The 137568-nt window shown below is 48.5% G+C and overlaps 9 protein-coding genes and 2 pseudogenes across 15 annotated transcripts; 4 read left to right on the top strand and 7 right to left on the bottom strand.

Annotated features, from left to right (window-relative positions):
* Positions 1 to 14646: 14646 nt before the first annotated feature.
* On the bottom strand, positions 14647 to 24237 carry ZNF668 (zinc finger protein 668). The gene is made up of 3 exons (XM_036279635.1): positions 24151 to 24237; positions 16642 to 17307; positions 14647 to 16073 (listed from the first exon to the last, which is right to left on the bottom strand). Exons 2-3 carry the CDS (start codon positions 17286 to 17288, stop codon positions 14861 to 14863), a joined length of 1860 nt encoding a protein of 619 aa, XP_036135528.1. The 5' UTR covers positions 17289 to 17307; positions 24151 to 24237; the 3' UTR covers positions 14647 to 14860.
* Positions 24238 to 24317: 80 nt separating this feature from the next.
* ZNF646 (zinc finger protein 646) lies at positions 24318 to 33582 on the top strand. Of its 3 annotated transcripts, none has more exons than XM_036279048.1 (2): positions 24318 to 24338; positions 26373 to 33582. In XM_036279048.1, the coding sequence occupies exon 2, from the start codon at positions 26455 to 26457 to the stop codon at positions 31738 to 31740; it is 5286 nt and encodes a 1761-aa protein (XP_036134941.1). In that variant the 5' UTR covers positions 24318 to 24338; positions 26373 to 26454; the 3' UTR covers positions 31741 to 33582. The 3 variants fall into 3 exon arrangements, with proteins under 3 accessions (XP_036134941.1, XP_036134942.1, XP_036134940.1); XM_036279049.1 differs by lacking the exon at positions 24318 to 24338 and having other exon boundaries at positions 24872 to 31726; positions 32979 to 33582; XM_036279047.1 differs by lacking the exon at positions 24318 to 24338 and adding an exon at positions 24872 to 25184.
* On the bottom strand, positions 33582 to 38472 carry PRSS53 (serine protease 53). The gene is made up of 9 exons (XM_036279050.1): positions 37308 to 38472; positions 36725 to 36990; positions 36430 to 36584; positions 36069 to 36288; positions 35172 to 35322; positions 34843 to 35087; positions 34611 to 34756; positions 34175 to 34403; positions 33582 to 33873 (listed from the first exon to the last, which is right to left on the bottom strand). Exons 1-9 carry the CDS (start codon positions 37559 to 37561, stop codon positions 33854 to 33856), a joined length of 1686 nt encoding a protein of 561 aa, XP_036134943.1. The 5' UTR covers positions 37562 to 38472; the 3' UTR covers positions 33582 to 33853.
* A 1504-nt stretch (positions 38473 to 39976) lies between these two features.
* On the bottom strand, positions 39977 to 42141 carry VKORC1 (vitamin K epoxide reductase complex subunit 1). 2 transcript variants are annotated; one of them, XM_036279051.1, is made up of 3 exons: positions 41835 to 42141; positions 40919 to 41028; positions 39977 to 40443 (listed from the first exon to the last, which is right to left on the bottom strand). In XM_036279051.1, the coding sequence occupies exons 1-3, from the start codon at positions 42005 to 42007 to the stop codon at positions 40235 to 40237; spliced, it is 492 nt and encodes a 163-aa protein (XP_036134944.1). In that variant the 5' UTR covers positions 42008 to 42141; the 3' UTR covers positions 39977 to 40234. The 2 variants fall into 2 exon arrangements, with proteins under 2 accessions (XP_036134944.1, XP_036134945.1); XM_036279052.1 differs by lacking the exon at positions 40919 to 41028 and having other exon boundaries at positions 40338 to 40443.
* Positions 42142 to 49772: 7631 nt separating this feature from the next.
* On the top strand, positions 49773 to 54102 carry BCKDK (branched chain keto acid dehydrogenase kinase). The gene is made up of 12 exons (XM_036280723.1): positions 49773 to 49865; positions 50473 to 50840; positions 50962 to 51030; positions 51125 to 51235; positions 51558 to 51605; positions 51686 to 51805; positions 51884 to 51982; positions 52179 to 52252; positions 52586 to 52714; positions 52811 to 52900; positions 53375 to 53533; positions 53628 to 54102. The coding sequence occupies exons 2-12, from the start codon at positions 50646 to 50648 to the stop codon at positions 53770 to 53772; spliced, it is 1239 nt and encodes a 412-aa protein (XP_036136616.1). The 5' UTR covers positions 49773 to 49865; positions 50473 to 50645; the 3' UTR covers positions 53773 to 54102.
* Positions 54103 to 57292: 3190 nt separating this feature from the next.
* On the top strand, positions 57293 to 67479 carry KAT8 (lysine acetyltransferase 8). 2 transcript variants are annotated; one of them, XM_036280509.1, is made up of 11 exons: positions 57293 to 57515; positions 58756 to 58830; positions 58909 to 59084; positions 63550 to 63603; positions 63684 to 63848; positions 64587 to 64676; positions 66126 to 66266; positions 66364 to 66457; positions 66555 to 66705; positions 66903 to 67057; positions 67319 to 67479. In XM_036280509.1, the coding sequence occupies exons 1-11, from the start codon at positions 57305 to 57307 to the stop codon at positions 67381 to 67383; spliced, it is 1377 nt and encodes a 458-aa protein (XP_036136402.1). In that variant the 5' UTR covers positions 57293 to 57304; the 3' UTR covers positions 67384 to 67479. The 2 variants fall into 2 exon arrangements, with proteins under 2 accessions (XP_036136402.1, XP_036136401.1); XM_036280508.1 differs by having other exon boundaries at positions 57305 to 57515; positions 66855 to 67057; positions 67319 to 67450.
* A 694-nt stretch (positions 67480 to 68173) lies between these two features.
* Positions 68174 to 71546, bottom strand: PRSS8 (serine protease 8). Its single transcript, XM_036280510.1, has 6 exons — positions 71462 to 71546; positions 71196 to 71219; positions 69464 to 69626; positions 68902 to 69173; positions 68650 to 68816; positions 68174 to 68527 (listed from the first exon to the last, which is right to left on the bottom strand). The coding sequence occupies exons 1-6, from the start codon at positions 71544 to 71546 to the stop codon at positions 68204 to 68206; spliced, it is 1035 nt and encodes a 344-aa protein (XP_036136403.1). The 3' UTR covers positions 68174 to 68203.
* A 3076-nt stretch (positions 71547 to 74622) lies between these two features.
* On the bottom strand, positions 74623 to 85143 carry PRSS36 (serine protease 36). 2 transcript variants are annotated; one of them, XM_036279813.1, is made up of 15 exons: positions 85042 to 85143; positions 84710 to 84745; positions 84478 to 84513; positions 84084 to 84246; positions 83463 to 83743; positions 80592 to 80758; positions 78109 to 78358; positions 77871 to 78000; positions 77258 to 77514; positions 77018 to 77181; positions 76370 to 76607; positions 76118 to 76259; positions 75594 to 75859; positions 75395 to 75516; positions 74623 to 75134 (listed from the first exon to the last, which is right to left on the bottom strand). In XM_036279813.1, exons 1-15 carry the CDS (start codon positions 85076 to 85078, stop codon positions 74856 to 74858), a joined length of 2568 nt encoding a protein of 855 aa, XP_036135706.1. In that variant the 5' UTR covers positions 85079 to 85143; the 3' UTR covers positions 74623 to 74855. The 2 variants fall into 2 exon arrangements, with proteins under 2 accessions (XP_036135706.1, XP_036135707.1); XM_036279814.1 differs by lacking the exon at positions 75395 to 75516 and having other exon boundaries at positions 75781 to 75859; positions 85042 to 85114.
* A 12479-nt stretch (positions 85144 to 97622) lies between these two features.
* LOC118642645 lies at positions 97623 to 98590 on the bottom strand (annotated as a pseudogene).
* Positions 98591 to 119739: 21149 nt separating this feature from the next.
* LOC118642170 lies at positions 119740 to 124314 on the bottom strand (annotated as a pseudogene).
* FUS (FUS RNA binding protein) lies at positions 124241 to 134331 on the top strand. Of its 2 annotated transcripts, none has more exons than XM_036279459.1 (15): positions 124241 to 124325; positions 125774 to 125798; positions 125906 to 126057; positions 127055 to 127196; positions 127384 to 127571; positions 127785 to 127992; positions 129585 to 129619; positions 131105 to 131137; positions 131869 to 131972; positions 132372 to 132501; positions 132754 to 132855; positions 132990 to 133113; positions 133470 to 133570; positions 133712 to 133859; positions 134130 to 134331. In XM_036279459.1, the coding sequence occupies exons 1-15, from the start codon at positions 124313 to 124315 to the stop codon at positions 134167 to 134169; spliced, it is 1545 nt and encodes a 514-aa protein (XP_036135352.1). In that variant the 5' UTR covers positions 124241 to 124312; the 3' UTR covers positions 134170 to 134331. The 2 variants fall into 2 exon arrangements, with proteins under 2 accessions (XP_036135352.1, XP_036135353.1); XM_036279460.1 differs by having other exon boundaries at positions 124242 to 124325; positions 127058 to 127196.
* Positions 134332 to 137568: the final 3237 nt, after the last annotated feature.

The following is a 137568-nucleotide window of genomic DNA, read 5'->3' on the forward strand; positions in this document are numbered from 1 at the left end:
TCTGAACAAAAAATGGAAAAATGTCCTCGGGTGAGGATAAAATAAAGGGAGGGGGCATTGTGGGGTCTGCCAACTTTCCTCTCTTCTATGTCTTGAAATCAAATGTTCCAGATTCAGGCTGTTCCTTTAGACTGGATTCTGGAATGAAGATGATGTGGCACAGAGCCAAAGCTGTCCCATGAATGACATAGATTATGATTGAGAAAAACACATGTTATTGTGAGCCACTGAGATTTTGGGGTTGTAGTTACTGCAGCATAACTCGATCAAAGCTGACTAATAAAAGCTCTCCGTATTACAGAAGCTCTCTATTCAGTTCTCCTTTCCTATCACCATGACAGTTGGTATACCAAAATGAGCTGTTGTGAGGTCTGAGCCTTTGCTCCCTGTTCAGAAATATTTACCTTCAGGTAAAGTGATCCCTCTTGATCTTGCTGTTTCTTGGCAACTAATGGTAGCTGCTAATGGGAACTAAAATAACATCTGGGAGGGGGAGGGGCCCCATACATCCTAGCATCAAGTCAGTGCCTAGTAAATGTGAATTTCACATGCATCCTAAGACCACAATGGCACAACTACAAAGGAATTGCCCAAAAAGAAAAAAGATGTCAAAAGTAAGCCCAGTCCAGCTGGTGTGGCTCAGTGGTTGAGTGTCAACCCATGCACCAAGAGGTCGCTGGTTCGATTCCCGGTCAGGACACATGCCCGGGTTGTGGGCCTGATCCCCAGTGGGGGGCATGCAGGAAGTGGCCGGTCGATATTCTCTCACATCTATGTTTCTATCTCTCTCTCCCTCTCACATCCTAGCTCTCTAAAATCAATAAAGGAAAAAAAATTAAAAAAAAAAAAAAAGTAAGCCCAGCCCTGGCTGGTTTTGCTCAGTGGTTAGAGTGTTGGCCCATGGACCAAACAGTCGCAGGTTTGATTCCAGCCAAGGGCACGTGCCTTGGTTGCAGTTTGTCCCCAGCCCTGGTTGGGTCGTGCAAAAGGAAACCAGTCAATGTGTCTCTCTCACATCGATGTTTTGCTCTCTCTCTCTCCCTCTCCCTCCCACTCTGTCTGAAGATAAACGGAAAAATACCCTTGGGTGAGAATTAAAAAAAAAAAAAGTAAGCCCAGCTCAGCTGGTGTGGCTAAATGGTTGAGCATTGACTTATGCACCAGGAGGTTGCCAGTTCAATTTCCTGTCAGAGTAAATGACCAGGTTGCAGGCTCGTGCCCCACTAGGGAGCCTGCAGGAGGCAGCCAATTATTATCGATGTTTCTATCTCTCCCTCTCCTTTCATCTCTCTCTCTAAAATCAATAAAAACACTAAAAACAAGTAAGCCCAAATCTGCCCTAATTGCATGCATGTCTACCCTTCTAAGAAGCTCCAACATAATGAATAGACAGTAAGTGGAAATTCTGTATTAGTTAATGTGAGGGTACAGCTGCATGAAACAGACCCAAACTAATCATGGTTTAAACAAGATAGAAGTTTATTTTTATGTTATGTAAAAATCCAAGTTAATAGAGTGGGTCTTTGCACAATGTCATCAGGACCCATGAATAATAAAATTATTATTATTTTATCTTGTTGCTCTTCCCTTCCTGGCATATCGCCCTCATCCACATGGTCCAAGATGGTCTACCACCACTTCCACAATCTAGCCCTTGTGAAGCAGAAAAGTGTAGAAGTTGTGCAGATAATCTGTGCTCTAATCCTAATGGCCAGAATGTAGTCACATGGCCATGTCCAGGTGAAAAGGATGCTGAGAAATATAATCTTTACCCTGGGAAGCTTTTTGCCCAGATAAACATTCTAGGGGAACTAGAGAACTATTCCCAGGAAACAATCCCACTCTGGGAGAATGAACATTGGGGGACTGCCAGCAACTGCAGCCTCACACTATGAGGGTTAACCCAACGAAACTAGATTGCTTTCCTATCACTGCTGTCACAATTGCCACAGACTTAGTGGCTTAAAACAACACACATTTATTCTTTTATAGTTTTGGAGGTCAGAGATCCAAAACTAGTTCCACTGGGCTAAAGTCAGGGAGCTGGCAAGACTGGATCCTTCTGAAAGGAGTCATTTGCTTGCAATTTTCGCTTCTAATGGATGCCTGCATTCCTTGTCCAGTGGCCCTAGACTCCATTCCAAGGCACACCATTCCAGTCTCTGCTTCCATCACCAAATTACCCTCTCTGACTCTGACCTTCCTGTCTCCTTTTGAATTTTTTTTTTTTTCTTTTATCTTCAGACAGAGCGGGAGGAAGAGAGAGAAGGAGAGAGAGAGAGAAAGAGAGAGAGAGAGAGAGAGAGAGAGACATCGACATGAGAGAGACACATCGAATGGTTGCCACCCACACGATCCCAATCCGGCTGAGGACCAACTGCAACCAAGGTACCTGTCCTTAGTGGGAACTGAATCCGGGCCTCTCTGGTCCGTGGGCTGACGCTCTGACCGCTGAGCCAAACCAACCAGAGCCCTGTCTCCTTCTTATAAGGACTCTTGTGACTACCTTGAATCCACCCTGACACTCCAAGATAATCTTTCATCTCACTGTCCTTACCTTAACTATATTTGCAAAATCCCTTTTGTCATATAAGGTAACATTCTCAGGTTCCAGGATTAGGATTAGGATGTGGACATATTTAGGAGGCCATTTTTCAGCCTACCACACCACCCCACTCCACAATTAATTTATTCATAAAATATTTCTTGAGCAAAACATGTCCAGGCATTATGGCAGGTGCTGGAGAAATAAAGGTTTCATGGGTGTATATTTTAGTGGAGAGGATAAGTAAAGAAATAGCTAAGATACTCCAAAACCATGACATATATTACATTTTTTTTTATCCTCACCTGAGGACTTTATTATTATTATTATTATTTTTTTATGGAGCAGGGGTGTCTGAGAAGAGGGGGAAGCTGTGTATGTGAGGGAAGATGCTGTTTAAGAAGCTGGACTTCTGGAGGACACCATGAGAAGGTTCTGGAAGGAGGGGAAAGGAGAAGCTGGACCAGGGGAGAGACTATGCAGAGAGTAAGTGAACGAATCCAGACATTTTTTTTGGCATTTATTTTCAGATAGAGCGGGAGGGAGAGAGGAAGGAAGAGAGAGAGAAATATCGATGTGAGAGAGACACATCGAGTGGCTGCCGCCCGCACGACCCAACCAGGGCCGGGGACAAACTGCACCCGAGGTACATGCCCTTAGCAGGAACCAAACCTAGGTCTCTCTGGACCACAGGCCGATGCTCTAACCGCTGAGCAAAACCGGCCAGGACTATTATTATTTTTAAAATGTGTTTTTGCTTATTTTTTAGAGAGAGAGGTAGAAACATCAATGTGAGACAGAAACATCAATAGGCTGCCTCCTGCACACCCACTACTGGGGGCTGAGCCGGCAACCCAGGTGTGTGCCCTGACCAGGAATCTAACTGGGACTTCTCAGTCCATGGGACGACGCTCAATGCACTGAGTCACACCAGTCAGGCATGACATATATTATTTAAAAATTAAGCAGTGTGATGTGACCAAAAAAAAAAAAAAAAAGACAAGGGGTTGGAGATGGTTCTTTTTTTTGGTTGTTGTTTTTTTCTATCATCCTCATCTGAGGACATTTTTCCATTTTTTGTTCAGGTAGAGTGGGAGGAAGAGAGAGGAACAGAGAGAGAGAGAAACATTGATGTGAAAGGGACACATCGAGTGGTTGCCACCCGCACAACCTACCAGGGCCGGGGACACACTGCAACCGAGGTACTTGCCCTTAGCAGGAACCAAACCCGGGTCTCTCCGGACCGCAGGCCGACGTTCTAACCACTGAGCCAAACCGGCCAGGGCTGGTTGTTTTAATAGGTAGTCAGGAAAGGCTTCTTAGGGAAGGTGACTAATCCAAAGGGTGGAACCGAGAGTTTAGAGGGCAGAGCAGAGCCCTGGAGGACTGTGTCTAGTCCTGGAAACCTAAAGGATTTTGCCCTGCTAGATTTTGAAATTGCTTTGGAACAGTGATTCCTTTTCACCTTCCATTTCTCTCCTTTTTGAACCAGAATGTCTGTAACTATTATTCAATGCCTGTCCCACTATTGCACGTTGGGAGAACACGACTCTCCTTTAGTGTCACAGGTCCACAGAGGAGAACTGTGCTCCAGGATGGATATACTCAGAGCCACATCTGCATCTGATTTAGTAATAAGATTTGGGCCCTGGCCGGTTTGGCTCAGCGGTTAGAGCGTCGGCCTGCGGTCCGGAGAGACCCGGGTTCGGTTCCCGCTAAGGGCACGTACTTCGGTTGCAGTTTGTCCCCGGCCCTGGTTGGTCGTGCGGGTGGCAGCCACTCGATGTGTCCCTTCACGTCGATGTTTCTCTCTCTCTCTCCCTCCCACTCTATCTGTACAAAAAATGGAAAAATATCCTCAGGTGAGGATAAAAAAAAAAAAAAAAAAAAAAGTAATAAGATTTGGGACTTTGATTTGATGAGATTTATGAGATCTTTGGACTCTGACTTGATGCTGTAATGGGATGAGACTTTTAAGGACCTTGGGAGGAAGTGAACATACTTTGCGTATGGGATAGATGTGACTGTTTGAGGGCTAAGGAGAATAATGATCCCCAAAGATTCCATGCCCTAATCTCTATGAATGTTACCTGACATGGCAAAAGGGACTTTGCAGATGTAATTAAGTTTAGCAACCAGTTGAATTTAAGATAGGGAGATTATTCTGAATTATTCAGGTAGGCCCAATGTAATTACACGAGCTCTTAAAGGCAGAGAAGCTTCTTCAGCTAGTGACAGAAGAGGAAGAAAGAACAAATCTGAGAAATTTGAAGCAGGAGGACTTGATGTGCTATTGCCGACTTTGAAGATGGAGTGGCCCCCAGCCAAGGAACGTATGTGGCCTCTAGAAGCTGAGAACAACTTTTGGCTGACAGCTAGCAAAGAAATAAGGATCTCAGTCCTACAGCCACATTGGACTGAATTCAGTAATAATGAGGGTAAGTCTGGAAGTGAATTATACACCAGACGCTCCAGATGAGAAGCCAGGCTGGCCACAACTTTGACTTCCGTCTTGTGAGACCCTCAGTAGGGAGCCCAGCTGAATTAGCCTGGACTCCTGACCTACAGAACTATGAGATAATAAATGGGTGGTGGTGGTGTTGTTTTAAAAAATATTTTTATTGATTTTTTTTTTTTTTTAGATAGAGAGGAAGAGAGGAGGGGAGATAAATAGAAACACTGATGAGAGACAAACATCAATCAGCTGTCCCCTACACACCCCATACTGGGGATGGGGCCTGTAACCTGGGCACATGTCCTGAATGGGTACATGCAACCTGTCGGTACATAGGATGACACTCAATCCACTGAGCCACACCAGCCAGGCTAAATGGGTGTTGTTTTTAAGATACTAAGTTTGGCCCTGGCTGGGTAGCTCAGTTGGTTAGAGAGGCATGTCAATACACCAAGGTTGCAGGTTCAATCTTAGGTCAGAGCACATATAAGAAGCAACCAGTGAATGCATAGATAAGTGGAACAACAAATTGATGTTTCCCTCTCTCTCTTTCTAAAAATCAATTAAAATATTTTTTAAAGATGCTAGGTTTGTAGTCATTTATTTTGCAGCAATAGACCGAATACAGTAAGATTAGAGCTGAAACTTGACTGAAGAGAAAGAACATCATGGGCAAATCTTGTGCAGTGAGCTCCAGTTCCAGGGAAGAGCAAGTACAAAGGCCACAGACTGGGAACAAACAGAAGACCAGCATGGCTGGAGCCTGCTGAGTGGAAGGATCAAATAAGAGATTAGGTCAGCCCAGCCGGTGTGGCTCAGTGGTTGAGTATCAACCCCTGCACCAAGAGGTTGCCAGTTCAATTCCGGTCAGGACACATGCCCAGGTTGTGGGCCCAATCCCCAGTGGGGAGCATGCAGGAGGCAGCCAATCGATGTTCTCTCTCATCGATTTTTCTGTCTTTCTCTCCCTCTCCCTTCCTTTCTCTCTACAATCAATAAAATATATATATATATGAAAAAAAAAAAGAGAGATTAGGTCAGAGCTGGGGTAGGGACTGAAAGAAAGGTAGGTTCTAAGGGCAGGGATTCCTGTTGGGAGTGGCTGTATGTATGTAACTGAGAACAAGTCTCCAAAATTCCTCGGTTGAATCCAGAATAATTGCTCGACCTACAAGGCCTGCTGCCTTGCCCTACCTCTGCCTCAGCCCTGATTCTGGGGCATTCTCCTTTGAGGACTCCAGTTTATCCAGCCATTTAGCTGGGGAGGGGATGATGACTTCAGTCTACAGTACAGACTGAGGGGTGATGCCCCAGCAGCAAAGCCTATGATTTTGCATTCCCAAAATGCATTCACCACCTGGGACAGTCCTAGTAGAAAGCCAGGAAGTTGGGGCAGAAGAAAAGTGAGGGTCAGAAGTAAGACTAAACATTATCCAGATAATAAAACTGGACAAAGACATCACAAGAAAAACTATAGGCCTGGCTAGGTAGCTCAGTTTGTTAGAGCACTGTTACTGATACACCAAGGTTGTGGGTTTGATCCCCTGTTAGGGCACATACAAGAAGCAACTAATGAATGCATAAATAAGTAGAACAACAGCCCTGGCTGGTTTGGCTCAGCGGTTGGAGCGTTGGCCTGCGGTACAGAGAGACCCAGGTTCGGTTCCCGCTAAGGGCACGTACTTCGGTTGCAGATTGTCCTCGGCCCTGGTTGGTCGTGCGGGTGGCAGCCACTCGATGTGTCCCTTCACATCGATGTTTCTCTCTCTCTTTCTTCCTCTCCCTCCCACTCTATCTGAACAAAATATCAAAAAATGTCCTCGGGGAAGGATTAAAAAAAAAAAAAAAAATGTCCTCAAGTGAGGATAAAAAAAAAATTTTTTTTAAAGAAAAATTACAGATCAATATTTCTTATGAATACAGATGTAAAAATATTCAACAAAATTGTTTTCCCTAGCAAACCAAATCCAGCAATATATAAAAATGATTGTACAGCATGACCAACCGGGATTTATCACAGGAATGCAAGGTTGGTTTAACACCTAAAATCAATCAATGTAGTACAGAAAATTAATAGAATAACAAAAATTATGATTATCTCAATAGACACAGAAAATACATCTGATAAAACCCAACACTTTTTCATAATAATAATTTCTAAAAGCTTACGAAACTAGGAATAAAAGGGAACATCCTTAACTTGCTAACTATCAAAGAGCATCTAAAAAAAATTCACAACTATCATACTTAAATGTTGAAAGACTGGATGTTTGCCCCTGAGATCAGGATGTCTACTCCCACAACTTCTATTTAACATTGTACTGAAAGTTCTAGCCTGGGCAATAAGCAAGAAAAAGAAATAAAAGGCATCCAGACTGGAAAATAAGCAAGTTATCTCTATTTCTATTTATATAGAAAATCCTGCTCTGGCCAGTTTGGTTCAGCGGTTAGAGCATCAGCCTGCAGTTCAGAGAGACCCGGGTTCGGTTCCCGTTAAGGGCATGTACCTCGGTTGCAGTTTGTCCCCAGCCCTGGATGGGTCCTGCGAGTGGCAACCACTCGATGTGTCCCTTTCACATTGATGTCTCTCTCTCTCTCTTCCTCTCTCTCCCTCCCACTCTATCTGAACAAAAAATGGAAAAAATGTCCTCGGGTGAGGATAAAAAAAAAGAAAATCCTTAGCAGTACACACACAAACTATTAGAGGTAATAAACGAGTTCAACAAGGTTGCAGAATACAAGAATAATGTACAAAAAATGTATTGTATTTCTCATTACCGGCAATGAACAATCCACAAATGATACAGAGAAAACAATTCCATTTATAATAGCAACAAAAAGAATAAAATACTTAGATATAAATTTACCAAAAGAAGTGCAACATTTCTATACTGAAAACTATAGACACTGTTGAAAGAAATAAAAAATATAAATAAAATTTAAAATATCCCATGCTAATGGGTCAGAAGATTCAATATTATTAAGATGGCAATACGCCTCAAACTGATTTATAGATTCAATGCAATCCCTGTAAAAATCCCAGCTATCTTCTTTTACTTTCCGTTTATGTTTCTTTTTTTGACAGACACTGACAAGCTGATCCTAAAATTCAAACGGAAATGCCAGGGATCCAGAAAAACAAAATAATTTTCAAATAAAAGAACAAGATGGAAGACTCACAGGTCCTGATTTTAAAACTTACTACAGCCCTGGCTAGTTTTGCTCAGTGGTTAGAGCATCAGCCTGCAAACCAAAGAGTCCTGGGTTCAATTCTGGTCAAGGGCACGTACCTCAGTTGCAGTTTAGTCCCTGGTCAGGGTCGTGCAGAAGGCAACCGGTTGATGTGCTTCTCTCACATCGATGTTTCTCTCTCTATCCCTCCCACTCTGTCTGAAAATAAATGGAGAAATATCCTCGGGTTAGGATTATAAAAAAAAACACCAAACTTATTACATAGCTACAGTAAGTAAAATAGTGTGGTACAGTACTGGCATAAATACAGATATATAGGTATATACAGGGAATAAAATTGAGAGTTCAGAAATAAACCCTCATATTTACAGTTGGTTATTTTCAACAAGGGTGTCAAGACAATTCAATGAAGAAAGAACAGCATTTTCAACAGTTGGTTCTGGGACAGTTGAATATCCACATGTAAAAGAATGAAGTCGGACCTCCTACCTCAAACCATATACAAAACTTTACTCAAAATGGATCAAACACCTAAATCTAAGCACTTTTAGCTATAAAGTGGTTATAGTTTATAATTTTTAAACTTGAAAGTTTATAAGTAGGTTATAAATGTTTATAAAACTCTTATATGAAAACATAGGCATAAATCCTCATGACCTTGGACTAAGAAATTATTTCTTAGATATGGTTGTTAAAGTATAAGCAACAAAAGAAAAAATAAATAAATTAGACATTATCAAAATTAAAAACTTTTGTGCTTCAAAGGACGTCATCAAGAAAGTAAAAAGAGCCCTGGCTGGTTTGGCTCAGCGGTTAGAGCATCCACCTGCGGTCCGGAGAGACCCGGGTTTGGTTCCCGCTAAGGGCATGTACTTCGGTTGCAGTTTGTCCCCGGCCCTGGTTGGTCGTGCGGGTGGCAGCCACTCGATGTGTCCCTTTCACATCGATGTTTCCCTCTCTCTCTCTCTCTCTCTCTTCCTCTTTCTCCCTCCCACTCTATTTGTGCAAAAAATGGAAAAATGTCCTCGGGTGAGGATTGAAGAAAGAAAGAAAGAAAGAAAGAAAGAAAGAAAGAAAGAAAAAAGAAAGAAAGAAAGAAAGAAAAAAGAGCCCGGCCAGTATGGCTCACTGGTTGAGCATCGACCTATGCACCAACAGGTCGCCGGTTCGATTCCTGGTCAGGGCACATGACCAAGTTGTGAGCCCAATTTCCAGTGAGGGGCATGCAGGAGGCAGCCAATCAATGTTCTCTCTCATTGATGTTTCTCTCTCTCTCTCTCTCTCTTTCTCTCTCCCTTCCTCTCTAAAATCAATAAAGAAAAAAAGAAAGTAAAAAGACAACCCACACAATGGGAGAGAACGTTTGCTATTCATAAAGAATGTGTGTCTAGAACTCTTAATACTCAACAGCAGTAAGTCAAACAACCCAATTAAAAAATGGGCAAAGGACTTGAATAGACACTTATCCAAAGATGGTAATATCTAATAGCCAATTAGCACATAAAAAGATGTTCAACATCATTTGCCATTAGGAATTGCAAATCAAAATCACAAAATCACACCCACTAGGATGGCTATAGTAAAAAAGTCAGATAATAACACTGTTGATGAAGATGTGGAGAAATTTGAACATTCATACCCTGTTGGTGGGAATGTAAAATGGTGCAGCCACTTTAGAAAACAGTCTGACAGCCCAGCTGGTGTGGCTTAGTGGATTGAGCATTGCCCCATGGACTGAGAGGTCCCGGTTTGATTCCTGGTCAGGACAAGGGCTCGATCCTCGGTTGGGGACATGCAGGAGGTAGCCAATTGATGTATCTCTCTCACATTGATGTTTCTATCTCTCTCTCCCTTCTTCTCTCTCTAAAAAAAAATCAATACAAACATTGTTTTTAATAAAAAAGAAAAGTCTGACAGTACCGCAAATGGTTAAACAACAGTTACCATATGACCCAGCAATTCCATTCCTAGATATATACAGAGAATTGAAAAATATATCCACACAAAAACTTGTACATGAATGTTCACAGCAGTATTATTCACAGTAGACAAAAATGAAAAACCAAATGTCCATCTCTGATGAATGGATAAACAAAAGTGCTATTTCCATAAAATGGAATATTATTTGACAATAAAAAGGAATGACATACAAAATGAATGAACTTTAAGAACATTATGCAAAGAATATAAAGAAGCCAGTAACAAAAGACCACATATCGCATGACCCCTACATGAAATGTCCATAATAGATGAATGCATAGAAACAGATACAAGATTAGTGCTTGAGCCCAGCCAGTGTGGCTCAGTGGTTGAGCATCGACCCATGAACCAAGAGGTCGCCCGGTCAGGACACAGGTTGTGGGCCCAATCTCTAGTGGGGAGCATGCAGGAGGCAGCCAATCAATGTATTCTCTCATCAATGTTTTCATCTCTCTCTACTTCTCCCTTCCTCTATCTCTAAAATCAGTAAAAGAAAAAAAATGTTTTAAAAAGATTAGTGGTTGACTAGGGCTGAGGAAAAGGAGTTGGGTGGAAGGAAGATCAATAGTCAGTGACAGCTCTGGCCAGTGTTCTCAGTGGTTAGAGCTTTGGCCCTCGCACTGATGGGTCGCAGGTAACTGGTCAAGGGCATGTACCTGGTTTGCAGGTTCGTGCCCCTGCCCAGGTTAGAGCATGTGCAAGAGGCAACCAATTGATGTGTTCCTCTCACATTGATGTTTCTATCTCTCTCGTTCTCTAAGAATCAATGGAAAAAATATCCTTGGGTAAGGATTAACAACCACAACAAAAAGGCAGAGACAGCTAATGGGTATGGAGTTTCTTTTAGGGAGATGAAAATACTCTAAAATTAGATTGTGATGGTTGCATAACCCTGTGGATGTACTAAAAACCATCAAATTGTGCACTTCCGATGGGTTAATTGTATGGCATATTAATTACAACTGAATATAGCTGTTAATTGCTTTTAAAAAGTCTATTTGAGTCCTCAGGGAGCAGGAACTGATTATGGGATCCCTGGTGTCAGAGAAGAGAGACTGAGGGATGAGTGGGTTGTCTGGGCCTAGAAAGGGAGCAATTGTGGATCCTTCTGAACATCCACAGGACCCACTTTTTCCTTCATTGTAGATAAATACCCAAGTGTATCTGTTGATGAGTATACATGGCATCTTTGTACCAATTTCTAAAAGGTGCTTCCCCAACTCCCAAAATAAATCATCTTGTTCAAGTCACAAATCAAGTTAGTAGTAACCGAAGTCCCCCTGTTCCAACCCCCCGTTTGTCTTTCTTTCAGACTTTGGTTCCAGCCTGAACAGCTTGTCCTGCTCTGGGTATGGGGATGGGCAGTGAATGTCCTTGGCCAAACTAGTACTTTCTTCCTGCAGCCGTAACACCCCGGCCCTTGCTGTTGCCACATGCCCTTGCTATGCCGTGGAGAATGGGAATGAGGGGCTCTTCCAAAGCCAGGCCCCTGACATCAGGAGAATACCTACTACTTCTGCTCCTGGTATACCAGTCCTAGGCTAGGGATGGCTCCTGCAAAGTCCCTCATGACGGGCACGTGGGCCTGGAGACAGGCTGCACACTTATTTCCTGAAGCTGCCAACTTGGTGGCCCCCAAGTACAAAACTGATAAAAACATGGAAAAGAGGGCATGTACCTGATCCATTCTGACCTTTGGCTTTGTTTTGGCTTATAAATGGGGAAAGCCTTAGTGGCTGAAATTTCTAGTCCAGAATCAGTTCTTAAGTATTCTAGAAACATCCTATAGAAATTTGAGCACTAATGTGTAATTATGTATAATTTGGCCCAACTGGGAACATACTAACCACACTGTTTTGCACTTTTTTTTCACTTGACATACTTTTTTGGACATATTCAACAATATAGATTGATAAGCCACCTTTTTTAAACAGCTGCATAATGTAGTTTACATTGGCTAGCCTTAGTCTTTGCTAATGGACATTTAAAGTGTTCCCAGTATCACAAATTTTGCTGTATTAAACATTACCTTCAATTTTGCTACTTAAATGGAAAAGAAATTTGAAGTATAAATTCTTTGAGGGTACATCCATTTAACTGTTTGATAAATATAATCAAATCATCTTCCCAACAGGCTGTACCAATTTACTCTAATTACTCTGGAGCCTCATTTTTATTTTTCCATTTTGGTCCTTGAAAAATTACTTTCTAAATGTGTAACCTTTCAGAATACAGATATAACTGTAAAACGACTTAATAGAACATCCTTGCCCTGGCCGGTTTGGCTCAGCGGTTAGAGAGTTGGCCTACAAGCCAGGGAGACCTGGGTTCGGTCCCACTAAGGGCACGTGCCTCAGTTGTGGTTTGTCCCCGGCCCTGGTTGGGTCGTGCAGGGGGCAGCCACTCGATGTGTCCCTTTCATATTGATGTTTCTCTCTCTCTCTGTGTCTTCCTCTCTCTCCCTCCCGCTCTATCTGAACAAAAAATGGAAAAATGTCCTCGGGTGAAAAAAAAAAATAGACCATCCTTTCCCCACTGATTTAAATAATCATGTTTATCACAAACTAAATTCCCAGAAATAGTTGGGGCTGTTTCTGAACCCTCTCCCCAACTCTACTGATTTATTCTTGTGCCAATAGTATCCTGTTTTTACTCCAGTGCTTTTGTGTTTGGTTATCTAGTATGTAAATACATCACCTCCATTTTTTTTTGTATGTGTACCTAACAGGAACCAAACCCGGGACTCTCTGGTCCGCAGGCTGATGCTCCAACTGCTGAGCCAAACCAGCCAGGGCTCACCTCGTTTTTTAACGAAGTGTACAGCATTTCATAGAAACTTTGGATTTTCAAGTTCTGTTAAAAAATCCTTTTTGGATGGCAATGAAGTTAAGCATTAAGCTGGGGAAAATCAACATTTTTTTTTTTTTATCCTCACCTGAGGACATTTTTCCATTTTTTGTTCAGATAGAGTGGGAGGGAGAGAGAAGAGAGGGGGAGAGAGAAACATCAATGTGAAAGGGACACATCGAGTGGCTGCCATCCGCACAACCCAACCAGGGCTGGGGACAAACTGCAACCGAGGTACATGCCTTTAGCGGGAACCGAACCCGAGTCTCTCTGGACTGCAGGCGGACACTAACTGCTGAGCCAAACCAGCCAGGGCTAAAATCAACTTTTTTTTTTTTTTTTTTTGGTACATGCCCCTAGCAGGAACTGAACCCGGGACTCTCTAGTCCACAGGCCAATGCTCCAACCACTGAGCCAAACTGGCTAGGGCAACATCTTTTAATAATGTCTTTTCATTTAGATACATGGTATGTCTCCATTTAGTTGGGTCTTATATCCTTTCGGATAGAGGAATTTTCTTTAATCCTCACCTGAGGACATTTTTTTTTTGGTATGTGCCCCTAGCAGGAACCAAACCTGGGACTCTCTAGTCCACAGGCCTACGCTCAACTGCTGAGTCAAACTGGCCAGGGCGAGATCATTTTCTTTCTTTTTTTTTTTTTTTTTTTTTTTTTTTTATCCTCACCCGAGGATATTTTCCATTTTTTTGTACAGATAGAGTGGAAGGGAGAGAGAGAGGAAGGGAGAGAGAGAGAAACATCGACGTGAAGGGACACATCGAGTGGCTGCCACCCGCACAACCGACCAGGGCCAGGGACAAACTGCAACCGAGGTACGTGCCCTTAGCGGGAACCGAACCCGGGTCTCTCCGGACCGCAGGCCGACGCTCTACCGCTGAGCCAAACCGGCCAGGGCCGAGATCATTTTCTTCATAGAGGTTTCGCATGTTTCTTGTGAGGTTTATCACTTTGTTGTTTATAGGTATCGTTATTGTGAATGGGACCTCTTTTTTCAAGTATATTTTCTAACTTGTTACTGCAAGTTATTATATAGAAAATATAATTATTTCGGGCCTCAGTTTATTCTCTGTATAAAGGATAGAAGTAGAACTACTCTGTAAAAGGTTTCCATGGTTAAATAAGTATGAGATAAGCAAAGCTAAATAGATCTGTTTGTTGTGGGACTTATGAATAACTTCAACACACTTTTGATCAAGAATCCTCAAGAAATGCCCAGTGTTGCTCAATGGACTGAGCAACCTCTCATGGACTGAGAGGTCTCAGTTCGATTCCCGGTCAGGGCAGATGCCCAGGTTGCGGGCTCAATCCCCAGTAGGGGACGTGCAGGAGGTAGCCGATCGATGTTTCTCTCTCACATCCATGTTTCTCTCTCTTAAAAAATCAATTAAAAAAGAAAAAAAGAGAATACTCAAGAAAAACACAGGGAATTTCCTATACTTACTTGATCATGAAACCCTTTGTCATAAGACATTGAAACATTTGGAAAAAATGCACCCAAAGAGCCTTTTAGTTTCTAATCTGTCAATCTAGGGGTCAGCAATGAACCTTATCTGATGCCCAAACTCCCTCCCATACCCCCAACCAGAACAAAGAAGACAATCCAGTGTCAAAGTGAATGCTTTAATGAGTTACTCACAGAGCCATGTCTCTCAACAGTGGGTACCAGCCTCCACTGTCCCCAGGCTTCTTTGTTGGGAAGGTAAGCTGGCTACCTGGGGGGCAGGGATCCGGAGTCTAAAGAGTAAGCTGGGGCAAAGGGAGGTCCAGGAAGCGCCTGATGGGGGCTGAGCTCCTGGGATTTCAGAGGAAGGGGCATGGGCCTCAGGCTGGCCCTTCTTCAGGCATTCCTAGCAAAGCCACAAGGGGCTCAAGGGGTGTGGGGGTCCCGATGGGCACAGGGTGAGTGCGTTCGTGCTTGCGTAGGTCGCTGGCACTCAAGAAGGCCTTGGGGCAGTGGGAGCAGGTATAGGGGCGCACAGAGCTGTGTGTGCGGCTGTGTTTGCGTAGCCCAGCCCGGTCTGAAAAGCTCTTGCCACACTGGGTACAGGGAAAGGGCCGGAGCTCTGGGTGTGAGCGCTCATGCCGTCGCAGCAACGTCAGCGTGGAAAATGTCTCCTTGCATTCCCGGCACACAAACTGCGGTGGCTTCTCTTCCACCTCTTCACTCCCCACCTCGCCTGTCCCCCCCAAGGGACCAGGAGCCTCCCCAACCCCAGCATCTTGGCACTCCACATGCTCTACCGTCATGCCCACCACTTGCCACTGTGTGGCCATCACACCACCTGATTCCGGGGGCAGCCCTAGCAGCCCTGCTGGAGGGTCCCCTAGCCCTGTACCTGCTGCTGGGGCCATTGAGCCCTCGCCTGCCACACTGACTGGCAGTGCTAGGCCCACTACCAGCTCCTGTTGTGGGGCTGCCCCTGTGGCCTCACTACTTCGATGGGTCCGCTCGTGTTTCCTCAGGCTTGACGATACCACAAAGGACTTTCCACAAGCATTACAGTGGAAGGGGCGCTCCCCCGAGTGCACCCGGCTGTGCTTAGTGAGACTGGCTCTCTCGGCGAAGGCTCGGCCGCACTCTTCACAGCGGAAGGGCCGCTGGCCTGAGTGCACCAGCGCGTGCCGCTTGAGGTCCCAGGAAGCCACGAACGTCTTGTCACACTGCAGGCACTTGAACGGCCGGTCACCCGTGTGCACCCGCCGGTGCATGGCCAGGTCCGCCGGCTGCCGGAAGTCTTTGCCACACTTCTCGCAGCGGTAAGGCTTCACGCCCTCGTGGGCCCGTTGATGGCGCCGGAAGCTTGAGGGGTCAGAGAACATGCGGCCACAGCGGGGGCACAGAAAGGGCTTCTCGCCAGAGTGAGTGCGCTCATGACTCTGGTAGGAGCTGAGCTGTGTGAAGCCCTTGCCACAGGCCGGGCAGCGATAGGGCTTCTGTGCTGCATGGATGCGCTGGTGGCACGTGAGCGAAGATGAACGGGAGAAGCTTTTCCCGCATTCTGAGCAGAGGAAGGGGCGCTCACCGGTGTGGGACCTGTGGGAGTGTGGGGAACCCGGCATGAAGGTGGCAGGCCCATCACCTGACCCCTGCTTCCTGTCTGCACCATAAGTTAGGAGAACCTAACATCCTGGGGCTTTGGCCCAATCCCCTAAGAGCCAGAGCTGCACCCCAGAGTAAGAAGCCTTCAGGCTAGGTGTCTAGATTCCAGAAAAGACCCCTCTCTGCACCCCAAAGACCTAGGCATATCAAGTCCCACTCACACCTCCTGTGCTCCACCAGAGACCCTCTGACTGGCCCAACTTCAAGACCTGTCCCTTTCCTGTTGCCTAGGAACCCAGGCCAATCAGACCCCACTTACATCCTCCAGGGCTCCATCCCAAATAAGTCTGCCTCATGCTATCACGCCTATCCAAAGTCCAACCCCCAGTACCAGCTTCCCCCATGTACGCCACACTACCCACAGCTCCATCCACTCACCTTCCCGTTGGCTCATTCTGCTTCTTAAGACCCAAGCCCAAGCCACATTGGTCACAGAGCAGCCACTGCTGTCCCACCTCTACCCCACTGACCTGCTCTTCCCAATCCCTTCAAGCGCTCTCACCGTTCGTGGTTGCGCAGGTCCTTGAGCTCGGCATAGGCCTTGCCGCAGCGCTCACAGCCATATGGCCGCAGGCCAGCATGTGTGCGCCGGTGCTTGCGGAACACAGAAGGATCCGCAAAGCTCTTGCCACAGTCGGCGCAGGTGTAGGGCCGCTCGCCCGTGTGACCGCGTTGGTGGATCTTGAGCTTGGAGAGCGCGCCATAGGCTTTGGGGCAGTGCGTGCAGCGGAAGGGCAGCTCGCCAGCATGCGAGGCCAGGTGCACGCGCAGGCACACAGGCTGCATGAAGCGGCGGCCGCACTCCGGACAGGGGAAGGGCTTTTCCCCCGTGTGGCTGCGCCCGTGACTGCGCAGCTCGGGTGCTGTTTTGTAGGCCTTGGGGCACAATGGGCATGCATAAGGCCGAGGCTTAGTCACTGCACCTGATACTTTGTCCCCGCTGGCATCCTCTGCTTTAGATTCTGTCTCTGGCTTCAGTTTCACCTCTGCCACTTCCTCTGCGCAGTCTCCAGGCCCATGTGTGGCAGCGTGGCGCGCTGCCCTGGGTGCATTTGGAAATGTCTTGGTACAGGACAGGCACTTGTAGCGGCGGCCAGAGCGCTTGTAGCCGGGGCCTGGGGACCGGGCCTCCACAGATTCCACCTCCATGGCCTCGATGGGCAAAGCTCTGCGACAGAAGCAAAGTTAGACAGAAAACACACCCCTTTGCCATTTTCCAAGGCCTCTCCCCTCACCAAAGCCCTCATGAGGCCTCAGTGGGAACCCTAACTTATCTGCATTTCCCACCCCGGACTGCCGCATCCTTCCTTTCAAACGTTCCTGGCTCTGACAGTCTGCTCAAGTTTCTTCTTTGGTTTGTTCACTGATGAAAGGAGTTGGTCTGGGTGACTTCAGAGAGGCTAAGGGAGGAGGCTGGGGTCATCAAAGTGTCTCTCTGCACTTCACTCCCCAGCCTGAGCTTTTCCAGATCCTGTGGCAATTCCAGAAGGCCCTGGTTACATCTATCTCACCATCTTCCTTCTTCAGCTCAGTGTCCGACACCTATGCCAGGATGCAGGCTCCTATGCAAGGAGGCAGACATAGATGCTAGCAAGATGTGGATCTGGCCTGAAGGTCTCCAAGTGCCCAGGGAAGACAGAGGCAGGCCCAGAAGAAGGCAGAAACAGTGGGCTAAATGTGGTGATTGGCACCGTCTGTCTGGAAGTGATAGGTCCCCAGCATATGCATTTTGTTATTCCCCTTTGGTTGGTTAGCTTTCAGAGGCAGCAACTGTTCACACAGAATTCTGGCCTTGCACAGCTGTAAGGGACTCCACCCCAGACAGGAATCCTGGTCCACCCTCTGCTCTGGAATCACTGTGGGTTCCTGTTCCCATAGCTCTGGTAATGGGAAGCTCAATCACTCTCAAGGCAGCTTGAGTTATTGCTAGTAGTTGGAAGCCTCTGAGTCCTTCCTAATCAATGTATCTGATCTAGACTGGCCTCCTGAGACACCCACTGTAGCTGAGGCCCCTTTCTTCTCAGTTCAGAGCCAGACACCCTCCACACAGCTGTTCCTGTGGATCATGGCTGGAAGGAAATAGGATTAACAGCTGCATTAGCCCTAACACCAGCTCATCCTCCTGGGAGGATGAAGGGAAGAGGATTATGGGCAGATCCACTTAAGGAGTGCTCAGCAGCAGCTGCTGGGGGTGGCCTAGGTGGGGGTGAGGATCTGTGATAGGGAAGGGAGGAGAGCCTGGTGTGCCCAGAAGCTAGGTTGGGAGGTAGGAGGCCTGAGTTCTCATGCTCCATTTTAAGCCTGTTTCTCCATCTGTATACCTCAGGGGTTGGTGGCTTCTAAGTTATGACCCAGGGAGGACATTGGAGTCCCTGGAGTGAGTGGCAAGGGCTGCATCTTTAGAGTCAGTACCCTTCATCCTGGTCAACCTGCCTCAGGCCCCCCCACCCCCAAAAACACATACACGCAATCTAGTGCACAAGCAGCCAGGTGTCTTCTCCCTGAAGTACTATGTGACACTCAAGATCTTTCCATGGCTTCCATCACACCATGCAAATTCCCAGGTCCTTTCTGGCTGTTACAAAGCCCACCAATCCTTCCTTTGAGCCCTACTTCCCCCAGGAAGCTCTTCCTGCATCTCCCCTTTGGTGTGTGTGTGTGCATGTGTGTGTGTGTGTGTGTGTTACACGCCCCTAGCAAAAACCGAACCCAGGACTCTATGGTCCGCAGGCCGACGCTCAGCTGCTGAGCCAAACTGGCCAGGGCTGGGTTTGTTTTTTTTATCCTCACTCGAGGACATCTTTGCATTTATCTTCAGATAGAGTGGGAGGGAGAGAGGGGGGAAGCAAGAGAGAAACATCGCTGTGAGAGACACATCAACTGGTTGCCACACGACCCCCACCGGGGCCAAAGACAAACTGCAACCGAGGTACGTGCCCTTAGTGGGAACCAAACCCGGGGCTCTCTGGTCCGCAGGCGGATGCTCTAACCGCTGAGCCAAACCGGCCAGGGCTCCCCTTTGGTTTTTGGCCCCAATCCTACACAACTCTGTTCCACCCTCGGCTTGTTTTTTTTTTCTTTTCACTTTTTCCACTAAATCCTGGGGCTAGAAAATGAATTAAAAAGGTTGAGGACCAACCTTCACCATGGCTTGAATTCCCCCTAGTTTCCATGGGATCCCTCCCTATCTCCGGATGAGGCACTCACTACTTCCTTCCAGACCATCTCTGGATAGTCTGACTGATAAAGTTTCTCTTTAATAAAAAATGATAGTTCACATTTACAGAGCACTTGCTAAATAACAGGCAGTATCCTAAGCTCTTTACATGTACAGTCAGCCCTGTTTATCGCGGTTAATCAGTTCCAGACTCTACTGCGATAAATGAATTTCCGTGAAGTAGGGTTCTTTACTATATAGTCCTCCCTTGCCACTTCGCGCTTCAACTTTTGGGGCTTCTTCACTTTATCACGGTTTTTTCTAGACTATATTTGAAAAACCCGTGATAGAGTGAAGCCGCGAAAGGCAAAGTGCGAAGTGGCGAGGGACGACTGTATTAAGTCACTTAAACTTCCTGTTGACACCACAAGAAAAGTATTACTGTTATTCCCTTTTCACAGATAATGGAAGTGAGGCCCAGAGAAATAATATAGCACTGTGTTTAATAACTAGCCCATGATCATACAGCTAATAATTTGCAGTTGAATCCAGGTATTTAACTCGCCTTGAGTTGTTGGGCCCTTGCTCAGTTATCTGGGTCCTCCCAGACTTTTCTGCCACAATGGCCAGCCCCACAGTGACCAAAGTCTGAGCTCAGGCTGCACCTTAACCTTCTCTCATCCGTGCAGAACTGCCTTGAGACCAGAGCCAGTACACTTTACATCTGTTTCCCTCTCAGAGGGCTGGACCCATGGGTTTTGAGCTCGGGGCCCCAGTCTTCCTATCTGTGAACCAGAAACCAGATAGCTGGGTGGGTAAACCTCTCCTAAGGCACTTCCCAGGAGAAAAGTTGGGGAGCATCAGGTTGGTCCCAGCAGGCACCCAGCTCCACTAAGAGTAGAGGGTCAGGTAGGCTAGGCTCTTATCTAAATCCCACCATTATCTCCTTGCTTTACAGTTCAGAGAGGACTCTTCACCCACCTCTCCCTACAGTGGTGTTTCTCAGGTTTGTGAACTCCCTATATGAGAATAATCACCCAGGGAGTATGGGGCAGGACCCAGAAATCTTTACTGTGAACATACTCTCTGGCTCATTCCAACCAACACTCAATACTTAAGAACCAAAGACACAGCCTTAGGTCTTCACAAGCTTCTAGGAGAGGCATTTTTACTACACCTTGTTTTCAGATGTGCAGATTAAGCCCCTTAAGGGAAAAAACTTGCACAAGAACACACAGCTAGTCAAGGAGCCATGACTCAAAACCAAGTATTCAGGTCTCTGGGCTGGGTGGGCTCTTTTGCTAGCAGTCTTCATCTACTTAAGGCTTATTAGCCAAATCATGAGACTTTTCACTGCTCCTAGGACTAAGACCAATATCTTTTTCATGGACAGCAAGGCCCTGAACCATCTAACTCCTGACTACCTCAACCCCCCTCCTCTTTCCTAGTTCACTAGGCTCCATGCACACAGGCTTCCTTTCTTTTTAAAAGATTTTTTTTTTCTTTACTGATTTTAGAAAGAGAGGGAGAGATAGAAACACTGATGAGCGAGAACATCGATTGGCTGCCTCCTGCATGCCCCCTACTGGGGATTTGGACCATAACCTGGGCATGTGCCCTGATCAGGAATGGAACCGGTGACCACTTGGTGCATGGGTTGATGCTCAACCACTGAGCCACACCGGCTGGGCCAGGCTCCCTTTCTTTTCCTCAAAGAGCTAAATTCCATCCTGGCCTGTTTTGCTCAGTGGTTAGAGCATCATCTGGCAGACCAAAGGGTAACGGGTTCAATTCCTGGACACGGGCATGTACCTGGGTTGCAGAAGCCATGCGGGAGGCAACCAAATGATGTGTCTCTCTCACATCGGTGTTTCTCTCTCTCCTTTCTCTCTCTCTTTCACTCTCTTTTTCTTTTTTAATATGTTGTTAGTGATATTTTAGAAAGAGAGGAAGGAAAAGAGGTAGAGACATGGATATGAGAGAGAAACATCAATCAGCTGCCTCCTGCACACCCCCTACTGGGGATCAAGCCCACAACCTGGGCATGTGCCCTAACAGGGAATTGAACTGGGACCTCTCAGTCCATGGGATGATGCTCAATCTACCGAGCCACACCTGCCCAGCTCTTCCACTCTATCTAAAAATCAATGGAAAAATATTCTTGGGTGAGGATTAACAACAACAAAATAGCTAAATTCCTTCTCACTTCAGGGCCTTTGCACACAGTTCTCTCTGCCAGAACCACTATTCCCCAAGGATCTTTGTGCAGCTATCTCTTTGATTTTATTTGGGTCTTGAGCCCCTGTCACTTTCTCAAAGAAGGCTTTTCAGACCACCTTTCTTAATACTATTGGCACTCTCGCTAATCATTCTCTATCCTCCCCACTCTTTAATTTCCTTTATGGTGTTCATATGGATAACATTCCTTCTTGCAAGCTTAGCATAAACCAGGTGTCATTTTAAGAATTTTATGTGTGCCCTGGCCAGTTTGGCTCAGCGGTTAGAGCGTCGGCCTGCGATCCTGAGAGACCCGGGGTTCGGTTCCCGCTAAGGGCGCATACATCAGTTGCAGTTTGTCCCCGGCCCTGGTCAGTTGTGCGGGTGGCAGCCACTCGATGTGTTCCTTTCACATCGATGTTTCTCTCTCTCTCTCTCTGTTCCTCTCTCTCCCTCCCACTTTACCTGAACAAAAAATGGAAAAATGTCCTCGGGTGAGGATAAAAAAAAAAAAATTTTTCAAAAAAAAAAAAAAAGAATTTTATGTGTACTATTCAAGCTAAGCCTCACAACTGCCTAGAAGTTTGTTACAGACTGAGCGTGTGCATGCACAGAGTAAAGGCCATGTGAGGATATAGCAAGAAGGCGGCTGTCTACAAGCCAGGAAAAGAGTCCTCACCAGGAACTGGCTAGCATCTTGATCTTGAACTTCCCAGCCTCCAGGAGTGTGAGAAATAAATTTCTGTTGTTTAAGCCCCACCAGTCTATGTTTTGTTGTTGTTGTTGTTATGGCAGCCTAAACAGACTAAGTTAAACAGTATTATTTCCCCCATTTTACAGACAAGGATACTGAAGCACACAGAAATGAAGTAGTCACAGTCATAGACAGTATTCAAAGCCAGGTGGTCTGCCTCCCAAATGTCTGCTCACTGTCTCCTAAGTATTACTTTGAGATTTAATTCCCAAAGAGTTTAAGCTATGACCCTGCGAGCTGGTATGAGGTGAAAGAGGAGCCACTTTTTATCATCTCTGCACCTCACTTTCCCATGTCTTAACAAGTAGCCACCCACAGGCCTTACACATTTTATGGCTTGGTTGTTAATTCTCTGTCTCCAGCACAAGAGTCTAAGCTAGCGAAGAGCCAGGAACCTTTATTATTCTGTATCCATTACACCTAGAACTGACTGGTGCCCCACAACAAACTGAAAGAATCAACCTCTGAGATGCAACTGAAACCCAGGCCTATAGTCTCTGCCTTCCTCACAGTAGGCATTTGTAAGAATATCCATCAACAATTATTTATTAACTGAATTTCTCTGCCTGTCCAAGTTCCCATGGTCCAAATATCACTCCTATTTCCCTCACCCGCTTCATTGCTCTAGTGAGGGAGGCTTGTCTTTGCTTCACTACTGGCTTAGGAGAGAGATGAAGTCCTGCTGCCCAAACAGGCTCTAAATGGCAGGGATGCAGAGATTTAATTTCCAGCGAGTTTAGACTAGGACCCTGGGGGCTGGGATGAGGTGAAAAAGGAGCCACTTTGTTATCGTCTCTGCACCTCAGTCTCCCACGTCTAAACAAGTAGTCACCCACAGGCCTCATAGACTTGGTGAGCTTGGTGAGATGGCGGAGGGGGAAGTGTGAAACCTGCGTGTAGAGGTGAGAGCTAATTATCTCCTAGGTCTGCAATCTAGTCAGTTCACAACCTAATTCCAACCTACTTTTCCAGCCTCAGCTCCAGCGACAGTTTCCCCCTTCCGCGACACAATTCTCAAACTTCCCCACCTAAATGCAGCTCCACATACACTGCCCTCTGCCTCGGTTGTTTGCCTTCCCCCATGGGGAAACTCTTCTGCATCCTTCAAATATCGGTTTTCCCAGAGCCCTCAGCAATAGGCAGTAGAAGTAAGGGTGCCACGGCGCTCTAGGCCCCAGTTTTCTCATCAGTAAAATGGGGTCTCTGAGGTATGTCGGAGTTTAAAGAGCGTTTAGGGCCTACCAGACGCGCTGAGGAGGGGCCGAGAGCTGCAGAAACGCTGCGCTTCTCGCTCCCTGCAACCGTCTGTGTCTGCACCCCCGCCAGACAGCCCCGCAGGCCAGCGCCCTGAGCTGACTCGTCTCGGAATAAGCCCTGGAAAACGTGGCCTCGGTGAATGTGGCAAGGGGTGAACGAAGAATGAGAGCATGAACAAATGAATGGACCGAGGGCCGGGGCTGGACAAAGACCTGCAAAATGGCGTTCTCTAGGACCGCGGGAGGGGTGGCAGGACCTCCGCCCGGGAGGGGGCCGCAGGCGCCGGGGCCCTTGCTAGGCGTGCAGCGCGCCAGGGACAAAAGCCCGCAACATAGCGGGCTCTAGGACCCCCGGGCCCGCACCGCTCAAGGCGGGCAGCCGCGCCAGCGGAGCTCAGGCGACCGCAGCAGCCGGCCCACGGGGACAGCCGGCGGGTTCTAGGACCCGCTGGGCCGGAGCGCGCCCGCGCCCTCCGGAGGCCGCACTCCTCCTGCCCCGCCCGCGCTGCTCGCGCCAGGCCAACCCCATCCTCCCTCGGTACCCACAGGGAAACTGAGGTCCGCTTGGATTTTGTCCGCGCTTGGGGCGCCCGAGGGTCCCCACGGTTTCCTGCCGGCGTTTCCTACCTGAACGGACTTGGACTGGCTCCGTGGCGTCAGCTACAGCTCCTCACACCAACGGAGTCCCGGACACTGCCAGGGAGAGGCAGGCACTAGGACCCAGCGGGGGGGAAGGGGAGGGCGGAGAGGCGGGACTGGCGGGCGGAACTGGAAAGGAGCTTCACGGACACAGAGGAAAGCGAAGTTTACCGAAGGTGGCGGAGAAGTAAATTGCAGGGTTTCTGTGGGTGCCAAAGACAGGAAACGCCGGACAGGCTTACTATGTACACCGGGCTCTTGTTAGCTTGGGGCCAAATCACCAAGATTATAGAGGTGGGAGGACAGAAAGGCCATGTTCTAGCTGTGTAGTGCCTAAATCCCCTTATGTTCCGTAACATTTCCCTTTACAGCGAGAAGTGCATAAAGCTCCCTCCATCTGTCTTGAGAAGTTTTCAGGAAGCCCCATGCAAAGTGTCACCAAAGTACTGAGGCTATGGCTGCAGAATCCTGTTTCCCTTTTCTACACTCAGCCAATATGCACCAGATCAGGTCTAGCTTCTCTTGCCGGAAGTGTGGCTAGCGTTAGAGGGAAACGACGCAGCGCTTTGACCTGCGTGGGCGGGGTCAGAGCCGCATTTTAGCTACTTCTTACTTAGCACCGGAAGTGTGTCTGTGTAGAACTGGTGCTTGAAGGCGGGTCCGGAAGTGTTCTCCAGGTGGAGGTTTCGCGGGGAAGCTTTTGCTGCTAGAACACTTCCTGTTTCCTAGTAACAATAGGAAGTGTCCGCGAAGCTGGGGGGTAGACTCCTGTCTCGTGCCAGCTGCGCCCTCTACTCTACCTCCTTCCTTCTCACCCTTCTTCTTTCCCTCTTCCTTCCCCTTCCACCTCCTGGGAGCCCTGGCGGAGTGTGCGAGTGTGGGAGCGCGAGAGCCCCCGCACAGCTAGCCCTTGGGGCGCGCGGCTGCAGTTAGGGTGAGGGTCCCAGTGCGCAGGCGCGCTCCCGTTCGCGGTCCCCAACGGACGCACCCGCGGCGGGAACGAGAAGGGCCACCCGTGCGAGGTAGGGGTCCTAAGAGGAAATTGGCCGAAAAGATCAGTGAGGAGAGAGGACTCGTTTGATCGGGAGATCAAACCATCAGGAGAGGGAATTCAGTCTTGAGCCAAGAGGCTTTGAGAAGTGAGTTCGGGGAGCAGGTTCAGTGAAGGGGTTTAGTTGGGGATAGTTGTATTGGGGTCCAGTGGAAGTGAAGAATCAGACAGAAGGCCAAGGTGATGTAGAAGGCACCGGGTCAGGGCAAAGGCTTTGGAGAGAAGATTGCCTGAATCAGTGGGTTTGCTGGTGTATATACTGGGACAACAGGCATTGTCCTGTGTTGTGAGGATTAAGTGACAACAATGAATAGTCTTTATTTAGCACAGTGTGCCCACACATCGTAATGCTCAATTAGCATGTATTGCTGTCATCATCAGTATTATGAGAGGAGGTAGAAGAAAAACTGAGATGGGGCAGCAGTGAGGCTAAAGTGAGGAGGCATCTGAAAGAAAAAGGTAGAGGGAGTGAAGAACCACCAGAAATGGGATGGAATTTCCATGATGGAAGATAGCTTGGCTTCAGGGGAAGTAGTGAAAGAAGTGGCCAAGAGAGTCTTTTAGAAAGGAGGCTTTGTGACTATGAAAGGAATAAGGGATGTGGGGGAACAAGCCAGCCCCGTCTCTGAAGGGGGTCCCTAACTTAATCTCTCAGGCCCTCATTTGTCAGCTGGAAAAAGGTTGCTTTTTCAGTGCCTCTGGGCTATTCTGTTTAGCTGAGGGGTGAAGGAGGGAGGATTGAACATCTTACTCGGAGTCCTAGGAAAGGTTCAGGTTTCCTTTTAAGATGTCAGAGGAAATAGGTTGTTTCAGGATTATACAGAGAAGAGAATTAGTGGCAGTAAGACTTTTTGGATTTTGTATGAAGACCAGGTTAGTAGATCTGCGATCAGAAGTCGGTTTCATCGCTCTAGACTTTCCCTTCCTTATCTATACCCCTAAGGATAAGTTAGGCCTGGAGAAGCTCCCATGTTTGGGGAGCTTGTGTACAGGGTGTCCTTAAAGGATGGTGCTTCCAGATTAGATCCAGTAGAAAGCAGGTTCTTGGGCATTGCTGCTTGGGGAACCTCTCTGTTACCTCTTGTGAAGTTGTTGCTTATAGAGCCAAGAGGTAAACTTGATTCAGGCTTTACTTCTGACTACTGCCCCCTCTTCCTAGGCCTTGGCTCCGCCACCAGAGGAAGATGCTTCTACCACCTGCCTGCTCTTCCTGAACCTCCAGGTTTCTGCCACACTGCCCCATGGAGGATGCTCCCGCCTCATTCAGCTGTTGTGACTGTCAGCACCACTCTTCTAGCATCTTGGAACTGTCAAGGCACCGTGAACTGCTCCATCCATCCTCCAACAAGGACAGTCAGGAGGCTGACAGCATTCCTCAGCCCTACCACTGTGAGCAGTGTGGGCAGGGCTGCTGTCACCCAGGGAGCTTGGTCAACCACCGCTGTACCCAAGAGACTGGCCTTTTCCCCTGTACCACCTGTGGCAAGGACTTCACCAATCCCATGGCCCTCAAGAGCCACATGAGGACTCATGCTTCTGAGAGCCACCCAAAGGAAGCCACTCCACACCTCCAGGGGGAGACAGTGTCCACTGATTCCTGGAACCAGAGGTTTGGCCATGGGGAAAGCTGGGGAAACCAGAAAAAACATGCTGAAGAGACATCTGGCTGTGTATCTGGGCCTGATTCCAGGACAGCTCTGGACACATGGGAAGATCCACCCACAAGACAAAGAGAAGACTGGGAAAGCCAGTCAAATCCTGAGGAGAGTGCAGAGGGCTGGGAGCCCATCACCAACTCTGCCAGAGCCCCATTGCTCCCCACTCCAGCCAGCAGCCTTCTTAGCAATTTGGAACAATATTTGGCTGAATCAGTAGTGAATTTTACCGGGGGCCAGGAGCCCACCCAGTCATCGTCTTCTGAGGAGGAACGGCGGTACAAGTGTAGTCAATGTGGCAAGACTTATAAGCATGCTGGGAGCCTCACCAACCACCGCCAGAGCCACACCCTGGGCATCTACCCTTGTGCCATCTGCTTCAAGGAGTTTTCTAACCTCATGGCTCTGAAGAACCACTCCCGTCTCCATGCCCAATATCGGCCTTACCAATGTCCCCAGTGCCCCCGTGCCTTTCGGCTCCCCCAAGAGCTGCTCGAACACCAGCAATCTCATGAGGGGAAAAGGCAGGAGCAGCTGTGGGAAGAGAAAGGGATGCCCACCACCAATGGACACACAGATGAGAGCAGCTGGGATCAGCGCCCTAGTACACCAGTGCTGAATGGCTCTGGGGAGCTGAGCACCTCTGGGGAGCTGGAGGACAGTAGCCTGGAGGAATACAGACCTTTCCGCTGTGGGGACTGTGGCCGTACTTACCGCCATGCTGGGAGCCTTATCAACCATCGCAAGAGCCACCAGACAGGTGTCTATCCCTGTTCCATCTGTTCCAAGCAGTTGTACAATGCAGCTGCTCTCAAAAACCATGTGCGGGCTCATCACAGACCCAGGCAAGGAGCTGCAGAGGACGGGCAGCCATCTGAGCCGTCAGCTCCCTTGCCTCTGGTTGAGACCACCCACAAAGAGAGAGAGGTTCCCACCACCACCCTGGACCACCGCCCCTATAAATGCAATGAATGTGGTCGGGCTTACCGCCACCGAGGGAGCCTGGTGAACCACCGCCACAGCCATCAGACAGGAGAGTACCAGTGCTCCCTTTGTCCCCGTAAGTACCCCAATCTTATGGCCCTGCGCAACCATGTGCGGATCCATTGCAAGTCTGCTCGACGCAGCACAGGCCCAGGGGCCCAAGGTCCCCCCAGCCACCTCAAGGTGGAGCCCGACCCAGTGAAAGCAAAGGCAACCTTATGTACAGATCAGGGGAATGAATGCAAACATGAAGAGGAGGCCTCTGATGTCCCCCCAGCGGCAGATATGACAGCACCACAGATATGTAGCATGTGCGGGATGCACTTTGAAGACCTCAAAAGCCTTGAACATCACAGCCAGACCCATGAGGAAGGGGAAAACAGAAAGACAGAGACCAGGGTATCACCTCCTCGGGCATTTGCCTGCCGAGACTGTGGAAAGAGCTATCGCCACTCAGGCAGCCTTATCAACCACAGACAGACCCACCAGACAGGGGACTTCAGCTGTGGGGCCTGCGCCAAGCACTTCCACACCATGGCTGCCATGAAGAACCATTTGCGCCGCCACAGTCGGCGGCGGAGCAGGCGTCATTGGAGGCGGGCTGGCAGTGCTGGGGGTGGAGGAGAAGCCAAACTCCCATCAGGCGGGAACTGGGCCCAGGAATTAGTAGAAAACAATGAGGGCCTGGACTGTCCCCAGGACCCTTCAGGGGAAAGTCCTAGTGGAGCCAAAGGCAACTTGGAAAGTGATGGGGGCTGTTTGCAGGCTCAAGCTGAAAGAGACAAATGTGGGCCTGAGAGGGATGAGGCCTGTTTCCAGGGTGATAAAGAGAGCAGAGGTCCTGAGGAAGGACTAGAAAGGAAGGAGACCAGTTTCCTTGACAACTTGGAAATCCCAGGTGATGAGGAAAGCAATGGGACACACTTCCATGATGGCCTCCCTGGGGTTGATGAAGACCAGAAACCGGCCACTAGCCAGCCCAGTGCTTCTTCCCACTCTGTTGAACCTGTCACCAGCTGGCAGGCTGAAGTCTCCCACACATGTTCTGACTGTGGGCATTCTTTCCCCCATGCCACTGGCCTGCTGAGCCACAGGCCTTGCCACCCACCAGACATCTATCAGTGCTCCCTCTGCCCGAAGGAGTTTGATTCTCTGCCTGCCCTGCGCAGCCACTTCCAGAACCACAGGCCCGGGGAGGCAGCTCCAGCACAGCCTTTCCTCTGCTGCCTCTGTGGCATGATCTTCCCTGGGCGGGCTGGCTACAGGCTTCACTGGCGCCAGGCCCATGACTCCTCTGGCATGACTGAGGGCTCAGAGGAGGAGGGGGAGGAGGAAGGAGCAGCAGTGGCATCCTCCACCCATAGTACCCCACTGCAGCTCTCAGAAACAGAGCTGTTGAATCAGCTGCAGCGAGAGGTAGAGGCACTGGATGGAGCTGGTTATGGGCACATCTGTGGCTGCTGTGGTCAGACCTATGATGACCTGGGGAGCCTGGAGCGTCACCACCAGAGTCAGAGTTCTGGGAACACCACAGACAAAGCTTCCAGCCACTTGGGAGAATCAGGTGATGCCACAGAAATGGGTGCAGGTGGCATCTTTGAGGGCACAGTGATCTCTGCAGAGGATGGAGAGACAAAGTCTGGAGAGGGAGTAGGTACTACAATTGCAGACAGCCTCTGCATACAAGGTGGGGAAAGTTCTCTGGAGGCTCAACCTCGCCCCTTCCGCTGTAACCAGTGCGGCAAAACCTATCGCCACGGGGGCAGCCTAGTGAACCATCGCAAGATCCACCAGACCGGAGACTACATCTGCCCTGTCTGCTCCCGCTGCTACCCCAATCTGGCTGCCTACCGCAATCATCTGCGAAACCACCCACGCTGCAAAGGCTCTGAGCCCCAAGTGGGGCCTATCCCAGAGACAGGAGGCAGCAGTGAGCCCCAGAATGTGACAGACGAGGGGCTGGGGCAGGCAGAAGTGGAGAAGTTCCAAGAGGAACTTAAAGTAGAGCCCCCAGAAGAGGTGGCAAGGGTGAAAGAAGAGGCATGGGAGGAGACCACTGTGAAGGGGGAGGAAATGGAGCTGAGGTTGGAGACTGCAGAGAAGGGCTGCCAGACTGAGGCTAGTTCTGAGCGGCCCTTCAGCTGTGAGGTGTGTGGACGATCATACAAGCATGCTGGCAGCCTCATTAATCACCGGCAGAGCCACCAGACTGGCCACTTTGGCTGCCAGGCCTGCTCCAAAGGCTTTTCAAATCTCATGTCCCTCAAGAACCACCGGCGCATCCATGCAGATCCCCGGCGTTTTCGCTGCAGTGAGTGTGGGAAGGCGTTCCGCCTACGGAAACAGCTGGCTAACCATCAGCGGATCCACCTTGAGCGGGGTGGAGGTGGGGGCACCCGAAAAATGACTCAGGAAGATTGGCCCTTTCGGTGTGGGCAGTGTGGGCGGAACTACCGCCATGCTGGCAGCCTCCTGAACCACCGGTGCAGCCGTGAGACAGGCCAGTACAGCTGTCCCAACTGTCCTAAGACCTACTCCAACCTCATGGCCTTGAAGGATCACCAGAGACTGCATTCAGAGAGCCGGCGGCGGCGAGCAGGGCGATCCCGGTGTGCAGCTGTCCGCTGTGCCCTCTGTGGCCGGGGCTTCCCTGGCCGGGGTTCTCTGGAGCGGCACTTGCGAGAGCATGAGGAAGAGACCAAAAGTGGTCAGGGAGGCCCCGATGGCACAGAGGGCAGCAAGGGGAACCTTGCTGATGATGAGGGATTAAAGGACAGAGTTGGTGGTGCTGAGTCAGTACCCCAGTTGGAGTATGGACCCATGAGGCCAGGGGAGCAGAGTCATAGCCCCGTCAGGTCAGCAGGTTCAGAAGATACAGAGCCAGTATCCTGGGGCATGGAGCAAGCAGATGGATGGCGAGACAGGAGACCAGTGAATCATGATGGAGATTGGGTTCCTCAGAGTCATGTAATGACCAAACCAGAAGAAGAGTCAGGGGACAGTATCCCCATAAATCCTTGCCACCTTGGCAACAACCAGCCCAATGGACCTAGTCTGAATCATGTGGATAGTTGGGACAATGGAGACGGCAGCCCTCAGCTCCAGCCAGAGAGCCATCCCTTTTCCTGCTGCCATTGTGGTAAGACCTACTGCCAATCAGAAGGCCTTTTGAACCACCACACCAATAAGGCAGACTTCCACTATTGCCTGCTCTGCTCCAAGGAGTTCTTGAATCCTGTGGCCAATAAGAGTCACAGCCACAACCACATAGCTGCCCAAACCTTTGCCTGCCATGACTGTGGCAAGGCCTTTCAGTCCCAACATGAACTAGCCAGCCACCTGCAAACTCATGCCAGGGGCCTCAGTCAGGTACCACCCCAGACGGAGGATGAGGTAGATCTCAATGGTCAAGGGAGAGCCCAGCAGGCCCCAACAGATCCCCTCGGGGCTCCAGGAGGGAATACTGAGAGAACTAATGGAAGGCAGGGAGTAAAGTCTACAGTGGCTGAAGACGAGGAGCGGCCCTTCCGCTGTGCCCAGTGCGGTCGTTCCTACCGCCATGCTGGTAGCCTGCTGAACCACCAGAAGGCCCACACCACTGGACTCTATCCTTGCTCCCTCTGCCCCAAACTTCTACCCAACCTGCTTTCCCTTAAGAACCATGGCAGGACCCACACGGACCCCAAGCGCCATCGCTGCAGCATCTGTGGCAAGGCCTTCCGGACAGCTGCCCGTCTGGAGGGCCATGGGCGGGTTCATGCACCCCAGGAGGGGCCCTTCACCTGCCCCCATTGTCCTCGCCACTTCCGCCGCCGCATCAGCTTTCTGCAGCACCAGCAACAGCACCAGGAGGAATGGACAGTGGCTAACTCTGGTATGGGGGTATGAATGGGAGTTGAAGGATCCCAGAGGAGGTGGGCATACAGTGGAGGGCAAAATCTGGCCCTATGGTTGTGGGAGAGCAAGGAGTAAGAGGAGAGGGTCACATGGATTCCAAGAGGTGACCAGGAGCTTGGGTATGGAATGAGAAAAGTAGTTTGAGGATGCTGCATTTTGAGTGGCCTAGACCTGAACCACCCCCCCTCCTTCCCCCCGCAGGTCAGATATATAGCATGGTGGGGGTGGGTAAGGAGTGGGCAGGAGCAGAAGCAGCTATTTGGGCTCCTCTGCTGTGCCAGAGCCAAAGAGAAGTAGTCTTTGTTTTGGGAGGGGAGGCAGCTGGGTACCATCCAGCTACATGTGGAAACCCTTCTGATCCAGCCAGTAATGATTTCCAGAGAAAAAGATGACCTAGGTTCTATTCTTTCCTAGAGTAGGCAGGGAGCCAGGGAATGAGGAATGGGTTGTGGGAGGCACCGCCAGACTGGACTTTGTGGCTTCAGTGCTGAAGCTAGAGAAACTAGGTCACTGATTGGCTCCCAGCTCCCTGTTCCTCTTTCCCTGCATCTGGTCTCTTCTCCCCCTTATCTTTTCTTGGAAACTAGACCTTTGGTTGTTTCCTACCAGTATTCCCTCATGTCTCTTCTGTCCTTTTATTCAACCCTTTTCTTCTTTCTCTGCTGTGTGTCCTCTAGGATGCAACCAAACCACTCTTTCCACCTGCACACCCTTACTTCCAGCACACCTTTAACTGGAGGACTGAGTCACAGATAATGGTTTCTTTGAAGCCAGGCCCAGCTGTAGCAACAACAGTCATTAGCCCCTATCTCCCTCCTCCATCGGGGAATCTCCACAGAGTCTCCTCCACCCAGCCAAGCTGGAAGATGAGGCTGTGGAAGAGTGGGGCAGCCTGTTCCCTCAGCAAACCCTGGGCCTCTAGAGACCTCCCAGAACCCATTCCATTTAGTGGCCTCCGAGGGTGGGTGTCCTAAGATTGTCAGGGAAGGAGGGGATAGCGGGTGAGATTCCCCTGAGAGAACTGATGAGATGGCTTTCAGGATAAAAAATTTCTTGTGACCTCAAGGAAATGAATGAGAAGCCAGTTGGCCAAGTCTGGGAAAATCATTGGAAGTCCTAGGATTCTGGGGTTCTCATACAGATTCCTGGGGCCATGGGCAGGGCCAGAGAGGGGAGTCCAAGCTGTGTGGAGTGTGCCCCCTCAGTCAGTAACCTCTCTCTCTCCCCAGGAGCCTCAAAGGCACCAGCAGCGGGCTTGTCATTGCCCCCTCCACCTACCCCCATGACCCCACTCCTGGACCCGTCACCCCAGTGGCCTGCAGACCTCAGCTTCTCCCTCTGAACTTCAAGTCTCCAAAGATCAGAATACAGGGCAAGAATGTGGGTTGCAGGGAAAGTCTTGATCTCCATGTTCTACTCAGGAGTAGTTTGGGCATCGCCATCTCTTCTCCTCTCCCTTTGCAAAGAGGACCCAGATCTGGCTTCTTTCCCAAGCAGGAGGTGAGGTGTTCTTCATGTCTCTGTCCTTGAAGGACCTCCTTCCTCAGCCTTTCATGCTATTCATTATGACTATCCTGCAAGAAACCTGGTGCCAGGGACTGCCGTGATGCTGGGCAACCCCCACCAACCAGATTCCAACACCAGGGAGAGGCAGATTCAGAAAGAGCCAGTGGTAGGAATGTTGCCTGTGGAAGGGGGGGCCTTTTGCTACAATTTGTAACTTATTTTCTAAAGTCTATTTTGTAACAATTTATTTAAGTTTTAAAAAAAAGGAAAATTGCACCACCACCACCTTTCCCCCCACCCCCCGCAAAAAAAGAAATTTTCCAAGTATGTGGCTGGCGTGATTATATCTGAGGGGATGAAGAACAGGGAAAGCTGGGATGCCTGCGTCGGGGAGCAGAGCCGAGAGTGGGGAGCATCTACAGCTGACACGTCCCTGTCCTGCAGGGTGGGGAGACGGGGCAGCTGCTCATCTGGGCAGGCTCCTTCCCAGAGCCCACTGGGCTTTGGGGCCTGCCCCAGTGCCTGGAGTCGTGTGTGGGTGGGGAGAATGGAGAGGAGCAGAGGCAGTGATGTGTTTGCAGCTTCCCAGAGCCACCTGTCAACAGCCGGCTGGTTGGCCTGTCAGGGAGAGGAACGGGGGTGTGGTAGCCTCATCTTCACAACTCTCCTCCCTTCCTGGAAGGAAGAGGAAGGAGGTGCTACTTAGCCCCCGTGATGTATAAGAAAACAGGTTCAAGAGGTTGAGAGGCTTGCTCCAAGTCGCACAGTGACGGAGAGCCAGAATTTGAGTTCAGGTGGGTGTGTCTGCTGCTCCACCCCACCCAGGGCATCTAGAGGTGACTCAGAACAGATCTTTCCCTAGACAGAGAGAAGGAGTCTGGAGAGGGAAGTGTCGCAGGAAGGCCTCAGGGCCACATACTCATATTGGCCAGGCAGTTTCCAGTCTCAGCCTCAGGCTCAGGCTCAGGCTCAGGCTCCTCCGAGAAGTAGACTTGCCAGTCCAAACTGCTGACCCAGTTCTCATAGGTGGGGAGCGCCGTGAAGACTGCAGGCTTTGCGGGGCCTTGGCAGGCATCTCCGAAGCTGTGTAGCCCAGCCAGGAACCATGTTCCCCTCACCTCATGCACCAATGGTGCCCCAGACAGGCCCTGTCAGAGGTCAGGTGACACTGGGTGACTTCCTCTTACCGTTGGGCAGATGTGAGGGGCAGAGGGTGCTGGGGTGCCAGTTGGCAGAAAGGCTGAATTTCAGGGGAGAGGCAGATCTGAAGGCCAAGCCTGGCAGGTGTTGTATGTGAGCTGCAGGGTGAGGATGTCAGGGGTCTGTGGGGTAAGGTTTGGGGGACTGGGGCTTACCTCACAGTGGGCTGGCTCACCCACAACACTGGTACACACCATCCCTGGCAGAATGGGGATGCCATTGCTCCTAAGGGCAGTATGCAGCCGGCTACAGGCCCTGGGCCCCAGGAGGGTGACGGGCACTGTCTGAGAGGAGCTGGTGCCTGTGGTGACGGGGGGTTAGAAGAGCAGGCTGCCCTAGTGGCCTCTAGGCTAGATGGACAGCTGCTGGGGGCCCTGTCCTACATACCTGCTCCTTGGTAGGCCAGTCCCAAGACCCAGCCATGTTCCCCATCAGGTAGATGGTGGTCAGTGTAGGGCAGGCAGAGGGGCCGCAGGCTAGGGCCTAATGTCACAGGCTGGGCCAGCAGCAGGAGGGCCACATCGTAGCCCCCCTCTGGGTGGGTGTAAGCTCCATGCAAGATGAGTTGCTTTAGGCTGTGCTCCTCTGGTCCTGCCCCCAGCTTTACGCTCCATTCCTCTGGGCTCTGACGCCTGTGCAGAGACAGCACTGACAGCATTGGGTGGCAGGGCTGTCAGCAGGGATGGGGGCACAAAGGCAAAGGAGACAGGGCTCACCCAATGAAGCAGTGGGCAGCAGTCAGCACTACCTCCTCTGACACCAGGGCTCCGCCACAGGCCAGCTTGCCCCGGTGCTTCAGCCTGGCATCCCAGGGCCATGGGGAGGGGCCTTCTGCCTGGGGACCATCTCTCCTCAAGGATCCACAGGCTGAAACAGATGGATTATACCATCTGCCTTGCCAAATGCTAATTGCATGCCGGACCCTGTGCTAAGCACTTCCCATGTACTATCACATCCTCGTAACCGCCTTTAAGTTGAATTTTGTTACCCTTGTAACTAAAGTCCCAGAGAGGGTAAGTGACTTTCTAGCTCAGTAACTACAGGTAAGTAGCAGATTTGATATTCAAAAGCTAGGGCCTAAGCTTTTAACTGCTGATTCAGCCTCGAGGGAGTGGCCTGCTCACCATTCCTCCACCCCACCTGTCTGTACCCCTCCAGGCTTGGATTAGCTCCAGAATTCGTGGCTCACTAGTGCTTGTCTTACCATCAAGACATAGCTTCTGTCCCAGGAATTATTTTACATGTAATTTGCATGTTAATCACTTTACACTGGAATTCTGCCCTGTCCAGTCTCACTAGGTCCCTGCTTGGAAACTTGCAGCTAACCCCAAAACCTTCAGCTAGATCACAGAGATCCCTCTTCTTACCTAAACTCCAAACCCATAAAGTTCTGAAACATCTATTCCTCTCAGCCCTAAATAGAGCTGTTCTCATCCTAGGGGTTCAAAAGGGCCTTAAAAGCTCCCCAGTTAGCATATGGCAGTTTGTGGAGTCCTGTACCAATTCTCTCTTCCAAGCTGACATTTATTTCACTGTAGCTTCCACCTGATGCCCAGAAGTCATGCAGGCCTGGGTGTCCCCTCATACACACTCATAACAGCCTCTGCTCATACCTACACAGCTGTCCTCATCACTGATCTGCAGGGTCTCTGGGTTCTGGGCCAGAAAGGTTGCCCCCCAAGCTCGAGCCTGCAGCCAGGAGCTGTGAGCAGCCATGTCGGTCAGCAGCACAGGAGTGTCTTCCTGGGCACAACTTGATGTGAAGCTGATGATGCCAGCCTGAACCCAGTGTCCATCGGGCTCGTGACACAGCACAGGACCCCCGGAATCTCCCTGGAGTGGGCATTGGAGTGAAGGACAAGCACCTGAGCCCAGCCCTGGGCAGCCCTTCCACCCATCCCTGTGGATCAAGTACCCAGCCCAAAGCCAGGCCCCCTCCCCTTCTTCTCCCTCCCCATCTCCTCCCCTTCAGACCTGACAGGGCCCCTGCACTCCAGGCTGGGCACCCCCACACAGCATCCCAGGCCTGGCCGGGCTGGCCAGCAGCCGCTGGTGCAGCCTGTTGTAGAGACAGTTACACGTGGGGCGGCTGATGAGACGCAGGCGCAGATTCCGTAGGGTCCTGGGAGCTGGCAAAAGATGGGGTTGGGGCCAGAGTCTGGTCTCTGGGGAGCAAGGGAGACTAGAAGCTGAGACAGTTGGCAGCTGAGGCTGTGTGACCTTGGCAAGTGGAATGCCTCTTTGGGCTTCAGCCTGGGACAGCACTTACCATCATTGGTGTCCTGATCCCAGCCAGTAGCCCAGCAAGAGGTCCCAAAAGAGAAGCGATGGGCAGGTTGGGGCAAGCAGAGGGGTGTGTGGGCCATGGGGTGGGCGAGCCGTAGCAGGGCCAGGTCTGAGCCCTGGCTGTAGTGGTTGTAGGCCCTGGGAAGCTGCAGAGCAGTCACCCCCACCTCCTCAGCCCCTGGGCTCAGCCCCTCACGCTGTAGAGAGCCCAGAACAACTGACCAGGAGTGTAGTTCAGTCACTGCCGCTCTGGAAGGAGAGGGACAAAACCCAGGTGTGGAGTGCAAAGGGGAACAGTGACACCATGGAAGACAGAACAGGTAGGTGAAAAATGGACAAAATATCAGCCTATGGCTTTAAGCAAGGTCCTTCCTTCTCCAGCCTGTTTCTTGTGTGTAAGACTCCTACCATGAAGGTTAAGAGTAACTTAATAAGTACCTGGCACATAGCATAGCCTCAGTAAACAGCCCTGTGTTATTCTAGGGGCAGGGATCAGTCTTGTGGAGTTTGGGGACAAATCACCCACCCTAAAGTCAGAAACCCTGTCAGACCCCAGCACAACTCACTTTTCAAAGCAGTGGGCAGCGGTGAGGACCCAGGTGTCCGCCACCAGGGAGCCACTGCAGATGTGGACCCCCTGCCTTCTCACACTGGCCTGCCACGGCCACTCGCCGGGCCCTGTGTTGCCCTCTTGAGGTTCAGGGGGGCCAGGGCCACGCTGCCCACAGGCTGTAGAGAAGGGTAGGTCAGGCTGACAGCAGGCCCCTATCCTGTCCTCACCCAGGGTCCAACCCAGACCCAAGTAAGGCCCAGGCCCCATGTCCCCAGAGCTTACCTCGCTGAGCTGCTTGAAGACCTGAAGAGAGAAACACAGATGAGACTTAGGGGAGCCTTACCTGCCTGGCCCAGCTTTGGTGGAGGGGATGGGTTGGGGGATAAGCCTTGGGCCCTTGACTATGACTCTCTGACTACCTCACCAGTCCCTCCCAGAATGAAAATATTTATATGAGGTCCAGAAACAGCTTTTATTGGAACCTATTCAGAGCGTATTCTCAGTAATTAATTCTCCTCCCTCAGCTGTGCGCAGCACTCTAGGGCCTGAGGAGCAGGGCCTGGGGTTCAGTTTGGGAGCAGGCCAACCCTCCACGCTTCAGAACCCCCACCTCCTGCCCCCGCCACTGAGTCAGGAGGCAGCCTCTGTATGTGGAGAGCATTAGCTTAATTGTGCCCTCAGCCATGGAGGCCTAGGAGCAAGGATTGGAGGCTGGCGTCATGTCCAAGTGAGGGAGGGCTCTAAGAGGTTGAGATTCACCCCGCCCATTTTGAGGACACAAGACTCCCCAACTTTTCCAGAAACTGCCAGACTTAACCAAAGAGTCCCCTGCCCTGCCTCTTCCCCATAGTAGGTGCACACAAACACACCCATTGAACATCTGAGCCAGGAGAGGTGGGACAAGAGTGAAGACTGGGAGACTGAGGCTAAGGGGTCCCAGAACTTGCCTAAGGTCTTCTTGGAAGTAGAGAGGCAGACAGGCACAGGGTACACACACAGGCACTATGACAGTTCCCGCAGGCATAGACTGTAATCCAGCCCAAGAAAACCGGACCCATTTTGACACAGGCAGCCACATACCTCCCCCCACACAGCCAGACACGGTTATATCACTACAGGCAGACTGTCACCCCACAGGCAGTCTTCCTTACACACAAACTGCAGGCGATACTGAGGCAGAGAGTGGCCCCTGAACCCCCACCATCCCACTCCCTTCCCACTCAAATACAGGTGGCTCACCTTCTGTGAGGACCACAGCTCCCAGGATAAGCAGCCCTGGTCCCCAGCTCTGCTTCATGCTGCTCCAGGCTACTCTGCCGCCTGTGCTGTGATTCTCAGAGAGGCCACCTGGGTCTCCCTAGCTCCACCTCTGCTCCACCCCCAGTTAGCTAGGAGTCAGGTACCATTGCTTCTCCTGGGCTGGAAGGAAGCCAGTGGCTCCTAGTTTTGGGGCTGTGGCTGTGTGACCTTGGGCTATTCACCACCCCATTCTGGGCCTCAGCCATGGCCAGACTGCCTGGGTTCAAATGTCAGTTCCAACTACTACTTGAAGACCCTTGAGCAGTTAGCCTGCTTGTACCTTGCCTGAAAAACTCAGAATTTTTTAACATAAGGACACTTAAGGCTAGAGCCTGGCAGAGGAAACCTGCTCCCAGCACGGAAGCCATCCTCTTGTAACTGCGAGGGGCACAGGGCAGGCCCTCCCAGTTCTCATTTCCCTCTCAGCTCCCACACCGTTCGCCCAGGCCCAGGTCCAGGTGGATGTCACATACCTTCTCCCCTCTTGCTTCATGCATAGTGTGTTCAGGGCTGGCAGTCAAGGGGCCAGGGCTCTGTTACTTGCTAGCCACAAGACTGGGAAATCTCAACACCTCTCTGGGTCTGCCACCTTTCTGACAGACAGGGTTACAGTGGTGCCCACCTTTCTCGCGGGTGTTGGAAGTCTCAATCAGGAGGGAAGAACATTCAGGGTGCATTCTTTTTCTCTTCCTGACTTCTAATTCAGGCCAGCCCAGACTGTTCAGGAACCCTGACCCCAACACAAAGGCAGCTGTGGCTAGGGTTAAGAACACAAATACTGGAATCAGATGGCCTTGGTGGATTAAAATCTGGAGGGCTCCCTGACCCCCTTCCAGGCACTAGCTGTGTGATCTTAGACAAATTACTGTACCTCAGTTTCCTCATCAAGATAGGGATAATAATAGTACCTCATACAATTGCTATAAGGATTAAATGAGTTAACACATGTCATGTTCTTAAACAGTGCTTGGCATGCAGGTAAGTACTCAGTAAGTATTAGGATAAACAAATCAAAAACCCAACCTGTCCCTGGCCCTTCAGGGCGGCTGAGACTGTCTTGGGATGTAGGTGAGGCAGCCAGAAGGGTTAAGGTCACACTATAAGAACTTTCAAGCAAGCACATGTAGAACCAGAAGGGCATCTTGCCCTTGCAAATGTGTACTTGGCCCTCAGGAGGCCTGGCTACTGTGGGCAGCATGGACAGACTGCCAGCCTATTTTCTGGGGCTGGAGGCTGGTGGTGCCCAGGTCTTGCTGACTCCACGTGCTACAGAAGGAACTAAACATCCTTCCCAGACAGATCGTCCACTCTCCCTCCAACTCATATCCTTCCAGTCCCAGAGGAGGCAAGACTTAGGGTCCCTGGCAGACAGGTGGCTCAGACTTAACCAATTTAAGAAATTTTATTGCTCAGAACCTTCCCTCTTTGGGCAATGGCAGGATCTTTGGAAACCAATCCTTGGGGACAGAGCCAGAGATACTAGGTGGAAGAAAGAGGGTGGCACATTTGGTCCATTGTCCTGTGTTGAGAGTATGGTGGAGGTGGGTGTAGACTCTTCTAAAGACCCAGACATGTCCCCCTTAGGCAAGACTGACATGCCAAAGCAGAGCATAAGAGGTCACCCGGGCTTGAGGTGAGGGCTCAGTGCCCTTTGACCTTGCCCTGGGGTCCCTGGACCTCTCGGAAGCTGAGCACCATCAGGCCCACATTGATGGCGTAGGTAGTGATGCAAACGATACAGAAATCATAGAGCACGAAGAACAGGATCCAGGCCAGGTAGACAGAACCAGCGAGAGACACCAGGGAACTCAGCTGCAGCAGAATAGATACCCAGCGGCCCCGGAGGCAACCTACAAGGAAGAAAAGGGTCAAACATGGGCTTCAGGGACAGGCCAAACTCTAGAACATTACCATGATTTCATGGTGCCATCCAGACAGCAGGGGCTGCTGGGGAAGAGTCTGTAAAATAAGAGGATCTGACAGGCCCCACCATAACCTTGGTTTTCTTATCTCTTCAATGACCCCTAGGACATACATAGTGAATTTTCCTGCTGAAATTTCAAATAATCCTTAGATTCACCCCAGAAAAGAACTTCTGAGTCTTTCCCACAACACTGGTGCCCTAGGAAGTGGTTAAGGGTCCTGGCTCTGACACTTCCCAGACCAACTGAAAGGCTCCTGTTAGTTCAGACCCTAGGATGCTCAGTGATGGGCAGCTGCCTGTCAGCTGTATGAGTCCCCAAGACTGCAAGGGACAGGCTGGCAAGGAAGGGCTGTCATGAAGGGGGTGGGGCCTGCAAAGAAGGGGCAGAGCCAGTTGGTTACCTAACAACAGCTGTAGCGTGTAGAAGATGCAGCCAAATATGCTGTTGGATTGATTGAAGACGCTGTCCTGGCCCAGCACTTGTTCCACCAGCCCGAAGCCCCGGCCCCACCTGGTGGAAGAGAAGGCCCAGATAAGGAGTGTCAACCCAGTGCCTCGTGCCCTGTCCTGGAGGGGTGATTTCCAAGCAGCCACCTGGGCTGTCCTCCTTCCCTTTGTCCCCATTCTCCCAACCCAGCTTGAGGCCAAGGGTTGATGACCTCCGGGGGAAGCTTCCCTTTGGCCACGTCAGTGTTTGCTCCTATTTTCCCCCGTTTCCAGGCCAGGCCTGGCCATGGTTTCCTCGTAGGCCACTCTTTTAATTCTAGACCCTCAATAATTCTTAAGATGGCATAGTGGGAAATAACAGTTGACCTTGCTTTACAGAGTTACCAGAGACTGGGAATCCAGGGCAGAATCTCTGGCCTGGACCCCTAATTCTCAAGCTCCCTGGCCGTCTATATCCCTCCTCTGTATTCGGTCACCCTACTAACCTCAGGCTCTCAAGCATAGCCAGACCTGCCCACCTTATCCCCAGGCACATCCATCCTCAAGACCATCATCGGTCCCTATACCTTACACCACCTCCCCCTACTGCCTGGTCACCGTTATTCCTTGGAATCCAGACCCACGTACTACTCCCCCGAATAACCACAGTTTCCAGAACTATCTGCACCCCCATCCCGCCCGTGTTCCTATCTCGGACACCCGATTCACTGGGCAGTGCCCCCCAGAAGCAGCCCGGCCCCATGCACGCTTCCTGGCACTCTGATCCCAGACTCCAGAACCATCTAGCAATCTGGCTGCCATGCACATCTGGCCCCTATGCACCGCTCCCACGAGCTGCCCGGTGCCCAAGCCTTTCACTCCCACGCGCACCTGGAGGAGAAGACGCGCGAACAGCTGATGGCGGTACCCACATCGCAGAGCGCGCGGTAATTCTGGTCCCGGGCGCGCTCCACCTTCACGTGCAGCGCGTAGAGAGAGAGCACTAAGCCGGCAAGGCAGAGCGCCAGCCGCACCCATCCAGGGCTCCCCCAGGTAGGGCCCATATCTCGGTGTTCCGCGGAGGCGCCAGCGGAAACAAACAGCCACGGAGCAGGGGCGGGGCAAGATGTGGCCCCGCCCCCTCCCGTTCCTCTGGGCGAGGGTTTCCTAGGTCCACTGGATAGGCTTTCTGGCGAGGTAGGAAAACAGCAAGGGATGCTGGGACTGGAAAACCAGATTAAAGGTCGTGGGTGATTGCTGGACTGACAGACATTATGGGTGTTGTAGTCCAAGTGGCCGCAATGCCTGAAGGGAAATGTAGTCTCCAGAGTTTACAAAATTACATACGTATATTAATCATAGCTAACAATATATAGCGTTTAGTGTATGCCAAGCTCTGCTGTAAACATTGGAACATCCAGGACCTAGAGACTAGCGGATCAGGAAATCCAGCGAGTACTGCTATCAGATCAAGAACCAAGAGTTTAGCCTGGCCGGTGTGGCTCACTGGTTGAGCGTGGATCCATGCACCAAGAGGTAGCCGGTTTCCCAGTCAGGGCCCATGCCCAGGTTGTGGGCCAAATCCCCAGTGCGGGGCAAGCAGGAGGCGGCAAATCGATGTTCTCTCTCATCAATGTTTCTATCGCCCTCCCTCTCCCTTCCGCTCTCTCTAAAATCAATAAAGAAAAAAAAATTAGAAGAAAAAAAAAAGAACCAAGCATTTTCCCTGAAATTATTTCAAATACCATTAAGACAATATCCTTAGTTGGCTCAGCAATCCCCTCCTGCTTCACTAGCTCCTCCTGCTGGTCTCTCTCTCCCCCCCCCCCCCCCCCCCTTAATTTCCCTGCTCTAGCACCTCAGCCACATCCTCCACGGTATCCTAACCTCTGTTCTATTGTGGCACCTGCCTGGCAAAACCTGAGCCTTGCTCAGTCCAACAGTCCCTCCTTTCTAAGCTTTGGGTGGGCTAGCTGAACTCTCCCCTTCACAGACATCGCATTTATTGATGACCCATCTCTCCTATACCTCTCCTTCCTTCTCATCTGCATTGAAATTTGCTTCTCTCTTTTATTTTAGAAACAGCAACAAATTCCCTTTACAATCAAATTTTTGGGAAGGTCTTACACTCTCAGTCTCTATGTATTCACCTTCCTTGCTGCCCAGGACACCATAAACTAGCTCCTGCCCCCAAAACTACCCCAAATAATGGCTGGTGTCATCAGGACACTAAGTTCAACGGATATTTTTCAGTTCTTATCAGGCTTGACTTCCCAACAGTATTAGTCACTGTAGTGTTCTCCTTCCTGGGAACTCTCTTTTCCTTTGGCTTCTATGATACATCACTCTCTTGCTGGCCCACCTCCAGCTGCTCCTTCTCAGGTCCACTCCTCTTCCAGACAGCATAGTTGGCAGAGTAACGACCACCACAAACGTCCATGTCCTAATACCTGGGACCTGTGAATATGTTAGGTTACATGGCAAATGGGAATTAAGGTTACAGGTGGAATTAAGGTCACTAATGTGCTGATTTTAAAACAGAGATTATCCTATGGGTCCAATGTAATCACAAGGGTTCTTTAAAGTGGACAAGGGATGCAGAACAAGAGTCAGAGGGAGGTGTAACTACAGAAGTAAGGCACAGAGAGATGCAATGTTGCTGGCTTTGAAGATGAAGGAAAGGGGGTCATGAGCTCGGGAATGTGGACGGCATCTAGAAGCAGGAAAGGGCACAGAAATAAATTGTCCCCTAGATTCTCCAGAAAGGAACTATTGACATCTTGGGTTTAGCCCAGTGAGACCCCTGTCAGATTTCTGAACTGTAGAACTGTAAGATAATGAGTTCATGCAGTTTTAAGCCACTAGGTTTGTGGTAATTTATTATAACAACAAAAGGAAACTAGCATAGAGGACTAGGACTTAGGCCTGACCTCTTTCCATAGTTTTCCTGGAGTACTGTTATTTCTGGCTGGCTTCCCCTGGAATAAGAGCTCTAGCAGGGAGTAAGATGGAAACCACAATATCTTATTACTTAGCCTCAAAAGTCACACACTGTCATTTCTACCTTATCTTATTGGGACAGGTCAGCTCTACTCAGTATGAGAAGAGACTACAGAGTGGTATGAATACTAGGAGGTGGGAGTCATATAGGACTTATTGCTGTTCAACAAGTCACCACAAAAATAATGGTGTAAAGAAATAATAATAATTTTACTGCCCTGGCCGGTTTGGCTTAGCAGTTAGAGCGTCAGCCCGCACACCAAAAAGTCGCGGGTTCGATTCCAGTCAAGGGATCAAGGGCACATACCATGGTTGCATTTCAGTCGCCAGGCCTGGTCGGGGTCATGCGGGAAACAACCAATCGATAAGTCTTTTTCACATCGATGTTTCTCTCTCTCTCTCTCTCTCCCCCCCTCCCACTCTGTCTGAAAATAAATGGAAAAATATCCTTGGGTGAGGATTTAAAATAATAATAATTATTATTATTTTATTTTCTCTTACAGTTTTTAGGGGCTAGGAATTTGGGGAGAGAATTTTGGCTGGCACTTCTGGCTCACATAATTGCAGTCAGATGATGGCTAATGCTGGAACAGTGAGAGGCTAAAGCAGCTGAGGGATAACCTAGCAGCTCTCTCTCTCTCTTCTTATAGTCTCATGATCTGTCCATGTAGCCATGTAGTCTCTCTGAAGGGGCTAGTTTGGGCTTCCTTGTATCACGGCAGCCTCCAGGCTATAATAGCCAGCTTCCAAAATTGTCTTCAATGATTTCCACCTCCTGGTATTCATAACATTGTGTAGCCTCTCTCCACACTACAGAAGGCCGACCTGATCCAAGAGGGTAATACAGAAATGATGGTGTGTGACTTCTGAGGCTAAGTCATAGAGATATTTTGGCCCAATATTTTGGTCATTTTAAAACAAATATTATTTGCCCTGGCCGGTTTGGCTCAGCGGTTAGAGCGTCCACCTGCGGTCCGGAGAGGCCCGGGTTCGGTTCCCGCTAAGGGCATGTACCTCGGTTGCAGTTTGTCCCCGGCCCTGGTTGGTCATGCGGGTGGCAGCCACTCGATGTGTCCCTTTCACATTGATGTTTCCCTCTCTCTCTCTCTTCCTCTCTCTCCCTCCCACTCTGTCTGTACAAAAAATGGAAAAATGTCCTCGGATGAGGATTAAAAAAATAAATAAATAAATAAAAATAAAACAAATATTATTTTTAAAACATCTTTATTGTTGAATGTATTATAAATGTCCCCCCTTTCCTCCCCCATTGACCCCCTCCTCCCCAATCCCGCACTCCTCTTGCCTTCCCCACACTATTGTTTCTGTCCATTGGTTATGCATATATGCATAGAAGTTCTTTGGTTTATCTCTCCCTGCCCTCCCTTCCCCCTTCCCTTTGAGGTTCATCAGTCTAACAACTAATTTGTTCTTCTTAATTCCTTCATCTTTTTCACCCCCCCCCCAGCCCCCTCCTATTTGGCAAGCAACAAAAAGTTCTCTTTATCTATGAGTCTGTTTCTGTTCTGCTTGCTCATTTTGTTTGTAGATTCAACTGTGGTAAATATGTATTTATTGCCATTTTATTGTTCATATGTTTGTTCATCTCCTTCAAGAAGACCCTTCAACATTTCATATAATACTGATTTGGTGGTGGTGAAGTCCTTCAGCTTTTCTTGTCTGGGAAACTCTTTATATGGCCATCAATTCTAAATGATAGTTTAGCAGGATAGAATAATCTTGGTTGTAGGTTGTTGCTTTTTATTACTTTGAATAGCTCTTGCCTCTCCTTTCTGGCCTGCAAAGTTTCTTTAGAGAAATCAGCTGACAGTCTTATGGGAGCTCCTTTTTATGTAATGAACTGCTCTTCTCTTGCTGCTTTTTTGGGGGGTGGGGGTGGAGGTGGGTACGTGCCCCTAGCGGGAACTGAACCCGGGGCTCTCTGGTCCGCAGGCCAATGCTCCAACCGCTGAGCCAAACCAGCCAGGGCTCTCTTGCTGCTTTTAAGATTTTCTCTTTGGCCCTGGCTGGTTTGGCTCAGCGGTTAAAGCGTTGGCTGTGGTCCAGAGACCCGGGTTCGGTTCCCGCTAAGGGCGCATACCTCAGTTTCTCTCTTTCTCTCTCTCTCTCTTCCTCTCCCTCCCTCCCACTCTATCTGAACAAAAAATGGAAAAAATGTCCTCCGGTGAGGATAAAAAAGTTTTCTCTTTGTTCTTAACCGTTGGCATTTTGATGATGAACCCTATGTTTGTTTCTTTTCTTTTTATCCTTACCAGAAGACTTTTTTCCATTCTTTATTCAGACAGAGCGAGAGGGAGAGAGAGGAAGAGAGAGAGAGAGAGAGAAACATCAACGTGAAAGGGACACATCGAGTGGCTGCCACCCGCACGACCAACCAGGGCCGGGGACAAACTGCAACTGCCCTTAGCAGTAACCGAACCCTGGTCTCTCTGGATCGCAGGTCGGCGCTCTAACTGCTGAGCCAAACCAACCAGGGCTATGTTTGTTTCTATGTATTAGGTAGAGTTGCTATGTTGCCTAGACTTTGTAGGGTGGCCTATTGTTGTTGGTGTCCTGTAGGACTCAGTGGCACAGCCTCCCTGATCACCCCAGCTGGGCCCTCGAGGTTCATCCCTGCCGAGATACCCTCCTGACTTTATCCGCCACATGTGGGTGTGGGGCCAGCCAGTCTGCACTTCTGCCCCTCTACCAGTCTCGATGTGGCTTCTTCTTTAATTTCATAGTTGTAGGACTTCCATTCAGCTCGATGTCAGGCGGTTCTGAATGATGGTTGTTCTGCAGTTTAGTTGTAATTTCAATGTAGTTGTGGGAGGAGGTGATACCGCGTTTACCTACCTGCCATCTTGACCGTAAACAAATATTTATTGAGCCCCTGTTATGGGTTAGGGGCCTGGGATAAATCAATAAAGCAAATAAATATTCATGCAGAGCTCTGGCCTTCATTTTATTTTATTATTATTTTTTAAATCCTCGCCTGAGGATATTTTTACATTTATCTTCAGACAGAGTGGAAGGGAGAGAGAAACGTCGATGTGAGAGAGACACATCAATTGGGAACAAACCAAAACCAAGGTATGTGCCCTTGGCTGGAATCGAAACTGGTACTCTTTGGTCTGCAGGCCAACACTCTAACCACTGAGTCAAACTGGTCAGGGCTGGCCTTAACATTTGAGAAGAGAAGAAAATGAGCACCTATATTAAATACATAAAGTATAAAGTATGTTGATGGTGCTAAATGCTACAGATAAAATTAAAAGTAGGGGGGTGGGAATGGAGGTGATTGCAATTTTAAATAGGACAGTCGTCAGGGTGTGCTTCATCCCATTGACATTTGAGCAGAAGCTTAAAGGATATGAGGGAGTAAGCTATGTAGATATCTAGATATCTAGGGGATGTTCCAGGTAGAGGGAACAGCTAGTGAGAGGCCCAGAGGGGAAATGTGCCTGGTATGTTTAGGGAACAACACAGAGACCAGTGTGGCTGGAGTCAGTGAGTGTAGGGTGAACATCCAGAGCAGAAAAAAGTGGGAAGGGGGTAAGGGGGAAGGTCGGGGAGCTTTCTGGGCTTCAGTTTTCTCATATGTAAAATGAGCAGAATATGCCCAGCCGGTGTGGCTCAGTGGTTGCACATGGACCCATGCACCGAGAGGTCGCTGGTTGGATTCCAGGTCAGGGCACATGCTCAGGTTGTGGGTCGATCCCCAGTGGGGGGCATGCAGGAGGCAGCCAATGGATGTTCTCTCTCATTGATGTTTCTATCTCTCTTTCTCCCTCTCCCTTCCTCTCTCTCTCTCAAATCAATAAAGAAAAATATAAATGAATAAAATGAGTAGAATAATAGTACCTACCTCAGAGAGTTGTTATGAAAATGAAATTAATACACATAAGGCTATTAGTGGAATGCCTGACCAACCAACTGTAAACTCTGAATGAGTATTTTGGAAGAGGAATTTTGGGGTGCATGTCAAATCTTTGCCGCTGGGAGGCAGCAGAGTGTTTGGGCCAAGTGCTAGTCCAGCGAGGTGAGTCAAACCGGTGAGGTCTGTCCCGGACAACTCCCGTCTCTGTGGCAGCCTTAGCTGCCGGCTTGTGTGAGGGCCACACTGCGGCCACGTGACCGCCGAGTTCTGGCACACTACAAGCCCTCTGCGCCCTTGCTTCTCTGCGCATGCTCCCATCGGAGCACCCTTCTCTCCCTTCTTCCATGGGCTCAAGCAGTTCCTGCCGCCGGAGCTGAGTGGTCTCCTGGCCTTACTCCAGGATATTGCCAGGATGCTGAAAAAGAAAGAGTGGGAGTGTGTGTATGGGGGTGGGGTGGGGGGAGCAAAGGTGAGAATGTGCGTTTGTGTAGGGTGGTGGGGAGCGAAGAGGAATTCCAGAGACTCTGGGTGCCCCTTCCTTGTGGTCTTTGTAGGTCTTCCCCCAATTCTTCAGGTAGGCCAGCCATAGGGAAGGGTCCTAACTTTGCTGAAGGTTCAAGACAGCCTTTGGGCTCCAAAGATGCCACCTGCTTCACTTAACTTTTTTTTTTAACTTTTAAATACGTATAAAATACATAACCATGGTAAAGAAAAATCCAATCACTTCCCCCTCTGATTTTCCCCCTCCCCTCTTTTCTCCCTTTGGGGTTTGGTTTCCCCCTTTTCTCCCCTTCTCCCCCCTCCTTCCCAAGTCCCTTTCCCCTCCCCCATCCCAGTCCCCAAAAATAAGAAAAAAGAAAAATCCAATCTGTACAAATACACACGCACACATAGGCATGCACGCACACACACTCTGAAAAGTCTCCCATCATATCTTGCTTGGAAAAAGTGTTTTTTGACAGGGCTCTCTGCCTTTGGTCTCACCCTCTCAATCACTATAGCCAGAGTGTTCTAAGGGGCAAACCTGGCAAGTTAAAATGTTTCGGTGGCTTTTTTTACCACCTCAGAATAAATGCAGACTGTTTTCCGTTCATGATCTGACTTTGGACACCCCATTCAGCACCTCTCCTTCCCAGTCTCCACATGGCTGCAGCCATATAGTCAGATTATCCAGGCTATTCTCCATCTTGCCGTGGTGCCATTCCCACTCCAGTTCCCGTTCCTGGCCAAGTCCTACACACGATTCACCTGTACCAATGTCCAGGTCCCTATTTGGTACTCCACAGCCTCTTGTGCAGCCCTCCTCACAGCTGATGACACTGAAACTGTTTTTAGGGCAGGGAAGAGTTTTTAACTTGGTTCAACATCCAATCCCCTCTCCTGGCACAGAAAAGTCACCCAATCAGTGTTATTGGGGCATGAACGAACGAACGAATGAATGATCACACTGAACACTTACATAGTGCTAAATTCATGCCTGGCATGGTTCCAGGCACACTCCATATATAAATTCACGGAACCACACAACCCCAAGGTTGCTACATCCTCATTTTACCTATACAGAAATTAAAGCATTGACCAGTTTAATTAACTTGCCCCAGATAGTAAGTGGCTGAGCTGGGGTTTGAAGCAGGCAGTCTAATTTCCGATAAATGAATCAAGAGCTGAAAGGAGAAAGCCTAGACCTCAGGGAAGGAATCCAGGTAGGGTTTGGTTTGTGCGCTTTACATCTAAGGATATCCCCCTCTCCCCCCAATTCTCTCTTCCAGGGAGGCCATTTGATAGACTAGGAGACCACAGGTCACTCCGGGGTCCCTGTGTAGGGAGTCGTGGTTGTTTATTTGGGGTTCGGGAGCAGGGACTAGCCAGAATGAGCAGGCACCCGGTTGTGAGTGCTCCGTTTCAAACTACGATTCCCAGGAGTCACCGGGTGCCCACATCCCCTGCGACGTCACAGGGGCAGAGGACTAGGGCAGCTCCGCTAGCCCGGCCGGACGATAGTTAGGCCGTTTCGCTCGGACCCCGGCCCTGGCTCTGGCCTCGCGGTAAGTGGAGCAACCGGCGTAGACCATACCCGCAGAGGCTTCGCAACGCGCCCACAAGCTCCGCCCTTGTGCTCGACCGCGGGAGTGCGCGGGGTGCGGAGTTGGCATCTACCATATGGGGGGGGATTCGGGTTGAACCAAGTGACTTGCAGAGGGGGAACCCAGACGGGGGCTCCGGGGTCGCAGTTTCGTTGCAGCCGGCCTGGCCCTCCGGTCCTCCGGCGCACAGTGCACTGGGCCGCACGTACGCTGGCCAAGCTGGGAGGATTAGGGCAGGGGGTGGGGGGACTGGTTCTGGAGGCGCTGGCTAGGGGTCGCTTCGTCCCCTGAACGAGGGTGCCCATGAGCTGGGGCGAGGCTTTTGAGCTGGAGGGGTCTGAGGATCCGCTCTGCTCTAGACTACCAGATAGAGTCTCAGGTTGAAGAATAGGAGCTCCGGAAAACAAGGTTGTTCAGGTTTGGCCTGTGTGTCTTTGGGGAGGTGGTTGAAGGGGTTAGGCTTAGGGAGATTGCCCGGGTCTGAGGATACCAGTGCCTTCGTGAAGAGAGATGGTGCAGGTCCTCTGGATTCGGATCCTTACAACTCCCCTTTCCCTCGCCCCGGTAGATGGGAGCTGCTCCCCTGGGCTGAGCTTTTCAGCATCCTCCACCAGTCCTCTCCCCTGAAGTCAAGAGAAGAGCCCCTGCCTACGCATACCACCCTTGCCCTGTTCTGGGGGCGCCTCCGTGTATCTGGTCCTTAGCCCTAGTGGCCGCCTGGTCCAACAAAGGAACAGGACGATGATTCTGGCGTCGGTGCTGGGAAGTGGCCCCCGAATGGGGCCTCCACTCCGGCCCTTCCTGGGGCCTGCACTCTTGCTCCGGGCCCTCTCCACATCAGCCACCGATAGTCACCACGTGGAGATGGCGAGGGAGCGCTCCAAGACTGTCACCTCCTTTTACAACCAGTCCGCCATTGACGTGGCAGCAGAGAAGGTGCGCAGCTGGGGTAGTGAGGTCCGGGTGCCCAGCTGGAGTGGGGTAGGGAAGGGGTGGAGCTAATGTGGCTGGGTAACGTGTTGGAGATCCAGTGCTCAAGCACCGTCTGCCCCTCCAGGCCTCAGTCCGCCTCACTCCGACCATGATGCTCTATTCAGGCCGCTCTCAGGATGGCAGCCACCTTCTGGTAAGATTCCTGCCTCCTGTTTTTCTCTTGGCCCCTGGAGCTCTGGCCCAGACACTCAGGCCTCAACCATTCCTTCCCTCCTTTTTTCTTCTAGAAAAGTGCTCGGTACTTGCAGCAAGAGTTGCCAGTGAGGATTGCTCACCGCATCAAGGGCTTCCGAAGCCTTCCTTTCATCATTGGCTGCAACCCCACCATACTGCACGTGGTAAAGTGGCCTCGAGGGGGCTTGGGTTTCCCTAGTAGAGGGGGCCTTAGATCAGTGTGCCTACCACCCAAGGGGCAAATGGGGAGATGGGACCAGAGTGGCAGAGATTTGCCAGCCAAAAAGGTTTGAGGATCACAGAGGACTCAGACCCAAGACTTCAGAAGCCAAGACTGCATATTCATGGAGGCTTGAAAGGCCATGATGGGGGTTTGAACCTAGTGAATTGGGGTGATGGCCATCCCCTTGGGTAGGCATAGGTAGTTGTTCTCTACCCAGTGCCCACAGCATCCTTGTGAATTCTGACACCACCTCTTCCTTGCAGCATGAGCTGTACATCCGTGCCTTCCAGAAGCTGACAGACTTTCCTCCGGTGAGGGCTGGGCCAGGGCAGGGTGAGGGGTTGAGAGGTCAGGGCTGGACCATCCATACTCATGACTCTGTGGCCCGCAGATCAAGGACCAGACAGATGAAGCCCAATATTGCCAGCTGGTGCGTCAGCTTCTGGACGACCACAAAGATGTGGTGACCCTCTTAGCTGAGGGCCTACGTGAGAGCCGGAAGCACATAGAGGTCAGGGGGAGTGCAGTGGGGTGACCTGTTGGGGGGCCTGGGAAGGGCACAGCATTACTGAGGCCCCACTGTTTACAGGATGAGAAGCTTGTTCGATACTTCTTGGACAAGACACTGACTTCAAGGCTTGGGATCCGCATGTTGGCCACGCATCATCTGGCACTGCATGAAGACAAGGTGGGGTGCTGGGACCTGAGACCCACCTGGGAATGTCAAGTGAGGCAGAGGGGACTGAGCCAGGGGCCCCCTTAGACTGGGGACCTGGGCCAAGGGCCTGGGGCGGGGCTTGGGGTCACTTCCAGAGGTTGCAAACATTTGGTGGCCGAAGTTTGGGTGGAGGACTGCCTAGTCCTGACCTTCTTTCTCCTGCCAGCCTGACTTTGTCGGCATCATCTGCACTCGCCTTTCGCCAAAGAAGATTATTGAAAAGTGGGTGGACTTTGCCAGGTGAGACTACAACAGCTAAGGGGGTTGGATGTCTTTGGGCAGGGAAGGCTTGGGTCTGAGCCCTTGCTGGGGCACAGTCTAGGATAGGGTTTCTTAACTGTGGCACTATTAACATTTTCAGTCAGATAATTCTGTTTTGTGAGGGGCTGTCTTGTGCTTGTTAGGATGTTTAGAAGGGCCCCTGGCCTCTACTCACTTGATGTCAGTAGCACTCCCCAGTGTGACAAGCAAAAACATCTTTAGAAATTGCAAAATTTCTCTGGGAGGTCATGGAAGAAGTGCCTCCAGTTGAGAGCCACTGGTCTAGGTCTGAACCCTTGCTCCTACCCACAGACGCCTGTGTGAGCACAAATATGGCAATGCTCCCCGCGTCCGTATCAATGGGCATGTGGCTGCTCGATTCCCCTTCATCCCTATGCCGCTGGACTACATCCTGCCTGAGCTGCTCAAGAACGCCATGAGGTGGGCAGGCTGGATATGTTGTTTGAAGAGGACAGATAGGGACTGGGGTGAGACTCGGATACCACCACCTACTACTGGTCTTTCCCTCCCGTATAGAGCCACAATGGAGAGTCACCTAGACACTCCCTACAATGTCCCAGACGTGGTTATCACCATTGCCAACAACGATATTGATCTCGTCATCAGGTTTGCCCTGAGTGGGAGTTGGGTTGGGGTGTACAGGGGTTCCAGGCACTGTTTTTGACTTGCTGTATGATCTCAAGCCAGTACCTGCTCCACTCTGAGACTTGGTCCCTGGTCAGACAAGATACTCTCTAGTCCTGGGATTGCCATGAGCTGTTTAAGAATAAATCTGGAGCCAGATGCAGGCCCCAGGGACCTGTCCTCATTAGCAACTGAGGGGCCTAGAATGGGGAGTCAGGAGTAACCAGTCTATGATGCTGGGCTGAAAATGTCAAATCCTGTGAGAAGGTATAAGCAGTCAGTGGCCCAGGCAGAGGTGAGGATAGAGAAATGTAGCTTATAAAAACCAAGGTCCAAGGGTCTAGGTGGATCACATTCCACCTTTGAGTAGAAGGGACAGGATGGCACTGTCTGCCTGGGAGGTAGTGAGCCCCACCACCAAGCTGAGCCAAGCTTATATTATTGACATCCTGCCAGGATTTCAGACCGGGGCGGGGGAATCGCTCACAAAGACCTGGATCGGGTTATGGACTACCACTTCACTACAGCTGAGTCCAGCACCCAGGACCCCCGGATCAACCCACTCTTTGGCCACCTGGACATGCACAGTGGCGGCCAGTCAGGACCTATGCATGGGTGAGGCCTCACCTGGCCATTAAGGAGGGGTGTGGGGCCCCAGGAGACTCAAGCCTCTGAAGCTCCTGTCCTATCCCCTACCCCCCACCCCCAGCTTTGGCTTCGGGCTGCCCACATCACGGGCCTACGCGGAGTACCTTGGTGGTTCCCTTGGACTGCAGTCCCTGCAGGGCATTGGCACGGATGTCTATCTGCGGCTCCGTCACATCGATGGCAGGGAGGAAAGCTTCCGCATCTGACCACACACACCTGCTCGCCTGCCCAGCCTGGGCCACACACCCTGCCAGGACCTTCTGGGCCAGAGTGTGCCACTCTGCTCCACACGCTGCTGCATCTTGGGTCTTAGGACACCAAACAGATGGACTTTTATGGAGCTGGGCACCACCCCTCCTCAACAAGGTCCACTGCTTCCCTGCCTCCAGACCTTGGAGGGGAGAGGAAGCGGGGACCCTTGAGGCCTCCAGCACCAGCTTCATCATTCTTGTTCCTGGGGAACCCATTTTGACCTGCTGTTATTAAAGTTCACATTTTGAATGCCCTCTTGGGCCCCGTGTTGGTAGGGCAGGTGAGCTTTTGTTTCTGACCCCATTCAGGTTCCCTTGGCCTTTGGATTCAACTAATTTATGCCCAGTCTCTTAACTGTTCTGACAGCCTGGCAGACCAGGAGTAGAATTTGCCCCAGTCTCTTGCACATGATTTTGTGGGAGTGGGGGTGACTTGGGCAGTTATTGCAAAAACCTTTCATTCATTTCATTTAACAACTGTTTCTGCTTCCCAGACAATATTGAAGGCCCCGGTTGGCCTAGCTTCAGGCCTCAGTTCTGACTTTTCCCTTCCTGGCAGCCACAGGTTCTCACCAAACTGGGCAACTTCCTAAGCCACCTGATTCTTGAGTCCAAGTAAGGTTAAAAATATTGCCCACCACCTGTCTGTTGCTGCCAAGGAAAGGAACACACAAAATTGTGCCCTGGCAGGCCCCAGAGGATGATAGGGCCCCGGTAGGGAGGGTGGAAGAACAGGTGGGTGCCCCTGCCCATCTTGCCAGGGAAGAAGGGCCCCAGAGCCTGCTTGGTGGGACTGCTGATGGAGATGGGGGTGGAGGGGGGACAGGGAACCAGTGACTTGCCAGGCCGGAGATCCTGCTGGTTGCAGTGCAGGGGATGAGGCTGGAGAGGTAGGTGGCAGCAGTCAGGGTACAGGGTCTTGACTGTACAGCTAAGAAGCAGAGCCTTTATCCTGGAGGCAGCAGGATCCACAGATGTGTTTTAAGGTAGGAAAGTATGTATCACATCAGATTGAATTCCCTAGAAGCTGACCCTGAGAGGGAGATTTGTGTTCAAGTGATTTGTTGAGAAAATGCTCCCAGAAGGGAGTAGAGGAAGCAGGAAAAGGTAGGGCAGGAGGCCAGGCAAGGATGTGATCTCAGGCAAAAGTCCAGAGCTAGTAAGTTCTGCCACAGAGTTGGAGGCAAGAGAGCTAAGCTCCAGAGACGCTGGTTAGTACCTGTGCTGGGAGGTACTTGAAGTAGTTTACAGCTATTTGAGGCAAAACACCTCCCTTAGCCAGAGGGGCAGTTCACCAAAGAACCTCTGGTGCTATATTTTGGAAACACATATAATGTAATCTGGCACACAGAAGCAAAAGGTGATTCTAGGGGACCTGGGCGAAACATTTTTATAGTTCTTGGAGAAAAGTCAGATTGCACATTAGAACTACTGGTGACTGGTGGATAGGAGGGAGAACAGTGAGGAGGTTGGTGGAGACCCTGGTCAGGGATTTACAAAGCCTTGGGTAATTCTTAATTAGAAGGGACAGCACCCCTAATTGAAGATGTCAGGTGAAGTCAAGTGAGGCACCAGAACCTTGGTAGACAGAATAACAATCTTGAATAGGGGGAGAATGGGGGCAGGCATTATGATTTTAATTTTTTCTTTCCTTTTTATTTCTTCTGGTTTTTTGTTTTTTATGCTGCCAGACACCTGGTATTCACTGTCCCTCTCCCAAACTCCATTTCCCAAAGGCCAAGTTACCAGCATTTACACTGTCAAGCCCCACAAAGACCTAACTCAGATATTTCTTGATTTGTAACCTGTGTCCCATTCTCAGGTCCTGAGCATTTCACTACTCTTAGAATCGTTTCTAAGTCCAATAACCAAATTAGAAATCGAATATTCAGAGTGGCCAAAAGGAATGTTTACTGAGCACCTATCCTGTCTGGCACTGGAGTGCACTTGCCTTAAACACATAAGCGGTAGATGAATACACAGTTTAATTATTATTTTTTTGTATTTATCTTCAGAGAGGGAGGAAGAGAAACATCAATGTGACACATTGAGTGGTTACCACCGACATGACCCAACCAGGGTGGGGACAAACTGCAACCGAACTACGTGCCCTTAGTGGGAATCGAACCTGGAACTCTGGTCTGCAGGCCAACACTCTAATTGCTCAGCCAAACCAGCCAGGGCCAGTTTAATATTTTTTAAGTGATTTTTTAGAAAGGAAATTATTTTTTTTGGGAAAATATGTTTTATTGATATTTTTTAGAGAGGAAGGGAGAGATAGAAACGTCAATATGAAAAACAATGATCAGCTGCCTCCTGCACACCCCCTTGGGCTCAAGCCCACAACCTGCGCATGTGCCCTGACCAGGAATCAAATCAGGACCTCTCAGTCCATGGGACAGGGTTCAATCCACTGAGCCACACCAGCTGGGCACAGGGTGTTATTATGGCTTGTACAGTTATATATAGTTTAACCTTTACCAAGGCTCTGAGAATGGACACACTTGTACAACTTACCTAGCGTAGGGTCAGAACCCAGGATTCCTCACTTGCTAAACCCAAGATCCTCTGGCTAGTTTCTGGTCAGGGGACGTCTGTTTTTTTTTATTTAAAAAAAATTTTTTAGGGCACGTCTGTTTTTGTTTTGTTTTTTAATTTTTTTTTAGCGCACGTCTGGTTTGGGGGGCCTAGTCCATTCTTTTGAAAGGCTTGGTTCTGTAAGTAACTTATTGACTGTCCCTGGACACACCCTTCCAGCTTTTCCCACCCCTTGTACCCTTTAACCATCCTGAACAAGGAAGGCCCCCCCTCTCTTTTTCTTTATTGACTTGAGAAGGAGGGAAGGAGAGAGATAAAGACAGACATCGAGAGAGAACGAACATAGACTGGCCGCCTCCTGCCTGCGGCCCCCCCCCCCCCGCCCCCGGACCTGTCCCGCAACCTGGGCATGTGCCCTGACCGGGAATCCAACCGGCGACCTCTCGCTGCATGGGTCGAAGCTCAACCATTGAGCCACACCGGCCGGGCGGCCATTTCTTCAATCTTCAAAAAAGGGGTGACCGGTACGAGGCTGGCGGAAGTGGCGGTGCAGAGATGGGTGTCAATTCCAGGCCCACAGCTCTACAATCAGGCAGCCGGGGAGAATGCTCTGGCTCCGCCCAGTTAAAGTGGGAACAGCACCCCCTGAGACTGGGCACGTCTCGGCTTCCTCAGGCACTGGGGCCTTTAAAACATCGAGCTGAACCATCACATCAGGAAAGTCCTCTCTTCAGTGGGGCGCAGCCATACTTCCACCCGAAACTCCAGGGCACTGGGCGCAGTAACGTCAGCTTGTCCTGGCGCCGCGGAGACAGGCACATTGGCCAATGCGCTCCTGCTACGTCACAGACCCCGCCCTCAAGCCAACCGCGGCCTCCGCCACGCGGCGCTGACCCGGAGCCAAAAGGGCTGCGCGGCGCCGGGATCTGGCGTCATTTCCACTACAGCGATGGCGGCCCAGGGAGCAGCTACAGCGGTTGCGGCGGCGACTTCAGGGGTCGCGGGGGAGGGCGAGCCCGGGACCGGGGAGAATGCGGCGGTTGAAGGGGCCGCCCCATCCCCGGGTCGCATCTCCCCGCCGAACCCGGCGCGCGGCGAGCCGGAAGTCACCGTGGAGATCGGAGAGACTTACCTGTGCCGGCGTCCGGATAGCACCTGGCGTGAGGGCGGAGTCCAGGGCCAGGGGGCGGTGTTTACAGGGAGTGGGTGGTTCTATGAGGGGCCGGGAGTAGTGGGAGGCGGGGCTTGCGGAAAGAGCGCGGAGTTTCGGGCCATCCTACAAACCCCACCAGTCAAGCAATCACCAAATCCTTGTGTATATAGAACTCCCAGACCACTTCCTTACCCTACGTTAGGCTTCATTCCCTTTTCTTGTTAATCTTGCTTCCTCACTGGTCTCTCCTGTCTCTGTCTCTGCGACTTCCCCTTCCACCTGTCCCCTACCACCACCAGCGGAGAGGACCTCCCAGAACTAAAAAAAGACCTTTCCCTCCCCTCTCTCTCCTTCCCGCCCTTCATGATTCCGTAGAATGGCATTCTCTTTGTTTTCTCACCATCCCTAGCAAACGCCACGCTGTACCTTTGGCCACCTGTGCCCTCTGCCCTTTCCTTTCTCCTTGCACACCTGCCTAGCTCCTACTCATCCTTTTAACATCATATCCTCTTGTGATGCTATTCCTGATTCCCTTCAGGCAAAGTGAGTCATTCCCTTCTGTGTGTTCCTGCAATGTTCATACCCCAGCCATGGTGTAACATTGTTGTCATTTTCTGTCTGTGCCCTCACCATCAAAGTGAGAACTTCTGGAGGGCAGGATTGCTTGTAATCCATTGTCCTATCCTCTGTATCCAGTAACAACAAAGCAGAGGGCCAGACACCTAGTTGTTGGTTTCCTCATTTACTGAATGGTCTGCTTGTTGTCAGTCACTATATTGCTTTAGAGGCACTAACTCACCCTCTGAGGTGGGCACTATTCTCTCTGTTTTACAGATGAAGAAACAGGCTCAGAAAGTCAAAATAACTTGCTTAGTTAAAATAGCTAAGAGATGGGGAACTGGAATTATATATAAACCCAGATTGTCTTGTCTGATTCCAGAGTCAGCCCTCATGACCTTTGAACAAATAAACAACAATATAGTAAACCAAGCATTGAATTTGGACTCAGGCTTAAACTCAGTTAAGTATTAGCTCTAACCACTTTTCAAATCTGTGAGCCTGGGTAAGCCTCAGTTTTCTCAAATGCAAAATTAGAATAACATTCCTGACCTGGTGTACCTCACAGGCAGTGGTTGAATTGAATGGCAGATGTGGACAGGTGAGGTTAGCTTCCACGTGAGATCTGGAAACGGCTTCTCGGTGTTCCAGCTCTGCCTTCCTGATGACCCTAGCTTTTTTCTTCACAGATTCTGCTGAAGTGATCCAGTCTCGAGTGAATGATCAGGAGGGCCGAGAGGAATTCTATGTACACTATGTGGGCTGTGAGTGACTAGGGGTATCTGGGCCTGGGTGGGGGGAGAGGGGTGGAAGGGCAGCACCCTCATGACACATCCTCACAGTTAATCGGCGACTAGACGAGTGGGTAGACAAGAACCGGCTGGCGCTGACCAAGACAGTGAAGGATGCCGTGCAGAAGAACTCAGAGAAGTACTTGAGCGAGCTGGCTGAGCAACCTGAGCGCAAGATCACTCGAAACCAAAAGCGCAAGCATGATGAGATCAACCATGTGCAGAAGGTCCGGGCTCTCTCCCCTTCCCCAGGGCCCCAGGAGGCTCAACTGCCTCTGCTAACTCCTTTGGGTCCCAGTGCCAGAACCACAACAGCTCTCATTTTTTAAGCTCCTATAGTGTGTCAGAGACTTTACCTACCTCTTTTTGTTGTTTGTTTTTTAATCCTCACCCGTGGACATTTTTGTATTTATCTTCAGATAGAGCGGGAGGGAGAGAGGGAAGAAGAGAGAGAGAGAAACATCAATGTGAGAGAGACACATCGAGTGGCTGCCACCCACAAGACCCCAACCCGGGCCGGGAAAAACTGCAACCGAGGTATGTGCCCTTAGCGGGAACTGAATCTGGGACTCTCTGGTCTGCAGGCTGATGCTCTAACCACTGAGCCAAACCTGCCAGGGCCTTTACCTACCTCTTCCAACGTACCCTTCCCAGATGAGAAAACTGAGGTTCAGAGAGGGGAAGGGCTTGGCTACAGTTGCACAGTAAGCAAGTGGCACAGCTGGGACTGGAACTCGCCTCCTGAGCCGATAGTCTCTTTTTTTTTTTTTTTAATGGTACGTGCCCCTAGCGGGAACCGAACCCGGGACTCTGATCTGCAGGCCGACGCTCCAACCACTAAGCCAAACCGGCCAGGGCTCCGATAGTCTCTTTTGTCTCCTATTAGTTGTGCCATGTTAGACAAACCAGCTTGAAGTCTAAAGGGAAGAAGAGAATGAATAATACTATACACTTGCTAGCTCTCAGAACCATGCTGTGTACACAGTGTATAAACTCATCAAGTCCTCCTTGACAGCTCAGCACTACAGGGATGTATACACACATACACACACACAAACACTCGCACGGCGGGGCAAAGGTAGGTTTACAGTTGTTTGTATGGAAAGTAATACAATAATCAATAAATAATACAAAAATAAACTGTTTCACATACAACTGTAAAGCTACTTTTGTCACACCCTGTATATATTTTTTGTAGATGAAGAAACAGGCTCAGATGTTAGGTAACATACCTAAGGTCACACAGCTAGTAAAAGAGTGGGCTGGAATTAGAATAATAATGGCAAACAAGCCCTGGCCGGTTTGGCTCAGCAGTTAGAGCATCGGCCTGCGGTCCGGAGAGACCTGGGTTCGGTTGCCGCTAAGGGCACGTACCTTAGTTGCAGTTTGTCCCCGGCCCTGGTTGGGTCATGTGGGTGGCAGCCACTTGATGTGTCCCTTTCACATTGATGTTTCTCTGTCTCTCTTCCTCGCTCTCCCTCCCACTCTATCTGAACAAAAAATGGAAAAAATATCCTCGGGTGAGGATAAAAAAATAATAATAATAATAATGGCAAACAATAATTGGCTTGTTACCCAAAGTTTTAGGCTGTGTTTAAATGCATGATCTCTGAAGTTTCACAACAGCCCTGTGAGGTAAGCATTATTATCCCCAGTTTAGAGAGGTACAGGTAGGTTTAGGAACCCATTCAGGAATGAGATTTGCCATTGTCCAACTTCAGGGCACAAATCAGTAACCACGTCCTAGAACTCAGACCACTTGTTTCCAAAACCCAGGTTCTTTTCATCAAACCAGCCTGCCCCTGGAATGTTATTTTTCCTCCCACTCTGAGCCTCAGTTTTTATTTATTTATTTTTTTTAATTTAAAGCCGCCAGTGCAAGAGAACTGGATTTATTGAGCTCTCAAGGCACACAGACATTCAGTAGTTTCAACTAATGCAATTTCTTCTACGTGCTCCTGTGTTTTACAGCAATGTTTTGCTAAATGTGGGGCACAACTCTTAGTAGATTACCAAATTAGTTCAGTGGGTTGTGGCCAGCATTTACATTTTTTAAATGGAAGAAAGAAATAGGATAAAATAGAAAATACCAAAGCGCATTACACTTTATTAAAGGTAAGTATTATTTTGAGAAGCTTTTATTTCACATACAAATTCATGTATGTATATGTATAAACATCAACTTCTTTGCAGTGCTAACTGCACTTCCGACTGTGGTTTGTAATAAAAAACAATGGAAATACCCTGAAGTAAAATGACCCCTCAATGTCTAAGGCAGCACTGTCCAATTGAAATTCCTGTGATAAATGTTTTTTCTCTGTACTGTCCAATAGAGTAGCCACTAACCACATGTGGCTATTGAAAACTTGAACTGTGTTTAGTGGACTAACAAATTTTATTTAATGAAATTAAATTTAAATAGCCACATGTGGCCAGTGGCTACTCTATCGGACAGCACAGATCTGGGGTTCTCTCAGTTCTCCAATTTGCACTGGCCAATTAAGTCTCAGAGATGTACCTCTATGCTGGCAATCAGCTGGGTGGATGACGAGCCAGTGGTGATAAAATCAAAGAACGGATAATCATCAAGTTAACAGGCAGCAAGATTCTTCAGAACCTAATTATTTAATTCTAAATAAATTGCAGCATTTAAGAAAAGTAGTGTTTTTGTAGTTCTTTAATGCATTTGCAGAAGAGGACTGTGCTTTGCGAGAGTTGGGAACTGTGTTTTAAGGAGGCGTGAGGAGGAATATCCTCCTTCCTTCATCTTTGCAGGGATTAAACTCACTCAGGATTTGGACAGACCGGGGCCTGTGCCCAACTGTGCTGAGTACCTTTACTGTGATGGGCAAGTGACCTCACCTCTTTGTGCCTCAGTTTCCTCGTTTGTGTAGTATGGACAATAAGCAATCTTGTTTCAGGCTTATTGTGAGGACTAAATGAAATAATGCCTGTGGAGTGCTTGGCACTTGGAATAATGGCAGCTAGCTCATCCCCAAGGGCAAGTGACCTCACCTCTCCCTGTTTACTTCTGTGTAAAATAGAAGTGAGTGCTGTATACATGAGGCCACACAGGCAAAGTGCTTTGTGGAAGGGGCTTCTAAGTAAAACATTGGCTCCTTTCTTCCTTCTCACCTACAGGGCAAAGCTGCTGTCTACTCTGGTATAGGTCATAGGCCTTCTTGGGTCCCCACTTCATTGTCAGGCTGTACTTGGTTCCTCCTACAGAGTCTGGCCTAGGAACAGGATGTGCTGTGAGTGTGACATGACCCTTAGTACCTGCTTTCTACGAATTTGGAAAATAGGGGAATCCAAGTGGGGCAGTTAGAGGTTATTGTTGATCACTGTGTTCCTGACTTGGGAAGGACAGGGTATATTCTGCATCGGAAGAATCCAGTCCGGCCATTTGGAGGGGATGGGAAGGATGCTGAGCCTGGAGGGACAGGAAAGAGGACGGTAAAAACAATCACACACGATAGCTCACAGAGTTCTGCCTTATCATGCGCTCACCTGGCTCACCCCCTGTACTAGGTTGAGTAAGCATTTGCTGGTAACAATAGGATAAGGAAGGACATTGCAGGTAGAAGGAACTTTATGTGCAGAGGTAGAAAGATTGGAAAAGGAATGGTTGATAGCAGTGTAGATTTCAAGGGGCTGAGGCTGGAGTCTGGGAATCTAAGGAGACCTAGTCAATTGTCCAGACCTGAGATGGTACTCCAGAGAGGGACTGATTCCAGAGATTACAAGGAGGTCGAGTTGACAAGACTTGGCCATTAATTGAATGTCAGGCTCTGGCTGGTTTGGCTCAGCGGTTAGAGCTTCGGCCTGCGGTCCCGAGAGACCCGGGTTCAGTTCCCGCTAAAGGCACGTACCTTGGTTGCAGTTTGTCTCCGGCCCTGGTTGGTCGTGCGGATGGCAGCCACTCGATGTGTCCCTTTCACGTCGATGTTTCTCTCTCTGTTCCTCTCTCTCCCACTCTACCTGAACAAAAAATGGAAAAATGTCCTCTGGTGAGGATTAAAAAAAAAAAATTTGAATGTCAGACCAAGACAGGGAGGAGTCTTTAGGCAGGCCCTAAAGACTCAGGCATGAGTCTCAGGCATTGGGACTGAGGGTGATGCTCCCAGTGAGATGGGGAATCCAGGAGGAGGAACAGGTTTACGTGGAGGAAGGAATGAGTTCCCTGCTGGACACTAGGAGTCTGATACGCCTGTTGGAGGGACCTCTGGGAGCAGTCCCATAGGCTGGCAGCTCTTCGAGTGTTCAGGAAAGAGGTCCAGGCACACTGGGGAGTTGGCAGCAGTTCCCGTTGTGAGCATGAAAGACAAGATCCGTTATGTCATGTCTTACAACTCTGGCTAATCTGGATCGATCCCATTGTAAAGCGGAAGCTCTTACCAGCCCAAGAACTGTAACCAGGCCTCCTAGTTCTAGCCCTGTTCACCTGGCAAAAGATCCAAACTTGGGCCTCGGGAATGTCTGAGAGATATAGGTGGGCGGGCAGACAGGAGAGGAGCTTGGACAAACCAGCTTCAGAACAAGGTAAAACAAGTTAGTTATTCATATGGTTATTGTCAGTCAGGATGTGAGGCCTTGATGACAGGAGGGAAGCACTGTGGGTTCTGGGACAGGGGAGGGACAGCCTGACCACCACTTCTGTTCATCTCTGTTCACTGCTCTTTCCTTGCCCAGACCTACGCAGAGATGGACCCCACAACAGCAGCCTTGGAGAAGGAACATGAGGCGGTAAGCGGGATGGGTCCCGACTGCGTGCTCCCCCTCCCCCGCTGTCCTTGCCCTGACTGAGCCACCCACTGCCCTCACAGATCACCAAGGTGAAGTATGTGGACAAGATCCACATCGGGAACTACGAGATCGATGCCTGGTACTTTTCACCGTTCCCTGAAGACTATGGGAAACAGCCCAAGCTCTGGCTCTGCGAGTACTGTCTCAAGTACATGAAATATGAGAAGAGCTACCGCTTCCACCTGGTGAGGCACCAGGCAGGCCAGCCTGCTGACGTGCTGACACCGCAGCACTGGGAGACAGGTTCACAGGAGTGGGGGACAAGGACAGCTGTCCGTGGGTCGAGAGACCTGATTCCTGTGTCTTTGTGGAGTAACAGGCCAACTTGCCCCTCCTCAGACCTCACTTTCCTCTTCTGGGGAATGGGGACAGTAATCCCTGCCCTTACCCTTCCTCAGATCCCTTGCCCTTCGCCATGTGTGCATCAAAGCCAGCCCAGTGCAGGTTCCTCAGTGCAAAAGCAGAAGCAAGCATAGCCCCTAAGCGACGGGACTGGAAGGTGTGGACAGGTGGGAGGCACGTGTACATGGGAGCTGCCAGGGCGGGGCATCTCATCATTCATGTAGCTGCATTGCTTCTCAAAGGGTGGAATCTGAGGCAAATGTATGAAGTTTAGGAAACACCATTGTCATGGATCAGAGTCCTCTAGCGTCAGGCCGGCCTGGACTTGAGCCACCCAGCTGTGTGATGCTTGAGCTAGTTGCTTAGTCCCTCTGTGCCTCAGTTTCTTCATTTGTAAAATAGGCTCTGTTTCCTCAGGTGGTTGGGAGGATTACTTGATGTGGGTGAAGTGTTGAGCCCAAGATCTACGTATAGGGAAACAGAGAAGCAGAGATACGCTGCAAGCCACATGGGGCCGGATGAAGGGCACCTGGCAGAGAACCTTAGGGTCTCAAGCCTCTGTCTCCCCATCCCCACCCCAGGGCCAGTGTCAGTGGCGGCAGCCCCCGGGAAAGGAGATCTACCGCAAGAGCAACATCTCTGTGTACGAGGTGGATGGCAAAGACCACAAGGTGAGCTGGAGGGCCCAGGAGCCGAGGGGCGGGGGGGGCACTGGCCCTGCTGGACACTCTTCACTGTCATCGGGACAGAGGCCAGCCTGAGGGCGAGCAGCCATGCTAGGGAGAGACCCCCGGATCATGCTGGGCCTGGCACTTGGCCTGTGGTGCCAGCCTTGGGGGCTGATTTTCATTATTTCCCTGAGGACTTTTCTCCTGATGGGGTACTTTAGGTCTGGGCACTTCTGGAACCCAGAGTAGAGATTGTCATGCCTGAAGCTGTTTCTAGAAGGGCTTTCTCTTTCCGCCTCAAGAAAAGATACTTGTTTTTCCTTGGGAGGGCACTGCTGTGTGTGAGATTTCCTGCCTGGGAGCTCTGGGGCTCTGATGGCCACGTCCCCAGTTCTTGGCAAAAGGACATTAATGGGGCAGGGTGGGGCATTGGGGAATCTACTTTCTCATTGTTGAAAACCTGGCCTTTGCCTGGTCAGACTGGGACTGTCTCACCAAATGTCCCCTTCCCGTGGAAGGGCAGTTGGAGTGTAAGATGAAGAAGACATGCTTCTGAGTGGCTCATGGCTTCAAATCACCTCGTCACTTCCCAGCTGACCTTGAAGTTACTTAACGTTGTTTGTTCCTGTTTCCTCATCTATAAGACAGGAGTCATGATAATATTTACCTAGTAGGGTTGTTAGTGGAATAACTGAGATAGCAATGTCACATACTTAGCATGGTACCTGGCGTCAAGTAGGTGCTTAGTAATGGGCCTTTGTTATTACTGGTGACCTGTCGTGGCTCAGTCAGCCTTGTGATAATTAGCTTGGCGAAGGGATATTCACTCTGAGCCCGGCCCTTGCCCGCTGCTCTGCCTTCTTGAGCACCAACACAGGGAATGGCAGAAAGGGCTCTAACAGGAGACATGGGCATTCTTGCTGGCTCTACCCTCTGCCAGCTTTGAGGTCTCAGGCAAGCACTTCCCCTCCCAGAGCCTCAGTTTTCGTTTAAGTAAATGAGACTAGACATGCTGGGCTGACACGTTGTTGGATCAAATGAGAGTGGATATAAAAGGTATACACCAGAGGGATCCTTGATCTGTGTCATGAAGCCAAACCTTAAGGTCCCATTGTTCCTCCTGGTGGATGTCTGGGCCTGCAGCAGGTGAGGCTCAGCAGACGAGCATGACCAAGCTGCAGACTGCTCAGGCTGCGGCGTCAAACGTGGGGCTCATCCATTCAGCAAATATTTATTAAGCACCCAGCTTTGTGCTTAGCCCTGTGCCAAGTGCTGGGGACATAGCCTTGAACAACACAGGTTTGAGCTGCGCAGGTCCACTTACACACAGAAACCAGCTGTTGCTGTTCTGTGGAGCCCGGTGTTTGCAGAGCGGGTGGCAGCTCCTGCCCAAGCCTCAATGGGCTCATTGTACTTGCTTCCTGTGCCTGCTTCCACCTCCCCACCCCTCAGATTTACTGTCAGAACCTGTGTCTGCTGGCCAAGCTTTTCCTGGACCACAAGACATTGTACTTCGACGTGGAGCCCTTCGTTTTTTACATCTTGACCGAGGTGGACAGGCAGGGGGCCCACATCGTCGGCTACTTCTCTAAGGTACTGGGTCGGGAAGCCGAAGTTGAGGGAAGGCAGTGAGTATGAACTGGAGTAGGGGCTGAGCGTCCCCAGAGGTCCTGACCTCTTACCCCTGCAGGAGAAGGAGTCGCCCGATGGAAACAATGTGGCCTGCATCCTGACCCTGCCGCCCTACCAGCGCCGTGGCTACGGGAAGTTCCTCATTGCTTTCAGTGAGCAGCTCCTCTGTCCAGAAAGGGGCGCCTGGGGTAGGGGTGGCGTGCCCGAGTGGGGCTGGCTTTTCAGGACCCTCATTTCTCCCACTGCCAGGTTATGAGCTATCCAAGCTAGAGAGCACAGTAGGCTCCCCTGAGAAGCCACTGTCTGACCTGGGCAAGCTCAGCTACCGCAGCTACTGGTCTTGGGTCCTGCTGGAGATTCTTCGAGACTTCCGTGGCACGCTGTCCATCAAGGACCTTAGGTGAGAGCCCTGGACCCCAACCCTGTCCTGGGCATGCTGTCCATCTGGGACCTCGTGAGGGAGGCTTCCTGGAATTCTCTAAGAGGGAAGGGTTCTCTTAAGATTGGCCATGATCCTGTCTCCTTGTCCCCTTTTGCTGTCCCAGCCAGACCCCACAAGGGAACTCTCCCAGCATCTGCTCCAATCCCTTTCTGCAGCCAGATGACCAGCATCACCCAGAATGACATCATCAGCACCCTACAGTCCCTCAACATGGTCAAGTACTGGAAAGGCCAGCATGTCATCTGTGTCACACCCAAGCTGGTAGAGGAACATCTCAAAAGTGCTCAGTATAAGAAACCACCCATAACAGGTAGATGGGGGGCTACCTAGGGTGTGTGTGGTAGGGGGTAGGTGTAAGGACTACAGGGAGCCACAGCCTCCTTTTTGCTGTCACATGATCCTAAACCAGTCTGACCAGCTCCCAGGACCAAAGCCTGGGGCAGGCTACTCATACCTGGGCTTCCCTGCCCCCTCCCCAGGACTGTCTGCCCTTGTTCTCTCCTAGAGGTGAAACCTGGCCTGGGCCCAGAGGCCCGGCCCTGCCTCTCTCTCATATCTCTTCTCCCCACAGTGGACTCTGTCTGCCTTAAGTGGGCACCCCCAAAGCACAAGCAAGTCAAACTCTCCAAGAAGTGAGTGACCTGCGCCCCTGCTGCCGGACCCATGCCTCCTTGCCCCCCAACCTGTAAATATGTACAGCCTCTTTCATCATTTTTAATAAAGTAAGTTCTGCCGCTGGCTCTGGACTTTGGAAGTGGGAGGAAGAGGCCAAGAGCTGATGTTCTTCGTGGCATGTCCCACACAGCCAGTTGTGCTCAAAACATTTTATTTCTTCCTGTTCCTTCTACCTCCCCCATCCCAGATCCAAGCCCAAGCCCAGTTCCGGTGGGGGCTCAGTCCTCCGGAGTCCAGAAATCAGGGCTCAGTGGGGGCATGGCAGCCAATAGGGCAAGATTGAGGCTCTTTCTGTCCTTCGAAACGTGCTGCTCAGGGGCAGCCCCAGCCCAGAAGACAGAAGGGCGACGTGATGGGGCTGACCAGGCAGAGCAAAGCAGGGACCAGGTCGGGGAGCCAGCCCTTCAGCAGCAGTCAGCTGGGCAGCTGCCCAGTCTTCTAGAAACATAAGAGCCAGGGCCCATTTCTTAGCGAAGGCTCCTTGGGGGTTCCACAGCAGCCCAACCAATAAGCTGTGGGCAGTACGTGGCCAGAGGTTTTAGCCAGCACCACAGGCAGTAAAACTCCTGGCTATGGGTTATAGTCCCAAAGAACAAACCCAGGAGAATGGGCTCAAAGGTGAGGACGGTGCTCTGAATTCCAGCAGGGTCCTGGGAGGAAGGAGTGACAAGCCTCGGGCCCCAAGTGTCAGGGAGAGGCCAGGTCCATTCCTGGGAACAGGCGTCTGTCCTTGGGTACAGTATGGCAGTCCTGGGAACAGTCAGCTCCCAGGGCGAGCAGCTCAGTGCTCCCACCATGGGTGGAGGAGGCCCAGGGTCAGGGCTAGTGGCAGCAAAAGGATGAGCCCCAGCACACCCTGGCGTGGGGTGGAGTTGAAGGCCAGATGCTTGCTGCAGAGGTTGATATCGGGCTGCGACTCCTGGATATGGGGCACCACCCGAGGCTGGAGCTCTGCTACGTGGTGGTGAATCCAGGAGGCATAGCTGGAGGTCAGAGTGTACACACCAGGCCTGTTGGGGGCCCCACAGGCATCACCCCAGCTCACAATGCCTGCCAGGTACCAGAGGCCCCCAACAGGGCAGGAGAGTGGGCCCCCAGAGTCACCCTGAGGAGAAAAGCCATACAACAGCTGTCAGGACCAGGCCCTAGGCCTCCAGTCACCCGTGACAGCCCTCATTTCCCACAATGCACTTATCTCATTTGTTCCATTGGACCCCCTGCATTTACCTGGCAGGCATCCTTGCCCCCCTCTACATAACCAGCGCACACCATGTCCTGCTGGATAGAGTGGGGCTCATTAGGCTTGGCATTGATGTTGTATAAGCAGTTACATGTCTCACGACTGATCAGTGGTACCTCAAGTTGCTGTAGTGGCCTGGGGGACTGGAGGCTCACTGTGGGGACAAAAGATGCTTAGCCCGGGCCGCCTGCCCTGAGTCAGGCTCCCTCCATGCCTCTAGACATCAGTGCCCACCTCACCTGAGGGGGCCACATGGCCCCATCCAGTGACAGTACATTGGAGGCCATTGGGGAAGGAGGCGTTGGCTGCAGGGAGGCAGATGGGCCGGATGTAGCGGGAGAAGGTGATGGGGCTGCTGAGACGGAGGAGTGCGATGTCCCCCTGGGAGCCCTCGTGGTGGTAGCTGGTGTGGGAAATGACCTGCGCCACAGTGCGGACCTCAGCCGAAGGAGTGTAGGAGCCCAGCTGGTGGGCCCCTAGCTTCACCTCATAGTCTTCCTTGCGGTGCTCCCTGCAAGCAGAGGGGACCAAGTCTGGGACCCAGGAGACCTGTCCTGGTTCCTTGATCCCTGTTGCCTTCTGGTATCCAACCCCAGATTCTGATCCCAGGCAAAGGGCTTTGTAAGTCGCAAACTGTGCCCTCGTTTTATCCTGTGACCTTCACTCCTGACTGGTCTTTCAGACTTTATTGATACCCCTAGACCCAATCCAAGAACCCCAACCTCTGATCTAAATTGATTCCGGAATTTTGACTCCGTCCTACTTTTGACTTCCCCACCTTGCCCCCAACCCAGTTTGTACCTTGGAAAGCAGTGAGCAGCCGACAGCACCCACTGCTCAGACACGAGAGAACCACCACACACGTGAATGCCATCGTAGACGATGCTGACCTGCCAGGGCCACTGGCCAGGGATTGCACTGTTACCACCTGTGATGCGTGCTTGGGAGACCACACCGCAGGAGGCTGCCCAGGGAAGAAGGGGAGGGTGTCAGGCCCTTCTGGGGCCTCCATACCATGTCCTTAGCCCTGCCACTGCCAGGAAAGCCCAGGAGATCTGGTTTGGAGCTTGGGAAGGGAGTTCATAGAAGCTGGCCACCCTTTTGTCCCCATCCTACTGCTTACCAGGCGTGGTCAGTTTTGCCACCTTGCCATCTTTGACCCATTACCTCACCCAGGTCTCATACAACTTCTTTCCTTTCAGGTCTTCCTGCCTTCCATCCAGTCCACCCCTTATAAATATGCAGACCTTTATAAATGAGAAGTCTGGCCAGGTGACACCCCCTTAAATCCTTCCCGGGATTCACACTGCCTTTAAGATACATTCCAGGCCTTCCATAACAGTGCCGCCTCCTCCAGCCCTCCTCTGGACACTTCCTGCCATAGACATGGGGCCGTGTACTTCACCTCTAAACCTTGGCTCATTCAGAGCGCTGCCTGGAATACCTTTCCTTCTCCCTACTTTGCTTGGCAAACTTCAATTTGCCTGTGGCAGCCCCTCCTCAGGCTGCCCAGCCCTGCTGACTGAGTCAGGCAGTGCAGAATTCCCAGGGCCCATACTTCCCTGACTCGTCCCAATCACACGCTGGTCCCGTCTGCTTCAACCACACCAACCTGGACACTCCCTAAGGACAGGGACCAGAGCAGACCCCCATGTCCCCAGTGCCGCCAAAGACGGAGTCACGGATGCAGGTATTGAATAAAGGAACAACAGCTGGGCTCCCACGGTGTGAAGGCCACCCTGCCCCCACTGAGGCTAGCTGTTTGGAACAAGACCCAACTGCCCTTCACAAAGTCACCTTCCCAGGAGCAGAGAAAACTGTCCAGCCAGGCTCCTCCTCCTCTTATAATAAAGACAATAGCTACCATTTAGTGACTTCCAACCGTGCTAGGCCCTTAAGGGGCTTTCACTTCCTTTATCTGCACTCCCCATACAGCCCCAGGAGGTAAACTAATCAACTTCATTTTAGAGGTGAGGGTGCTGACCAACCACACAGCCAGTAAGTAGTGAAGCCAGCACTGAGAACCTCGACTCAGAGTCTGGTGATAATCTTCGAAGAAAGGAGACCCTTGGTTTGTTTCCCTCAAAACAACCCATGTCAAAAAAGAAAAAGAAAAAAAATCCCTGGCCGGTTTGGCTCAGCGGTTGGAGCATTGACTTGCGGACCAGAGTCCTGGTTTTGGTTCCTGCTAGGGGCACGTACCAAAAAAAGAAAAAGAAAAAAAGAAAAGAAAAAACAACCCATGTGAGGAGTTTAAATCCCAGCTCTGCCGTTTACTGGCTGTGTGCCTTTGGGCAAATCACTTCTCTGCACCTCGGTTTCCTTATCTGTAGAATGAGGGCTATAATCCCAGTCTCAGAGCTATGGGGGCGGGTGGGGGACAATAATTTCATGGGGACAACGATTTAATAAAATGATTACCGGTGGGTGAGACAAGACTGGCAGAGAGAAGGTCAGGCACTTGTTAAACACTCCATGGGAATCTCAATCTGTGTCCCTTCCCCTCCCCCATTTCCTTTTCCCCAAGCCTCACCTTCAGCCCCAGCCCCGGCAGCTCCTGGAAGGCAAGAGAGGGAGGGGTAAGCAGGGAAGACCAAAGTCCCCAGACTTTTTAGCACGTGCCACTTGCCTGGAGAGCTGTCCCTTCCCCCAGGAAGTCAAAGCTAAAGGGAAAGAGAGAGGCCAAGAGCTAGGAAGCCGGGGGTTCTTGAGCCCAGAATAAGGGACGTGCCCCAGAAATGGGTTATACCCTGGCCTCTGTGTATCACCCCTCCCCTTACCCTAACCATACATACTCACCCAGCCCGGACCGGAATAATCCAAGCAAAAGCAGAATGGCCACAGCCTTCAGCCGCCTAGGCCCCAGGCCTGCCCTCTGGGCCATAGCCCAGGATGCGGGCCCCTGGGGAGACACCAGGCAGGCACCCAAGGGAAGGGACCTGGGACTGGTTTCAAAGGCAAGATTCAGATATTGGGCCCAGAAGGAAGGGATGCTGGAATCCGAGCAGGTATCCAAGGCTGATTTCCAAAGCAGGGAGTAGGCAAAAAGGAGACGAAGGACGCTCGGCAGCCTCAGTGAGGACACGTCTCTAGCTCTGGCTGGCTACACAGAAAACTTCCAGAGTGGCAGCTCCTTAGAGAAAAGCACCTACCTGCCCGCCCCTCCCTTGGCCCCGCCCTCCTGCTCAGCAATGCCAGCTTCTCTCACCACTGAAGTCCTGAGTCCTCCCAGACCCCCAGGGGTGTGTGAGTGTCTGTGAAAAAGCCTGTGTGCACGGGGGCGGGTGTGGGATGATGCGGCTGATCGACCAGAGAGCAGCCCCAGGCAGGGATGGAAATTGGAATGTCCAACGGCCCAGCCCCCTGGAGGGCTCCCCAGCTGCTGTTGGCTCCAGTCTTTCAGGTCTCCCAAGCCAGTTATGCCTCCCAGGGCAACTTGGATCAGCCTTTGTTATCCTGGGGCCGCACGCTCCTATCTACTCCCCCTTTTAGGCCCCGTATCTGAGACTAGGAGCCTGGCTTTGCCCTAGGCTAGGGCCCTTCTGTAGAGCCTGCAGCCTCATCGGTGTGTGGTGAGGTGTGGTGAGCGTGTCTGGCAGTGCCAATCATCTCAAAAATATTTACTGAGTGCCTACTCTGTTTCAGGCACAGGAGACAAACAGACACCATCCCTGCCTTCCCTGAGCTCACCCTGAAGTAGGGATGACAGACTTGACTCAAATAATCACACAAGCAATTATAGAAGAATTTCAAAGTAGGAACTGTGATAACGAAGGAAAATGGGGGTTTGGGGAGCCGTTTACCGAAGCGTGACGTAGGCTGGCATCCAGAAGGGCTCCTCAAGGAAGTGCCTTCAGAACTGAGAACTAGGGAGGCTGTGGAAAGGTGTTCCCGAGACGAAGATGGAGAAGAGTGGTTTGGGCAAAGCATTTTAGGTGGACGGCGCAGGTGGCACAGGTTCAGGGAAAGAAGACCGAAGTGATTAGGTTAGGAAATGGGCACTTCCCTTTTTTTTTTTTCCTTTATAATCTTCACCCAAGGACATTTTCCATTTTTTAATTTATTTTTTATTTTTATTTTATTATTATTATTTTTTAATTATTATTATTTTTTTTATCCTCACCCGAGGATATTTTTCCATTTTTTGTACAGATAGAGTGGGAGGGAGAGAGAGAGAGAAACATCGACGTGAAGGGACACATCGAGTGGCTGCCACCCGCACGACCAACCAGGGCCGGGGACAAACTGCAACCGAAGTACGTGCCCTTAGCGGGAACCGAAGCTGGGTCTCTCCGGACCGCAGGCGGACGCTCTAACCGCTGAGCCAAACCGGCCAGGGCTATTTTTATTTTTTTTTAATCCTCACCCGAGGACATTTTTCCATTTTTTGTACAGATAGACTGGGAGGGAGAGAGAGGAAGAGAGAGAGAGAGAGAGAGAGAAACATCGACGTGAAAGGGACACATCGAGTGGCTGCCACCCGCACGACCAACCAGGGCCGGGGACAAACTGCAACCGAGGTATGTGCCCTTAGCGGGAACCGAATCCCCGTCTCTCTGGTCCTCAGGCCAACACTCTAACCGCTGAGCCAAACCGGCCGGGGCCGGGCGCTTCCTTATGAACCTATGAGACTGTGGGCAATTGCAATGTGTGTTGACTTCAAGGTTCAGAAAGACAGAGCCCTACTTCCCCACCTACCTCCCATAGAGTAGGTGTCTGGACCTCTAAGCCAAGACTTGAGGGCCCAGGCTGGAGGGCACGGAATTCCTGGAGTGGGTGAGAGGATGCAGGCTGACTGTGAAGGGGTCTAAGCTGAGGAGGAGGGGGCAAGACACTGGGCATTGTGGGTGTGTTTGGGTAGAAGATGGGGTATAGCAAATGTTTGTGGGCGATGCCATATGGGTGACTAACTGGGTATGGTGAGCAAGTGGGGATGTATGTCCCTGTGGAGATTCAGGGGAATATTCTATTTGGGACCTGGCAGCTAAAGATAAGCCTGGCCCTTTAAGGACCTCTGCCCATCTCCTCAGTCTCCCAAGGAGAACTTCCAGTTGCCTTTTAGGTGTCCCTGCACCCATCCTCTGCCTACTCAATCCAGAGGTTTGACTTCACCCCTCTGCCCCCTTCATCAGCTGGCTTCCACTGTAAGCACCTCCTTCCCCAAGTCCGCATTGGCTCTTTTTCTGTGCTCAAACATCACCTGTATGACTTTCCTGACCCCCAGCCAGGGGGTCATGTGTGTTCCCCACTACACAGGAAGCACTTAGCGGGCTTCTCTCAGACCCTAGCGGTGCCATGACTTAGTAGTTAGCAGGGAACGTGCTTGCACCAGTGCGGGCAGATGAACCAAGAAGTGGTGGGTGAGGTGGGGGGATGTACAGACAAGGATGGTGATGGGACTCAAGCCCTGTGAGCACTGGGCAGGATGTGAGAGTTGTGGACCCTTGAAGGGTACATGTCACATGTGTATTGGGGACAATGAAGGTGTATACTTTGGGATATCATTCATCAGGGTGTGGAGATGGGGATGGCTCCATATATCTATATATCATCTATATCTATATTTCTATATTGATATCGATATATCTATATCTATATTGATATCGATATTGATATTGTAAACAGACCCTGGACTCTCAGATTCCTGGACCCTTCCTTCTGTGACCCTCAACCTCAGTCCTTCTTACTCTGGGGGAGGGGCAGCAGGGTCAGAGCTAGGGTTGAGGTGTCCAGCAGGTGTTGGGGATGCTGATTCCACTGGGGAGGTGACACACACCCAGCTGGTGGCCCAACCTCCCCCACCCTGAGGCAGGAATGAGGGATAGCTGCCACGTTATCAGGGACACATTTCCTGGGAGCCCAAGACCTGACTCACAGAGGCCCAGGAGGGAGGGGCCCTACTCCTTGGGTTTCCCTCTAGCCCCCCAGCCTGCCCTCAGCAATGCCACAAGGCCATGTGTCTTTGTTTACACCTTTATTGTCCACTCCCGCTGTCCCCAAGGATTCCAGGGCACAAAATATCTGGGCACTGAAGCTCAATTATCTGAAGCCATTGCAGTCTAGGTGGGTGGGGAGCTCGGGAAGTTCTGGCAAAGGGATCGAAACTGGTTAAGTCACATTCCAACCCCACTGGGAGGGAAGTGGAGGGCTGGAGGGGGTGGGGAAGGGGAGGTGGTCCATGGACCCAGACCCCTCAGCCCTGAATTAGGGGTGTCAGTAGCAGCAGGAACAAAGCAGCAGGAGGAGAGCCTGAGGCTCCAGCCATGTCCAGAGGACAGAGGTTGCTACCTTCAGGGGGCCAGTAGGGGGAGCCACTGGGGGGCAAAAAATGGGCCTCTCCCACTGTCTGGGAGATCCAGGCCTCTTCAGGGCCAATGGTGGCAAACAGCTCCCGGCTCCCTCTAACAGCCATGCCCACGAGGACCCAGGAGCCACCCTCACTCTGGCACAGGAGTGCAGGTGCTGAGGTCACCTGCAGAGTAAAAGCCAAAGCCAAAGGGGTCACTTACCCTTCTCCCGGTCCCTGGTCCCCTGCACCTTCTCCTAGGGTCCAGCCACAAAGTTCTGCTTGTCTCCATCCTTAGCCATCCAGCCCCTGGTCGCTCTCTAAGGTCCAACCAGGAAGCACTGCTTCTATCCATTTTGGACCCAACACCCAAGAATTTTAACCTTCTTCTCTCTGCCCAGCACTGCCTCTCCCCTCCCTGGACCAGGATGCCCAGGCCCTTGTACCTCACACCTGTCTTCCTGCCCCTCCGAATACAGGACACAGAGAGTCCCAGGGGGGAGAATACCCTGATAGAAGCAGTGACAGAGTCGCGGTGTTAAGATGGAGACAGCAGCAGCCACAGGGACTAGAGAGAAGAAAGAGGGTTGTCCCAGGGACTCTAGCCTCCAGTCACTTCTCACCCCCAGGACCCAGGGCTCTCACCTCGGTCTTGGGGGTCCTTCCAGCCCAATACCCAGCAGCTGCCCCCCAGGGGGATACCCCCTGGGTGAAGGCAGATGGACAAGGCTGAAGGGGAGGGCTCAATCCGGGAGCTCAGCTCTAGGAGGGCCAGAGGGGGGCGAAGTCCCAGGTGCCGGGGCAGGCGGATGCTAATGACCAACCGGGATACCTGGTGGCCCTGTGGGAGGGGGTGGGTCCCTGTCTGGCCCAGGTATACTTCAATATAAGGCACTGTTGTAGAGCCTGGCCTGTTAAAACAAGATCCAGTGTTACCTCCTGCCCACCCTCCACCCTCATTTCCTTACTGCTAGTCTTTTCCAGGCTGGGGGAAAGGGTGATTCCACTAACTCCTTCATTATTTGCTTCTTCTAAATGTCTCTTTTGTCTCAAAACACTTCACAGAAGTTTCCCTGTGTTCTAAGAGCCTCAAAAGAGCCCACTATTTCAAGAATCCTTTGGCTCATCTCCCAATTTTCCCTCTTGCCCAGGAGATGGGCGAAACCCACCTGAGGACACAATGAGTGGCTGCCAGGACCCAGCCTGGGGCCACAAGGATCCCAGTGCAGACTCGATCACCAGCCACGTGCACCTCTGCCAGCCAGGGCCACAGGAGCCCCGTTGGAGCAGGCTCTGGCCGCAGGCCACAGGCTAGGGAGAAGAGGTGACCATCTAAGTGGGGATCTCACAACTCACCTTTGAAGTCCGTACCATAGATCTAAGCACCCCCAAGAACTAAACCCCAAAGGCCTCCTCCTCACCACCATGTTCTGTGTGGGGAGGACAACTTTGTGTCTCAGTCTCCTCCCCCTCAGGGCCCCAGTCCCAGGTCAGCTGGTCCTCTAGGTAGGCTCCCCGAGTCACATGGCTGATCCATGGGCCATGGGTCTGAAGAGGGTAGAAGGCTCTGGGACGTAGGCAGCCACTGGAAAAGTCTCTGATTCCAGCCAGGAACCAGGTCCCTTCCTCCCGGCACAAAAGGCTCCAACTGGAGTTGTTCTGCAGCAGGAGAATGTATGTTACCAACCTCCGCATTTATGTGTGTGTTTGTGAGTTGATGAGAGGATACCAAAGGACTTTCCTGGACTCCAATTCCCCCTTTCTCGGACGTAAGCCCCACTTCCTCCAAGCCAGGCTCCATTAACAATCTGTATAAGAAGTCACTCTTCACTTCAGGATTCCCCTTTAACCGAGGGGTAGCGAGAAAGCCCGGCAGAGCCCAGAGATCATATCAGGCCGCTCCCAAAAGGCCCCCAGGGCCAGGCTCCCCAAGCGCGTTCTGGCCCCGCCTTAACTCGTCTGCGCCCCCAGCGCTCAGCCCCTTTACGTCTTTCTCAGGCCCCGCCCCTCAGGCCCAGGGCCTCCCTCCGAGTCCTAATCAGACCCGCAGGCCCCGCCCCGCCACCAACCCAGCAGCGGCCCGTCTCCTCCTCCTCCTGGTAGGCGGGACAGAGCGCGTGCGGCGGGTCTCCGGGCGGAGGCACGGTCGCCCCCTGATGGCCGTACAAGCAGTGACACCACCAACTGCCCAACAGCTCCGCTTCAAGTAGAGCGTTAGGGCCCGGCGCGGGTTCTGGGAGAGAAAAGGGAGGCAGTCCGCGCGCGGCGCAGTAGAGCCTCGCGCCACCCCGCCCTGGGCCCTTGCTCACCGCCGCGGCCCCAGCGAGCCAGGCGGCAGCGGCTCCCGGGCAGGAAATAGTGTTCTGGGTGGGGTAGGCACACTGGTCGCGGGGCCGCGCTCAGGTTCACGGGCGCGCGCAGCTGCAGCAGTACCAGGTCAGAGGCTTCGTCCCAGGAAACGTTGTCGTGCGGCACGAGGCGCACCACCTGCTCCGCGCGCGGACGCGAGGGCAGCAGCACGCGCCAGTTGCTGAGGTCGCGGGGCGGGCGGTCTGAGCTGCTGGGGCTGCGGGATGGGGAGACTGGGGACGCGGCCTGGATTCCGCACACGGGGCTCGAAACCACTTACCCCTGACTTAGGCTCCATATCCCAGGCTAGGATTTCGTATCCCAGGCCTGAGAACTGCACGTCCAGACTCCGTATACTAGATCGAACTTATATTAAGCTCTCTACTCTCCCCTGATAGACCAGGACCCCTCTTTGTGAGTTGGATCCTACACCTCCCAAGGAGAACCTCCCCCTCCCCAACACTCCAGACTGAGGTTCCCCCCTCCCCCACTCAGGGTTGGGGCCAGGTAGGTAGTGTCTCAGGCCCATGGGGGAGAGGCAAGAATCTGTCTGAAACATGGGTTTTCACTCACTCCAGAAAGCAGCTGGCAGGGGCCAAGACCCAGCTTTCAGACACCAGCGCCCCATGGCAGGGTCTGGATCCTGGCACTATCACCTGAGCTTCCCAGGGCCAGGCCCCTGGCCTCGGGGCCTTCCCGCACTCTGAGGGGTGAGAGGCCTGGGTCAGCGGGCCTCTTGAACCACAAGCACTTTCCACCCCAACTCAAATCTCCCATGTTCAGTGGACATCCAGGGATCCTACCCCCTCACCTGGCAAGGCGATGGTGCAGTTCTCACTCATGGGCTCCCAGGGGCCTGATTGGGGCCCCCGGGACTGGGTGGGAAAGGCAGGCCCAGGTTCTGAGCCCATCACCTTTTCCCGGATCCATGCCTCGTAAGGAGCCACAGCAGTGAAGACTCCAGGGCGGTTCCTTCGTCCACAGCCAAAGCCAAAGCTGGTGATTCCCGCCAGAAACCATCGTCCGCGTTCCTCACAGACCAGGGGGCCCCCTGAGTCTCCCTGATGATAGATAACTCTGTGTCAGAGGACCAGCCCAGGAGCTCACCACCTTCCCTTGACTGGGATTCGAACCAGAACCCTTTGGTGTGCTGGCCGACACTCTAACCACTGAGCCACATGGGCCAGGGCAAGAGACATGATTCTCACACGATGACTAGTTCAAACAAATGCAGTCTTCAGCCTCTTTTTTTTTTTTTTTCCCCTCACCCGAGGACATTTTTTCATTTTTTGTTCAAATAGAGTGGGAGGTAGAGAGAGAGAGAGAAACATCGATGTGAAAGGGACACATCGAGTGGTTGCCACCTGCACGACTAACCAGGGCCGGGGACAAACTGCAACTGAGGTACATGCCCTTAGTGGAAACTGAACCCAAGTTTCTCTGGACTGCAGGCCAACGCTCTAACCGCTGAGCCAAACCGGCCAGGGCTGTCTTCAGTTTTTAAGTTCACCCAATTGTTAAAGTAAATCAGAGGTGCCAGCATTTAGGAGGATGTTAGAAATTGGAAATCTAAAAGCAGCAAGAAGAGGCCTGGCTAGTTTGGCTCAGCGGTTAGAACATCGGCCTGAGGACCAGAGAATCCCAGGTTCGGTTCCCACTAAGGGCACGTACCTCAATTGCAGTTTGTCCCTGGCCCTGGTTGGGGTCATGTGGGTGGCAGCCACTTGATGTGTCTCTCTTGCATCGATGTTTCTCTCTCTCTCTTTCTTCCCCCCTCTCTCCCTCTTGCTCTATATGAAAATAAATGCAAAAATGTCCTCGGGTGAGGATTAAAAGAAAAAAATTATTAAAAAAAAAAATAAAAGCAGCAAGAAGAGACAGGAGGAAGAACTACAATGAACAGACACTAAAACAGTGGTTCTGGGTTATTTTATGTTTAGAGGAATTGTCCCTAAGACATCTCTATAGTCCAGGTTAGGTATCTCTGTGACCTGAACAGGGTCACAAAAAAGGCTCAGAGTCATCTAGAACTGTGCTGTCCAATATGTTAGACACTAAATAAGATTAAAGATTTAATGAATCAGTCACACTAACTACACTTCATAATTTTTTCAAATGTTCAGTAGACAATGTGGCTAGTGACTACTAGTGCAGATATAGAATATTTCCATCACTGTAGGAAGTTCTATTGGACAGTGCTGGTCTAGAGAAATTTGAATTGTTTGCAATCCTGTTCAGGAAGGTAGAGGACGCCCTGGCCAGTGTGTCTCAGTGGACAGAGCATCAGCCCACGCACCGAAGGGTTCCATTCTTAGTCAAGGCCACGTACCTGGGTTGTAGGTTTGATCCCTGGCCCTGGTCAGGGCATGAGTGGGAGGCAACCAATTGATGGGTCTCTCTCACATTGATCAATGTTTCTCCCTCTCTCATCCTTCCTCAACTTCCCTTCCATTCTCTAAAAAGCAATGGAAAAAATATCCTCTGGTGAGGATTAACAACAAAAAAATGAAGGCAGAGGATTATGTCTGTAGGTCCTGGAAACTCATAATTGGGAGGGATCCTGAAGACCATCTAGCATGAATCCCCATCACTACCATGCATGCTGAATACCCTAACACTGTGTCATTGAGAAAGGTTTCTGTGGAAAATGGTTCAAATATACTATATTTTGGCCTTCAGAAGGTTATCCAGAAAATTCCCTTCTGTGAAGGATTAATTCATTTTTAAAGATAACTATTGAATATCTACTAACAGGTGCTATGCTCTGTCCTACACCCTCAGGAATGGCCCCATTAAGCACTCAGTGATAGCTGGGAAGTGGGGTTATAATAATATTAATAACTAATACTTATTTAGCTCTTATTAATGACCACGCACTGTTCTAAGTGTTCTTACATATACAAATTTATTTAATCATTATAACCCCTATGAGGTAGGTAACATTATCATCCCCATCTTCCAGATGAGAAAGTCTGGACATGAGGTTAAATAACTTGGCTAAGGTCACACAGCTAATATGTGGTTGTGTCACACTTCAAATAGGGCAGACTCACTCCAGAGTCTGGCACGTAAACACTGCACTATACTGCCATAAATAACAGTGCCCACTGTTGAGCTCCAGGTTCTGTCCATTTATAATCTTCACATCAATCCCATCCATTGACATCTTGTCCTCTTTTTGCAGATAAGGCTCAGAGATATGAAAGAGATGGGATTTGTCTGTTTCTCACACTGCTTCCTATTGGTTACAGCTCTGCCTAGCCTTATCAGGCAGGTGCAGGGGCTTCCCCTCACCTGGCAGGTGTCCCTGCGACCCTCTGGGTAGCCAGCACACAGCATCCCTGGCAATAGCTGAAAAGTAAGGTTGAAGGGGCCAGGACGGCTGTAGAGACACTGACAGGCAGCTTCTCCCAGCAGCTTTAGCTCCACTTCTTGCAGCACCCAGGGGAGAGGCAGGGGGTCTGTGGGCAGAAGGAGAGAGCAAATTCTGTGGAGTCCCCTGTTCCCCAGGGCTCAGCTTTGTCCCCTTCAGCTGCCTCCTTGACATCTCTGTCTAGATGCCCCATGGCACTTCAGCCCACCACATCCAAAATCAATCGTCTCCTGCTCCTCTCTGTCCTTCTTCCTAAATCTTCATCTCAAGAATGACCCCATTGAAGAACTGAGCTGTTGGGCCTTGGAGCGAGGGCTGGAGAGGGGGCTTTCTCCAGGACAGATGTGCAGTCAGAGGCCTTTGTTCCTTCGGTGAGCCCTTCCCTGGGGCAGCAGACAGCCACCACATCTGGGACTCCAGCAACCTGGCTCACACTGGTAGCCCCACCCTGGTGATTCCCTGAGGCCCCGCCCCCCAACTTTCAGGCCCACCCAAGCTGTTGCCAATGGTTAACTATAGGACTGGCCTGTCTTGGATCCTGCTTCAGGTTTTCCTAAATTCTTTCAAACAAGCAGCCTCTGGTCTCAGCTAGCCCCATACCTCTCGTTAAGTAATACATAGAAACAAACACAGGGAGGCAGTCAAAATGAGGAGACAAAGAAACAGGTTCCCAAATGAAAGAACAGAATAAAACCCCAGGAAAAGAACTAAGGGAAATGGAGATAAGCAACCTAACAGATGCTGAGTTCAAAATACTGCTTATAAGGATGCTCAATGAACTTAGTGAGGGCCTCAAGAGCATTAAAAAGGACCAGTCAGAAATGAAGGAGGCACTAACTGAAATAAAGAATAATTTACACAGATTCAATAGTAGAGTACGTAAAGCCAAGAAACAAACCATCTATCTGGAATATAAGGAAGTAAAAAACACCCAATCAGAACAGCAAAAAGAAAAAAGAATAAAAAAAATGAGGATAGTGTAAGGAGCCTCTGACAACTTCAAGCGTGCCAACATTCGTATCTTGGGGGTGCCAGAAGGAGAAGAGAGAGAACAAGAAATCGAAATCCTATTTGAAACAATAATGGCAGAAAACTGCCCTAACTTGGTGAAGGAAACAGACATACAAGTCCAGGAAGCACAGAGAGTCCCAAACAAGATGAACCCCAAGAGGCCTACACCAAGACACATCATCATCAAAATGCAAAAGGTTCAAGACAAAGAGAGCATCTTAAAAGCAGCAAGAGAAAAGTAGTTAGTTACCTATAAGGGAGTTCCCATAAGACTGTCAGCTGATTTCTCAAAAGAAACTTTGCGGGCCAGAAGGGAGTGGCAAGAAATATTCAGTGATGAAAAGCAAGAACCTACAACCAAGATTACTCTATCCTGCAAAGCTGTCATTTAGAATCGATGGCCATATAAAGAGTTTCCCAGACAAGAAAAAGTTAAAGGAGTTCATCACCACCAAACTGTTATATAAAATGCTGAAGGGTCTTTTTGAAGAAAAAGATAAAATATATGAACAAACAAAATGGCAATGAATACATATCTATCATCAGTTGAATCTACAAACAAAATGAACAAGCAGAACAGAAACATGCTCATAGATACAGATAACATTTTGTTGGTTGCCAGATGGGAGGGGGGTTGAGGGAATGGGTGAAAAAGGTGAAGGGATTAAGAAGTACAAATTGGTTGCTAGACTGAAAACCTCAAAGGGGAGTTGGGGGGTGGGAAGAAATAAACCAAAAAACTTATATGTAACCAATGGACACAGACAACAGTGTAGGGAAAGGCAGGAGGGGGGCGGGAGTGGGGAGGAGGGGGTCAATGGGGGAAAAATGAGGAACATCTGTAATACATTCAACAATAAAGATTTTTTTAAAAAAGAATAAAACCAAAGAAGGAGAAAAAAAAGAAATCATAAATATGCGTTGTTTTTAAAAAAAAAAGAACGACCTCATCAAGCACCCAGTGAGAGCTGCCATGGATGGTTGTGTACTGCACAAAGGTACCCAGCCAACAAAGGATGCATGTGGGGCCTAAAATCACTAAGCTCCGAACCCTGACATGGTCTGTGTCAGTCCTGAGAGGGCACCCTTGTCAACAAAGATGCCATATACACTAGATGCAGTCCTATACGAAGTTGCGAAGCATGGAATCTGGGTGTCATCCCTGAACCCTGTCTCAACTTCCCTTCCCTAGGAAGTTTCCAAGTCCAGAAAACCTATTGTTTTGACCTCTTGGCATTTTTACTGCAACTGCCCTAGTTCAGGAGGCATAACCAGGTACTGTGCTTTAGTGCTCGGATCACCCAGGGTGAAAACATCTAAAATGCATTAATTACAGCTATGCTAGTCATTGTGTTATAAACTTTACTTGGATTTTCTCAATTAATCCAGTCAACAACCCTAAAACGTGGATACTGTTTTCCTCAATTTTCAGAGGAAGAAATGAACTGGGTGTGGTGCTTTGTCTGAAATAGCCGAGTTCGGACAGAAACTCTAGCCTGATCCTAAATCCAGGAAAACAAAATTGGCAGAAGAGGTGAGGAGGGAATAGGCGGTTATTTTTCAGTAGTTTTAGAGGTCCGATGTACGGAGATTGGCAGATTGCTTACCCGCGGCCCAGCAAACCCCGCCCCAGGCCCCGCCCCGTCGCCCCCACCTCCCGAGGGCCCGCCCACCCGGGAGGCCCAGCTTCTAGGACACCCCCGAGGTCCAGCCGGGTGGACCGTTCAGTGGGCTCCACCTCTCCAAAAACGCCCCCGCCCGGGCCCCACCCCCTCACTCACCCGCCTCCTGTACGTCCCCCCAGCCGGTGGCCCAGCAGGCGGTGCCGGGAAGGAAGCGGTGCGAGGCGCGGGGCAGGCAGACGGGCCGCACGGCGGGGCCCAGCCTGGCGGGCGAGGCCAGGCGCAGGAGCGCCAGGTCGGCGCCCAGTTCCACGCCGCTGTAGTTGTCCGGCACCAGGATGGCCGCCACTGAGCGGACGTGCGCGGCGTCCAGGGGCCCGTCCTGGGAGTGCACGCCCAGCAGTACCGACCACTCGGCCGCCGGCTCCAAGGTCCCGTTGCTGCGCCAAGGCCGAGGCGTGAGGGGGTTAGGGTGACCCTAATGGGGGTGGGGGCTCCGAACTTGAGAGAAGGTGGGGACGGCAGGAACCCAGGAGGGGCGATTGAAGCTGTGATAGACTGGAGGTGTGGATTGGGGCATGGAAACGAGGTAATTCTGACATATTTAGCAGCAACAACACACTCAGAACCAGGATACCCCGCAGAGCTCCTAACTTCGGTAGGGCGGGGAGGCGGGGGTGGGGCGCAGCTAGTCTCCAAAATCAGCTGTGTACACGGGGTCAAACTGTGGGACAGGTTTGGCTTTTGAAGGAGAGGAGCTGGACTTGGGTGAATACTCACTTCACGAAACAGTGAGCAGCGGAGAGGACCCAGGAGGGGGCGATAAGGGAGCCCCCGCAGACGTGGCCCCCGTTCTGGTGCAGGCTCACTTGCCACGGCCAGCTGCCCGGCTGTGCGTCTGAGCCCCCCATGATTCTGGGAGAGGACTCAGGGCGACCACAGTCTGCAGTGAGGTACCGTGGAGATCATATCCCGTCCCAGTCCCCCACCCCAGAGGCCCAGATCCTCATTCCGCTTCAGTTTGCCCCCCCCCCCCCCCCCCCGCAGCTAAGAACAAAGAGAATCTAGGCACTTCTAAATTCCTGGTCATTTCCACCTCCCTCAACGCCTAGCAAGCCTTAACCTCCTTTTAGATCTGAGTCTACCACCCTCCCACTCTCATCCTCCTCCTTACCCAGATCTTCAGGTTCTTCTTGAGGAGGACTTAGAGCTGGGAGTCAGAAGGTGAAGAAAGAAAGACACTGATGACTTCCAGCCCTGACACTGCCCAAACCCTCATCTTCCTTTTCCATCCCTCTCCTCCTACCTTCCTCTTCCCCAATTACCTGCCCTTTCAGCATCCCCTGCCCCCAGCACCCAGGCTTTTTTGCCAGTGCACCTGACTTTCTCTAGTCCAGCTGACTTACCTGAGTCCTGGAAAGCTCCTGGGTTGGGGCTGATGGCTGGAGAGAGGGAGGCAGGAAGAAGCTGGAGACCTACCCTTACAAGCTGCCCTCCCTGACTCTCCCCTCAGGCTTTCCATCTACTCCCTCTCCCCACTGCAGCCAGGCCTCCTTTCTCTCTCCTGACACCTCATGTGCTAGTTCTCTCCCTCCTGACACCTCACTCCCTCCTTCTTCGGATGGCCCCCTCCCCTTCTTCTGACACCGACTCTGAGCAGAGCCCAGGAGCCGTTTTCCAGCTCCTCAGACGCGAGGACCCAGGCCCCTTGCAGCCGTCCTCTGTCTCCTGACGTTACCGAGGATCACGAGTGGGAGAAGCAGGTGCTGGAACATGGCACACTTGAGTCAACAGGAGGCACAGAGACAGGTGAAGGTCTGCTCTCTGCCACAGCTCTGTCACTGTTTAGGCAGCCCGTGACTCCTGATGGTCCCATGAGCAGCCCCACCTTCCCTGGCCAGAACCCATCTCTGGGAATCTGAGAGGATCTGGGGTTGGAAGGGGGAAGTAGGGAGCCTGCAGGCCCAACCCAGAGCCTGTCCCATCTCACATCTCTGGAGGCCCAGAGTGGGGGTGGGAGGCAGATGTCCTAGTTCCAGGCCACCTGTAGGGTGGGGGAGGGAGGAGTGGAGAACCCTGTGGGCACAGACAAGGGAGGATAGACAGGGGCTGGGAGGCCAATGTTGGTGAAGCAGGGCTACAAGTAAGCAGTGGCCTTTGGGATAGGGACGTGGCCCCTCACTGGCTTGCCTCACCTGAGACCTCACCTCTCTTTGGGGTGCAGCTTGGGCTTTTCTTCTCACACAGCTCTAGTTACTGAAGTTGTGGGCCAAGTCCGGGAAGGGAACCCTAGGGAATACAATCCCATCCCAACAAAAGGATCACAGATTCCGGCAGGTTGGGCAGGGTACAAGATTCTGGGAGGGGGCTGGGCAGGCTGGCAAGGCCGGAAAAAGACTACCCTTCTCTGTTCAAATGAGTGCTTTCAGGGGTTCTGTGACTTTACAGGGGTTGTGTGACCCTGGGAAAGTCACTCAACCCCTCAGCTTATATCAGCACAGCCCTCTTAAGAAATATATGGTGCCCTGGCTGGTGTGGCTCAGTTGCTTGGGTGTTGTTCTGTGCATGGAAAGGTTGCTGATTCAATTCCTGGTCAGGACACAGAGCCGGGTTGTGGCTATCCCCAATTCCTAGTAGGGGGCATGCAGAAGGTAGCCCATCCATGTTTCTCTCTCTCTCTAAAAATTATTTATTTATTTTTCTGTATTGATTTTAGAAAGAGAGGAAGGGAGAGGGAGAGAGATAGAAACATCGATGAGAGAGAACATCGATTGGCTGCCTCCTGCATGCCACAACCCACAACCTGGGCATGTGCCCTGACCAGGAATCAAACCGGCGACCTCTTGGTGCATGGGTTGATCGATGCTCAACCACTGAGCCACACCAACTAGGCTGAAATTAATTTAAGAAAATCTTTATAAAAAATCATTTAAAAAAGAAGAAGAAGAAGAAGAAACATACAGCATCTCAAAAACTGAGGAGGATTTAATGAAGGAACTGTTTACAGAAGTGTAGATAGGCAGGGTTAAGGAAAACCAGCAAGGAATGGTGAAGCGACAGGGGCTAGCAGCAGTGGAGAGCCCTGCCTGAAGAGACAAAGAGAGGGAGGAGTTACTGGAACCAAGAAAGAGAGAGAGCTGCAGAGGAAGGTGAGGGCCAGCCAACTGCAGTGCCTTCAATGGAATGCACCTTTATCAACCTGTGGCTCAGCAGGGATGGAGCTGGGAAATAAAAATCCCCATCTCACTCTCCTCTTACCCTCTCTCTGATCCCCTGCCAGCTGAAACCTACAAGAAGCAAGGGAGTCCATGATGTGGCCCATAGGGTCACTCTGTGAGATTACAGATTGGCATGGAGAAGGGTAGAGAATAAAAATGGAGGGTGAGAAAAAAAGTGAAGAAATAAAATGGAGTCACTGTGGTCAAGCTGCTGAATGATTAACTTCAAGTGGACTGAAGCACAAGGAAAAGATAGTTTTTGTTTTAACTGACTCTGGGAAGTTAAACTCTTGAACTTCCCAGTTTTGGAGCAATACCTGGATGCACATCCGTCCGTTGTGAGGTGATCCCTGGACATGCATCAAGTCTTCAGTTAACAGTCTGAATGGCCTCAAGAAGAAAATTTTCCAGCCCTGGCTGGTTTGGCTCAGAGGTTGAGCGTCGGCCTGTGGACAAGAGTCCTGGGTTCGGTTCCCGCTAGGGGCACGTACCACCAAAAAAAAAAAAAAAAGAAGAAGAAGAAGAAGAAAATGTTCCAGTACATGGGACAACATCTGATGAATACTATTTTGGACCAATCCAGGGACTAGGAATGCAGAGCTGATTCTTCTCAAGAAGGTGCTTTTTCCTATAAAACTCTCAGACTTTTCTTTCTCCTTTGGAACAGTCTGGGTACTGCCTACTAGTATTTCTGGTTTGCAAACCCTAAGTCCCTCGAATAAACCGTTGTCATTTATTCCTAGCAAAGCCTCCTGACTCTTTTTATGGATATTTGTTTTGACAAGGGGAAAACAAAGAATATCCACACACATACATCTATTCTCTTACCAATAATATAAGCTAATAATAATAATAACATTCCCTAGAAAACAGAGGCCTAGGCAGAGCCTCCATGCTTGTGCTTCATACTGGGAGATACTATCCCAGAGCAGCAAGAGAGAGGGGAAATGAAAAGTCATCTGGGAGGGAGGTAATGCAAATACAGAGACCCAACAATTGACGATTCAATTGATCATCGTGCTAGCTTTAGCTAGTACATGGCGGACAATAAACGTAAACTTGGTGGTAACAACTTCAGACTTGTTAACACAAACTTGGAGCTTCTAAGTCCCCTCCGGCAGTCATCTGTAGGCATTGTTCCTCCAAGGATAAAGAACCAGTCATTTATCCAACAAACACTCAGGAAAATGAGGCAACGGGCATTGCTCAAAGGTAGGAAAGACAGAAAAATGTTTAGGGTGAGGAAAGTGTTCCCCTTTCTTTCCACTAGATCCATTGCTTTGGAGAACCACTATGCTATTTAGAGGCGCCAGACCTATTCCTCAGGTCTGTTAGATTGGGGAAAGAGTTAAGAATGATTGTCCTGATTGGGTACTAAGTTGGTCAGAGCATCATACCCATTCACCAAGGTTGTGGGTTTGATCCCCAGTCAGGGCACATACAAGAAGCAACCAATGAATGCATAAATAAGTGGAACAACTCTCCCTCCTGCTCTCTCTCTCTCTCCCTCACAAAAAGTATTGTCTTAGAGCAGCAGTTCTCAAATATGATCTGGGGACTCTTGGAGTGGTTCCCAAGATCCTTCTAAGGGGTCCCTAAAGCCATAACTATTTTCATGATGTCAAGTGTGCAATGTAGGTTTTCAAAAGCTACTTCTACATAGTACCCCAAAAGGCTGGGTGCAGAAGCAGATATGAGAAACATATGTAGGTTTTTGTTAATATGTAACAGATTTATTATTGTTATTTCTAATTTATCTTCAGATAGAGTGGGAGGGTGGAAGATAGAGAGAAACATGTGCCAGGAACCAGCCTGGAGAGCAGAGTCCCTGAGTTCGAGCGGTGGGAATGAAACAAAAACACGGATGTGGGATCAGGAGGACTGTCCTCAGCAGGATCAGCCTCGATGTGCTTTATTACATGCCTTTTATACCTTACAGCAAAAGTTTAATGATACAAGAAAATAGGATCTTCCTGACATAATGCCCAGGGCCACAGCAATGCTGTATAGAATTAGTTTGCCTTGCGGATAACAGGAGCACCCAGAAACACCCCGGAACACTCAGTCTGTTATCTCAGGTATTTCAAGGTACACTGGGTCTCACTTAGCCCCGAGCTGCACAAACACAATGCAAGCCTAATTCCTTGGGACTGTGGGGGAGGTCGAGTCTCTGACTCAAGACCTCCAGGCTTTGTGGACTCTGTCAGACACGTAGCTGGCTCCCAACAAACATGGATGTGAGAGAGACACATAGGCAAGGGCCTATTTGTATTTATTTATTTATTTTCTTTATTGATTTTAGAGAGAGAGAAAGGGGAGAGAGAGAGAGATAGAAACATCGATGAGAGAGAATATTGATTGGCCGCATCCTGGACACCCCCCACTGGGGATTTGGCCCACAACCTGGGCATGGGCCCTGACTGGGAATCAAACCGGCAACCTCTTGGTGCAGGGGTCAGTGCTCAACCACTGAGCCACACTGGACAGGCTGTTTTTATTGATTTTATTTTATGTATTTATTTTGTTAATCCTCACTTGAGAATATTTCTCCACTGAATTTTAGAGAGAGTGAAAGGGAGAGAGGGAGAGAGAGGTCCATGTGATAGAGACCCTGAAGGGATGGGGTTGGAACCTGCAACCCAGGTACATGCCCTTGACTGGGAATCAAACCCAAGACCCTTTGGTCAGAGGGCCAGCGGGGCTCTAACCACCAAGCAAACCAGTCAGGGTTTTTATTGATTTTAGAGAGAAAGGACGGGAGAGGGAGAGAGAGATAGAAACTTCAATGTGAAAGAGAAACATAAATTGGTTGCCTCCCGAATGACCCCCTCCACCAGGAGGCGAACTGAAACCACAGCATGTGCCCTGAAGGGGAATCAAACTGGCGACCTCTCAGTGCACGCACGGGACGACGTTCAACCAACTGAGCCACACCGGCCAGGGCAAGCGTTACTCGGTTTAAATTTCAAATGCAGTAAATATTGACAGATATAACCCACATAAGCAAAAGCTCTTTGGATTCCTCTATAATTTTTAAGAGTGTAAGAAGGTCCTGAGACTGAAATGTTTGAGCACTGACTGAATTGGCAGGCGAGGGTCTTCATGGCATGCATGCTTTGTTTAACCATCCTCATATGCACTCTCTGTCTTTTCCACCAGTTTGAAAACCTGCCCAGGTGATTCTGATAGTTCCCCCATCCCAAGAAACACTTGTTTGAGAATCATTTCTCTATGCTTCCTAACAGCCAACACAGAAAGAGAAACCCAAGCAGGAATCTCCCCCAGAGGAAGCCATGGAGAGGACACTTCAGTGTAATGAAATCTTTAACATGTAATGGCAAAAGCAGCAAAGAGTTTCATGAGGTTGATTTTTATGGTGCTGCTTAATGTCAACCAATAACGCCACAATCAAACTACAGTTAATAAAATAATTTTATGGGGAATGCCTCTGGGTAAGTGAACACACAGTTCTCTGCTGGTCTGTTAGTGGAAGGGAAAATGTATTGGTTTCTATTGCTGACACAACAAGTTATCATACACTTAGTGGCTTAAAAGAACACAAAGTGATTATCTTACAATTCTGAGGGTTAGAAGTCTGACAATTGTCCTGCCGGCCTAAAATCATGGTGTCACCGGGGCTAAGTTCCTTTCTGGAGACTCTAAGGGAGAATTCATTTCCTTGCCTTTTCCAGCTTCCAAAGGCAGCTCTCATTCCTTGGCTCGTGGCCTCTCCTTCATCTTCAGAGGCATCAACATTGTATCTCTCTGACCCCTTTTCTGCCTTCACGTCTTTTTCTCTGACCAAGACCAGAAAAGGCGCTCTTCACGTGGTCACTCTACATGGCATGAGTTTGCAAACTGTCATCCATATACGGACTGCAAGGAGAGACTGAAGAAAGAGGCAGACCTCTCCAGATTGGTAGGTGGCGGGTTTAACAAGCCAGGGAACTTTCACAGAAGGCTTGTCTTGAGTGACTGAAATGAGTAGCTCTCTGCCCTGCCCACCAAAATCTTAAAAGTTTACACAGAGACCTGAACTTGATTCAGTCACATATACCATCCAGAGGGTTCCAACAACACGTTGCTCTCTCAAGTCTGCATCCTTTAAAAGGGCTCCCACTGTGGGACAGGTGGGCAGAACGCACGTTCCAAAGGCAGGGGAGGGAGTGAGAAGCTTCTGATTGCCTGGGCCAGCTCTAAGGTCAATTGGTGGTCCTGTCCTCTCCGTGACCTCCTCCAACACATGGTCCCTCAAGTAGGGTAGCTGGACTTTTTTTTTTTTTTTGGTATGTGCCCCTAGTGGGAACCGAACCCGAGACGCTCTGGTCTGCAGGCCAACGCTCCAACTGCTGAGCCAAACCGGCCAGGGCATAGCTGGATTTCTTTCCGGCGACTCAGAACTCCAGAGAGCTCCAGAGCAGAAGCCCATTCTTTCTGAAAGCTTAGGCCTGGAAGCGGCACAGTGTCATCTCTGAAGCATTCTACTGGCTAGAGCGAGTCATAGCCCAGCCCAGATTCAGTGAAGGAAGGGACCATAAAGGCTGTGAATACTAGGAGGCATGGTTCACTGGGGCTCATCTTTGGAGATGAGCTACGATAGACTTTAACAGGTACTTTACAAAAAGAGGATTCCTAATTGCCAATATGCATATAAAAAATGGTGCAGTATCACTTGAGAAAAATGGGAAAAAAAATCCTCACCAGCGGATGTTTACTGATTACAGAGAGAGGGGAAGGGAGAGAGACAGAAACATTGCTCGGCTGCCTCTGGCCAACCCGGGATCAAACCTGCAACTCAGTTATATGCCCTGATCGGAAATCCAGTTGGCAACCTTTCGGTGCATGAGACAACGTTCAACCAACTGAGCCATTCCAGCCGGGCTATTCAGCTGTATTGAGTAAAGCTAAACATATACCTATGTTGTGACCCGACAATCATACTTTTTATTTTATTTTATTTTTTTATCCTCACCTGAGGACACTTGTTTGCTTTTATCTTCAGGTAGAGCAGGAGGGAGAGAGAGGGGAAGAGAGAGAGAGAAACATTGACATGAGAGAGACACATCAACTGGTCGCCACCCACACGACCCCAACCAGGGCTGGGGACAAACTGCAACCGAGGTACGTGCCCTTAGTGGGAACTGAACCTGGGACCCTCTGGTCCATGGGCCGATGCTCTAACCGCTGAGCAAAACTGGCCAGCGCATGGTTTTTTAATTTTTAATCCTCACCTGAGGATATTTTTTCATTTATTTTCAGATAGAGTGGGGGGGGGGGGGAGAGAAACATAGATGTGAGAGAGACACATTGATTGGTTACCTCCTGCACGACCCCAACCAGGGCCAGAGATCGAATTGCAACTGAAGTACCTGCCCTTGACTGGAATCGAACCCCTGACTCTTTGGTCAACACTCTAACCGCTGAGCTACAGCAGCCAGGGCAACAATCATACTTCTATGATTAGATGCAAGAGAAACGAGCGCACCAAAAGACATCAGCAAAGCATAGCATCCATAGCAGCTTTATTCACAAGAGCAAAAACCCCAAGATGACATAAATGTCTAGGAAAGACAAATAAATTATGGTATATTTTTTACAATGGAATACTATGCAGCAATGACAATGAAAAAGATGAATTACTGATATGTACAGCAACATGGATGAATCTCACAGAAATTATGTTCAATTAATCCATGTCATACTGTTTGATTCCAATTATATGAAACTTGAGAACAAACAAAACTAATAAATGGTGATAGATTCAGAATAGTAGTTGCCTTCGGTGGACTGTCTGGGAAAGAGCACAAAGGAACTTGCTGAGTGCAGAAAAGTTCTATATCTTGATCAAGGTGATAGCTACTCAGGTGTACATAAATGCAAACTTTTATTGAGCTGCACTATTAAGATTAGTATACTTTATGCACTTTATTGTATGGTCATTATATCTGAATAAAAAGAGACACAACACATTTTGCAGTTAAGTGGATCCTAGGGTCAGTTAAGGGAAAATTAACTGAACCAGCTCCAAAAATGCTTTCCTAGACCACAAACTTTGGTAAAAGGCAGAACACTACATCAGATACACCAGGGCATGCATGTTATGTGGTTTCTGAAAGTTTAGGCAAAACAATGAAACCCTTTAAGCAATTGAAGAAACAATAAAAGCATGCTTAAGCAAAAGTTGTTGATATTACATTCCTGATAAAAAAGATACTATCTTATTTGTAAATTTGGTAACAGGTTACTTTTTCCTGAATTGGCCTTCTCACTAAAAAGATTGATTACCAGTGACCTAGAAAAAAGACATTCTTCAGATAATCCTTTAAAAATATTGTTTCTCAGCCAAGCTTTTGGAGGTGCTGAATGGAAGGAGCAGGAGACTGATGCACAGGTTGAGGACAAAGCCACATATTCTTTACAGCAGCTAAGCCGGGCAGCACTGCATTTCCTTGTGAAAAGAGGGTGCACAGAAATTGGGAGTCACTCTACTTCTTGTCAGGGCTTATTCTGGGAAGCTCTTGTGGGCAGGGCCATATGTCCCCTCAGAAAAGAAATTGGGGTGTCTGCTCTAATGCACACCAGAACAGTGGCATCACAAAACAAGCCTGCAGACATTTCAGTTTGGAAAACTGCTTTTTTTTTCTTTATTGATTTTAGAGAGAGAGGAAGGGAGAGGGAGAGAGAGATAGAAACATTGATGAGAGAGAACATCAATTGGCTGCCTCCTGCATGCACCTCCACTTGGGATTTGGCCCACAACCTGGGCATGTGCCCTGACTGGGAATTGAACCGGTGGCCTCTTGGTGCATAGGTTGATGCTCAACCACTGAGTCACACCGGTTGGGCTGGAAAACTATTAAAGCAGATCTAACTCCTGGTAAATTTGCCAGAAAAAATAAAAGATGTTTAGTTAAATCTAAATTTCCAATAATCAACAAATATTTTTTGGGTATAACTATGTACCATAAAATATTTGGAGAATGCTTACACTAAAATTTTATTTGTGTTTTCTGAAATTCAGATTTAATTGGGCATCCTGTGTTTTTATTTGCTAAATCTGGCAACTCGATTCCCTTGGCCATTTGGTGTCTTGCTCAATTACTGTATATAATCTAGAAGAATGAGACTTTCTGGAATGTGCTCCAAAATAACTAGAAGTGAGGTCTAAAATGCACTCTCAAAAAAAAAGGACTTCTGATCAAGATGGTGGCGTAGGTAAACGCGGTATCCGTCCTCCCACAACCACATCAAAGTTACAACTAAACTACAGAACAACCATCATTCAAAGCCACCTGAAATCTAGCTGAATGGATGTCCTACAACTACGGAATTAAAGCAGCAGCCACATGGAGACTGGTAGGAGGGGCGGAGGCAGACCGGCTTGTCCCATACCCACGTGTGGCGGATACAAATCAGGAGGACACCTCAGCTGGGAAGGTCCTCCCTGAGGACAGAGGGGTCCCCGTCCCACACCAGGCATCCCGCTCGGGATTCCAGTGCCAGGAAGAGAAATCCCCATAACTTCTGGCTGGAAAACCCAGCGGGAACTGAGGCTCAGGGAGGTTGAGGCGGCTGGAGCCCCAGGCAGCTCCTCTTGAAGGGCCCGCACAGGACTTATCGGACTCACTCCCTCTAAGATTGGAGGGGAGGCAGCTCGAGAGGCGCCAAAGACATACAGGGAAGAACTGAGCTGTTTGGCACTGGAGCGAGGGCTAGAGAGGAGGCTTTCTCCTGGACAGACATGCTGTCAGAGGCCTTTGTTCCTTTGGTGAGCCCTTCCCACACAGCTGCCATATCTGGGACTCCAGCAACTGGCTCACACTGTTTGTCCCGCCCTGGAGATTTCCTGAGACCCCACCCCCCACCTTCAGGCCCACCCAAGCTATTGCCAGTAGCTTAACCATAGGATTGGCCTGTCTTGGATCCTGCTTCAGGTTTTCCTAAATTCTTTCAAACAATCAGCCTTTGTTCTCAGCTAGCCCCATATCTCTTATTAAATAATACATAGAAACAGCCCTGGCCAGTTTGGCTCAGCGGTTAGAGCGTCGGACTGCGGTCCGGAGAGACCCGGGTTCGGTTCCCGCTAAGGGCATGTACTTCGGTTGCAGTTTGTCCCCGGCCCTGGTTGGTCGTGCGGGTGGCAGCCACTCGATGTGTCCCTTCACATCGATGTTTCTCTCTCTCTCCCTTCCACTCTATCTGTACAAAAAATGGAAAAATATCCTCGGGTGAGGATAAAAAAAAAAAAAAAAGAAACAAACACAGGGAGGCAGCCAAAATGAGGAGACAAAGAAACAGGTTCCCAAATGAAAGAACAGAACAAAACCCCAGGAAAGGAACTAAGCGAAATGGAGATAAGCAACCTAACAGATGCTGAGTTCAAAATACTGCTTATAAGGATGCTCAATTAACTCAGTGAGGGCCTCAAGAGCATAAAAAAGGACCAGTCAGAAATGAAGGATGCCCAGTCAGAAATGAAGGAGGCACTAATTGAAATAAAGAATAATTTACACAGGTTCAATAGTAGAGTAGGTAAAGCCAAGAAGCAAACCATCGATTTGGAATATAAGGAAGCAAAAAACACCCAATCAGAACATCAAAACGAAAAAAGAATCCAAAAAAATGAGGATAGTGTAAGGAGCCTCTGGGACAACTTCAAACTTGCCAACATTCGCATCTCGGGGGTGCAAGAAGGAGAAGAGAGAGAACGAGAAATCGAAAACCTATTTGAAACAAAAATGGCAGAAAACTGCCCTAACTTGGTGAAGGAAACAGACATACAAGTCCAGGAAGCACAGAGAGTCCCAAACAAGATGAACCTCAAGAGGCCCACACCAAGACACTTCATCATCAAAATGCAAAAGGTTCAAGACAAAGAGAGCATCTTAAAAGCAGCAAGAGAAAAGCAGTTAGTTACCTATAAGGGAGTTCCCATAAGACTGTCAGCTGATTTCTCAAAAGAAACTTTGCAGGCCAGAAGGGAGTGGCAAGAAATATTCAGAGTGATGAAAAGCAAGAACCTACAACCAAGATTACTCTATCCTGCAAAGCTGTCATTTAGAATCGATGGCCATATAAAGAGTTTCCCAGACAAGAAAAAGTTAAAGGAGTTCATCACCACCAAACTGTTATATAAAATGTTGAAGGGTCTTTTTGAAGAAAAAGATAAAATATATGAACAAACAAAATGGCAATGAATACATATCTATCAACAATGGAATCTACAGACAAAATGAACAAGCAGAACAGAAACATTCTCATAGATACAGAGAACATTTTGTTGGTTGCCAGATGGGAGGGGGGTTGGGGGAATGGGTGAAAAAGGTGAAGGGATTAAGAAGTACCAATTGGTTGCTAGACTGACAAATCTCAAAGGGAAAGGGGTTGGGGGGAGGGAAGAAATAAACCAAAGAACTTACATGTATATATGTATAACCAATGGACACAGACAACAGTGTGGGAAAAGGCAGGAGGGGGGGCATGAGTGGGGAGGAGGGGGTCAATGGGGGGAAAATGAGGAACATCTGTAATACATTCAACAATAAAGATTAAAAAATTAAAAAAAAAAAAAAAAGGCAGCCCTGGCCAGTTTGGCTCAGCGGTTGGAGCGTTGGCCTGTGGACCAGAGTCCCTCTAGGGGCACGTACATAAATGAAATGAAATGAAATAAAATAAAATAAAATAAAATAAAATAAAATAAAATAAAATAAAATAAAATAAAATAAAATACACTCTCCATTTACTAAATGGAGTGACCCTACGAATGGGCATATTTGAAAGACCATTGATGAAAGCTGAGGTTATACTGACTGCAATCTGCACTAGAAACGTAATTAATGGGTACGATAAAGACCTTCCCCTCATACTCCCCCTTGTGGCAGAAGGAACAACAGCTCCTCCTTCATTTCACTGTGCCAGCTCCTCCCACCCCTTACCTCTTATCACCTGGTTTCCAGGGACCACGCTGGCACAGGTCACCATCGTCCTTCCCCTCACTCAGTACTGGCCCCAAGAAACTGAAGCCTACTGGAATCAGAAATTGTCCCAGGACTCAGCACTTTGGTCTCAAATGCATAGCCCTACTTCAATAGGACCTCAGCTTAGTGAGATGCACTATATGCCATTTGGAAGGTGGTTCCTGGGAAACAGGGGGAACGATCTGGGTTGGGGTCTGGGAGAGAGACTCTCTGCATCAGGGGGGTGGGGGGCAGCTGTAGGGCTCTCCTACACAAATTGAACTGGGTGGCTGAGTCTGCAGCCCTTGGGGGTGAGAGAGGATTCCAGGAGAGGGCAGGAATGAGGGCAAGAGTCTTGAGACGGGGTTGGAGGCCCTGACTTGGAGGACTGAGCTCAGAGAGCTTTCTGGACCCTTCTGATAAAGATGGGGCATGGCGCATGGTGGGACCTTGGGTACTCATACCATAGCAGATGTTAAACAAAAAACTTTCACAACTGAAAGAGTTTCTGAAAGAAGGGGTTAACTGAGCCATATGCTGGCCAGAAAAGGACAGGTCCTGGGGCACAAAGTCTAAACCACCAGCAGCAGCGCCAGGTGGAAAAGACAAGCAGGTCGGGCAGTTAACGTGCACTTTTTTTTTTTTTTAATTCTCAGCAGAGGACATTTTTACATGTATCTTTAGATAGAGCGGGAGGGAGAGAGGGAGGAAGAGAGAGAGAGAAACATTGACGTGAGAGAGACACATCGAATGGCTGCCACCCACACGACCGCCACCGGGGCCGGGGACAAACTGCAACAGAGATACGTGCCCTTAGTGGGAACCGAACCCCACTCTCTCTGGTCGGTGGGCCGACGCTCTAACCGCTGAGCCAAACCAGCCAGGGCGAGCACTCCCCCCCCCCCCCCCCCCCCAGTTTTCGATAAGTTTTATTAGAGCAAAATTTCAGTGAAAGGTGGTTTTTATAGATAGAATTTAATGTGTGTGGGGGACTTTCCAACCAATTTGGACACAAATGAAAATAACAATTAAGCCTGTTTATGTATTTTCTCATTTCATAAAAATCCCAATATTTAAATGACACACAAACCCTCCCTTATCTGTCCCTTAATTAAATATAATACAGCTTCAAAAACACACACAATTTAAATTGGTTTAATCTTGAAGTGTAATCCAATAAGACTAAAAATGAAACATTTCCCCTGGCTGGTGTGGCTCAGTGGACTGAGCATTACCCCATGGACTGAGAGGTTCCATTCCTGGTCAGGGCACATGCCCGGGTTGCTGCCTCAACCCCCAGCAGGGGGCGTGTGGGGGCGGCCAATTGATGCTTCTCACATCAATGTTTTTATCTCCCTCTTTCGCTAAAAAAATCAATAAAAACATTTAAATAAATTAATAAAAACAAAACGTTTCAGGTCCTGTACCAAATAGTAAAAGACTTGAAGGTTTTCAGGATCCTTTGACTGATTTATATCAATAAGAGAACCTATTTTTTTTTTAATCCTCACCCGAGGATATTTTTTCCATTTTTTGTACAGATAGAATGGGAGGGAGAGAGAGGAAGGGAGAGAGAGTGAGAAACATCGACGTGAAGGGACACATCAAGTGGCTGCCACCCGCACGACCAACCAGGGCCGGGGACAAACTGCAACCGAAGTACGTGCCCTTAGTGGGAACCGAACCCGGGTCTCTCCGGACCACAGGCCGACGCTCTAACCGCTGAGCCAAACTGACCAGGACTAAGAGAACCTATTTTGATGTAGTAAAAGAAGTGTGTTCATCTCCCAATACAATTTCAAGCTCCTGTCTGCCAGCCTTGTCAGGGGGAGACCACAAAAAGCATCCTTCTCGTTGGTAATTTTACCGTCATCAATAATTCTCTTCAGTTCTTCCATTACATTCTTATATACCTAAGCCTCTTTTCTCAGCATGACATCATTTTTTATAATTGCTGTTGTTGGCAGATCTAAGCTTTTCTGTGGGGGGTGGGGAAAAACTCAATTGATTACAGCAAAAATTGCATCCTGCTGAAACTCGAACTTCAAAAAGTTGTGTCCAAACTTGCCCTGTGCCCTACATAACGCAGGTAGAAACCGCTGGCTATAGCCATTTTTGTTTCCGGGTGAGCACTTCTGAGGGTGAGCACTTTTTTTTTTTAAATCCTCACCCGAAGACATTTTTTCGTTTTTGGTTCAGATAGAGTGGGAGGGAGAGAGAGAGAGAAACATCAACACGAAAGGGACACATCGAGTGGTTGCTACTCGCATGACCCAACCAGGGCCGGGGACAAACTGCAACCAAGGTACGTGCCCTTAGCGGGAACTGAACCCAGGTCTCTCTGGACCGCAGGCCGATGCTCTAACTGCTGAGCCAAACCGACCAGGGCAAGGGTGAGCACTTTTATACAGTGCTTTGGAAAAGGAGTTTGGAAAGAATTTACACACTACAGACGGGGGTGGGAAAAGGTGAAGGGGGCAGTTCTAGGATAGTGCACAGTCCGTAAGGAAGAAATGCCACTCTTGACTGGTTACTGACAACAGTCCTACAAGTTCATGCGTATTCAGTGGTGATGTCCAGTGGTGGCTAACAGCTGCCTGGAGCTTGAGTCAAAGCCCTAACACATCCCTGGCCGATTTGGCTCAACGGTTAGAGCGTCGGCCTGCGGTCCAGAGAGACCCGGGTTCGGTTCCTGCTTAGGGCATGTACCTTGGTTGCAGTTTGTCCCCAGCCCTGGTTGGTCGTGCGGGTGGCAGCCACTCAATGTGTCCCTTTCATGTCGATGTTTTTTTTTTCTCTCTCTCTCCTTCCCACTCTATCTGAACAAAAAATGGAAAAATATCCTCAGGTGAGGATAAAAACAAAAACAAAAACAAAAAAACGTCCTAACACACACCCAGGAATGCAGCAGTCTTTTGCTCATTGGCCCACAGCTATTAACTGGTTAATTACTCCTGCCTCTTTTTCTCACTCTTCTGCCCACTGTAATTTAATTTATGATGTCTCAGAATTTTTCTTTTTTTTTTTTTATCCTCACCCAAGGACATTTTTCCATTTTTTGTTCAGATAGAGTGGGAGGGAGAGAGAGGAAGAGAGAGAGAGAGAGAGAAACATCGATGTGAAAGAGACACATTGAGTGGCTGCCACCCGCACGACCAACCAGGGCCGGGAACAAATTGCAGCCGAGGTACATGCCCTTAGCGGGAACCGAACCCGGGTCTCTCTGTACCGCAGGCCGACGCTCTAACCACTGAGCCAAACCAGCCAGGGCTCAGAATTCTAAACATCTAAATAAGAGTGTGTGAGGAGGGAAGCTGTAGGTAGCAGAAACCCTTTCAGACTACCTTAATAAAAATAGGTGCATTGCCCAGCCGGTGTGGCTCAATCAATTGAGCGTCATTCCATGGACTGAGAGGTTCCGGTTTGATTCCAGGTCAGGGCACAAGCCAGGGTTGTGGGGGACATGTTCTCTCTTGATCGATGTTCTTGCTCACATTGATGTTTCTATCTCTCTCTCTCTTTCTCGCTCTTAAAAAAAATATTGAAAAAAATAGGTGCATTATTATAAGGATACTGAGGTCTTCATTGAATCCCAAGAGCTCCCAAGGGACTAGAGCTACATGTGCTGAACTTCTAGGCCTATACTGTCCACTACAGAGGTCACTAACCACACGTGGCTACTAAAATTACAATTAAAATTAAGTAGAATTTAAAATTCAATTCCTTAGGCTCACTAACCACGTATCAAATGCTCAGTTCCACATGTGGCCAGTGGCTACCATGCTGGACAGCTCAATCTAGAACATTTCGATTGATGCAGAAAGTCCTGATGGTGGATAACCACTATTCTAGATAATTTTTTCAGTTTACAATGACCATTCCTCCTACGTGCTCCCCTGGCCCACAGGAGTAGGGACTTAGCTGCTATAGATCAAATTTGAAAATTGTTTGCCCCTGTTTAAAAAAATCTTCTGTAGATGTTCAAGGCTCCTATACATAATCACAGTTTAAAAAAATGATTTTAGAAAGAGGAAGGGAGAGGGGGAGAGAGAGAAAGAGAGAGAGAGAAGCATCTATGTGTGAGAGTAACATTGATTAGTTGTCTTCTGTATGCACCCCGACCAGGGATTGAACCCGAAACCTGGGTATGTGCCCTGACCAGGAATCTAACCTACCATCTTTTGGTGCACAGGACAATGCCCAACCAACTGAGCCACACCGGCTAGGGTGACTCTTATGCATAAGAAATCAACTCCTCGCCCTGGCCGGTTTGGCTCAGCGGTTAGAGCGTCGGCCTGCGGTCCAGAGAGACCCGGGTTCGGTTCCCGCTAAGGGCACGTACCTTGGTTGCAGTTTGTCCCCGGCCCTGGTTGGTCGTGTGGGTGGCAGCCACTCGATGTGTTCCTTTCATATCGATGTTTCTCTCTCTCTCTGTTCCTCTCTCTCCCTCCCACTCTACCTGAACAAAAAAATAGAAAAATGTCATAAGGTGTTGATAAAAAAAAAAAAAAAAAAAAAAAAAAAAAGAAACCAACTCCTCAGTATGGCCTAAAATGCCTCAAATAAACAGGTTCCTGACTGCTTTTTCCAATTTCGTACTATCAGTTATTTTTAAAATAAATTTTATTTATTTATTTATTTTTTAATCCTCACCCAAGGATATATTTTTCATTGATTCTAGAGAGAGAGGAAGGGGGAGGGAGATAGAGAAAGGGAGAGAGAGGGAGAAACACTGATGTGAGAGAGCAACATCAATTGTATGCATCCTGACTGGGTATCCTGCAACCTAGGTATGTGCTTTGATTGGGAATTGAACCCTCAATCCTTCGGTGCACAGGATGATGCTCTCTAACCACCTTCTAGCCAACTAAACTAGACTGGTCAGGGAAACTATGTTATTTTGAAGGACACAACCTTAGCTCCCTGGCCAGTTCCTGGTCCAGGACAACTGACTCAAGCTGGGCCAGTTGGGAGGAATAGTGGTCTGCTGGTGACTCTGGCAGCCTTGGCCTCTGAAGGATCGGCATTTCTCATAGTTACCCACAGAGGGGCACCCACCTTGTATCCTGGTTTTAGAATTGGGTTGGATTCCTTGATACCTGACTTTTCCTATAAATGATGTTATTATTTTTTTTTTTATCCTCACCCGAGGACATTTTTCCATTTTTTGTTCAGATAGAGTGGGAAGGAGATTCAGATAGAGTGGGAAGGAGAGAGAGGAAGAGAGAGAGAGAGAGAGAAGCATCGACATGAAAGGGACACATCGAGTGGCTGCCACCCACATGACCAACCAGGGCCGGGGACAAACTGCAACCGAGGTACGTGCCCTTAGCGGGAACCGAAACCAGGTCTCTCTGGATCGCAGGCCGATGCTCTAACCGCTGAGCCAAACCGGCCAGGGCAATGATGTTAAATTTTTAATCAGTAATGGCCACCGCCTTGGTTAGGTACATGAACTGTCTAGGGTACAACAGGTCAATTTGTATTTAGCCTCAATCTGCTCGTAGAAAGAACTATGTGGCTTTTTGATCCCTTTTTGCTAGTGACCATTCTGCAGAGAGCTCCATCTGGGAGATTTGAACACAGCTAAGGATCTCTGACTTAATTTCTACCTTGCTTTTATGTTGATTTTTATAATAGACTATTGTTTAGTGGCTTTAATTCTATTTCAGGAGTTGGCAAATTATGTCCCCCTCCCACTGGGCCAAATCCAGTCATCAGCCTGTTTTTGTAAATAAAGTTTTATTGGAATACAGTCACTTCCATTCATTTATGTATTATTATCTATGGCTGCTTTTGTGCTATAAAGGCAGAGTCGAGTACTTGTAACAGAGACCTTTACAAAGCCTAAAACATTATCTGCCCTTTACAGAAAAAGTTTAATGACCCTTTTTCTGGATGGTCAAATTGTGTACCAAATTCCCATTAAAAATTATTCTAAAAAGCTAAAATTTGATCATTCTAAAGATTATCAATACATTTTATTTTATTTATTTTTTTATCCTCACCCGAGGACATTTTTCATTTTGTTCAGATAGAGTGGGAGGGAGGAAGAGAGAGAGAGAGAAACATAGACGTGAAAGGGACACATCGAGTGGTTGCCACCCACATGACCCAACCAGGGCTGGGGACAAACTGCAACTGAGGTACACGCCCCCAGTGGAAACTGAACCTGGGTCTCTCCGGACCGCAGGCTGACGCTCCAACCACTGAGCCAAACCGGCCAGGGCTAAACATTATCAATAAATTTTTTAAAAATCATCAAAATTTTAGAGCCCTGGTTGGTGTGGCTCAGTTGGTTGGGCATCGTCCTGTGCACTGAAAGGTTGCTGGTTCAACCCAAGTCAGGCACATTCCTGGGCTGCAGGCTGCAATCCTGGTAGGGGGCATGCAGGAGGCAGCCGATTGATGTTTTGCTATCACATCATTGTTTCTCTCTCCCTCTCCCTTTCTCTCTCTCTAAAAATCAATTAAAAAAAGAAAGAAAAAAAAAGAAAGGCAAGCAGAAGAAATTCACTGGGAGGGATGCTGAGAGGGAGAAGTCAAGAGAGTTTTGAATATTAGGAAGAAGTTTTCATGGTAATATGCTAATTAATAATTAAAAACTAACACTTTGAATAGAATGGAATGAGTTCATAGGTCTGACCCAATTGGTTAAGACAAGTTTCATTGCTTATTTGTCAGGGAAGAGTTAGGTCTAATAAGTGTCTGGCATGCAGGAGTCTCTCAAAGCCCACACCTGTTAATTAGCTTCAGCTGGTTAGAGCTAGTAGCGATGAAATACAATATTCAGTTTTGATAACTCTTAGGCAAGTGTTGCTTTGAGGGAAATCTCCCCTTTTAAGACATATATCCTAAGTATGTTTCTTGCCTATTTCAATAAGCTGATTTGTGATGATGGCTGGTGTGAGAGAAAACCAAATCAAAAATGAGAGGGAAACGTTGTGAAGCGATTTCTCTCCTTTCTTGCTAACTAGACCCCAGTTTTCTTCAGCCAATGGATGGGCAGCGATATGTTGATGTATGTAGGTCCCTTAATCCCTGCCCAGGGGGTGTGTAGTGATGGGTCTGAGCCTCTTGGGTTAACACTACTCATTAGCAGTGATTGATCAAATTCTGACCCAGGGAAAGTCTGCTGGGGCTTCTAAGAAAGACAATTTCTCCTCCTATTAAAAAGAAAAATCTCTTCAAGGAGAAAGGATCATTTTCGCATGGGAAGGATTGCACCTCCTGACACCCTTGTGGCAGGGGAGAGCCACATGACTAGTTCTGGTGAAAGCTGAGTGGAAATGACACGGGCAGCTAGTAGGCCAAAGCTTTAATTCTGAGGCATTCTAGTGCTTACTTTCCCTTTGAATAACAAGCAATGTTCCAGGCTGGCCCGAGAATAAGAATGATGGAGAGCGAGCCCCCAATCCGCCCTCAGTGGACATGACGTCCAAGTAAGAAGTAAACCCATGTGTGTTGAGCCTCTGAGATTCTGGGGTTGTTTATTACCACAGCATAACAATCTAGCAGTTCTCAAAGTGAAGTCTAGGGACCTCTATGGGTTCCCAAACCCTTTTAAAGGATCTGCAATATTAAAACTATTTGCAGCCCTGGCCGGTTTGGCTCAGCGGTTGGAGCACCGCCTGCGGACCAGAGAGTCCTGGGTTCAGTTCCCACTAAGGACAGTACCTCAGTTGCAATTTGTCCCCAGCCATGGTTGGGGTCGAGTAGGTGGCAACCAGTCGATGTGTCTCTCTCACTTTAATGTTTCTCTCTGTCTTTTCCTCCCTCACTTCCTCCCTCTCTATCTGAAGATAGATGCAAAAATGTCCTTGGGTGAGGATAAAATAAAACTTTTTTCTTTATTGTTTGGAGAGAGAGGAAGGGAGAGGAAGAGAGAGATGAACACATCGATGAGAGAGAACATCAGTTGGCTGCCTCCTGCATGTCTCCCATTGGGGATTTGGCCCGCAACATGGGCATGTGTCCTGACTGGGAATCAAATCGGCGACCCCTTGGTGCGTGGGTGGACGTCCAACCACTGAGCCACACTAGCTGGGCGAAGTAAGGCTTTTATGGTTTTCTTTCTTTCTCCTTCCTTTCTTTTCATACATATATATGTTTCCCCCAAATATTTGTTCTATGACATGTACAGTTGTCCTTCCTTATCTGTGGGGATACATTCCAAGACCCCCAGGGGATGCCTGAAACCGAAGATAGTACCGAACCCTGTATATATTATGTTTTTTCCTATGCATACATATCTGTAAAAAAGTTTAATAAATTAAACTTTTAATTTAAAGTTGTATAAGTTAGCACAGTAAGAGATGCATGACAATAACCAATTATAAAATGGAACAGTCATAACAACATGCTGTGGTAAAGGCCACGTGAGTGTGGTGTGTCTTTGATAAGGGACAGCTACTCAGTGACTATAGGCTGGACAAAGGGATGATTCACTTCCTGGCAGGACAGAGCTGGATGGCTGAAATTGGCGTGAGAGTTCATCGTGCTCCTCAGAATGACACAAAACTTAAAACATATGGATTATTTATTTCTGGAATTTTTTACCTACTATTTACAGACCACAATTGACTGCAGTAACAAACTACAAAAAACAAAACTGTGGATAAGAGGGGATGACTGCGTTATCACACAAAAGTATATTCTTTTATTTTTTTCCTTTTAATTGAATTTACTGGGGTGACATTGGTTAATAAAATTATATAGGTTTCAGGTGTACAATTCTATAATATATCATCTGTATATTGTATTGTGTGTTCACCATCCAAGGTCAAGTCTCCTTCCATCACAATTTATCCCCCGTGACCCTCTTCTACTTCCCTTTATCCCCCTTTCCCTCTGGCAATCACCATGCTGTTGTCTGTGTCTATGAGTTTTATTTATTTTTCTTAATCCCTTTACCTTTTTCACCCGGGTAGTCCTGCAACCCACCTCACCTCTGACCCCTGTCTATCTGTTCTCTATCTACAAGTCTGTTTCTATTTTGTTTGTTAGTTTATTTTGTTCATTAGATTCCACATATGACTGAAATCATATCGTACTTGTCTTTCTCTGACTGGCTTATTTCACTTAGTACAATAACTCTTCAGATCCATCCATGCTGTTGCAAATGATAAGATTTTCTTTTCTTTTCTTTTCTTTTCTTTTCTTTTCTTTTCTTTTCTTTTCTTTTTTTCTCTTCTGTATTCCACTGTGCAAATGTATCACAGCTTTTTTATCCACTCATCTACTGATGGGCACTTGGACTACTTTCAAATCTTAACTATTGTAAATAACACTGCAGTGATCATAGGAGTGCATATATTCTTTTCAATTAATGTTTTGGTTTCTTTAGATATATTCCCAGGAGTGGAATCACTGGATCATAAGGCAGTTCCATTTTTAATTTTTTGAGGTAACTCCACACTGCTTTCCACAGTGGCTGCACCAGTCTGCATTCCCACCAACAGTGCACAAGGGTGCCCTTTCTCTGCATTCTCACCAACACTTGTTTGTTGATTTATTGATGATAGCCATTCGGACAGGTGTGAGGTGATATCTCATTGTGGTTTTAATTTGCATTGCTGTGATGATTGGTGACACTGAGCATCTTTTATTGTCTATTGGCAATCTGTATATTCTATTTACAGAAGTGTCTATTCAGGACCTTGCCCATTTTTTTAATTGGATTGTTTTTCTGGTATTGAGTTGTATGAGTTCTTTTTTTTTTTTTATCCTCACCTGAGGACATCTTTCCATATTTTGTTCAGATAGAGTGGGAGGGAGGGAGGGAGGGAGGGAGGGAGAGAGAGAGAGAGAGAGAGAGAGAGAGAGAGAGAAACATCGACGTGAAAGGGACACATCAAGTGGCTGCCACCCGCATGACCAACCAGGGCCGGGGACAAACTGCAACCGAGGCACGCGCCCTTAGCAGGAACTGAACCCGGGTCTCTCTGGATCACAGGCCGACGCTCTAACTGCTGAGCCAAACTGGCCAGGGCTGTATGAGTTCTTTATAAATTTTGGATATTAACCCGTTATCAAATGTATCATTGGCAAATATGTTTTCCCATTCAGTGGGTTGTCTTTTCATTTTGCTGATGATAGTTTCCTTTGCTGTGCTAAAACTTTTAGCTTGATGTAGTCTGGTTTATATTTTCTTTTGTTTCCCTTGCCTGAGGTGATATATCAGAAAAAATATTGCTATGAGAAATGTCTGAGATTTTACTGCTTATGTTTTCTTTTAGGATTTTAAGTCTAACATTTAAGTATTTTATCCATTTTGAGTTTATTCTTGTGCATTGTGTAGAAGGTGGTCTAATTTCTTTTTTTTATGCACATATGTGTTCAATTTTCTCAACACCATTTATTGAATAGACTATCTTTACCCCATTGTATGCTTTTGCTTCCTTTGTCAAATATTAATTTACTATAACTCTGGCCAGTTTGGTTGAGTGGTTAGAGTGTCGGTCCATGGACCAAAGAGTCGGGGAATTGATTCTGGTCAAAGGCACGGACCTCAGTTGCAGTTCTTCCCTGGCCCTGGTCGGGGTTGTGCAGGAGGCAACCAGTTGATGTGTCTCTCTCATGACAATGTTTCTCTCTCTCTCTCCTTTCCTCCCACTCTATCTAAAGATAAATAGAAAACTATCTTCAGGTGAGAATTTAAAAAATATATTAATTTACTATAGCCCTGGCCGGTTTGGCTCAGTGGTTAGAGTATCGGCCCATGGGTCGATTCCCAGTCAAGGGCACACACCTGGGTTGCAGGTTCAATCCCTGGCCCTGGTTGGAGTCATGCGGGAGGCAACCAATCATGTGTCTCTCTCACATCTCTCTCTCTCTCTCCTTCTCTCCTTCCCTGCTTCCCTCCCTTCTAGTCTCTCTAACAATCAATGGAAAAATATCCTTGGGTGAAGATTAACAGCAACGAAAACATGAATTTACTATAAAGGTGTGTGTTTATTACTGGGCTCTCTATTCTGTTCCATTGATCTATATGTCTGTTTTTATGCCAGTACCATGCTGTTTTGATTACTATGGCCTTGTAGTATAGTTTGATATCAAGTTGCGTGATTCCTCCCACAAAAGTATATATTTATTTATTTATTATTATTATTTTTTAATCCTCACCCGAGGATATTTTTCTATTTGTCTTCAGATAGAGTGGGAGGGAGAGAGAGGAAAAGAAAGGGAGAGAGAGAGAAACATCAACGTGAGAGGGACACATCAATTGGTTGCCTTCTGCATGACCCTACCAGGGCCAGGGATAAACTGCAACCGAGGTACATGCCCTTGGCCGGAATCGAACTTGAGACTCATTGGTCCATAGACCGATGCTCTACCGCTGAGCCAAACCGGCCAGGGTTATATATATTTAAAAAAAATTTTTTTTTTCTTTATTGATTTTAGGGAGAGGAAGGAAGAGGGAGAGACAGAAATCTCGATCAGAGAACATCAATTGGCCACCTCCTATATGCCCTGCACTGGAGATCTGGCCCACAGCCTGGGCATGTGCCCTGACCCGGAATCGAACCGGCGACCTCTTGGTGCATGGGTCGACACTCAACCACTGAGCCACAATGGCCGGGCTATATTTTAATTTTATTTTTTAAATATGTTTTTATTGATTTTTTAGAGAGAAAGGAAGGGAGAGAGAGAAACATTGATCAATTGCCTTCTGTATATACTCCAACCAGGGATCGGACCTGAAACCCAGGTATGTGCCCTGACCTGGAATCAAACTGGCAACCTTTAGGTGCACAGAAAGGTGCTCAATCAACTGAGCCACTCTGGCCGGCATTGAGGAGCATCTTTGCTCATCCCATTAAGGGCATTCGAGAGTACTACTATAATTTACAGAGTAGACAGCCAGTGCCTCTGTTGAAACAGCACAGCAATTCCTCTCTGCTGTTCCCTTCTTGCTCCTTCTACTCTTCACCTCATCCTGAAGTTCATGCAGCCTGTAACAGCCTCCCAAGTGTGCAGTTCCCAGGGGTGCTCTCAGCTCAAACCAGACACTTACTGCTGTTGGAACCAATTTTTCTATTGTCCCATTTATGAAATCATAGGCTCCCTATGTTATAGGAAGTTCCTTTGTTCTTTTCCTTATGCTGTAGGGGTTGGGGAATCTCATATTATTCTAGTGTTTTATTTTACCATGTTTATGTAAAGATTTTTCTAGGTTTCATCCACTTAAAATTTTTTTTTTTTACAAGCAAAAGTGTATTCAGAAAGGCAAAGAGGTAGAATAAGTGCGCCCTGGAAGAAGTGAGCCAGCTGGGCTCTGTGGGCTCAGGAAACAAGTAACAGAGGCAAAAGAAGGGTTCTTGGAGCTCAGGAGAAAGAAAGGTAAAGAAAACGCACCTGGCCTGGCTGGTGTGGCTCAGTGGTTGAGTGTCGACTCATACACCAAGAAGTCACCAGTTCGATTCCCGGTCAGGGTACATGCCCAGGTTGTGGGCCCGATTCCCAGTGGGGGCGTGCAGGAGGTGGCCAATCTATGTTCTCTCTCATTGATGTTTCTATCTCTCGCTCCCTCTCCTTTTCTCTCTCTCTAAAATCAATAAAGAAAAAATAAAAGAAAACTCACCTGGGGGAAGGAGGTGGGGAAAGGTGCAGGCATGCTCAAGAGAAAGAGTGAGCCAGTTTCATCCACCTTTTTTTAATGGTTCACTGATTTTTTTTTTATTTTTTTTTTTTTACTGAGAGAGGAAGGGAGAGGGAGAAAGAAATATCAATATGAGAGCAACATCAATCGGCTGCCTCCTCCATGCCACCTACCGGGTATCAAGCCCACAACCCAGGGATGTGCCCTGACCGATGCATGGGCACCTGGTGCATGGGACGATGCTCGACCAACTGAGCCATGCTGGCCAGAGCTCATCCTCTTTTATTTTTGTTGTTGTTAATCCTCACCAGAGGATATTTTTTTCCATTGATTTTTAGAGAGTGGAAGGGAGGGGTGGGGGAAAGAGAGAGGTGAGAGAGAAACATAGATGTGAGAGACACACACTGATTGGTTGCCTCCGGCATGAACCCCAGCTGGACCTGGGGATTGAACCTGCAACCCAGGTATTGCCCTTGACCGGGAATTGAACCAGAGACCCTTCAAGAGCCAACGCTCCTACTACTGAGCAATGCTGGCCAGTGCCTCATCCACATTTTGACATCAGAATATGTTTTGTCTTTAGGCCTGTGTCCATTTTCCCTCTGGTCTTTTTTTTTTTTAATCCTCACCCGAGGACATTTTTGCATTTATCTTCAGATAGAGTGGGAGGGAGAGAGGGAGGAAGAGAGAGAGAGAGAGAAACATCGATGTGAGAGAGACATATCGACTGGTTGCCACCCACACGACTCCAACTGGGGCCGGGGACAAACTGCCACCGAGGTGCGTGCCCTTAGCGGGAACTGAACCTGGGACTCTCTGGTCCGCAGGCCAACACTCTAACTGCTGAGCCAGACTGGCCAGGGCCCCTCTGGTCTCTTTTTGAGAGTTATGTTTCCAGGGTATAGAAATTAAAAATTAAAGGTTTTATTCCTCAGAGCTGTTAGAAATTGAAGTAAAAGTCTGTACTAATGAGAAGTACTAGGTGAAACAGGTCCTGCTCATCTATTTGCTTTTAGTAATAATAGCTTAGACCAAAGTTGGAACAAAGGTACCCTGAATCACCCTGAGATTTTCCTGATCAATTTCAATTACTCTGTGGTACTTGGGTGTAGATGCTCATTACGTAGTACATACTTATTATGTTCCGTAGAGAACTCCACTGAATAAGAGTTTTAGAAATGAGTTGAAGATTCAGGAAAACTCTCACCAAGGGAGATTGTATGAACCATTTCAATGTAAATACTACCTATTATCTTTTTTTTTTTTTTTTAATCCTCACCCGAGGACACTTTTGCATTCACCTTCAGATAGAGCGGGAGAGAGAGAGGGGGGAAGAGAGAGAGAAACATCGATGTGAGAGAGACACATTGAGTGGTTGCCACCCACATGACCCTAACCTGGGCCGGGGACAAACCGCAACCGAGGTGCGTGCCCTTAGCGGGAACCGAACCTGGGACTCTTTGGTTCGCAGGTGACGCTCCAACCGCTGAGCCAAACCAGCCAGGGCCTACCTGTTATCTTGAATCAGGAAAAGGAAGTTCTGAAATATTCAAACCCTCTTGAATTGTGACCACATAATTCTACTACATTTAAATATATTTTGATATAATTATAAGCAAATTTCTACACAATTTTGGTACTGGTCTAGAAGGTTTTCCCTATTGTAACTGGAACCCAAATTTGGCTGCCTGCCACCACAAACACCAGACTCCTGAGACAGATGCTGGTGAAAAGGGAAAGAGGATTTTTTTTTATCCTCACCCGAGGACATTTTTTTGGTTTTTTGTTCAGGTAGAGTGGGAGGAAGAGAGAGGAAGAGAGAGAGAGAGAGAGAAACATTGACGTGAAAGGGACACATTGAGTGGTCGCCACCTGCACGACCCAACCAGGACTGGGGACAAACTGCAACTGAGGTACATGCCCTTAGCGGGAACCGAACCCGGATCTTTCTGGATCGCAGGCCGACACCCTAACCGCTGAGCCAAACCAGCCAGGGCAGGGAAAGAGGTTTTATTCAAGTACTGGTCACCTGAGGAGATGGGGGCTCTTGTCCAAAGCCATCTCCACATCTCAGTGCAGGCGAGGTTTCTTATAAGGAGGGAGAGGCAGAGCAGAACAATGAAATCAAGGAGTGGGGGTTGACAAATTCTCTACATGCAGGCCAGCACAGTCCAATTGGATAAGGACCTTGTGGTCAAGTGATGCTCTGCTGTGTACCATCCTGGTCTTTGTCTCTTGGTTCTACGTCATCCTGGTACTATGGTTGAAGGTCAGCAAATCTCCCAGAACTGGGATGACTGAAGGTCAGAGTCTGTATCTTCTGAAGTTAGTTCCTAAGATTCTCATACAAACATGTTGTTTATCTACAAGCTGCATATTAGTCAGAGTCAGCATTTATAGAAACAATGCAAAAGAATGGTGGGGTGGGTTATAATTCCTGTTAACATTGTCATAGAAAAAGTAGCAAATAACAATTATGTTAAGCAGAACTACCTTATTTTCCCCTGTGGATTAAAATAAAGCATGCCTGGCCCAGCCAGTGGGGCTCAGTGGTTGAGCATCCACTCATGCACCAAGAGGTTGCCAGTTCAATTTCTGGTCAGGGCACATGCCAAGGTTGTGGGCCAAATCCCCAGGGGGTGCATGCAGGAGGCAGCTAATTGATGTTCTCTCTCATCAATGTTTCTATCTCTCTCTCCTTCTCCCTCCCTCTCTCTCTAAAAATTAATAAAGAAAAAATACTTAAAAAAGAAAATAAACTGTGCCTGTATCTTCAATTTTATACTCAATGGTAGTTAGGTTTTTGGGTGACTGGATGATGTGTTTCTTTTCCTACCACAGAGAAGAGACACATCTTCTAAAAATCACTAAAGTCAAGTTTTATTATGCCACATTTTTCACACTTTTTAAAATTTAATTTAATTTTTTTAATCTATCCTCACTCGAGGACATTTTTGCATTTATCTATAAATAGAGCGGGAGGGAGAGAGGGAGGAAGAGAGAGAGAAACATTGATGTGAGAGAGACACATTGAGTGATTGCCACCCACATGACCCCAACTGGGGCGGGGACAAACTGCATGTGAGGTACTTGCCCTTAGTGGGAACCGAACCCGGGCCTCTGGTCCATGGGCTGATGCTCTAACCGCTGAGCCAAACCGGCCAGGGCACTTTTTTTTAAAGCAAAACTTTCTCTCTTTTCACATTAAAGGTCTTAGTTTATTAACCCTCTTATGAAAAATCTCCACAATCAGGGCAGACAGTCACTGAAGAATCTTTACTCCTTCAGTTTTCCAGTCTCCAGCGTACTTTCTGCAGTGCCAACATTGGCATTAGCAGTCCCCGACTGTCTTCATTCTGTTCTTACATTTCTTTCACTGTTTTCTGAAGGGCTTTTTCTTTTCTTTGTTTTTAAATTAAGAATAATTTTTTTTTTTCTTTACTGATTTTAGAGAGAGGAAGGGAGAGGGAGAGAGAGAGAAACATCGATGAGAGAGAACACTGCTTGGCTGCCTCCTGCATGTCCCCCACTAGGGATCGAACCCACAACCTGGGTGTGTGCCCCGACTGGGAATCGAACTGGCGACCTCTTAGTACATGGGTCGACACTCAACCAGTGAGCCACACCGGCCGGGCTCTTCAGGTCTTTTTCATGTCATACAGGCCATGTCTTGCAAGTCTGTGTCTGGGCTCGTGTGGTCTTATACATTTTGGCTAGTCTTTCCTGAATTTCTGTCTTAGGTACTATTGTCTTGCCAGGGTGAAGGATGCCCGTGACCATTTGTTTCCACTGAAGTAGTTTGTTGGTCATAAACTTCCTGGTCTGGATAGTTACTGAATCATTCATGATGGAAGCTGATCTGCAAGTAGCCAGGGAGGAAAAGCTAAAGCAAAACTTTAAGTGATTTCATATGAAGCTTTCACTAGAGAAAGGGGTTGCTAAAATGTCTGGTTTCTAATCACTAAGAGGCAAGAGCTTTAGGGCAAAAAACAAAGCAAAAAACAAAACAACAACAACAACAATAAAAAACCAACAGTTTAGTTAGAAACAGAAAAGTCTACCATGGAAATTGCAAGATATGCCCTTACAGAAGACTTAGTATGAAAAAAAAAATAGTATAAACTATCTCACTGATTCATTTTACTTTTTAAAATGATGCTCCTAAATTTAAAAGTACATAAGTGAATCTTGCTGCTCTAGATAGTTCTCTTGAGACATCCATTAAAAAAATTTGTTTTGGCCCTGGCCGGTTTGGTTCAGCTGTTAGAGCATCACCCTGCGGTCCTGAGAGACCCGGGTTCAGTTCCTGCTAAGGGCATGTACCTCGGTTGCAGTTTGTCCCTGGTCCCGGTTGGGTCGTGTGGGTGGCAGCCACTCGATGTGTCCCTTTCACGTCGATGTTTCCCTATCTCTCTCTCTTCCGCTCTCTCCCTCCCACTCCATCTGAACAAAAAAATGGAAAAATGTCCTCAGGTGAGGATAAAATATATATATATATATATATATATATATATATATATATAATTTTTTTTTTGCAATTTGTATTTTTGTTACAGATAAAAAAAATTTTATATGCATAATTTTCATTTTAATTGCCCCACAGAGAAAGTCAGAACTCTTCTCAGTAGTGTTACTTGTATTTTTCTGTCAAAATATGCAAATAAATCTAAATATATATATTTGGCAAATACATCCTTTACACAAACAAGTCAAGCAAAAACAAGTTTCTTCAGATTCTTTTGCATATTTGTCAGGAAGTCCCTATACTGCTACTCCTTTTTGACCCTCTCCTTTCTCCTTTAAGGTTAGAGTTGTACCCTAAAGCCTTGGGCCCTTGAGAAAGGTAGTGATGTGTAAATGCTACCACAGCCTTTGTGTGTGTGTGCTCTTTGATGTCACCATGACCACCAAACTCCTCATCTTGTGTACCCAATTCATCTCCTGGCCCTGTCTCCAGGAGACTTTCTTTCCTTCTTGCTCACCCAGTCAGTGACCTGTGTAGCCCTTTTCCAGCTGGTCCGAGCAGGTTTTCTCTTAGCACAGCCCAATTATCTGCCCAGTATTTACTTTCCTAGTTCTGTTTATCATGACAACTTCCCACAGAGACACAAAACCTGAGTGCCCCCGCCCAGGGGCACTTCCTGTCCTGGGCACTGCCCAAGGACATAATAAAGCAATAGTTCTTGCTTGAAGCTGTCCATTTTGAAGGATGCATGAAAGAGAAAGCAACATTATTGTCTTTTGTGGACAGAAAAAGGGTTTCTGTGAAAAGGAACCTCATAGGGTGGTCTGCTCATAAATTCCTGAGTCACGCCCCAGACATATAACTTCTTAGTAAAAGGTTTACATTTGCCTTAAGCAAGCCCTGGCCATTGTGTCTGTGCATCTAGGTTAATATACTTTTCTTTTTTGGTACGTGCTCCTAGCAGGAACCAAACCCAGGACTCTCTGGTCCACAGGCCTAGGCTCCAATCGTTGAGCCAAACTGGTCAGGGCAATATACTTTTGTTTGTTTGTTTTTCTTTTTTAAAGCTAATGCTCTCTTTATTTTTTTACTTTTTTTTTTTTTTTTTATCCTCACCCGAGGATATTTTTCCATTTGTTTGTGCAGATAGAGTGGGAGGGAGAGAGAGAGAGAGAGAGAGATATCAATGTGAAAGGGACACATCGAGTGGCTGCCACCCATATGACCCAACCAGGGCCGGGGACAAACTGCAACTGAGGTACGTGCCCTTAGCGGGAACCGAACCCCGGTCTCTCTGGACCACAGGTCAACGTTCTAACTGCTGAGCCAAACCAGCCAGAATTAGGTTAATATACTTTTGAAATAAGCCGTACACACCCTCAAGAGAGCACATAACCTTGTTAACTATCCCGAAATCCTATCCTGGCCTTGCTTTCTCCTCCATCCATGTAATCTTTCTTACATTCCCTCCTTCATTTCAAATGCATGAATGAAACTGCAAAACTGTTATTCTGTGGAGCATCTGAGATCTTGCTTCCCAGCAGTGTCATCAGTTAGGATGAAATAAACTCTTATAAAAGGTTCTCTTCGGCTTTGGATGTTTCTTATGTTGACACAGTCAAACTTAGATACTTTCCAGCCAGTAATACATACCGGCCTGAGGGTCCAGCAACACCACAGATCTTTTATTATTTTAATTGTTTGTTTGTTTTTTTAGTGAGAGAGGAAGGGAGGGAGAGAGAGAAACATTGATTGGCTGCCTCCTGCACGTCCCCTACTGGGGATGGAGCCCACAACATAGGCATATGCCCTGACCAAGAATCAATCCAGGACCTCTCAGTCCATGGGATGATGCTCAACCCACTGAGCCACACCATCTGGGCCACCACAGAACTTTTCTAGTGGAAATTCCAGTGCTACTGCCTCATGCCATTGAATTGTCAACATAAGAAACCTGTACACCTGTAGAGACTTTTACAAGAGTTTATTTGAGCCAAACTGATGAAACTGCCAGGAAGCAAGATCTCAAAATGCTCCATGTTTCTTTTTATACATTTGGAATTAAGGAGAGAATTTATATAGCATTCTTTTTTTTTTTTTGGTACGTGCCCCTAGTGGGAACTGAACCCGGGACTCTCTGGTCCGCAGGCCGACACTCCAACCGCTGAGCCAAACCAGCCAGGGCTAAGGAGAGAATTTAAAAAAGATTACATAGCGGTGGAAGAAAGCAAGGTGAGGACTGGATCACAAAATAGTTAACAAGATTACTATAAGGTAGTTAACAAGATTAGGTGTTCTTTTGAGGGTGATTGCACTCTAGGGGGTCTGAAAAAGAGGCATTTCAAAGCTGTGTTAACATAGATACATAGAAACAATGGACAGGGCTTGCTTAAAGCAAAAAGATAAACCTAATATATGCCTGGGAATTGACTAGCCACTATGACCTGCCCAGTTAGGAATTTATTATCAGATCACCCTGTGAGGTTACTTTCAGTCATTGAATTTGTCAGATTTATTACATAGATCCCTTTGATGATACTAAGAATCTGTTGAACAGACATTACAACTGTCACAAGAGCTACTCCTGAAAGACCAAAGGCTTGGGCTGCTATGTTGGTCAAAACATCTGAACTTTCCACAAATGGTTGCTGCCTCTAGCGCACCTTCTTGACAAAATTGGGCTGGAGATGATCAAGAGATAGGCATGGAACCCAGAAGGGTCATGGCTGGACATACATATACATTAGGGAGTTGGAGGCATGATGTAGATGAGATTGTCTAGAGCCTGTAATCTCTGCTAGGGGTCAGAGGATAACATTCTGGGGATACAGATTTAAAGAGGAAACCAGCCCCGGCCAGTTTGGCTCAGCGGTTAGAGCGTCGGCCTGCGGTCCTGAGAGTCCCGGGTTCGGTTCCCGCTAAGGGCGTGTACCTCTGTTGCAGTTTGTCCCCGGCCCTTGTCGGTTGTGCGGGTGGCAGCCACTCGATGTGTTCCTTTCACGTCGATGTTTCTCTCTCTCTCTCTGTTCCTCTCTCCCCCTCCCACTCTACCTGAACAAAAAATGGAAAAATGTCCTCGGGTGAGGATAAAAAAAAAAAAAGAAAAAGAGGAAACCATTATAGTAGTCTCTTTTTTTCCATTCTTTTGCTTTCTGAAGTTTGTTACCTATGGTCAACCGCCATCCAAAAGTATTAAACAAAAAATTCCATGCTTGGCTGGTGTGGCTCAGTAGACTGAGCATTGTCCCATGGACTGAGAGGTCCAGGTTCGATTCCTGGTCAGGACACATGCCCGGGTTTCCAGCTCGATCCCCAGTTGGGGGCGTGCAGGAGGCAGCTGATTGATGTTTCTATCTCACACTGATGTTTCTATCTCTCTCTCTAAAATATATCAATATATTTTTAAAAATTCCAGAAATAAACAATTCATAAATTGTATGCCATTCTGAGTAGTGTGATGACTTCTTGTGCTGTCCCTGCTCCATCCCTTTGCTGAGTAAATCATCCCTTTGTTCAAAGTATACACAATGTATATGTTATCCAATGGGTTAGTCACCAATTATCTGACGAACTATCAGATCATCTGTTGTGGTATCAAAGTACTTGTGTTCAATTAATCCTTATTTTACTTAATAATGGCCCCAAAGTGCAGGAGTAGGGATGCTGGCAATTCGGTATGTGCCCTGACCAGGGATTGAACCCCAAACCCAGGTATGTGTCCTGACTGGTCTAGGAATTGAACCTACAACCTTTCGGTGTTTGGGATGACACTCCAATGCCCAAGAGAAGTTATAAAATGCTTCCTTTAACTGAAAAGGTATGTATGAAGATCTAATTGGTTTTATTAAGCAGTTCATGAATCGGGTGTGTGTGGGAGGAGCATCCTATCTAGCAAATAGAAAGGTACTCCATGGGGATGTACAAATGGAAGGTGGAGCAAGGACATATTTTGAAGTGGGTAGAGAATGGAAGGGTTTCTATCATGCAGATTGCTTCTTCTTTCTATGGAGGGTGGGGGTGTGGGGGTTGAGAAGGCCCATGTGACAAATTATCTCATTTGTATTGACCAGAAAATTCCATATTGGTTGATTATGATAATGTTTCTAGGAAGGGTTGAAACTTCAGTTAGATGAGGTATTAAATCTAGGTTTGGCATCATGAGCTTTAGCATGAGTGATATCATTTTGGGTCTCTGGTTTTCTCTTTAACAACTGTATACAGAGGAAAAAACATAGGATATACAGGGTTCAGTACTGTCTGTGGTTTCAGGCATCCACTGTAGAGTATCTCCTGTGAATAAGGGGGGACTATGTATTTATTTATTTATTTATTTATTTATTTATTTATTTATTTTTTATCCTCACCCGAGGACACTTTTTTCATTCTTTGTTCAGATAGAGCAGGAGGGAGAGAGAGAGAGAGAGAGAAACATCGATGTGAAAGGGACACATCGAGTGGCTGCCACCCTCACGACCAACCAGGGCCGGGGACAAACTGCAACCGAGGTACATGCCCTTAGCGGGAACCGAACCCGGGTCTCTCCGGACCGCAGGCCGATGCTCTAACCGCTGAGCCAAACCGGCCAGGGCTATGTACATATTTATTTTCACTAACTTCTAATTGAAATTTAGCATTTTTCTCAATATGGTATCTATAGGCAACAAATCATAGCAATTTCTGGGTCTCTGTCATCAACAGAAAATTCCATATCACATTGCAGTTGTTGCAGGTATCTTTTTTTTTTTTTTTTGATCCTCACTTGAGGACATTTTCCCATTTTATTGTTCAGACAGAGTGGAAGGGAGAGAGAGAGAGAGAAACATCCACGTGAAAGGGTCACGTCGAGTGGCTGCCACCCGCACGACCAACCAGGGCCGGGGACAAACTGCAACCGAGGTACATGCCCTTAGCGGGAACCAAATCCAGGTCTCTCGGGACCGCAGGCCAACACTCTAACCACTGAGCAAAACTGGCCAGAGCTGTTGCAGGTATCTTAAAACATTTTTTACATTCTACTCTACTTCAAAATTAAGATAGTTATTAATTATATTATCGATCAGATGGGTATATCTGATCAAAAAGATGTTTTAGCCCTGGCCGGTTTGGTTCAGCGGTTAGAGCGTCGACCTGTGGTCCAGAGAGACCCAGGTTCGGTTCCCGCTAAGGGCACGTACCTCGGTTGCAGTTTGTCCCCGGCCCTGGTTGGGGTCGTGTGGGTGGCGACCACTTGATGTGTCCCTTTCACATCGATGTTTCTCTCTCTCTCTCTCTCTCCCTCCCACTCTATCTGAACAAAATATCAAAAAATGTCCTCGGATGAGGATTAAAAAAAAAAAACACAAAAAGATGTTTTAAAGAAATACATTGATAACTGTATTTCCATTTAATTGGTTTCCAAACAAAGTTTGTTTCATAAATTTAACACTACTATTCTAAGAAGGGGTCAACACACATCACTAGACTCTGGCACAAAATATGTTAAGAACCCCAGATCTGGGAACTAATCACAAACCCAAGTGCCACCAAGGGCCAGCTGGAGGCCTGAAAACCAGGGCCTGCTTTGATTTCCTATGTCTGAAGGGAAGAGATATTTTCTTTGCTTTTAACTCTGCCTTAAGAAAAACTGCATTGGCCCTGGCCGGTTTGGCTCAGCAGTTAGAGTGTCAGCCTGCAGTCCAGGGAGACCCGGGTTCGGTTCCTGCTAAGGGCATGTACCTCGGTTGCACTTTGTCCCCAGCCCTGGTTGGGTTGTACGGGAGGCAGCCACTCAATGTGTCTCTTTCATGTCGATGTTTCTCTCTCCCCCCCCCCCACACTTTTTTCTGTTCTCACCCTTTATTGGGAATACAGGGCAATATTACAGTTTTGGATCATTAAATGAACAAACGTGGTGATACAGTATGGACAACAAGAATGACCTGAATTATGGGAGTGAGTGGTTTTCCAGTTTGGGGGGTAACAGAACAGGTGCAAGATCTTCAAAGAGAACCATATTACTCAGCCACTGAAAGGTTTTGGCTTCAACCCACTAATGGCTGGAAGGAGAGCCAGTTTGGTCAGCCATCTTAATCACAGCAAATCAGAATCTGCATACTTTTTCAAACGAATTTTAGGTATAAGAGAGAACTCCAGACTGACTCATAAATCGATCTGGATAACTACTAAAGTGTCCTCTATTCACAAGTTGGCAAAAGCTTCAGAGTGACTGCTGGAGCAAGGAACCTTTCATGTGCTCCCAGTTGTTATATAGTGCATAGAGGCTAATAAGTGTTAGTCCTGCTAGAACACCTCGTGCTACCCCTCGAAGACCACCTGTACATTTATACAACATGCCCATCATAGCTCCAGCTGCTACTGTGTTGAGGTCATGTTCTGCACCTCGTGTTTTCTCAATGATGACACCAAATGTATTATATAGCAAAGCCAGAGAACCTAGAGTATTAGCCCAAAGTGCCCCTTGCCTGGTCGTCACGTTCAAAATCTGTACATTTCTTGGTTTGGACCAGGCCGTGTTCAGGGTTTCTTTCAATCCGAGCCGTAGACCATTCATGGCCCCAAATGCAGCCCCTGTCATGCAACATCCTCCCATGGTAAAGAAGGCCAGTTCAAATCTGCCCAGGGTTTTATTAGCTCCGGTTGGTAAAATAAACTCATGTGTATCCTGCACGAGATACCATGGATCCACATTTAAATAAGGAGGCAGAGGATTCATACCCGTCAGCGGGACGCCGGCCAAATCCGCGTGCGAGTAACCAGCTCCGCCGGCTCCGAAAAGCCGGCCAACCCCGCTGTGGTTTTGTTGCCGCTTCCCCCGCCGCCCTCCACGGTCTTGCAGCGAACTGCCCGGCTTCTACCACCGCCTCAGGCCGCGATCTTCGGCGTTCCTCCTCAGGAACAGCCTCTCCCTCCCTTAACAAAAAGAAAGCTGCATTAAACACCTGACATAAATGACAATTGACACCAGCTTCCATGTCAGAAATATTAGGGAGGAAGGAAGACTGTGGTGAATACAAGCACATGCCCCCCAGATGCTTCTGGCTGCCCCTGACCCTTGCTGTGTGGGAAAGTGGGCCCAGGATGGCCAGACTTCAATTTTCAAGAAAAGCCAGAGTTTGGATTTTTACACTATTTTTAGTGTGGGCAACCAGTTAAAAATATTAAAAACAAAATTTTAGCTATACAGAACCTGTCTGCAGGCTGCATTTCATGTGAGGCCACAGTTGGGGCCTCGGGTATCGAGGAGGAAGCAAAGAAGGCTGGAGACAAAACTTTGGAGAGCACTGCCATCTAAGGGGGAATAGGTGATGTGAATACAGGGGAAGAAGACAGATGGACAGTGGAAAAAGTGGTAGGGCCAGGAGCAAGGATGTCATGTAAAGAGACCTGACATATCTTTAAAAGAAGAATTTAAAGACAAGTGAGAGGCCCTGTGTTATGTGAATCAGGAAAGGTTCACCAAGAGAGAGAACCTTGGAGAAACCTTTCAGTGGTCATAATCTGAGCCTGTTACTCCCTGCTGCTCTGCCTCATGAGCGCCTTTCCTCAACCAGGCCTTTCTCTTTGTCATTTCTATTTCATCCCTTCCTCTTGGTGCTCAGTGAACTGCTACTTATCCTGTAAGGCCTGGTTCAGTGATACTACCTCTTTTGCCTCTTCTGTGGTTGTCTACCTAATGGATGACTTGCTTTCCCCACTGGGTTTCCAGAGTCCTTGGTTCCATATCACAGCACTTACCACATTTGATTCAAATACACTTTGGGGTCTCTGGGTCCTACCCACATCTTACCCACTGGCTATAAGGTCTTATGGTTCAGGGACTGGATCTTTTTTTTTTTTTATCCTCGCCCGAGGACTTTTTTCCATTTTTTATTCAGACAGAGCGGGAGGGAGAGAGAGGAAGACAGAGAGAGAAACATCGACATGAAAGGAACACATTGAGTGGCTGCCACTTGCACGACCCAACCAGGGCCAGGGACAAACTGCAACAGAGGTACGTGCCTTTAGCGGGAACCGAACCCGGGTCTTTTTGGACTGCAGGCTGACACTCTAACTGCTGAGTCAAACTGGCCAGGGCTGGATCTTTTTTTTTTAATTCTCACCCAAGGATATGTTCCTCCCCCCTCCCCCTTTATTGATTTGAGGGAGAGAGGAAGGGAGAGAGAGAGAGAGAGATGGAAACATCGAGGAGAGAGAACATTTACTGGCCGCCTCCTGCATGCCCCACACTGGGGATCGAGCCCACAACCCGGGCATGTGCCCTAACCAGGAATTGAACTGGTGACCTCTTGGTACATGGGTCGACACTCAACTATTGAGCCACTCTGGCTGGGCTCACCCGAGGATATGTTTTCATTCATTTTTAGAGAAAGAGGGAAGGGGAGAGATAGAGAAATATCGACATGAGAGAGAAACATTGATTGGTTGCCTTCCATATGTGCCCTGACCGGGGATTGAACCCCAAACCCAGGTATGTGTCCTGACTGGACCGAAATTGAACCTACAACCTTTTGGTGTTTGGGATGACACTCCAATCAACTGAGCCACCCGGCCAGGACCAGGGATGGGATCTTTTTTATCCTTCTGCCAGGCCCCATGCTTAAATTGTATGCAGTGATTTAAGTGATGTTTATGGAAGCACAGGGGTTAAGAGTAGGAACTCTGAGCCAGGCTGCCTGGGTTGGGAACCTGGCTATGCCACTTTCTGTATAGCCCAGGGCACAGCTTTTGGCCTTTCTGTGCTTATTTGTTCATCTGTCAAATGTAATCCTCACATCAACCTTTTATGATGAGGAATAAGATTAAACAAGTTATACTAAAAGCATTCAGAGGAGTGCCTGATACTTAGTAAGACTTATCAAAGACATACAAACCCTATTATAAATGTTATATATTTAACATAGAAATATTTAATTTTTATTTTTTAATCCTCACCCAAGGATATTTTTCTATTTATCTTCAGACAGAGTGGGAAGGAGAGAAACATCCACTGGAGAGGGACACGTCTACTGGTTGCCTCCCACACAACTCCAACCAGGGCCTAATCGCAACTGAGGTACTTGCCTTTGGCCAGAATCAAACCCAGGACTCATTGGTCAGGGGCCAATGCTCTACTGCTGAGCCAACCGGCCAAGGCAAAATATTTCATTATTAAATGCTAGCTTTGTTATTACATTGCTTCATTTATTTTTTACACTAGTGTGTCCGCAGTGCTCAGAACAGTGACTGGAACACTATGGATACTTAATAAATATTTGTAGAATGAATGAATGAGTGAGTGATGGACTTCCCTTTGCCCTCACTCCCTTGTCACACTGCCCTCCCAATGTGGGTGGGTGGGTGACAAGGTGTTCAAGGGCCATCAGGGTCTCTCAATCAGGGGTTAGTAGAAGTTTGTGGGCAGGCCTAGGGCATAGTTCTCAATTTTTCTCCAGGAAAATGTGTCTAGCCTAAGAAGGAACTTCTGCAACCCAGGTCAAAGATAAGTTGGGAAGGAAAATCTGCATGCACGTGTACCAGGAATAACCTCCTTTGTCTAATTTTATTCAGTATATTCAAGTTTTCTTCTCTAAGTTAGGTCGATTAGAGTGCAAGTTGCAAGTCAATTCACTTTTTTGTCTTTGGTCTCACAGGGAGTCATTAGGCTTCAGAACACTTCGAAGTGTTCATGTAACCAACAAAAGGAGTGTTTTGCAGCTACACAGACCTGCATTCGAATCACAACCTCTGACCCTTAGCTGCACTTGGTCTGAGTCTCGCTTTTCTTACCTATAAAATAGAAATACCTTTACTTTCTTCACAAGATTGTGATGAAAAACTAGTTAATTGTGCATTTTTAAACCACTTAAGCCCTGTACAAATACCAGTTATTATTGGATCTCCACACTGGTTTTTTGGCAGGGCTTAAGGAAAATAAAGAGTAAAAGGCTTAGAGACCCCTATTCTAATCTCTAGGCAAGGGTCCAGAGGGCCTGGGCTTTCCCGTCCCAAGGCTAGTCAGGGGCAAAACTGTGACGGTTTGGGTGGGCGATCAGTGCTGGACCAGACTAGGACCCAGGGGTCCGGGCTAAACACCATGCTTTCTTGCAGGTCAAAAGTCACAATCTACAAACCCTGGTAAGGACTAAAGAAACGCAACCCTTAAAGACGAAGTGAAAACCCAGACGCGGGGTCGGAGTGCGGTGTCAGGGGAGAAATCTTAGAGCGAGAGAGGAAGGTTGGTGGCGGAAAAACGATGCACCATCTGGTGTAGCGGAAGAGCAATGGAGCGCAGGAGCTCGTTATCCTGAGTGAAAGTAGGGCCCAGTGAAATAGGTCTGCCAAAGGAATTTCGGTTCCGCCCCGCGACTCGGGGCTTTGACTACAGTTCAGCCCTCTGACGCCCTGGGCCCCTCGCCCCGCCCCCAGAGGGTAATTAGACCGTACCATTATGCCTTCATAGGGGTGAGAGTAATCCTGGGCTAGTCCTGCAGAGCGAATCGGAGTTCTTTGTTAGAAAAAACAAGATTATATGTATTATTTGAAGATTCTTAGGTTCTTAGTTAATATGCTCCCCTTCTGTCTTCTCGGCCCTCTATGCCTTCTGAAGAGTGATGGGAGTCCCGCCATACTTCCCCCTTTGCTTTCCACATTTGGTACATTCCCCCGCGGTACGTAGGCGGGGAGGCGTACATAAACCGCGCAGGCGGCGGGGCTGCTCAGTCCTCGAGGCGTCGGAGTTCTGTGGTGTTGGGAGTCTTGTTGCGTGTGGGCCTGTGTGCGCGTGCGCCGACATGGCCTCAAACGGTATGTAAGGGCGCGAGGCAGCGGTGGTCCGCCGACCTGGGCCTTCATTCTCTCCCAGCTGGGCTTTTGTTTTTCGGTGGGACCCGGGCGACGATCGCGTGTAGGATTTCTTGTACCACTGTGGCGGGAAGCGGCATAGAAGGGTGGAAGGGGGAAGCCGATGTCGCCATCTTGTTTCGCTCCTCTGGCGCCTTGCGCGGGGCGGGAGGTCTTCATTCCCAGTTCTTTTCCTTGAGGTCAGAGTTGGGAGGCACGCTTCTTGGTGGTGTGAAACGTGAGCTAGGGATGTAAATGCTCGGTCTCTGTAGCCTTTTCCTCCCCCCGGTTCCCAGCCTTGCGTTCGGGCCGCTTTGTCGCAGTGCTGCATCCGGGCACTCGCTGCGCGCACGCGCTCTGCTGGCCCCTCCCCCCCTTTTCGCGGCGCGAACCCCCCTCCCGCCTCTTGCCGGTCCTGCTTTTTGTCGCGAGACCCTCGCTCGGTTGGAGACTCCTTGGTGCCAGTCCGGTTAGGACCTCCACTTCCCTCCTCCCCCCAACGGGTCCCTCGGGAAGGGGCGGGACCACCTTCTTCCCGCCTCGGTTGCCACGCGGCCGGGGCAGAGGCTCGGGATCCAGGCCGCGTGCCCGCTTAACGGTTGGCGGGGGATGATGGTGATTTCTGAGGGTCGTCCAACGGACTTGGGGAGCGAGTCCGAGCGCGTTCCCGCCTAAATTTCCTCATTCTGAAGTGGGATCGGCAAGGAACAGCAGCCCGAGGCCACACCCTCTCCTGGTCCTTTAGCCCTTTCCTGCGGGGGAAGTGCCTCGTTTACGGTGCGGAGGAGAGGAGTTGATCTGGTTGGTGCGCCTTCATAGTGGTTTTTTAAAAGCTCTTTTGCTACTTTTGATTGACCGAGTTCCCCCTCAGCTCCGGGGAAGGCAGTGGGATGAGAAAGTGGATTCAGTTGGAGCCACACAGGGCTGGGGACTTGAGTACCAGTTAACTTCTCTCCTGAGGCGAGCACTTTGATGAGCTGAGTCATTTGGGGTCAGAGTTCTCTTGGTTACCTGGCTTTGCATTAAAAGTCTACTTTTCCATTCTCCAAGAGTGGGCAAAGGGTGGAATGGCCTCTTGGGAGACATGCTTGTTCTTTGGGTCTTGTTGAGAGTGGCTACATCTGGAACAGTTGCCTCCTGCCTCCAGCTTTAATTAAAACCTATCCCACTTAAGTAACTCTGACTTCTGCTTGACTCTTGATGATACCTTCCTCATGGAGTGAGCATGAAAAAGATGTGTGTAAATTTGTGCAGTTCCTGATATCAATTGAATTTGTGGAAGATTGGCTGTCCACCAAAACTTGTACATTTTCAATAAGGTCTCTTGGTCTCTGTAGAAATATGCCTTTGTTTTATTGTGTATTACTCTTAGGGATGGCTGAAAGTGACGTAATTGTATTTTTCTTTTGCAGACTATACCCAACAAGCAACCCAAAGGTGAGTGTCATTTCTGGCCTTCCAAAGTTGTAGAAAGCTAAAGTTTTAGAGGGCAGGAGTTGCTAAGATAGTTTTCCTGATTGCTGTTTTTTTTTTTTATCCTACAGCTATGGGGCGTACCCCACCCAGCCTGGGCAGGGTTATTCCCAGCAGAGCAGTCAGCCCTATGGACAGCAGAGTTATGGTGGCTACAGCCAGTCAGGGGACACTTCAGGCTATGGCCAGAGCACCTATGGTTCTTATGGACAGACCCAGAACAGTGAGTCTCTTAAGTGGGTCACCCTGCCTCTTCCTGCTCTTTTTGAATGTGGCTTTTCTTAACCCTAAGCAGTGCTGACATGTTGAAACTGTCCCGTGTTTCTTTTCCCTTATCTACTCCTTAAAAAACTCTTTGGAGTCCTTTCAAGCAAAAATGCTTATTAGTTTATAATTCTGTTTCTTTTATGTTCTTTTTTTTTTAACTTTCTATTCATGCTGCACATTTCCCCATTGCCCCTCAGCATGAAAGTGAAATGTGGGGGGAAAGAATTTACTAAAGGGAGAAAGTTTTAGGCTTTTAATACTTACAGGGAGAAAATGATTTGCCTGAAGATGTTTGAAGTCAGACTATTATGTCATCATGTGCTACTCAGGGGTGGAATTTGCCCTGAGGCCCTGACATACAAATAACCTGGGTTGTCTTATTTATAATGCAGATGTATGAGCAGGTTGAAATGATGTTAACGAATAGGGATCTTGGGCTGTGGTTAGTGGTGGTCCTGGAGATTGGCTTTGGATGGACGGGATGAAATTTGAATGAAGTTGGTAGAAGTTGGAGCATTAACCTTAGGGTAGAAGAGAACGATAACTTTTTTTCCTAATCTTCACCTGAGGATATTTTTTTCATTGATGTTTAGATAGGGAAGGAAGGAGGGAGAGAGAGAGAAAGGGACACACACACACACACAGACAGACATCAATTGGTTGTTTCCTGCACAACCCTCACCAGGGCTGGGGATTGAACCTGCAACCCAGGTACATGCCCTTGACCAGAACTGAACCTGCGTCCATTCAGTCTGTGACCTGGACCTGTAACTGTTGAGCCATACTGGCCAGGGCAGGATAACTATTTTGACTATGAGTTGTAAGATTTCTAAGCAGCTGCTAAGAGGTAGACTTTTAAAGTATGGGTAGCATGAGGTAATATGTAACTTTTTTCAACCCATTCTTTGCCTTTTCTCTTAGCTTTTGTGATTTCCTTTCTCTTTTCCTTGTAGCAGGCTATGGTGCTCAGTCAGCTCCCCAGGGATATGGCTCAACTGGTGGCTATGGTGGTGGCCAGAGTTCTCAGTCATCTTATGGGCAGCAGTCCTACCCTGGCTATGGCCAGCAGCCAGCTCCTAGCAGCACCTCTGGAAGGTAAGGAGTTGTGGCGAGGCCTAAAAGAACATGGGTGAATTGATAAGAAATGATAACGTGATAGGAGCAATTATGAGGAGTAACTGGGGGAGTGTCTTTGTTGGGTTCAGAGAATGGGATGTACCAAAAATGAAAGGAAGTAGTGGGTATGCTGGCATTATGGTTCTGTCTTTTTCCTTTTCCTTAGTTACGGTAGCAGTTCTCAGAGCAGCAACTATGGGCAGCCCCCGAGTGGGGGCTATGGTCAGCAGTCTGGCTATGGTGGACAGCAGCCTAGCTATGGACAGCAGCAAAGCTCCTATAATCCTCCTCAGGGCTATGGACAACAGAACCAGTACAACAGTAGCAGTGGAGGTGGCGGAGGGGGTGGTGGAGGTGAGAAGCTGTCTTCAATTTTGTCTCATACCTGTTTTCTATAAGGACTTAAATTTTTGCTTGGCCCTTGCCCTAAAAGGGTTCTTAAAAATCTGGATTTCTTGTTCCCTGCTGTCTTTTTTTTCTTTCCCCTATTCATTTATCTCTTGGCATGGTTGAACTTTTTGTCACTTCAGTTTTTCTCTCTCAAGGTTTATCTTTTTTTCCTGACAGGTAATTATGGCCAAGATCAGTCCTCCATGAGTGGCGGCAGTGGCGGTTATGGCAATCAGGACCAAAGTGGTGGTGGCGGTGGCTACGGGGGAGGCCAGCAGGACCGTGGGGGACGAGGCCGGGGCGGTGGTGGTGGTTACAACCGCAGCAGTGGTGGCTATGAACCCAGAGGTCGTGGAGGCGGCCGTGGAGGCAGAGGCGGCATGGGGTAGGTGTCTTGTGAGCCAGGGAGTAACATCATTGGGGGGGTGTGGTGGATTGCATGAATCTTAAGTACCTTTGAGCATGATTAGTCTTATTCTAGGGATTTGTCATGGCTTTGCTATAAGGGCATTGACTGTTTATTCCTCCATCCCCATTTTATTTTTGTGAGAATTGGGGAGCCTGAACTCCCACCCATACCTCTGAGTGTTGATACTTACATTTCCAGAGGAAAAGGATAAACATATGGGTGTGTATGGATTGGAGTCATTGATATCCTAGGCAAGAAACATGGAAGTAAAGGCTTTCTCTGCAAGGGAAACCGATGATCCCACTCCTGGTAATAGGGAAACTTGTTACTTGTGTTCCCATGTGTTCCTCTAAGGGAGTTGTTAATGATTAACCTAACTTCAGCTTCCAGGAATTGACTACTCTCCGTATTCTGTAGTCATTTGAATCCATGAGCTTGATTTGCAGTAATTTGACTGACTGATGATTTTGTTTGTGACTTGCTTTGTGGGGCTACTGAAGTGTGCAGACCTTTTGGACAAAATACACTGGACAGTGGTATCCCACATATTTGCTCCACTGTCCCCCATCCCCTGGTTACTTGTCCAACTGGACCTTCTTCCCTTCCCAGTAGAGTTGAAGTAAAACCTAGATTTGATGTTAAAGCATGCGTCAAATCTGTTGGTAAATAACGATTTCAAGGACCATACTCCTGTCTCATGAAAAGGGGAGGAATGTCAATGTGTTGCTCCTTTTTTGGAAAAAGTAGGTTTTTAAAGTGAGTTTATATATGGTAAGTATTCAGAGGTGGGTGGGGGCAATCTCAAAAACTACAAAAATGAGGAAAACTCTGTTGTGTGTGTGTGTTTAATGCAAAACTTAAAAGAAAAACAACTGTTATGTGACTGTTAACTTGCTCTGCATTTTATGTGCCACAGGTATGAAAGGTGACATTGCAAAATACTTCGCTCTTCTCGCAGTGTAGAAGGGGTGACCCCGGTGGTTGGGGGAAATCAAAAACAGCTCAGTAGTTAGGATAGGGATTAGCTAAGTTTGTCTCGCTTTAAGGGGAAATTGCCTTTGGTTTTGACTTTTTACGGAGTGGGGTTGGGTCTGCTTGCTGCTTTCAAAGCAAAAACCACAAAATTGTGTTCAGGGCTACCCCAGCCTGGTGTGAAATGTCTTCTGGGTAAATTGGGGGTAGAGTTTTTAAACCAACTGCTGGGTTGTCAGCCGCTTGAGACAAGAGGAAAAAACATCTGCTACGTCGGAAGACCAACCGAGGAAAATGGGTCATTTTTTTTTTTTTCCAGAGGAAATAGAGATATATAATCTTTTAAAGCAAAATTCTTGAAAAACTGTGTCTAAGAAATTGCACACGTGTGTGTGACATGCTCAAAGGTCAGACAAGGGGTGGTCAGGAAGGGGAATGTATTTTAGTAGCCACTTGTATCTTTTTCCCAAAACACATACCCTTGTTGTTTGGGGAATATTAAACAAAATAAAAACAAAAAACAAAACAAACAAAAAAAACGCCCGTTTGTAGACGTTGGAAGCTTCATGTCCTTTCTTCTAACTTGTCTTCTCCAGCGGAAGTGACCGTGGTGGCTTCAATAAATTTGGTGGTAAGTGAACAGAGTTTCCAAAATTCCCAACTCCCAGCAATGCTTTGTCTGATTGTTCATTTGCAGATGTCTTAGCGTGTTTTAAGTGTCAAAGGTTTTGGAGTGTCCAGAACCACCTCCAGAAAGGGGTGGGGTAGAATGCCACCTGCTGCCAGATGTGTGCTAATGGAGGCAGGCAGGGGTAAGACTCGGCAGTCGTCTTAAACCAAATTGGTTTGACCCAGGTTAATAAGAGGTGTTTAATGAGTGTTGCCACACCTGGCACTTAGTGACCATGGCATTATGAAAAACTGGAGAGTGTGCTGGTACACGAACCAACTTGGCTTTAGGATCCTTTTTGATAATGTGTTCAAGGCTAGTGTGTGTGTGTGTGTGTGTGTGTGTGTGTGTGTGTAAGTAAGTGTAACAACCTTTAAATGTTTTAATTTCTGGAAGGGGATGTGAAATAACTGCCCTGCCCTGAGAATGGAGAAGTTGGTATATATTTATATATTAAATACTGAACGGTGTCAATTCAAGTCTACATTTATGTATTTAAGCTCAATTGAGATGGGCAAATAGAAACTAGCTGTTGGGAAGGAAGGTGACTACAAGAAAGGTTGGGAGCATGTGTGGCTCATGGGAAATAACCAGGTCTTAAACAACAAACTTGAATTAATGAAAAATTGCAAATTTGAGAAGTCTCCCAGTAAGCTGGAACTTTTCTGGTTTGGTTAACTAACAAAAGGTTTCTTGATTTGTCTTACCATTTAAAGCCAAAGGCCCGGGTTCGTGATTTAGGTGTCATTGAATGTGGGTACAATATTTATATATGGTGAATTCAGAGAAACTTTGGTCAAAGGTGGTTTCTGGAAAAAAAAAATAGGCTGCATTATGGAAATAAGATTTCTGGTCTGTTCCCTGGGACATGCTTTAAAAATCAATAGCGATTATGTATGCTTTCAAAAATATTTTCATGTGGTTTTGGGGAAACTTAACATGGTTTTAAGAATGGTTTCTAAAGAAGAAATTAAAAATTGTTCCACAAGGGATGAGTGTCTTTGGTTTTGAAGTTTGGAGAAACCGGATGGATGCGCAGCACATTGCTGGTGGTGAGCCCATTTCTCTCTGGGATGAGAGAACAGGGCCAAGCTATGCGTTGGTTTGTTAACTACAATGGGTTTCCCTCTTGGCCCCCCAAATCTGTGCTGAGGACATTTCCCAGCCTGAGCTGGGGGAGGCAGCATTATCTGAAGTGTGGAGTTGTCCTTGTGGGGACTCAAGTTACAGATCTTAAGAAAAGAGGCCTCTGTCTTCTTTCCCAGCCATGCCTAGGATTTTCTCTGGGCAGACAACCCAGGACAGGGTTTGGAGTGAGGCTATGAGCACTTAACTGATATTTTGTTAAAGAGTTTGGATTTGGTTTTAAGTTTTTTCCTTGTCTCTCTACTTGTTGACTAACGGCTCCTCTTTCCTTGTTTTTTTTTCCCCCCCATGTCGCTTAAGGCCCTCGGGACCAAGGATCACGTCATGACTCTGGTGAGTTCACAGGTGACATGAAAGAATAACTAAAGTGGTATATGAACTTTTTGTGGATGTTCTTTGAAACTTTAATATGAAAAAAGCAGAGGTAGAGAAGGCAAAGGAAGGGGGACGGCAGTTTAGGCATAGCTATAGTTAGCAGGGATTTGTAAGTGAACATATCAGAAATAACTGATGTGGTTTCCTCCACCAGCAATTTAGTAGGTTAGGAACTCAGGAGTACTGATGCATCTGTATGGACCATGTGTCAGAAATGCTGGTTTAAAGTATAGGTTTTTAAAAATGTGAATTAGTGAAAGACTTGTAAAGGGGCAGCATCTTGTAAAGGGGCAGTATTTAGTGTATCTTCTGATTATGTTTGTACTGGATTTTAGTGTAAAATAAGTTTTATCTTGGGGTCTTCAATTAAAAGAGTTTACAAACAATGGTGTGCTACTGTCTGATCTTGGGCAGTTAACTTGAGCCCTGGTTTCTGTCATGGGTATTAACATGTTTGAAAGATTAGTTGTAAAACTAATTTTAAACTTGTGAAATGGCTAGCATACAGGCGCTCATACAATAGAAAATAGGGATGTGGAATTTTGTTTGACCTAAACCAAATGATATTGGTTGCTTTAGAATTTTTTCCTTTGAAAGTTTGATATCAGGTATTGGTCAGGAGTCACTGACTCATTTTACCTTTGCTTGTTTTATCCTAATTCACATTTCTGTCTGTGTTTCACAAGCAGAACAGGATAATTCAGACAACAACACCATCTTCGTGCAAGGCCTAGGCGAGAATGTTACAATCGAGTCTGTGGCTGATTACTTCAAGCAGATTGGTATTATTAAGGTACTTGTGGAGCAGAGTGGGTGCTTTCTATCAGTGTTTCAGGCTTTTGGATTTCACACATTAGTAAAAATAAATGTCTTAATGCTTAAAAGCTTAATTTGTTGAAGGAACATTAGCTGTTGGAATTTTAAAATAACACAGGCACAATTGGTAAAAGGAGTATCCTAGACTTTTGAATTTGTAGGCTACAGCCTTTAGTTTTATCTTTTAATATGGTGAAAAGACTATTGTAATTATTGATATTCATTCAAGTTACATGTGAGATAGGAACTAGTAATTGGGAAGAGAGTAGCTGAAGTATGGTTACAATAAACCTCAGGTTTTGGAGGAAGAAAGTGGAAGGGTGGGTAGAACAGCGTGTCCTATAAGCCTGAGGTTATTTCATGTTGCTTTCTTTAGACAAATAAGAAAACTGGACAGCCCATGATAAATCTATACACAGACAGGGAAACGGGCAAGCTGAAGGGAGAGGCAACGGTATCATTTGATGACCCACCTTCTGCTAAAGCAGCTATTGACTGGTTTGATGGTATGTATGAGGAAGCCGGTGGCTGGTGGGGAGGTCAGGTAAGCAAGCCTTTGGAAACAGGCTGTGTTTTAAGGGTTTCTTGGAATCTTCTGATAGTTAACTTGATCTGCTTCAGTAGTCTTTATTTTTGCTTATATCTTATATTATAAACCTTTTCAGGAATGCACAGTCTTGTTGATTGTACCTAGTGTGTTTTTGGACCCACAGGTCTTAATAAAACATCTCCTTTTTATATCCCCTTTATTTCTTTAGGTAAAGAATTTTCTGGGAATCCTATCAAGGTCTCATTTGCTACTCGGCGAGCAGATTTCAACCGGGGTGGTGGCAATGGTCGTGGAGGCCGAGGGCGAGGAGGTGAGAGTTCTTTCCTGATACTAGTTTAAAGAGGTGATGTGAAGAGATGGGGGAGGATTGTGAGGGCTTGCATAGAAAAGGAGGTTTAGGTTAACTAAACAAAGGGACCAGATGCAAACTTGTATCCACACTAGGACCCATGGGCCGTGGAGGATATGGAGGTGGTGGCAGTGGTGGCGGTGGCCGGGGAGGATTCCCCAGTGGAGGTGGCGGTGGCGGAGGACAGCAGCGAGCTGGGGACTGGAAGTGTCCTAATCCGTGAGTGAAACTTTTTTCTTGGTCTTAACATGTGTACCCTTTGATGTTACGGTAGAGTTGTGTACGTATTTTCCAAATTAGTCAAGTTGTGGTGCTAATGGGGACAGACATGGCCAAGAGCTTTCCTCCTAGGTAAGGTCACTGTAGTGGAAAAGGTATTGGACTGGGTTCACTAATTTGCAGTTTTTGTTCCTGTTTCTGTTCCTGAGAAGCAAGCATTTTGCTTTTCTGAGCCCTCAGGCCTCAGGTCTCAGTTTTCTAACAGTATCTGTAAGGTCACTGGAATGTAGACATTCCTAATTTTAGGTCTTGTCTACTCCCCACTCCTACTAATTAATTGTTTTACTTTTCCGTAGTACATGTGAGAACATGAACTTCTCTTGGAGAAATGAATGCAACCAGTGTAAGGCCCCTAAACCAGATGGCCCAGGAGGGGGACCAGGAGGCTCTCATATGGGTAAGGAAGAGGCAGAGCTGGTAATAAGAATTTGGGATCAAGAAGCCCTTAATTTTAAGCAGGGAGGCTAGAGGGAAGGGGAAGGTGGGGGGGTGGGTTTTGGGGATGTGTGATATATTTATTGTATTTATTTTGTCCTAGGGGGTAGCTATGGAGATGATCGTCGTGGTGGCAGAGGAGGCTATGATCGGGGCGGCTACCGAGGCCGAGGCGGGGACCGTGGGGGCTTCCGAGGGGGCCGGGGTGGTGGGGACAGAGGTGGCTTTGGCCCTGGCAAGATGGACTCCAGGTAAGACTAAATTGAAGTAAAAGTAATTGAACAGAACTCATGGGATATAGCAAGGTTTTGTTGAGAAAGTGGTTTCATTTTGAGGGTTAGATTGTTAAGCTGTTGTCACCATAGTGGGGAGGAAAAGAGGGGATGAAAATTATCTTGGGACACTAATCTGCAGATTCAGTACTTAAGAAAATATAACTTTTTGTGGGCTGGGATTTCGGGGGTGGGTGGGTGGGTGGAGAGGTTGGTAACTCAGACTTTAATGGATACTCTTTCTTTCAGGGGTGACCACAGACAGGATCGCAGGGAGAGGCCATATTAGCCTGCCTCCTAAAGTTCTGGAACGGCTTTTCTTCTGTACCCAGTGTGACCCTCATTGTTTTGTAACCTTCCAACTCTTGACCACCCACGGGTTTTTTGTGTCGGACTATGTAATTGTAACCATATCTCTGGTTCCCATTAAAAACCATTGTTTTAGTTAAAATTATCTTTTCTATCCCCTCTTCAGAGGATTAATGTCCAGGTCAGGAATGTGGGTTTTTTTTCCTCTTTCAGCTCATCCTGCCTAGCAGGAACTGGAATAAAATGTTTGATACTTGGTCCTGGGGAGAAAAGGTCAAGTGGTCTCCTTGAAAGTAGAGATAAAACTCTATCATCACAAAGTGGGGTGTGTAAAAGGGGTAAATGAGGAACTCGTGATGTTGTGAATGTTGTCCCAACTCTGGACAATTTTGAGCACATTTATTTACATGCTGGTCTTAGTGAGTTTACTATTTATAGCAGCAGCTTTACCCTCCGACACTTCACGAAGGGTGGGTCTCAAATCAGGTTTGCCTTTGGGGCAGTATTCAAATTTGACCACGATGGGGTTGCAAATAGGGTCTTTTGCACAAAGGAGTAACTGCACCTACTCACTGCAGAGGTGCTGTCGCCTCCTGGGCAGCAAAGTGCATGGATCATGTGGCTCAGAAAATGGGAGAGGCAAGATTGAGTCCTAGTGTTCTGACTCATTTTCGATATGAAACCATTGGTCTTAAGGGGTCAAAATATCTCAAATGTTTGTTTGCTTAGGCCTTTTATACTTAGGAGGATGCTAAATTTGAGGGGAGAGGCTTGGGAATGAGATGGTAAGAAAGGGGAGGTTAGCTGAGAAAGGTAGAGGCATTACCTTATATTTCAGGGGGAGTGACCCTGCACCCCCTATTTTCCTGAAGGTGGGGCTTGGGTAGATAGTTGATGTAGGGAGTTACTAGTCTACCTGGTTTCATATCTGCCTGTACCCAGAGGGCTGAGATCATTGCTGTTTTGAGATTTTTAGGCTTGTGGGAGCTTTTTTTCTTCATAAAAAAAATTTTAAACTTTATTATTGAATGTATTATAGATGTTCTCCCCTTTTTTTCCCTCCTCATTGACCCCTTCCTCCCAATCCCACCACCCTCCTGCCTTCCCCACACTATTGTCTGTGTCCGTCTGTTATGTATATACGAATACAAGTTCTTTGCTTTATCTCATCTTGCCCTCCCTCTCCCCTTCCCTTTGAAGTTCATCTACTTATTAATTTGTACTTATTAATTCCTTCATCTTTTTCACCCATCCCCTCAGCCTCCATCCATCTAGCAAGCAACAACAAGTTCTCTGTATCTTTGAGTCTGTTTCTGTTCTCGCTGATTTTGTTGATTCAATTGTTGGTAGATATGTATTAATTGCCATTTTGTTCATATTTTTGTTTTCCTTCAAGAAGACCCTTCAACATTTCATATAATACTGGTTTGGTAGTGGTGAACTTTTTTAGCTTTTTCTTGTCTGTGAAACTCTTTGTATGTCCATTGTTTCTAAATGATAGCTTTGCAGGATAGAGTAATCTTGGTTGTAGGTTCTTGCTTTTCATCACCTTGAATATCTCTTGCCACTTCTTTCTGGCCTGCAGAGTTTCTTTTGAGAAATCAACTGACAGTCTTAAGGGAGCTCCTTTGTAGGTAACAGACTGCTTTTCTCTTGCTGCTTTTAAGATTCTCTCTGTATTTAACCTTTGGCATTTTGATGATGATGTGTCTTGGTGTGAGCCTCTTGGGGTTCAGCTTGTTTAGAACTCTCTGTGCTTTGTGGATTGTATGTCTGTTTCCTTCACCAAGTTAGGGAAGTTTTCTGCCATAATTTTTTCAAATAGGTTTTCAATTTCTTGCTTTCTCTGGCACCCCTATGATACGAATGTTGGCATGCTTGAAGTTGTCCCAGGGGCTCCTTACACTATCCTTATTTTTTTGGGTTCTTTTTCCTTTTTACTGTTCTGGTTGGGGGTTTTCTGTTTCCTTATATTCCAAATTGATGGTTTGCTTCTTGGCTTTACCTATTGATTCCTTGTAAATTTTTCTTTCAGTTAGTGTATCCTTTTTTATGTTGTTGATGTTCTCACTAAGTTCCTTGGTCTCTTTAAGTCCTTTGTCTCACCAAGTTCCAAGAGCAACCTTACAACCTGTGTTTTGAATTCTGCATCTGATTGATTGCTTATCTCTATTTTGTTTAGTTCTTTTCCTAGAGTTTTGTTCTTTTCATTCATTTGGGACATGTTTCTTTGTTTCCTCATTTTGGCTGCTTCCCTGTGGTTGTTGCTATGTATTAGGTAGAGTTGCTATGTCTTCTAGGCTTCATAGGGTGGCCTATTGTAGGTGTTCTGTAGGATCCAGTGGCACAGCCTCCCTGATCACCCCAGCTGAGCCCTTGAGGTACACCCCTAGTGTGGACTGTACACCCTTCTGTTGTAATTGAGTCTTGATTGCTGTTGGCACATCAGTGGGAGGGATTTACTCAGGCTGACCAGCTGTAAGGACTGGCTGTGCCCACTGGCGACTGGCCTCTGACTACCTTGGAGGATCAGCTGTGTATGGGCCCAACACACAGAGCAAGACTTCCTTCAGCAAGGTTCTGGTACCTACCCTGTCCACTCGAGTGTGTCATTTGTGGAGGTGGTTGGGTGGTGGTGGTTCGATGTGGTTTGAAGTTGTCTAGTAGGTGTGCTGGTTCTGGGACAAGGTCACCCACTGCTTGTGTTCTATCCAGGGCCATCCCGCATAAGCTACAAAGTGATCTGCAGATGGCTGCTGCTTGTGCTGGGCTTGGTGGTATCCAGGAAAAGCCAATTTGTGAACCAAGGCTGGTTGCTTCTAGTGCCAGGCCTGGGGCCCCTTAACAAGAGGTATGGGACTTGCTGAGACCAGATGATGCTTGTTTGAGAGATTTTAGGCAAATATGAAGCAGGATCCAAGACAGGCCAATCCTATGGTAAAGCCTTTGGAAACAGCTTGGGTGGGCCTGAAAGTTCGGTGGGGTGGGGCCTCAGGGGATCACCAGGGTGGGCAAACAGTGTGAGCTGGGTTGCTGGAGCTTCAGACACAGCCTCGGGGGAAGGGCTCATCATGCTGCTCTTCCAGCTCTCGTCCTGAGGCCAGACAGCTCAGTTCTTCCCTGTATGTTTCTGGCGCCCCTCAGGATTTTTTTTTTTTAAGTTAACTCAACCGAGGGTAATTTTCCATTTATCTTCAGATAGGGGGAGAGAGACAAATTGGTTGCCTCCCACACAACCCAGACCAGGACCAGGGAGCAGACCATAAATGAGGTATGTGCCCTTGACTGACGCTCTAACTGCTAAGCCAAAACGGGCAGGGCACTTGTGGGAGCTTTGAAGATTGTGGGTGGCTCTGGCTGGTTTGGCTCAGGTCAGAGT

The sequence above is a fragment of the Molossus molossus genome, unplaced genomic scaffold (assembly GCF_014108415.1).
Source record: "Molossus molossus isolate mMolMol1 unplaced genomic scaffold, mMolMol1.p scaffold_m16_p_3, whole genome shotgun sequence".
Classification (NCBI taxonomy): Eukaryota; Metazoa; Chordata; class Mammalia; order Chiroptera; family Molossidae; genus Molossus; species Molossus molossus.

What these genes read in the sequence shown, in the direction of transcription:
- ZNF668 (XM_036279635.1), bottom strand. Translation starts at nt 17,288, where the DNA reads ATGGAGGTGGAATCTGTGGAGGCCCGGTCCCCAGGCCCCGGCTACAAG. An exon ending in GACCTGCGCAACCACGAACG is followed by an intron (nt 16,074 to 16,641) that starts GTGAGAGCGCTT and finishes ACACTCCCACAG; the next exon opens with GTCCCACACCGGTGAGCGCC.
- ZNF646 (XM_036279049.1), top strand. Translation starts at nt 26,455, where the DNA reads ATGGAGGATGCTCCCGCCTCATTCAGCTGTTGTGACTGTCAGCACCAC. An exon ending in ATGGACAGTGGCTAACTCTG is followed by an intron (nt 31,727 to 32,978) that starts GTATGGGGGTAT and finishes CTCTCTCCCCAG; the next exon opens with GAGCCTCAAAGGCACCAGCA.
- PRSS53 (XM_036279050.1), bottom strand. Translation starts at nt 37,561, where the DNA reads ATGGGGCCTGGGCCTTACTTGGGTCTGGGTTGGACCCTGGGTGAGGAC. An exon ending in GAGTGCAGGGGCCCTGTCAG is followed by an intron (nt 36,289 to 36,429) that starts GTCTGAAGGGGA and finishes TGCCCACTCCAG; the next exon opens with GGAGATTCCGGGGGTCCTGT. An exon ending in GCTGCCCACTGCTTCATTGG is followed by an intron (nt 35,088 to 35,171) that starts GTGAGCCCTGTC and finishes GTCTCTGCACAG; the next exon opens with GCGTCAGAGCCCAGAGGAAT.
- VKORC1 (XM_036279051.1), bottom strand. Translation starts at nt 42,007, where the DNA reads ATGGGCCCTACCTGGGGGAGCCCTGGATGGGTGCGGCTGGCGCTCTGC. An exon ending in TCGCGCGTCTTCTCCTCCAG is followed by an intron (nt 41,029 to 41,834) that starts GTGCGCGTGGGA and finishes CTCTTCCACCAG; the next exon opens with GTGGGGCCGGGGCTTCGGGC. An exon ending in CACGCTACAGCTGTTGTTAG is followed by an intron (nt 40,444 to 40,918) that starts GTAACCAACTGG and finishes TCTTCCTTGTAG; the next exon opens with GTTGCCTCCGGGGCCGCTGG.
- BCKDK (XM_036280723.1), top strand. Translation starts at nt 50,646, where the DNA reads ATGATTCTGGCGTCGGTGCTGGGAAGTGGCCCCCGAATGGGGCCTCCA. An exon ending in TGGCACTGCATGAAGACAAG is followed by an intron (nt 51,983 to 52,178) that starts GTGGGGTGCTGG and finishes TTCTCCTGCCAG; the next exon opens with CCTGACTTTGTCGGCATCAT. An exon ending in AAGTGGGTGGACTTTGCCAG is followed by an intron (nt 52,253 to 52,585) that starts GTGAGACTACAA and finishes TCCTACCCACAG; the next exon opens with ACGCCTGTGTGAGCACAAAT.
- KAT8 (XM_036280508.1), top strand. Translation starts at nt 57,305, where the DNA reads ATGGCGGCCCAGGGAGCAGCTACAGCGGTTGCGGCGGCGACTTCAGGG. An exon ending in AGATCAACCATGTGCAGAAG is followed by an intron (nt 59,085 to 63,549) that starts GTCCGGGCTCTC and finishes TTCCTTGCCCAG; the next exon opens with ACCTACGCAGAGATGGACCC. An exon ending in AGAGCTACCGCTTCCACCTG is followed by an intron (nt 63,849 to 64,586) that starts GTGAGGCACCAG and finishes TCCCCACCCCAG; the next exon opens with GGCCAGTGTCAGTGGCGGCA.
- PRSS8 (XM_036280510.1), bottom strand. Translation starts at nt 71,546, where the DNA reads ATGGCCCAGAGGGCAGGCCTGGGGCCTAGGCGGCTGAAGGCTGTGGCC. An exon ending in TGCCGGGGCTGGGGCTGAAG is followed by an intron (nt 69,627 to 71,195) that starts GTGAGGCTTGGG and finishes TTCCCTGGGCAG; the next exon opens with CCTCCTGCGGTGTGGTCTCC. An exon ending in GGGGCAAGGATGCCTGCCAG is followed by an intron (nt 68,528 to 68,649) that starts GTAAATGCAGGG and finishes TTTTCTCCTCAG; the next exon opens with GGTGACTCTGGGGGCCCACT.
- PRSS36 (XM_036279813.1), bottom strand. Translation starts at nt 85,078, where the DNA reads ATGTTCCAGCACCTGCTTCTCCCACTCGTGATCCTCG. An exon ending in GCCACTCATTGTGTCCTCAG is followed by an intron (nt 75,860 to 76,117) that starts GTGGGTTTCGCC and finishes TTGTTTTAACAG; the next exon opens with GCCAGGCTCTACAACAGTGC. An exon ending in GGCAGGAAGACAGGTGTGAG is followed by an intron (nt 75,135 to 75,394) that starts GTACAAGGGCCT and finishes TTTACTCTGCAG; the next exon opens with GTGACCTCAGCACCTGCACT.
- FUS (XM_036279459.1), top strand. An exon ending in AGCTATTGACTGGTTTGATG is followed by an intron (nt 132,502 to 132,753) that starts GTATGTATGAGG and finishes TTATTTCTTTAG; the next exon opens with GTAAAGAATTTTCTGGGAAT. An exon ending in GACTGGAAGTGTCCTAATCC is followed by an intron (nt 133,114 to 133,469) that starts GTGAGTGAAACT and finishes ACTTTTCCGTAG; the next exon opens with TACATGTGAGAACATGAACT.